The 121,896-nt window shown below is 40.8% G+C and overlaps 1 protein-coding gene and 2 pseudogenes across 1 annotated transcript; all 3 read left to right on the forward strand.

Annotated features, from left to right (window-relative positions):
- Positions 1–16,404: 16,404 nt before the first annotated feature.
- LOC130880960 (sodium-dependent phosphate transport protein 2B-like) lies at positions 16,405–18,558 on the forward strand (annotated as a pseudogene).
- A 39,412-nt stretch (positions 18,559–57,970) lies between these two features.
- Sel1l2 (SEL1L2 adaptor subunit of ERAD E3 ubiquitin ligase) lies at positions 57,971–119,276 on the forward strand. The gene is made up of 18 exons (XM_057781703.1): positions 57,971–58,133; positions 73,968–74,070; positions 75,761–75,923; positions 83,432–83,485; positions 85,061–85,120; positions 85,207–85,288; positions 86,817–86,971; positions 87,634–87,690; positions 95,447–95,515; positions 97,140–97,217; positions 102,911–102,973; positions 103,499–103,586; positions 106,596–106,744; positions 107,806–107,971; positions 108,098–108,172; positions 110,817–110,989; positions 118,287–118,415; positions 119,157–119,276. Exons 2-18 carry the CDS (start codon positions 74,021–74,023, stop codon positions 119,274–119,276), a joined length of 1,731 nt encoding a protein of 576 aa, XP_057637686.1. The 5' UTR covers positions 57,971–58,133; positions 73,968–74,020.
- On the forward strand, positions 100,450–100,538 carry LOC130882133 (small nucleolar RNA U13; annotated as a pseudogene).
- Positions 119,277–121,896: the final 2,620 nt, after the last annotated feature.

The following is a 121,896-nucleotide window of genomic DNA, read 5'->3' on the forward strand; positions in this document are numbered from 1 at the left end:
TTGATTTCTACTCATAGTTTCTTTATCTCTGACTTCAATGTTCCTTTATTTTCATATAAAGCACTTTTATAGCTTCTCATTTTTTATTCATGATTACAGAAGGGAGACAGATCCAGCTAGTCAGTCAATATAGATGGACATTTCTGTCCTGCCTGGTCCCACAGCCATTCAGTCCCCTCCAAAAACACACACAAGCTTATATTAATTATAAGCTGTTTGGTCTATTGGCTCAGGCTTATTATTAGCTAGTCAGTCAGTATAGATGGAAGTTTTTTGTCCTGCCTGGTCCCACAGCCACTCAGTCCCCCCCAAAACACACACAGGCTTATATTAATTATAAGCTGTTTGGCCTATTAGCTCAGGCTTATTATTAACCCATAATTCTTGTCTATGTTTAGCCACATGGATTGGTACCTTTTCTCAGTAAGGCATTCTCATCTTGCTTCCTCTGCATCTGGCTGGTGACTAACTCTCTGCCTTTCCTCTTCCCAGAATTCTCTCAGTCTAGTCACTCTGCTTATACTTCCTGCCTGGTCACTGGTCAATCAGCATTTTATTAAACCAATATGAGTGACAAATCTTTACAGTGTACAAGAGCATTATCCCACAGCAAGTCAGTGAATAATATCTTCTAACAATGAGCAAAATATATAATGGTATTATTATAAAATAATGGATCTATAAAGTTCTAATTGTCTAATGACATCAGAGCCATTGTAGCCTCATAACACAATGCACCACTCATCTGTCTATATTGAGGCTGAGGTAAATAAACCTATTGTTGTATAAAAGGACAGCACATACAATTGTATACAGTACATATAACCTGATTAAAATACTAAGTGACGGTTACTGGTTAATGTATTAACTTTTCTGCAATGTTTAATTATTTTTACAGTCTATTTCTCCACTTACAAAAGTGAAGTTGAGAGTATGCCATGTCATGCTTCCAGCAGCTGCATACATTTTGTTTACACTGTCTGTTGGCTACATCAGGAGGTGAGGATGAGTAATTTGCCCATACTATTTATGGTTGCAAAGTGCATTCTATAATGTTTGTACAGTGACAAATTTCTCATAATGTATCTCCATCATTAAGGAGCATATGACTATAAAAACAAGAAAGTAAGTGACCACTAAACAGAGGTTGAAGGAATGTAGTCCCAAGTCTCTGAATGGTAGCAGCCACTACAAACTGAAAATTGAGGATTAAAGAACTTATTCTGGGGATTCAGTAATTAAGAATGCTTACTACACTGGAGAGAGTAAGTAGGGGGGTGGAAGTGGAGCACGCCTTTAATCCCAGCACTTCGGAGGCAGGAGCAGGCGGATCTCTGTGAATTCTCGGCCAGCCTGGTCTACAGAGTGAGTTTCAGGGCAGCCAGGGATCCACAGAGAAACCCTGTCTTGAGAAAGAATGCTTCTTGTTATTGCAGAGGACCTGTGTTTATACAGCAACAGCCACATCAGGTGGATTGAGTGGTATACAACCAGCTCTGTTTCCAGTACCCAGGAGCCAATAGCCTCTGACTTTCAAAGGCACACATGTGGTGCAGATAAATGCGTGCAACTAAACACCCATACACATAAATAAAATGAACAAATAGATCTCATTTTTAAAAAATGAATGTATTCTGGGGTAGTTCTAGCTTAGCAGTAGAGTCCTTGCCTGGCATTCCAATGACCCTGAGTTCCATTACCAGACAAGAGAAAAAAAAAACAAACAAACAAAAGAGAAGGGGAGAAGTTGATTCTTCCCTGGTGCCTCCAACTGAAACTATCCCTGGCCTTGACCTCAACACTCTATTATTTCAGATTTCTGGCCTCAAGAACTGAAAGAGAACAAATATCATTTTCACCCTCTACAATTATGATGGTGTGTTGCTATAGCAATGGAAACTAACAAAGGGAGTAATTTAAAAACCCATTACAATGGTCTTTCTGAAGTAATTACCTGAACGTGATGTAAAAATTGTGTATTCTTTAGGTATAATTTCTCAATCTGTTCTACTTTTTAGTTATTCTTAATAGTCCTGTTCTTTTTCCTGAACACTCATTTAGGAATAAAATGTATCTGGTCCATAGTCGTCTTCTCTGCCATAGCCTAGGGGTGCCTTAGCTTGGGGCTATAATATCTAATGTCAGGTCAGTTCAAATACTTAATGGTATCTTTCTGTGATGTCCATATGGCTTGTGTGTCCCTTGCAAGGCTCCATGTGCGAAGGTCTAAGCCCCACTATGAGGTATTGAAGTGTTGATCCTACTATATAGCGCTTTGAAGATGATAAGAATTAGATGTGGTCAATAGGATGAAGGCCCTGTGATTGAATGTAGTGGCTTTCTAAGAAGGGGAGGACCAGGTCAGCAAGGTGACTCAGCAGGAAATGGTTGCTGCCACCAAGCCCAACAACCTGATCTCAATCCTCCAGGAACCTTCATACTGGAGGGAGAAAACTGACTCTCACAAGCTGTCCTCTGACCTCCACACTGGTATCATGGCATGTGTATGCCACCTTCTACAAATTAAGCAAATAAATAAATGTAACCTAAAAGGAAGAGAATAGAAGAAATGCACATATAAAGATACATATACAAATGCACACATACAAGACTCCCTGTCTTTGCTGCCATGTGGTACCCTATACTATGTTTTGACTTCACAAACCAGATGTTTGCACATCCAAGGACTGGGAACTAAAACAAAATTATCCAGCCTCACGCATCTCCATATAGTACAAGAAATGGATAATATTTTTTTTCTAGATGTAACATAAAAGAAAGAATCACCAGCAACCCTGAACACAGTAGAACTTAGTACAGAAACTTACATACTAGGCTTATGGTAACCCCCTTCTGTATTAGGAAGTCACCTCTACTTATTTCAAGCTTAGCCTTTATCTTCAGCCAAAGGGAGGGCAGATTAGATGCAGTCCCTTCCCATAGCCGGCTCTCTCCAAGCACCAGACTTCATTCCAACTTCAAAGGAACTACCAAGAAGCCCATTGGCCCAAGAATAAGGAAATGGTTGCTTAGCAACTGAGTCCTGAATCCCAGAGACCTGAGAAGAGGAAGCTTGTGGGCCAGCCACCTAGTTCTGCCTGTGTTACAGTGAAAAGGAGCTGCTTGAAGATGAAGCCCTTGGCTTTGTTAATAGAGATATTGATCATTATTGAGGTGACAACTAAATGTAAGTGTTTCTGTCCTTACAGTTCTCTGTAAATGTCTCTTCTCTTCACTCTAATGGTGCCAAGAACTTAAGTCAGGTAGAAAATCAGAAGGAACATCACCAACTTCCCAATTAACAATTTGAAACAAGAATTTACTTGGGACAATGCTGTCTGAAGAAGGGTGTGTGGGCAGACAGGGAGAGGGGGGGTGATCCAAGGAAAGCATTACAGCAATCTTTGTAAAGTAGAGCTATTTGGGTCAGATTTTTACATCAAAACTACAATTTAAAAACTATACAATCCAAAGAGTAGAAAAGTCCTATAAACTTATATTCCTTTAAATACGTTATACAATGATGATTTTATTTCCAAAGCTTCAATATCATCTACATAGTCACTACCTAAAGGAAGTTATTTTTTGTCTTGCTTCTTTGTCCACTTCCTGCTTTTGTTTTGTGAAATATTAAAATAATTTAGTCATAAAAGATTCAATACAAGGAATATTTGTTTGGAATTGACCCAGAAATTTAAGGTTAATTTACTTGCTGAAAATTAACTAATAGAATAAAATCAAAGACCACATGACCATCCCAATTAACGCAGAAAAACACCTGACAAAATAGAACACTCTTGCAATTAAAAACACTCAATAAACTAAAGTAGATTTCCCTGAACCTAATGAAAAACCTAACATCTAAAAATTTGTCCACACCTTACATAGTAAATGATGAAAGGTTAAAGTGTTTTCCCTGAAATCAAAAATAAGACAAGAATGTCGCTCTTGCCATTGTGTTAAAAGTACTTACTGTGGACATAAGAAGGAATTTGGACCTGTCCTCCTACTATATACACAAATTAATTCTGATTGTATAAAATACATAAATAGAAGCTGAAGCTTTAAAATTCTAAAGAGGGAAGTAAGTCTTCCTGACCCCAGATAAGATAATAATAGCATAGCTTTGCCAACAAAAGCATAAACAAAAGGGGGAAGTACACTGAACATCAATTAAAAACATTTTTGTTTCAAAGGAAATCATCAGAGAATCAGAGAAAAAAATATGTCACACCCAGTAAGACTTCAGTACTTGGACAGCAGCAAAACAACAAATATGGAGATTTTTACAAACAAGATATACCAGTGTCACACACACGAAAGATATTTTGCATTAAGGTCATTAAGGAAATGAAAATTCAAACCTTCACTACATCACAGCCATTTAAAAGGTTATAGTAGGAAATGGACTGCTTGCCTTGTTGCACACCTGGTGAGATGTGTCACTAGCAGTTCTCCTGGAGACACCTATCAAATATCAGCCAGGATTTACACCCTTGTCACATCAGCTCAAACCCATATGGTCTGATCCAGACATAGCGTCTCAACATATATGGCCAAAATTTCTGTCAATGAGCAACAGTTACAGAGTGCACTGGGAGACTAGGAGAGGAGTCTTGAAGGCATGACCCCACATAGAAAAGGCTTCAACTTCCAAACATGCAAACCTATTATAAAAGAAGGTGTGAACTGATAATCCAGCTGAGAGAGTTTTCCGATCCTCAGAAGCAGATGGCTGAGAGTGTTTCCCCAGGGTCAGCACCCAGAATCTGGTAGAGCTGTGGTTCATGGGTGACAGACTCCCTCCTGAGCTACAGAAAGACTGGCAGTGTCATTCATATGGTACTGATTTTGAAGATATGGAAGACTCAAGAGTGAGAGAGTTACAGAGTCTTTCTCCACAGCTTCGGATAGCAGCTAAGGCCAGGCAATGTGTTTCAGAGTTGGAGTCCATACAAGGAGGCCTTGAGAGGCTATTGAGTAAAGCTATGAATATGAAGCTTAAGTTGCAATAGACAGGAAGTTGGAGATACCAGGTCCATGGAGTGAACATCAAAAAAAGTTGCAGGGGATGCATGGAGCTAGAGAAAGGCTATGCGTGCTGCAGGCAGAGCTAGAACCTAGACAATTTCATCACATCTTCCGGATACTAGACATGGAGCTGCGATTTGCTATTGTCCCTGTTGAAATTTGGTCTTGCTCTGGTCTGAGCATTCCTTGCTATGCCTTGATTCTTATCTTTTAGAAAAGAAATGTTTACTCTGTGTCATTATATGTTGGAACTATATAACTTGTGTTTTTACTTTGTAGGAATTCACAACTAAGCAATTTTGAACTTTTAAAGAGTTGGAATTGTTAAAGATGATGGGGACTTTTTAAGTTGCACTGAATGCATTTTATATTATAACTTAGTCATAAGCCTATAGGAACAGGAGTTGGAAGGTTGTCGCTTTAAAAAGCAATACATCTGAGTGTCTATCTGATGACAAGGAGTGGAACTGTAATTGTGTTAATTGTAACTTCACAGAATTTAGAATCATGTAGGAGGTAGTATGTCTGAGGGAAATTACCTTGACTATACTAATTGAGGAGCAAGCCATTGCCTGACTGGGATTCTGAGCTACATAAAAATGGAAAAAAAAAGAGCTGAGCTGCAGCAGGTATCCATTCCTTTCAGCTTCTGACTGTGGGTATAGCATGTCCAGCTGCATCGAGCCTGCACCCTTGATTTCCCTGCCACTATTAAGAGGAAAAGAAAATAAGACAAACCCAAATGTCTATCAACTGAAGATCATATAAATAAAATATGTTAGATCTATGCAATAAAATATTACTCAGCAAAACAGAGCACAATGTGGATAAGTATTAAAAACATCATGCTAAGAAAAATAAACTGGGCATGGAAAATTGTATGTTTTACAGTTTTATGGGCCTAAAGGCTTCAAAAGAGTCAAATTCTCAGAGCCTTACCATGCATTATGACTTACCACGCGTTCTGAAATACAGAGAGATTAGGAAAATCCAGTTGGAGGAACATGTTTTTTCTGGGGTTAATAAAAATGCGCTAAAATTAATATGAGAAGCATATGCTCATAATCCCAACTATGCAGGAGACTGAGGTGGGAGATTCATAAGCTAAGCACCAATCTAGGCAACATAGTGAGATGCCGTTTCAGAAGAAAGACGCACAGTGAGAGGTAGCTTGGAAGCAAAGCCCTTCCCTAGCACGCACAAAGCCCGAGATTCGATTCTTAGTGCCACATATAAGGATGAAATTAAATTTGACTGCATTAACAATTACACAAATTTCTGAGGAGACTGAAAACTACTGAATAATAGAAGAAAAATTATTTAATTCAAGTTATGTGCCAGAAGAATGAGGGTGCAGAAATATCTAATACACAAACCTTTTTCTTGAGCTGCTTAGAGTCTTCAAGGAGAAAGAAAAACAAATTAACAAGTAGCAAAGTGTTGTGGCTCTTACAAGTATTTACAGGTTACTGTATCAAACAAATGTGGGAAAGGTTCATGGTGGTGCATGGAGTGGTCAGGAAGGTCATAAACCACATGGCAAAAACCTAGCCTTGAAAGGTTAATGGGTGATCAGGAAAGACAGAGCAAGAACATTCCAGGGCAGAGCTAAAGGATAAAGACACAGGAATAAAAGAGCGTGGTCTATGAAGTGTATCCATTTACTGTGGTGTAGGACATAAAAAGGAACACAGCAGTGGATGATGCTCAAACGGTACACAGAGGATGTGACAGGATCCTGTGACCAATGGGAAGGCTTTTAAATGTTTACTCATAGAATTATTTATTTAGAAAAGTAGCCTTGGCAATCCAGGGGATAGATTCTACCTGTATAACTCTGGTGATAGCAAAGCCAGTAAGAGGTTGTAGACTGATTCAAACAGGAAACAAAATGGACTCAAGGTACTGAATTAGCAGTGGGCACTGAGAAGACGCGATGGTTAACGAGGGTAAGAGAGAACAGTGGTGCAAATGCCGAGGGTGAACGGCCAGTAATGACAAGTATCAGCAAGAAAAATATAGCTAAGATAGGGGCTGACAAGAGACCCCTGGATTTCATGTCTAAGAAATCCTTATATTACCTGGGAAATTTTAGGCAAAAGCCAGGACAGAACCAAGATTTCAGTAAGTCATCTAAAAGGGAAAGAAAGTAGAGATGGCAATGATTAGAGAGGTCTTTCTGAACTGTAAGGTCAGGTGTGATAGCTCAATTGTTCATTTATTGATTATGGGTTCATAGGGGCCCAGGGAAGGAGCTCGTCTGGGAGAAGGCAGATATTTCTCAGGCTCGTGCTAAAAGGCTTGTGATTCATACATAAAATCATTCCTTGCTCTCGCTGTTTTGGTTTGGCTTTCCTGCTTCCGGTCCTCTTCTCTAGTTTACAAGGCAAAACGAACCAGTCTGTGCTTTTTCACTCACATTCACATTGCCAGCTTGCCTTTGTACACATTTTTCCACCTGACATTCCTTACACTTTGTTTTCACTATGTTAAGGTGGTAGCATACAGATAGGGTCACAACTATATGGTTATCTTTGATTTTACATTCACCGAGGAAGAATTCTAGAATAATTAGTGGGATTGTTTTCCCCTTTGATTAAGCCTCAGAATACGCTATTTTATTATAATGGGGGAAATGGATGGTGATGCTAAAGAATATGGGTTAGAAAAGGAAAGTAAATGAATGTTTTTCTTCTGACTTAAAAACAGTCTCTGACTTAAGGTCCTATGAGGTACTAAGAGGCACCAAGGCCAAGAAGACCAGTAGTTCAGCACAGGAGCATCCAGGACCCGAGTTCCTGTTTCTTTCTAGTAGCAACTTCTCACTGTCATTCATTTCTATTGTTAGAACAATGAAAAACTAACAACAGCTACCCTTAATTTTCATTATCCTAATTGAAAAGGGCAGATGTCACAGGTCTCAAAGTCCTCAGAGATCAGCAAACAAACAGCCTTGCAACTAGAAAGGGGCTAAGCTTAATCTGCACAGGAAGGCAACCTCTGCTGCTTCTTGCTATTGTTACTTGGACAATTGCACATGGGGAACATGCGCATGGTTTACAAAAATGTTCCCCCAATCGCTCTGTTGTTTCTTCACCCTGATGTTTCCTTTGCTGTGTATATGATTTTTGTTTATAGTTTGACTCTGTCTCCTTTGCCTATGTCACTTTCTCAGGGTCATAGCCAAGGAATCACCACCCAGTTCCATAAATCTTGTCCTCTATGTCTTACGGTAATACTTTTACTAAAGCATTTCACTTAACATTTATATTACTAGATAAATTCTCTCATTTTTATGCATGTTCATATACAGTTTCCCATGCCAGTTTTTAAGGACTGTCTGACATCCTCTCATTGCATGTTCTCATCAGCTTTGTTAAGTCAGTTGGCTGTGTAAAACATAGCATACAATAGCAAGTGCCCATAACCTCAATAGGGGGCTTGGTAATTTGAGACCAACTTGGGCTACATATATCAAATTCAAGGCCAGACTGGAATATACATCTAGACCTTGTCCGAAGTGGAGGTGGGGTATTTGGGGGGGTTCAGTTAAAGACACCACAAATAGCTAAAAGGGGGTTATTATCTGAGGGTCAGAAATCTGAGGGGTAAAGAAGTCTACTCACAATGGGAATCATCTGTCTTTTTATTCTTGTCTCTTCAATCCATTGTTCCACCTGTTACTTCTTCTCTTTAGTCTACATTGTTCTTAGTTCTACATCGTTCTTCCTTGTCCTACCCATTGCAAATGTTCCCAGTCATATATATCCTTAAAACCAGTAATTCCCCAGTCCTAGCAGGTTCCAGGGACAGAATTCTTTTGTTCCATAAAAAAATCAGATAAGAGTTTCCACACACATACACAGATCCATAGGAGTAGCCGGTATATATCCAGTGAACCCCTTAATGGAGAAAGTTAGTTAAGAAAGGATTAAATCATCAGGGAATTCTAGAGGGGAAAGTTAGTGCATAACACTACATTTTAGGTGGTTAGAAAGGTTTATTTTCAGTAAAATTATGAATAGAGCTCAGATTGTTTAAATCAGCACATCACTTCTTTTCTCCCAGTATGCATAGAGGATACCAGGTAACCAGGCAACCTATGTCAGGAAGAAGCCGATGGCCCTTGATCGGATAGCACATATGCCAGATGCTGCAGTTTCTATGGCCCTAGGTCTAGAGTTAGACTTACTGCTCTAGATGGAGATCCAGGCCTCTAAATGATCAGTTCCAGGCTATGCTGTTATTGGCCATTCTTATTGTGGATGCCGCAGGTCTTTCTCTGGGCTGCAGTTAATTATTTCTTCTGCTGTTCTTGAGAGTCCTGAACTAAAATCATCAGTAAACTGAGGTGAAAGTGAGCATAAGGAGTTAAGAATCTTTGGAGTGAGGTAAAACAAGAGCAGCAGCTTGGGCAGGTAGTAATTCTATGTCCTTGGAGATCTGTGACTATCTTAGATGGGATGCTCTTGCCTAAAGACTGGCCAAATGCCTGCTGATAAAGATAATTGCAGGAAGGCAGACCTCTGAATTTTCTTAGGTGAGAGCAAAAGAGGCCTGGCAGTGGGAAACTGTTTTCACGAAACAGTTCTGAGCTGTGGGAATTAATTACCAAATATGTAACAGAAAGGAAGTCAGCTACAGTGAAAAACCTACCGCAAAGGACAGCCCTTTATTCACAAAGCAATAGCACCAAAAACCTTGCCTTTAGGTTTAACCTTTACCAGATCCCTTGGTTCTGATAAGTCACTCATGAAAAGATGGCTGAGATTTACTGTATAATGTTGTGACTTGTAGCAGGGTATGCTCTGGAGAGATGGCTCAACCAATCATGAGCACTTGATGTTTTTGTAGAATAACTAAATCTTAATACTTCTAGGTTTTTTTTCTTTTTCTATTTCTCTTTTTTTAATAAGAATTTATTTAAACACAATCTTTTCTCATTTTACAATGCTATCTTCATTCCCACTCTCTCCCCTCCTCCTGCTTCCTCCACCTTCCCCACACCCCACTTCCCCATCTGTAACATGAGGGCCTGCTTGTTGGGGTTTCTGTCCTCCCACCAGGTCCCACAGTCATTCAGCTTCAAAGAAAATCACACAGAGGTCCACATAAGTTATAAAGCAGTTGGCCCATTAGCTCAGGCATCTTATTAATTCTTACAACTTATATTAGCCCATTATTCTAGTATATGTTAGCCACATGGCTCAATACCTTTTTCAGCGAGGCAATTCACATCTTCCTTCTTTCATGTCTGGACAGGACTGGGGAGGAATGGGCTTTCTTCTTCCCAGAATTCTCCTGTTCTAATTGACCTGCCTCTACTTCCTGTCTGGTTGTCCCACCTATACTTCCTGCCTGGCTACTGGCCAAACAGCATTTATTTAAAACATAATTGACAGAATACAGACAATTGTCCTGCACCACCCATCCACTCCTTAGAAAAGGTAAGGCATCCCATGGGGAGTCAACAAAGTCTAACTCTTCACTTTTAGGGGAAACCAAGGTCCTACCCTATATTTAAGCTCAGCAAGGTATCCCTCTGAAAGAATGTGCTCCTAGATGCCAGTTCAAGCACTAGGGATAAATCCTGGTCCCACTGCCAATGGCCCCACAGACTGTCCAAGCCTCACAACTGTCCCCCACATTCAGTGGGCCTAATTTGGTCCTATGCAGTTTCACCTGCTATCAGTCCAGAGTCAGTGAGCTCTCACTGGCCCAGGTCAGCTATTTCTGTGGGCATCACCATCATGGTCTTGACCCCTTGGATCATATTATCTCTCCTCCCTCTCTTGGGCTGGTCTCAGGGAATTCAGCCCAGTGTTTCACTGTAGATCTCTGTATCTGCTTCCATCAGATGCTCATTGAAGGTTCTATGAAGATAATTAATGTAATCATCAGTCTGATTACAAGGGAAGGCCAATTTAGGCATCCTCTCCACTGTTGCTTAGAGTCTTAGCTGGGGTCATCGTTGAGGATTCCTGGGAATTTCCCTAATGCTGTGTTTCTCTATAGCCCTTACACGACTCCCTCAATCAAGATAACTCGTTCCTTTCTCTCCATCACTGTCCTTCTCCCTTCATAAGAATCCCATTATCTCACGTTCTCCTCTTCCTTCCCTTCTTACAGCTTATTTAAACTGGATGTGGTGCATGTCATAAACTGGGAACTTGACAGACTCAAACAGGAGGCTGGAGAATTCAGGGTCAGTCTATTCTACATAACAAGAGTCACTGTAGAAAAAAATAACAAAAACAACAACAAATGAAAATATCCTTTATGCCCTCTCCACAGACAGAGCATGGATAAGGAAAATGTGGTACATTCACATAATGGAGTTCTACACAGCAGAAAAAAAGATGGCATCTTGAAATTTGCAGGCAAATGGATGGATCTAGAAAACAACATATTGAGTAAGGTAACCCAGACCCAGAAAGACAAATATAACCTGTATTCACTCATAAGTGGCTTTTAGACATAAAGCAAAGAAAAACCAAGCTAAAATTTACAACTCCAGAGAACCTAGACAACAAAGAAGGACCCTAAGAGAGACATACATGGATCCACTTGTGTAGGATAAAAATACAAGTTCTTCTGAGTAAATTGGCAGCATGAGGGAGAGGAGATGATGAAAGTGGAGAGGGAAGGAAGTAAAGGGAGTGGAAATGTATAGCTCAATTAAAAACAATAAATAAAGCAAATTTTTAAAAAGAATGCCCCTTGTAGTTGTTTATACACACACTGTGCTGTATCTCCACTGAACTGTACCCTGGCCCCTGACTAATTTCCTGACCTCTGTGGGTATTCAAGATGGAACACCCACATCTGCAGATTCAAAGCTAATATCTTCAAATAAGAGAGTACTTGTGGTATTTGTCTTTCTGTGTCTGGGTTAACTCACTCAGAATGGCTACTTCTGTCTCCATCCTGTTCACCTGCAAATTTCATAATCAGGTAGAGAAAATGCATTTAGTAACAAACTTTAAATGCACAGAATCTACGGCACACAATTCAAAGAACTACAGTGTAAAAAATTTAAGCACAAAGCACCCAAGCAGGCCCAGGACATGTTCTCCTCACCTCAGCCCTGCATGTGGCCATCAAAGGGCCTCTTTTCTGAATCAGTGTCTACTTTGCTTTTAATGATCTTATAAAGAAAAGAGCATAGAATCTAATACTCAAGACCTGTCCAAGAGAAGAAGCATAAGAGGAGACCTTTTCAAAGTCAACAGCAAATTCCCTCTTCCCAAGGCTAAGGAGTTGTCAGACTGGATACAGTCAGAGCAGGAAAAAAAGAAAAGGGAAAATAACTACATCTCTAGAAACTGTTATCACAGGCCTGCCTTTCTGGAGCCCACAGCCCAGTGCCCTCCCCAGGCACTGAATCTGGGGATGTTAGATCTAAGACAGAGTCATATTGCTAGTGCCAAGAGCATCAACAGGAGTAGATTCACCTGCGTTCTGTGGAAAGACAGTTTCCACCCCAGCAGTCACTCACAGGCAGTTTGTAGGACACAGTAAAAATAACTACTGTAGCCAGGCTTTCATATCCACAGAAAGCTTCTGTGGACCCAGCCAACTGGTTACTCATGGAAAATATTGGTGTATCTTTATTGAATATGCATAAGACTTTTTTTTTCTTGTCAAATATTCCCTAAGCATTATGGTGTAACTATTTACATATTATTTACATTGCATTAGATATCATAAGAAATCGCAAAATGATTTAAAGAAAATGAGAAAATTGCATACCTGCTGTTACTGCTGACACTTCAAGTTTATGTAAAAGATTTAAGCATTCTCAGAGTTCACTATCCCAGGGGGCTCCTGGCACCAAGGCCCTCAGAGTGAGACAACTGAGTATAGCCCTCCTTGGTTCATAGCCGGAGCAGAAGAGTGAGCATAGAGCCAAAGATACAGGGAACTGCTGCAAATGGTTAGTGACATTCAGGCAGGTCCTATTCCCAGAAGATCAGCTCCTGGCACACTCAGACAATACCCACTGCAGTACCCACAGAGTCAGAGTTAGAAAACCTAAGTAGTTAGAAATGCCATTCTTGACAAGGTTAGGGAAATCCAAGTCTAGGAGCAAAAATGATTGACCAAAAATTTGAGTAAAACCAACATCATGAAAAGAAGAATCAAACGCCACAGACACATACATGCACAGACACACCAACATACATACCCGCCCATACACCTCCATAATATTGGGGAAAACAAAAAAAGGTACACACATTTGAAAACTTTAAAATATAAAATGAGGACTAGGGTCATATATAACTCAGCATTGCAAAAAGACAAAGAAACCTATATAAACATAGAACAATGGCATACTCTGTATTTAAAGATATTTGTATCCACAAAGCAAGAGGAGGATTTAACAAAAAAAGATGATATATGTATTTCAAAATTGAAGTGTATGATAATAAAAGTCAAAGACTCAAGACCAAATGTTAGCACAGGCATAGCTGAAGAATAATCCAGAGGCTCCAAGTCTTTGGGCTCCTCGTGCAAACTGCTTGGGAAATGAGAGAAAGGTTAAGAAGCTCAGAGAACAAATACAAAAGCTACAATGGCCTATGATAGATTTCCAAGCAGAATAAATAGAACTGAGAGGAAAAAAAATAAAATAAAATAAAATTTCCCAGATGTGACAGTTTTACATAAAGTTTCATTGAGTGCCAAGAATAAGACTGAGAAAAATCAAATAGCCCACTGCTAGAACACAGTGGTAAATTTTAGTACTTCATTGTTAATCAGAGATCATGAAAGCTTCTAAAGAGGCTACACTCGGTGACCCACTGGGAGCCAATACTCAGGAGGCAGAGGCAGGAGATTTTGCCAGTCTACATAGTAAGACTCTGTGAGGGGGGGAAGGGAAAGTGAAATTGTATACAGATAAAAAGCATTTTGTTGGCTTAAAGTGTATTAAGCAACATAAATATAAGAGAAAGTGGAGAAATATTCTAAGTATTGAGGCGCAAACTGCTGTGCATTTCGGATCTATAATTTGACAGACTATCAGACAAGCATAGTGACAAAGCAAAACAGTTTCTAAACTAAATGGATTCATAAAATGGATTTCCCATAAACCCTAGTGGAAATAATTGCTGGAAACTGTGCTCCTGCAAAATAAAACATGAATCCGAGAGGTAAGTAAACAAATCAATAGTTACAAAGGAAACATTTAAGGCATGACAAATCTAAATAAAAGCTTGTTTTAGTTTTTAAAAATGTAACAATCCAGGGCTGGAAAGATGGCTCAGCGGTTAGAGCACTCACTGCTATCCCAAAGGACCTGGGTTCCATTCTCAATACCCACACAACCCTCTGCAACTCCAGCTCTTATTTCCTTGGGAACCAGGCATGCACATGATGCAGTGTACACACGAAATAAATACATTTTTAAAAAAGTTTAACACACACAGCTCATTTTAAAGTCCTTCCATACTAACTATATTTTAAAAATCTCAGAATAAACTTGATGAAGATATAACAATATATATGAAGAAAAATGATTTTTTCTGAAGGAATTGGATAGAAACTATGAATAAATTAACACACCTTGAATGAACATAAATATAAATATGCCAGAGCTTCTCAAACTAATGTATAAATACAATACATTAGTAAAGAAAGTATCAGCAGGTTTATAACTAATTTAAAATGTTTTCTCTAAAATTCACTTAGAAAATGAAATTCTTAGAATTCAGAAAATAAGAGGAACAGTAAGGATGAGCGTTCATGTGTGTGCACACATCTGTACATAGAAATAAATGTTCCTTCATAAACAGATATTAAATCATGCTATTATAAAGTTACAGTAATTAGAAGACTGGCAAAAGAACAAACAAATAAATCAAGAAAACGGGACTAAGTTTACAGCAGACCAATGCATGATTAGAAAAAAAAGTCTAAAAAGGGTTTTTCAATTCTATGGATAAGAGATGGACAGTAATGATTGTTAGGGTCTAATTGTTCATTCACTTAAGAGAAATATTGCAATTCATACCAATCACAAGAAAAATTTCAGATGGAATAAACATAGAAAAAGTTAAAATGTAAAAAGCATACAAATACGAGATTTGGGAGGATTTTTTACCTGATAGATATGCAAATGATCTGTCGGTTGTTTGGGGAAGGCAAAGGCTCTCCACGTGTTTGATTCCAGTAAGTGAGCTGGCAAGTGAAAAAGAAGAGTGGGCCACCAGCGTGTCCACACATGGGCAACAAATTAAAAAGTGTCAGTCGATGTAAGGAACAATGAATATTCGAATATTCCACGTATGGAAGTAGAAATCAGAATAGCATTTGGGGAATGCCAACTGGGCTTTAGCTATTAATACGTAAACATACTATCAAATGACCATTTCTGGGCCAGTGAGTTAGTACAGTGGGGAAAGGCAATTGCCAATCAACCCTGACCAACTAAGTTAAATCCCACATGATGGAAGGAGAGAACAGGCTGAATTATTTTTTATATATAACACATCAGAAATTTTCAAGAATAAATTGATTGACCAAGCATTTTTATATATATGAGCACAAACTAATTTATCTCCATATTCAATGTATGTTAAATATTACCTCAAGTATTTATACTACAAAGGTCACTCTATTTGTAAGAGCACATTTAATTTTATATATGCATGTAAAATATGCTAAAATATTAAACACAAAAGCTATCACGATATTCCACATAGTTATTCCCTGTATTAATTTGGTAGTACTGCATGAGAAATATCTACATTTAAATTTTTGCTCTTTTAATTAATGCTGCATTATTATTATTCAAGCAACACTTTCAATTACTCTAAGGTATGTTATAGCAATACCAATGATACTACACAATGCTCTAATCATTTAGGTAACTAGAGAAGCCAAGACAGGGTAGGCCTACTGCCTCACTATAACCTTTTGCAAAGTGAACTAAAGCAAGGATTGAAAAGTTCTGTATTCTGCCGTCTTACCGCTCATCCACATAGCTTCTTCTGCTTCAAAGAGTGACTCCCTGATAGTGAAAGGACACGAGTTACAGTTTCAGTGGCTTCTAAACCTGCTCTGAAACTGGTCTGGATAGTGGGGGTGCAGCTCAATACAATAGTAGAATACACAAGATCCTCGATTCAGTCCTCAATACTATGAAAATATAAAAGAAAAAGATATTAATGAAACAAATTCTCAAATACTCAGAGAAATTCAGTGACATCGCATTAGCAGAAATAATTATTTCTCTTCTCTCAGTCATTAGAAATCAGTCAGACAGAGTAGCTCCCAGTGGTTCCTAGTTCACCAATGGCTTCCAGCTCTTCAGTGATTCCCAGCTTGGGCTCCCAGCTCAGCTGTTCTGTGTTGTCCTCCTTCCAGATCATGACTCCTTGGCCTAAGTTGGAAAATGCCCAGCCCAATCCCAATAAATTCATTGAAGGGGCCTCAGATCCACAATCTAACACAGCAGTCAAGGACAAGAAGACCAGCAAAAATTATATTGGGCTCCTGTAACCAATAATGAACTGCTACCCTCCTATTCCACCATGGCCCTAGTAGAGCAACCCACTGAGGGGACTGACCCCTGGAACCTGCTTGAACTCCAGGACACTGGGATCAAATGGTCAGAGGGAGACACCAAGGGAAGATTCTCTGCATTTTCCAGGGGACTGGGAAATTCATTCTTCTCCTGGGCTTGCTCTACTTGTTCATCTGCTCCTTGGATGTACTCAGCAGTACCTTCCAACTGGTTGGAGAGAAAACGGCTGGACAGTTCTTCAGCAACAACTGCATCGTGTCTAACCCTGTGGCTGGGATAGTGACTGGGGTGCTGGTGACCATCATGATGCAAAGATCCAGCACGTCTTCGCCCATCATTTTCAGCATGGTTGCTTTTCATCATTGTTGAATGTGCGGGCTGATATCCCCATCATCATGGGGTCCAAAGCAGAACCTCCATCACCAATACTGTTGTGGCACTGATGCAGGCAGGAGACCAGAATGAGTTCAGAAGGACATTTGCAGGGGCCACTCTTCACGACTTCCTCAACTGGCTCTGAGTTGGTGCTCTTGCCTCTGGAGGCTGCCATCCACTACCTAGAGATCTTGACCAACCTTGTGGTGGATACCTTCAAGTTCAAGAATGGAGAAGATGCCCCAGACCTTCTGAAAGTCATCACAGAGCCCTTCACAAAGCTCATCATCCAGCTGGATAAAAAGGTCATCCAACAAATTACAATGAGCGATGCAGCAGCCCAGAACAAGAGCCTGGTCAAGATCTGGTGCAAAACTATCACCAGAGTGACTCAGATGAATGTCACCATTCCCTCACCTGATAACTGCACCTCTCCTTCACATTGCTGGACCAATGGCATACAGACTTGGACCATCCAGAATGTAACCCACAGGGAGAACATGGCTAAATGCCAGCACATCGTCATGAATTTCAGTCTTCCAGATTTTGCTGTGGGCATCATCCTGCTTGCTGTCTCCCTGCTGGTCATCTGTTGCTGTCTGATTATTATAGTCAAGCTCTTGGGCTCTGTGCTCAAGGGACAGGTTTCCATTGTCATCAAGAAAATCCTTAATACTGGTTTCCCCTTTCCCTTTGCTTGATTGATTGACTACTTAGCCATCCTTGTAGGGGCAGGCATGACCTTGCTTGTGCAAAGCAGCTCCGTATTCACTTCTGCCATGACACCACTCCTTGGTACTGGAGAGATCACCATTGAGAGGGCATATCCACTCACACTGGGGTCCCACATTGGGACCACCACCACTGCCATCCTGGCAGCCCTAGCCAACCCAGGAAGCACCTTGAGCAGTTATCTCCAGATTGCCCTGTGCCATTTATTTTTCCTCAACATCTCTGGAATCTTGCTGTGGTACCCAATTCCCATTCACCCAACCGCCCATCCATCCATCCATCTGGCCAAAAACCTGGAACCTGGGCAACATCTCTGGGCCGGTCTTCTTCTTCTTCTTCTTCTTCTTCTTCTTCTTCTTCTTCTTCTTCTTCTTCTTCTTCTTCTTCTTCTTCTTCTTCTTCTTCTTCTTCTTCCTGACCCTGCTAATAGTGTTTGGCCTGTCTCTGGCAGGCTGGCCAGTGTTGGTGGGCATGGACTTGCCCATCATTCTGCTGGTGCTCCTGATCGTGTACATCTGGATGTTGCAGTGTTGCTGCCCTTGAATCCTGTGTCTGAAGCTCTGGGACTGGGATTTCCTGCCTTTGTGCATGCATTCTCTGAAACCCTGGGACAACATCATCTCCCTGGCCACCACTTGCTTCCAAAGACATTGCTGCTGCCACCACGTTTGCTGTCGTGTGCGCTGCATGGTGTGGGGCTGCGAGTGCTGCTGCTGTAGCAAGTGCTGCAGGGACCCAGAAGAGGAGGAAGAGGAGGATGTCCCAGCCAAGGCCTCTGGGGCCTTTGACAATGAAGTTATGAGCAAAGGGTACCAAGATGAGGCCTGGGTCAAGTGGAGGCCATGGGCATGAAGACCATATCAATACTACAGTGTTCTAGGGGAACCTAGTCAGGGGAGTGGGGGACCTAAATCCCATGAGATTCACCCCTTCCACATCTCTTGCCACCTCACCAGGATTCCTGAGAAGGAGCAGAGCTGACATCAACTCTAGCTCTCCTACCAGAGTTTCAGCCTGTAGGTGAATTGGACTTATCTTGTCCCCTGCTCCGGAAGGGCATCTCCCCTCTCAGAAGACAGTCACAGAGACTGAGACTGTGAATGTGGCCTCACAGATGACAACATCCTTATCTTGCCTAGAATTCGCTTTCAAAGATCATCCTCACCAAAGGACAAGTGTTAAAGGAGGTATTGGGGAAGGTTCTGGAAAGGGCCTATGTAAGCATATACGTAAATAGATGTACAAAGCTGACCTTTCTTGGTATAAAGCTTCACCCGCAAAAAGAAAAGAAATAAATCAGACATACATGAATATATTTAAACTTAAAAGTGCCCTAAACTTAGTAAGTCCATTCCCCAGATTATGACAATCTTGTGTTGGAGCAATGTGGATGAAAAGTCCAATAGCAAAACTGGGAATGAGATCTGGTGCCCTCTCCTAATATACAGGCATACATGTAGGAAGAACACTGTATATATAATAAAAATAAATAATTTCAAAGAAAAGTCAAGCATCCAGGCTCAAGGACAGCTTCCAAATAAAATCAGGCAAAGAGCAAGAAGCCCTGCTTGGAAAATGGAGTTCTCTATTTGAGCTCAGAGAGCTGTCCAGACATGGTGAACTGTGACCCTAAGTGCAGGGTACTCTAACACAGGTACTAGGAGTCTGACCACACTCTCTAACTCCCTTCTAATCATACCTCTGTCACTTCTCGTTGATACACAGATCTTAGGGGTTTCCATTTAAAAAAAAAAAAAAACTGAAACTGTAAATTATCAACTTAAAAGTTTCTCTTTTTCAAGTAAGCCACCAATGTCTCCACTTCAAAGCTCTCTTGCCTCGTTCCTAGAGTATGAGTCACAGTTTACACTCGCCATTAACTAAGTCTTGTAGGGTACAATAAACTAAATAATTAGGATGTCTATCATGAATTCTACTTTACAAACTCATCTACAACACATACAACTTTCTTAAGTTTTAATAATTGAATGTCTATTTCACCTCAATATCAGGTTATCATAGCCGAAATGTCTCCCTGCCAGTGCTCCACCTCACTTGACTCTCCAAATTGAGCAAGTCTTTTTCCCATTCGGGGACTGGCTCCCAGGAACACTTGTCACCTTGGTGATATGTTTGATATATTCTGCATCCACATCTAGATCTTCCTACCACATCAGGTTTATCGTTTTTAAAGCAACGAACAACTCACAGGCTGAATAGAGAAAAAGATTCAAGTACAAGGAATTATCCGGAGGAAAGTACCAGTTAATATCTCCACCATACTTTCCCACGTGTAATTTAGATTCCTACCAAGTTACCTCTCATCTAAGCAAGAATTAATAAAACTAACGTTCAGTAAGGACTCCCTATAAACTAAGAACTATGACAGGCACATCGTATACATTATCCAAATATTTTTGCAGGTTGACTGTTACATTCTTTACTGGCACGTACAGTGAGCAATCAATCTACTGGAAGGAAAGTCTTTAACAGTGCGGAGGGAATTATTTAGCCTTTTCTATTAAGTTAAAATGCATATCAATCAAAATAAATAAAAAGCACTATTCACTTATTGTTAGCCTATTCTCTCAATAACTTTATTCTATGGAAAATTTTTCATTTTTGTACTTGAAGAAAGCAGTGGAGGAGAAAAGGTTTCTGAAATACCCTTCTTTCTCAGATACCAACACTAAATTATAGACTGTTTTGAAACACTCCGCACGTTACTGAACTAATTTACATAACTCCATCAGTAGCCCATTATCAATTCTATAGTTACTATGTTAAATGTATTCATCCTTCAACAAATTTATTATGGTACTAGCATTTTCATATCACAGTCCTTTTATTACCAGTATCAATTTCTTTAAGATCTGTTCTCATAGTCACTGATTACTCCAAAGTCTGATCAAGTTGTGTGGGTGTCGTTATTATAAATCACTCCTGTCGAGAGAAGACAAAAAGAGCCACCTCTTGAGTGAGCAACTTCTGTGGTGTAGAGGCTACAGTTGGTGCACAATTGTCATGAGTACCTAGAGAGTGGATCATGACTGAAGACTAGAAAGACGGGTCACTTCATCCTGTAAGAGACGTGAGAAAGAGAAAGGGCGCTGACCTTGTGAGCAGCAGAGTCAGAGAACTAAGTGTTGAGGAGAACCTCACTCCAGGGATGGACGGAAGATGGCTCTTCCTTCTATAGAAAGAGGGCAAGGAGTCTTGTGAGATTCTGCCAGGGAAGGAGTGAGTCTAGGCCACAGAGAAGGCAGTCCACGGAGAAGGCAGTCCACGGAGAAGGCAGTCCACGGAGAAGGCAGTCCACGGAGAAGGCAGTCCACGGAGAAGGCAGTCCATGTACTGTAACCAGACCTCTGTTAATGATATTTTTGTTGCTGTCATTGCTTATGATTAACTTTCTGTGCAAAAGGCTTGCAGCTGTAGATGTGGTAAATTACTGAGGCAAAAGGCTTGAAAGGGAAGGTGGAAGCCAACGTGATCAGGGAGAATAAGAGCTGAAGCAAAGGTGAAATCCTGGGCTGCAGCCACTTCCCCTGCAAAGCTTCTTCATTTTAAGTTAAAGGGGAAAATGCTGTCTGTGCAGATGCTAATGCTGCATGTGTGTGTACAAGACCAGTCTTCTGGACACTGGGTGTGTACCTCAGGGGTAGAGCACTTGCCTAGTCGGCACAAGGTTGACTTGGATTTGATGTCCAGTGCAGGATGTTTTTTAAAGGTAGGCCACTGGAAGGGAGCAGAGAATTGATAGTTATTATTTTACTGCCTTAAATTCAATACTTTCCCTCAGCAAACACTCACTTCCACACTTTGATTCTGCTCTATTCTGTGAGCATACTATAAGGGATGGGTATAGAATTTAAAGGAGAGGCAGGTGTTCCCAGGCTCAGATAGTTTAACAAACTTACCCAGGTTTCTACAGTTAAGGGGATATGAAATGCCCTTTCTAGACATCATTTCTGGCGACTCCCAAAGTGAACTGGCTCACAAATCAAATGCATAAAAGACATAAACATGTGGCTCTTTAAGGGAAAATTTCAATAATTCTAGTCCATTTTCAATAGAAAATGTTATTATACAAATGGAAGGAGAAAACTTTCAGAGGGAGAACCAGTGACTAATGAAGTGGGGATTATTTGGATTTAGACAGAGCTATGAATGTGGGGTTAAACTTGATAATGAAGGAAGCTGGAGGTCAACCAAGGGATTTCATTTTTCTGCATCGAGGACTTAATGGGTTTTTAAGAGAATGTGCGTCTGTAGAAGGGAAATTATTCCGAGGGTACGTGTAAATTAGATTAAAATTAGATCAATCTTGAGTAAATCTGTGAGGCAGCTATCATGAACGTAGGCACAAAATGAAAAGAGATTGATTTATGCTCCGCTTTCCTCAGAAGGCTAAATTCCCATCTCCACAGAATGTCCCCTTGGGGTCGTTTTCTCTGGACTCTCCTGCGGCCCATCTTTACTCTTCTCACTGTAGTGTCTCACCAGTTAGCAGTCTGTTTCTGGTAACTTAGATTTTTCCGAAAGCCTCTATTTATTTATTTTCAGCCTGATTTGCTCTCAGAACATTCCCCCAGATTTTAGAACTGCCATTGTTCGGCGTGTCTCTCAGCAGCCTTACACCTTTTTGTGTCTCGTCATCTTCAAGCTTAACATCTTTCTGAACAGAGTCTCCTATACTTGTGTCTTTCTTTTCTCATAAAAGAAATCATTTAATTGGGACCTTGCTTACTGTTTTTGAGAGTTAATCCATGATGGTCATGGTGGAAAGCAGACAGGCATGGTGCTGGAGCGGCAGCTGAGAGTCTTATATACCAACCTGCAGGCAAACAGACACACACAGGACCTGGCATGGGCTTTTGAAACCTCAAAGCCCTTTCAGGGACACATCTCCAACAAGGTAATACCTCTTCTACTTTCCAAAACCAGTTTACCAATTGGAGACTAAGCATGAAAACAAGTGAGCTGATGGGACCTTTCTCCTTCAAACCACCTCTTTCCATTCCACGTCCTCCAAGGCCTGTGGCCATATCGTAACGCATCAAAATGCATTTCATCCCACTCCACAAGTCCCTGTAGTCCTTCAGAAACTGTTTAAACATCCAAAGGCTCTTCTGAGACTCAAGGCAATCTCTTAACTGCAATCCCTATAAAATCAAAATCAATAGACGGATCACATACTTGCAACATTCAATGGCGCAGAATATACATTACCATTCCAAAAGGGATGAAAGGAAGCACAGTGAGGAAATACTGGACCAAAGAAAGACCAAAATACAGCAAGGCAAGTTCCAAACTCTGCATCTCCATGTCCACTGTCAAAAGACTCCTTAGATCTCCCACTCCTTCAGGCTTTACTGCAGCACGCTTATCTCTCTTGGGCTGGTTCCACACTCTGTCTGTAGGAGGTATCTGGCACCTCCAACGTCTTGGGTTCACTAAGGCAACCCAGGCTTCACCTTGACAGCTTTATGCAATGGGCCTCTCTGGGCATCCACGGAGGGACCTCCTTGCCAAACGTCTGACCTCAGCAGCTTTCTTTAACCTCAGTGGAAGATTTCGTAACCCTCCTTTCCTGTATCCTTCTTGATCCTAAATTCAAAACCATACCACTAAAGCTGTCAGGTTCTTCTGCTTGCTGGAGATGAAACCTGGGCCCCTTTTTGACTTGCTTAAACTTTGTTATGGCTTCCTTTGAGCATTAAGTTTTCCATTGATTCCTTTTCACATAACTTGGGCTTTCTGTTTTCCAGCTATTAGAGCTCAATTCACATGGCATCGTTTTTCCTAGTGAAAACAGGTTTTTATTGTAGTGAGGAAATATATACAAACACACACACATACATGCACACACACACTATGCACACACACGTATGCACACACACATACACATACATGCACACACACGTATGCACACACACACACATACATGCACACACACACATACCCACAGAGAAATGCCTCTTCAAAGCAGAGTGAGGAATTGAGAGCCTAAAAAAAATCCATTCTTTCCTGGAGTGCTCAGGTTTCTAGGTTTTTAAAGTGTCTTCTTCCCCTAACTTAGGTTGGTTAATTTGAGCAAAGACAGAATAGTTGATTTGCCCACAAATGTTGTGTAAATATGTTCTGATCTGACTTTGAACTCTTAGGCCTGGTCCAACAGGAACAGAGTCCTACAGGAAAGGGGGAAAAAAAGTCTCCAAGTTTTTGTTTGTAGCTGACAGGCTTTTGTCTCAGGTAAGGAGGGTGAAGAAGAAGCCAACCATGTTGGCCATAAAGTTGCTGATCATCTCAGAGAGAAGAGTGCCAGCATTTTTATATAGTCATGGTCCCTCTTCCCATCTGTTTGTCTATCAAGGATCTGTCTAACTCCTAATCCTTCATCACCTCCCTGCCCCACACTTCTCAGAGATCTCCCTAAGTGATGTTGGGGTCTGGGGGTACCAACTGCTCTAACTTGTTCCAGATGATACATGGGTCAATGAGAGAGGAGCAGCAGTCAGAGTGTCTCAGATGCAGATCAATCTAAGGGGTCAGGATAAAACTTAATCAGTGGTAAAGATCCAAATCACAAAGCAGCCATTTGATGGCTGTGTATAACCCTGGAGCATAATAAATGAGTAAGGCAGCATTTTGGTGAATCCTCACAAGGGATTTTGAGAAGAGATCCAACAAATGTTACCATCTAGAGTCTTGATCAGGTTTGTTTCTTCTGCCATTTAAAGAACTAAAAGGCAGGATAAATCTACAGTGAGACAGGTACAGCAGTGTGGGACATCTCAAACACAGCAGACAGAGTCATTCTTTGAAGAAAGGCTTTCCTTAGGGGTAAGGAAACACACTGAGAGACAACTAGCAGAGGGTCTTTCTCTCCCAGGCAGTTTTCCTAAGTGGCTTCCGGGCCCTGGAATCAGCAGATTACGCCCTGGAATCAGCAGATTACCCTCTCTCTGCTCCTGTTCTCTTACATTCCTCAACTGTCTACTCTAAACGCATTCTTGGCCAAGGTAAATGCTTAGATCACACCAAAGAACTAAAGCCTGTTTTCAAGCCTGTTTGGATACTCACCTTCCTAGACCTGGATGGAGGAGGGAGGACCTTGGACTTCCCACAGGCAGGGAACCCTGACTGCTCTTTGGACTGGAGAGGGAGGAGGAAAGGAGTTGGGGGAGGGGGAGAGGAGTGGGGGGAGAGGGAGGGAAATGGGAGGCAGGGAGGAGGCAGAAATTTTTTCAATTAAAAAAAAAAAGAACTGCCGGGTGGTGGTGGCACATGCCTTTAATTCCAGCACTCGGGAGGCAGAGGCAGGCGGATCTCTGTGAGTTTGAGGCCAGCCTGGTCTACAAGAGCTAGTTCCAGGACAGGAACCAAAAGCTACGGAGAAACCTTGTCTCGAAAAATCCAAAAAAAAAAAAAAAAAAAAAAAAAAAAGAACTAAAGCCTGGGCTTTGAGAAAGCACAATTATTAGGAGACATGAAAGAGAAGAGTAAATCTAGAATAGTGGCAAGAAAAGAAGGGAGATGTCTAGGTCAGTGTGGAGATACAAAGTCTAGGAAGAGAGATTTTAAAGCACAACAGAGATGTACCATTGAATAAGGTCAGTAAAGCAGTCATTCCGGACCATCGAAAAAGCAATTCTGATGTTGAAAGAGTGAGGGTCATAGATTTAGGAAGTGCTCCTTAGAAGTGGACAAACGGGTTGCAGCTAAAACCCTGTGTGGGCTCTTCTCATACTGTCAAATTCTCCCTCACAACAAAGGATTTCACAGGTTCTATGCCTGAACCTGTTCCTCCAGGTTTTTAACAAACATACATTAACAAGCTATGGGATAGCAAATATAGTTATTTAATTAATTATTATTTTTATAATAGTAAAAAAATTGACACATTTAAGTATTTGATGGCATTTAAATACATGAGCACCTCCACTCATATTCCTTAGCCTTTGAGGATGTTAGGGCTGAGGTGTAACAACAGGATAAAGGTGAAGAGATGGGAACTTTCATGGATTTCTTATTTTTGTATCTGTTCAAGACTGTTTATAACGACGAAACACAAATGTTTGAAGGAAGAATAAAACCAAACAGGAGAATAAGAAAACCAATATATCAGCTACCAAGTTATATGAAAAATAGGCCTTGGAAATGAAGCAAAGTAGAAAGGTTAGATTTAGACAGCACCAGAAGGGAAAATGAGACTGAGTTTATATTGGGCAAGTAAATGGTGGACCTAGGAGATGGTGTGTGTTGAGTTTCTCATGGAAACGAACTTTGTAAAAAACTATACTAAATGCTATCGTATATTGTGTTGCTCAAGTCCTTTTGTCAATGCTGTTAATATGTCCTATGTGACTTATTTTGGTATCACTTATTGGTCTACCTTAGCTTCTGTGAAATGGGAGTTCAAGAGTCTCCCAAGTTGAAGAAACAATTGTTTCCACTTGAAATTGCTGCACTAACAACCCAAATCATGGTGAATTGGAACATCAAGGACTGGTTTCTCCCTGTAACTCAGTAGACTGATGGAGTGGCTTTGCTGATGCTTTCAACTGGTCTTGTTGGTGGAGTTAGCTAGAGGAGAAGCCCCAGCCCCAGAGAGTCCCAACAGACCAGGCTAGACAGCACATCCAGGAAGATGGTGCCAGTGGTGTTGAAGACAGGAGAGAGTGATATCAATAACAGGTCCCATAAGAAGGTTGAACTCTGTTTTCAAACGCAAAGATTGGGTGTTTCCATGGATGGAGCTAAAGATTATAGGGGTCTGGTTAATCTGACCTCTGACTACTATCTTGGGATCTACTGAGGGCAACTATGTTGGTGCCAAGGTCTCGTGTGGGAGTTGTTTTAGTTCTTTGTCTTAAGGTATATATTAATAATACCTGTTGTCCTGGCATCCAAGGTCAATGTAGGAAAAAAAAATCTGGGAACTCAGAAAGAAGAAAATGAAGCCAAGAAAATAAGAAACAGAGTGAAGTTAGCTGAATGACTGGGCACACCTTTAAATCCTCACTGTCAAGCCATAATTCCATTCTATGGCTCTGAGGCTGAAGGCAGGGCTGCTTTGCAATGTCTCCCCAGTTAAAACCAATCTAGGATGGATCCCTTGATAGCTTGAAGCCACTACAGCATAGAAAGAAGAAAACATCTGGGTCACACTTGAGTGGGATGTCGGCTTTGGACAAGTTGGTCCTTCTCACTTAGTGTCATTTTCCTATCAGTAAAATATGAACACAAGTTATTTCCTGTTTACTCCTTTACTGGCTTGCTACACATATTGGAGACAAAAATATATAATCTGGCATATAACAGATTGTAGTTAGATATTCTATCCTGGAAGAGAATGATGCTTTATTTCCCTTCCAAGGCTAGCTTCACATCAAACTTTTGAAGGTATATACACATACGTAAGGTAAGTTGCTGTTCTAAAGTATTGTGTGTTGTACAAAATATATCTTTAAAATGGAATTTTAATAATTAAAGCCTCATATAAGTAAAATTTCTGGTTTTTTTTCCTGTACACGGCCAGTTGCATCCTTCTCGTAGTGTTGGAATTTGTGGCGATGCTGGAAACCATGCAGGAAGAAGCGATGACAGAGGGCCACCAGCATCTAGCAATTGCCGTGGCTTCTCACACAAAACAACCATTCAAAAAGTGTGCTGTGTTGTGCTCTTTGCAATCGAATGTTTTCCCTAAATAGTCAATCAAAATAGCCAAGGAAAATTGCAGCACATTTTAGTAAATATCAAGTGTCCTGGTTGCCCATCTTCTGCTGCAGATAATGTCTGATTGCTTCTGTTTTCTTAAGTCACTGAAGAGTTAATGCCCTCAGCTCTACTATTCTACCTCCACCCACTCCACTCATTCTCTTAGCTACACTTATCCTTCCTGTGATAACTGACGTTAGCCCTGTAATCTTCATGTTACTCTTGCAACTGACAGCTTGATTTTCTGCCCCAGTGTATAATATAAATGTTATTCCATTTAATATCCATAATTTGGTCCACCTGACACTTTGTGCTTTGTACTCTGTGTCTGTACAATCTGTCATACGTGGTCTAATTATATTCCATGTACTTTGCAGAAAAGGACAATGGGAATCTAGCAAATCACATTGCTTTTCCTAGCATTTTTCTCTAGCTGTAATAATGGAGTTTAAAAATTACTGGCATTTACTGTTACTATAATATCAAGTCACAGTGTATCATTTCTAATACACAACTATAATTAGACTAAATAATTTGAAGAAAAAAAGCCATTGAGAGACTAGTAATAAGCAAAACAGTAATGTCTAAAACTATAAAGTCTCTAACAAATCTTTATTTTCCATACCCTTTTAAAACTATTAACTTACATGTATTTTTTAATTAGATTTATTTTATGAGTACTTTGATGCTTTTATGTTTGTGCACCACATGCACGCCTAGTACCTGTGGGTTTCCTGGAACTGGAACTATAGATGTTTGTGAACCACATGTGGATACTGAACTCGGGTCCTCTGCAAAAGCAGCAAGTGCTCCTCTCTCCAGCCATCTTAAATTCATCAAAGAATTAGATACCCATCCAGGCCATTGTCCTGCACAATTTTAATCCTCTTTCATCTCAGCACTCAGGAGATAAAGGCAGGAAGATCTCTGTGAGTTCCAAGCCAGACTAGTCTACTGAGCTAGCTAGTTCCAAGACAGCCAAGGCTACACAAAGAGATCTTGTCTCGAAAAACAAACAAACAAAGAATTAGATATCATAAAGCTGGAATTCGTTATTCACCAAATATAAAATACTCTGCAAAATACATGGGTTATCTCATTTGATTATCATAGTTAACAAATGAAAAGTGAAAGGAAATGAAGACTCTTTAGATTTAAAGGCACAGTGGGGTGTTAGAGGAGGCCGCTTGTTTGTTCCAGCCACCCGGCTAGCTTAGACACAAAATAATCACATAAAAACTGCATTAATTAAATCACTGCTTGGCTCATTAGCTCTAGCTTCTTATTGGCTAACTCTTAGATATTAATTTAACCCATTTTATTAACCTCTGTGTCACCATGAGGCTGTGGCTTACCGGATAAAATTCCCAGTGTCTGTCTCCTGCAGCTACATGACTTCTCTCTGTAGTTTTGCCCTTCTTCCTCCCAGCATTCAGCTTAGTTTTCCCTGCCTACCTAAGTTCTGCCTTATTAACAGGCCAAGGCAGTTTCTTTATTCATTAACCAATAATAGCAACACATAGACAGAAGGCCCTCCCACACCAGTGGGGGACAATGATGCTACTTTGACTTGAAAACTATTTATGGCCTCCATTAGCCACAAACTTGAGACAGAGAAAAATTCATAATATTTTTATTCTAGTTTAATTTATATTACTCCCTGAATCTAAGGAGCAATCCAAATATACATAATTTTCTAAACTGTGTAAAAACTTTGAAACAGTATGTTTATTAATATATTTGTCATCATGTAAAGGTTAAATTTTAGGAATTTTCCAGTTCCTTAGGTAGATTGACCAGGGGCTGTATATCAAATAACCTATGATCCTATATAGTCTATCTCACAAAATAAACAGAACATGTGATCATGAGTTTGCTACCAGGATCAAAACATAACATCTCACCTCATAAATACATAATTATGTGCCAGTAAAAAAATAATTAATTTTCTCCAACTTAAGGAAGTTAGCTACACCCACAAAAACACAAATAATAGATTATCCCACACCAGCAAATTGCAAAGAAGAAAAACACACACCCAATGCCACCAACAACAACAACAAACAAAACAAAAATAACAGGAACTAGCAATTACTGGTCATTAATATCCCCTAATATCAATGAATTCAATTGGCCTATAAAAAGATGCAGGCTAACAGATTGGATAGGAAAACAGAATCCATCCTTCTGTTGCATACAAGAAATACACCTCAACTACAAAGAACAACAAACAGATATTGTGTGCTGCTGAAAAGGTGGACTTCAAACAAAATTTTTAAAACTAGATTCCTTCCTCCTGATTAAAGGACAATGTGTTAAAAAAGAATTACAGTTCTAAATATATACCCACCAAATCTTGTGCACATAATTTCATGAACATTACTGTATTTAAAGACAGATTTGTCTCAGTAAAATAATAATGTATTATTTAAATGCCTAATTCCCATTAATGAATATGTCTTGTTAATAACAAATAAAGATAATTTTTTATTAGATTATAATAGATCAAATTAACCTAAGAGACATCTATAGAAGGAACTTTCTATATTAAGACACAAACTAAGGCCTAAGAAATAAAAGAAAATTGAAATAATCAGTTGGATTCTCTCTGATCATAGTAGAATAAAACTAAAAATAAACAGCTTATAAAGATATCTGTATTTTCTATATACACAAAACAGTCTATAATTTCTATATGCACAAACTTGTGAAGATCAAACTTAGTCATTATTACCATGATCCAAAAACCAGATAAAGACATACAAAAATATATAAATCTCTTTCCCTAATGAACATTGATGCAAAAATTCTCACCAAAATACTTGCAAACAGAATTCAAGCACACATCAAAAGGATCATTCACCATCATCAACTTGGCTTATTCCATAGATGCAAGCTGGATGGTTCAACATGTGCAAAACAATATAATACATCATATAAAAGGATTTAAAGATAAGACTCACATGATCATCTCAATAAATGTTGAAAATATTTTTGACAAAATTCAACATTTTTTCCATAATAAAAGCACTGAAAAGACTGGGAATAGAGAGAACATATATCAACATAACAAAGGTTATACATGGCAACCCTTCACCCAACATTATAGCAAATAGGGAATAACTGAGGTACTTATGTCTTGCCAGCATTAAAGTCTATTCCAAATATAAGAAAAATCTTCATATAAAACCTGAAACTCTGAAAATATTATAGGGAAAACACTCTAGATCTAGGCATAGGTCTATGTTCCATCAAGTACAGACTAGGTCTAAGCCTGCTTAGCTTCCAAATAAAGTATATTCAGGGTGGTATGTTCATGGACAGGAAGGACAGGCTTAATACACTCTAGTCATTCAGAGAAGAAGACCAACAAAAAGTAAATAGAAACTGTGAAATAAAAGGCTAAAAGGTAAATAATCAAGTGAAGACATGGTTTACAGAATGGAAGATAATTTTATCTGCCTATACTCTGACATAGCATATCTAGAATATACAAAGAAGTCAAACACCTAAGAACAACCCAGTCAATAAATAGGCTAATAAAATGTTCAGACAGTTTTCAGAAGATAAAATACAAATGGCCAATGATCATATGGGAAAAAAAGTTCAGTATCCTTAGCTTTCAGGAAAAAGCAAATTAAACTACTCAAAGATTGTGCCTCATTCCAATCAGAATGACAACAGATGCAGGCAAAGATATGGGAGGAATGGGGAACCTTTGTGTGTTGCAGAAGATCTGATGACATTGTGAACCCTGAGATCGCATTGTTTACTGGAGGAACCTGCTTACAGCTGTGGTGTGGCTCAGGCCTAGCACATCCCTTTAACCTAACAGCTTTCTGCTTGAATATTGTAAATGGGACTAAATAAAACTAACCATAGGTCAGAAGGCACAACCAGTTGACAAGAAAAACACCATAGAGTGTAAGAGGAAGTCAGAAGGATGAGGGGAGAAGGGGGGGAGAGAAGAGAGAAGAGAGAGAGGTGCACAAGAAGTAGAAGGGAAGGACACCCAGTTAGAAGAGTTTTGTTTCGGATGCCATAAGAGAAAGCTCTTCCTAGGAGATTGTTGTAATAAAAGTGGTAGGGCTGCGTCCCCGGCACCCAGCCGCCCACATGGCTAGCTTATGCCCTGAAATAATTACACGGAAACTGTATTCTTTTAATCACTGCCTGGCCCATTAGTTCCGGCCTCTTATTGGTTAGCTCTTACATATTGATCTAACCCATTTCTAATATTCTGTGTAGCCCCACGAGCTGGCTTACCAGGGAGGATCTTAACCTGTGTCTGTCTGGAGTGGGAGAATCATGGCGACTCCTGACTCGGCTTCTTTCTCCCAGCATTCTCTCTGTTTACTCCACCCACCTAAGGGCTGGCCTATAAATGGGCCTAGGCAGTTTCTTTATTATTTAACCAATGACCTTCCTCCATCAGGAGATCAGCAGAGAAGGACAGTCAGTTGGGTACTTTCTCAGCCTTTCACCTCAGCATTTAGCTTTTGTGTCTTTATTGGTAAAATCAGATGATTGGGAATTAGTTAAAACCAATATTTGGTGCCCAATGTGGGTTGAACCTATTACCCTGAGATTAAGAGTCTCATGTTCTACCTACTGACCTTTCACCACAGCATCTGGATCCCAAGCCTTTATTGGTAAAATTGAGCTATTTATATGTAGTTAAAAGCAACACTTATTCACAGAAATAGAAATAAAACAAATAGAAGAAAATTGAAATAATCCATTGTATTCTCTCTGTTCATAATAGAATAAAACTAAAAATAAATAGCATACTGTTGTTCTTGCTGTTGTTGTTTTATTTACTCGCTGACTATTTTGGCTTTTTGACTTTTTGATCTTTTGGCCTTGTGGGGGGTGCCACACAGCTCCCAAATAATCACACACAGAGGCTTATTCTTACATATAAATGTCTGGCCTTAATTTGGCTTGTTTCTTGCCAGCTTTTCTTAACTGAAGGTATTCCAACTATCTTTTGCCTCTAGGCTTTTTCTGTTTCTTACTTCTGTGTATCTTACTTTTACTCTTACTCCATGGCTGGTCGGGTGGCTGGCCCCTTACGTTCTCCTCCTCTTGTTCTCTTGCTGTGCCTTCCATTAATACTCTGCCTACCAGCCCCGCCTATCCTTTCTCCTGCCTCGCTGTTTTCCCTTCAGCTCTATTAGACCAGCAGGTATTTTAGATAGGCAAAGAATCACAGCTTCACAGAGTTATGCACCATAAATACAAGCAACACATTAAACAAATGTTCCACAGCATAAACAAAAGTAAAACCCCTTAAAATAATATTCTACAGTAGTATAATAGGTAAAGACTGAGGTACAGAAAGATAAATACTGCATATTGCTCTCATATGCAGATCCTATCTTCTAATTTGTGTGTGCAAGTATGTGCGTGTGTGCATGTGTGTGCACACAATGAAGGTTCTTCCAGTAACAAAGAAAAGTGAATGTGGTTTACAGGGAAATGGATATGGCTGAAAATAATCATTTTAAGTGAGTAAGTCAATCCTAGAAAGACAAACACTGTATGTTTTCTTTAATCTGTGGTCCCTAGACTTTATATAAATGCACAAAATCATACGCATATGTATATATGACATTAGAGCAGTAGCAAAATCGTCTCAGGGAAAAGGGGACTAAATGGAGGGGGCAAGGTTAGTAGGGGTGGTGGTTGTAGGGAGGGAATACATTCAACATGTAATATACCCTTGTATGAAAACGTTCCTATGCAACGCAGCACTGTGTACAATTATTAAGTATAAAGGAAAGGATGTTAAGACTGGCAAGATTGTTTGGTGAGGAAAGGCGCCAATGGTCTGAGTTTGAGCATCCTGGGACTCACACGGCAGAAAGAGAGAAACCAGTCATTTTCCTCTGGCCCCACATGCACATTGTAGCACATGTGTACACATGTGCACGCATACACACACACACACACACACTTAATAAAATTTATTTAAAACTTTTAAGCCAATATGGTTAAAATACTCCTAAACATAGGCAAGAAGAGGAAATACAGAGAGCAAAATAGCAAATAAGAAAAAAAAACATTTTCCATAAATGAAAAACATGCTTTAACAAAATTATCCCAATGTATGAAGCTTAATGACAAATAAAAACATAAATAAAAATTAAGTACATCACAGTTAAGATCCTTTTCAATGTATGATGGATGATCATATGAAGAAGAAAAAAGTTAAAAAAAAAAAAAAAAAGCAGGGAATGAGAAAGCACCTTCTTTCTGTGCCCTTGACAAGCAAAGATCACATTACATGCATGGAGCGGAGGGCCCTTCAGCCTGCGGGCTCCGTCCTCTCCTTTGCTCGATGCTCTGGCTGAGTCTGCACAAGTGTCTCATGCCCCCTCTCCCTGCCCCAGATGTCTTCACAGAGACCATTTTCCACCTTTGTCTGACAGGGGCCTCTGCTGGATATGCTTACTTTTATCTTTTGTGGCTGAGGATCTTCTCACTTTCCTGAGACACTCCAGACTACACTGTCTGGTGGATAATGTTTTAGTGGGGGCTAAATGCGCTGTGCGTGTTGGGGGCTGTCTCCAAAATGCTTTGGGTATGGGAAGTAGCTACAGTACTGGAGCAGTGGAGACAGGGAATCTACATTCTTCCTTCCAAAGCCTCCTGGGTATCAATCACCTTGCTGTAGGTAAGGACTCAGGCCCTAATTTAGTGAAACACAGACGAGCGGATCCAGAATTTGATTTATCCACTGGCCTCGGGCTCAGAGCTATCAAAGTCTCAGTTCATTCTCACTTGAAGCAATCTAATCACAGCCACTGAGGGAGGGCTCTTTCTCTGTGCAGTTTGCATCCTGAGTCTGTCTCTGGCCACCTGCACCTTTCAGTCCATTAGTTCAGTCCATTAGTTCAGCCTTCCTGTGTGTTAAACGTATATTTTCCTGGGCCTTCACTTTCTCTGAAGCTGTGGCAGGCCCCCACTGGGTGTTCCCTGGTCTCAGGTCTTCAGGATACCTCAGTTTTTAAGAAGAGTTTCTCTCTTAAGGTGGAACAGAGCATGAAATAGTCCTGCATTGCTGTATTAGTCAAGGTTCTCTAGAGGAACAGAACTTAAAGAACGATTATATATACATTTTATAGGATTTATTTGAATAGTTTTCAGGCTGTGGTTCAGCTAGTCCAACAATGGTTGTCAATCAATGGGAGGTCCAAAAATTCAGTAGTGTTCAGTCCATGAGGCTGGATTTCTCAGCTGTTCTTCAGTATATACCAGAATTCCAAGGAAGTAGGCTGCAATTGCAGTATAGGAATGGATTTGCCACTGAGGGCAAATAGAAAGAGAAAGCTTCCTTCTTCCGTGTCCTTTATTTAGACTGCCGGTGGAAGGTGTGGCCCAGAAGAAAGGTGGGTCTTCCCACCTCAAAGATCTGCTTTAAAGGTGGATCTTACCACCTCAACTGATTCAATTAAAAGAAATCCCTCACAAGAGTACTGGTTTTAGGTTAATTCCAGATATAGTCAAGTAGGCAATGGAGACTAGGCATCACAGCTGAGCTCTCAGAAGCTGAGATTATCAGTGTAAGCCTTGCCCATCAGCATTTGGTCACAGAAGAGGGAGGGGATCATGAGATGCCATTCCTCCACAATGGTGTAAATCCAATTAATGAGAGAGCCATGTCTTCAGTGGCATAGCACTATTTTAGCTCCTGTAAATAACTCCTTAATCAACCATGCTCTTGTAAACACCATGATTAAACTCAATGGATCATAAAGAAATGGGGAAAAGAGGGAGGGAGAGAGGAGAAAGGAAGAGAGAGGGAAAGGGAACAAGTGAGGGGAAAGATGGGTGGAGGGAGGAAAAGGGTTGAACAGAGTAGCACTGGGTAGGGGACAAGAAAGGGTTGAGAGATGTGCGTGAATGGACTCAGAATAAGGTGTGTGTGCGCATGCGCGCGTGTGTGTGTGTGTGCGCGCGCACGCGTGCACAAGCATGCCACAATGAAATCTACCATTACGTATAATAAATATATACGAGTAAAAGAGGAAAAAAGGCTATGACATACCTCAAGTGGTATGTCATGACAAAATGGGATCTTCCTCTCCTGCTGGCTGATCCACCAGTGTGGTCCCTGTCTCCTCTGCACTGGTCACTGGAGCTGATGTGCCTGGGAGCCTGGCTTGTCCTGGGAAGGCAGGCCTGGCCTTCCATCAGGCTTCCATTTGGAAGCAGCTTCTGGGTCCTCACAGTGACCTGCAGAGCTGAAGTTGTACTCAGCTTCTTGCCTGTCTGCATCTTATGTTTTACGTATTTTCCCCTGGTTCTTTTCCATATCTCTTGGCTGCCTCTGTGGGTTCCCAAGGCTTTTCTACTATTTCCTTTTGCAATGAGTCATTTTGTAATTCTTTTTGATTCGCTTCCTGTAACTTACAAACAACTTAACAAACAAACAACAAACCCGCTCAGAGTGCCTTCCACGGCTGTAACTGTGCTCTCACATAGACCCCTGACATCTTAGCTTGGGTTCCAAATGCTCGATTGAAGTAGATTACCTCTGATGTCAAGTTACAGCTTTGAAAAGCAACAACAAAAGGGTTATTTCAACACCCCATCAGTAACCCCAGACTGTAGAGCCATTTCAAGTTTACAATATGAGCTCTAGCTTTCCCAGGACATTTTCAGACTAGAAACTGTATTTCTGTGAATGTTTCTAATGTCTTCAAATTTTATAGGAATGCTTTGTGTATTGCAGATACTGAAGCAGAAAGATATAAGAAACAAAAAAAAATGAATGTCACTACACAGGTAAATATTTTTGCTAAATCTTTTTTCAATAGAAAATTTTGGTTATAGACGCTGTTAATAGTGTGTATTCACAATGTACTTCAAATTTCTCAACCAGATCATTAGCTATTGTTTTATTTTTAATTTGCAAAATTCTCATTCTGAAGTATTCCTTCCTTCGAGGAAGACTGTTCAGTGGGCTGAGTCTTCCCCTGTGCTCTGGCTGACCTACCGTTGTGAGGAGCTGCGGGCTGCGTTCCTGCCACCCAGCTCCCAGCCGCTTGGCTAGCTTATGCCCCGAAATAACAACACACAAACTGTATTCTTTTAAACACTGCCTGGCCCATTATATCTAGCCTCTTCTTGGCTAATTCTCACATATTAATTTAGCCCATTTCTAATAATCTGTGTAGCACCCCAAGGTGCGCTTACTGGGAAGATTCTAGCCTACGTCCATCCTGGGTCGGAGCTTCATCGCGTCTGCCTCTGAGAGGAGCTGCCCTGCATCTGAGCTCACTTCCTCTTCCTCCCAGCATTCTATTCTGTTTACTCCACCCACCTATGTTCTAACCTATGAGGGCCAAGCGGTTTCTTTTTTAATTAACCAATGACCTTCCTCCATCATTTCCCCTTTTTCTGTTTAAACAAAAAAACAAACAAAAAAAGAAGAAGAAGAAGAAGAAGAAGAAGAAGAAGAAGAAGAAGAAGAAGAAGAAGAAGAAGAAGAAGAAGAAGGCTTTAACTTTAACATAGCAAAATTACATATGCAACAGAATGGCGCCCGACGTGGTAGCAGCAATTTCTTGGGTCTGCTCTGCTTGCTAGAGGCAAGCAAACACTCTCATCTAAGAGAGGCTTCTTGACTCAGCTTTAGCTGCAAAACCCTACAGCTCTTAAGAGGTCCTGCCACGAAACACTTAAATGGTATTGATAAAAGCCGACTGAATGCTTGTTTGTTTTCAAAAGTAGCAGGAAAAAAGCTGAGTTGTTTTTAAATGACAGCTTTCTGGGCCTTCTGGCCAGGGCAAACTCTGACTGTTTGAGGCAGGAGGGCCAACTACAGAGAGAGGACTTGAGTGTTACCTGTTGCAGCTTGCTTGCAGGCAGGGACTTTGAAATGCCATAGACTTAGACTTGTGGCAATAAAAATGGCTACAGCCAGTATCTCCGCCATGAGACTGGAAAGCTAAGGAATGGGCTGGATCCAGCCGTCAAAGCCATGGCTTTTGTCCTACTGATATTGCTTGGTAAATTAAAGACTCATGTGGTCAGAAAAAGAGAGATATACAGTAAAGAGAGATTCAAAGACAAAGAAAACCTTTAAATGATTTACAGTGTGTTTAAAAATATATGCAGGCTAAAAGTTAAAGTTCTTAAAAGTAAAAAGAGGAAGAAAGAGAGTAATTGTGTGTGGTAGTACACACCTTTAATCCCAACACTTGGGAAGCAGAGGTAGATTGACCTCTGTGACTTCAAGGTGTGTCAGGAAACACCTTTAATCCCTATGCCTGGGAGGCAGAGACAGTTGGATCTCTGAGAGTTCAAGGACAGCCTGGTCTACAGAGTTATTCCAGGACAAAGATATACAGAGAATATAAAATAAAAGTAAAAATAAATGAAAGAGAGATTAAAATAAAGAGGCACAAAGATGGAAAATACACAGAGAATCTTGATACTGTATGCTATTATGCTTTCTTTGAATTGTTTGAATGCTGAGGAAGAAACATCAGCTGCTAAAAGACACTTGTTTATAAATGCTGCTGAACTAATCCAACCTAGATATTTGGAAAATGCCTTGACTTCAGAATTTGGATCTAAGGATATGATACTTTGGAAAAGAGTTTCTTCTTTTGTTTTCACAGAGGATGAGACTCTTTGGATTGTTTCTATCCCAATATAGTATGATAGACCACGCCCTCTTGAAAGGTTGCTGTGAACACCCTCAAAAAATTACTTCGCTCATCTGCCAACTGAGATGAATCTAGCACACAGGTTATACCATTAAAGACCTAAATAACAGCGCCCCCATTCAGCAGGAAGCAGTTTGGAGAGAAAAAACTGCACCCATGTTCCCAAATATGGTTTATAAATGTTCTTTTACATTTAAAGGGGGATAGAATATAGATATGAATAATTTGTATTGGTATGGATTTTAAGGTCAATTTTGTTATATGTATATGTATTTCTGATCTTGATTAAGGTATTATAATTGTGTAGTTCATTTTAAAATGTAATGTATAATTAGGAAATATAGGTTGCTAGTGGATAATCATTAATAATAGTAAAGCTTGTAGTTATGTTAGTTAGATTTTCTAGATATATAGAGATACATTTCAGTTAGATAGACATTCTTCATATCTTTCAAAGACTGCAGAATATGGCATTTTAAATGTTTTAATAATTTAGGGTTTTTCATGGCAATGAGAAATGTCTGCTCCTGGCAGCACAAGCTACTTCAAGAGGAAGATGGGCATCGAAGAGGCTCCTTAAGGAGTTTGATAGCCATTTGGGCAAGAAACTGCACTTGCCTGGACTGTTGCATAAACTGGACGTGAAGAACCCGCAGAGAAAGGACTGCTGAATTTGCCAAAAGGTGAGATGGTCTTTCGGGGTTCCTGACTTATGAAAGAGTCTACAAGACATTCTGCAGGACACAACAGAAAATGACTGAACTGTCTTTGAAATTTCCTGCTTCATGGAAATGTCTGCTGAATACTATGGGCCTGAAGGCCAAAGATGGATGCCCCAACGGTACCAAAGAACTTTGGGTGACTGTCCAGGCAGCAAGATGTCTCTGTCATTTCTAGAGTTTTGGATTTCTTGTTTGCTTAGGTAATATTATATCCTTCAGGAGTCTTTGATGGAGTTGAAGAATGGATACATAGTTGTAGTTTTCCTTAGTTATGATAAAAGATAAAATAGATATAAATATTGTAACTGTAATTCTTGCTTGATAACTGTTTTGCTATATGTAATTTTACTATGTTAAAATGAAAGCCTTTTTTGTTTAAACAGAAAAAGGGGAAATGATGTAGGAGTGATTTCTTTCTAATCTGTTGCTTTCATTTGTTAATTAATAAAGAAAACTGCCTTGGCCCATTTGATAGGCCAACCCTTAGGTGGGTGGAGTAGACAGAACAGGATGCTGGGAGAAAGAAGCCGAGTCCAGCAGTCGCCATGATTCTCCCACTCCAGGCAGACGCAGGTTAAGATCTTTCCTGATAAGCCAGCTAGTGGTGCTACACAGAATATTAGAAATGGGTTAGATCAATATGTAAGAGCTAGCCAATAAGAGGCTGGAACTAATGGGCCAGGCAGTGTTTAAAAGAATACAGTTTCCATGTAATTATTTCGGGTAAGGCTAGCCGGGTGGTGGAAAGCAGCCCGCCGGCCACTCCTACTACTACAACCTACAACTCTCAGTGTTTAGACAGAAAGGGAAGGGATTGGACATGGTTTCCTCTAGTATCTTAGAGGGAGGGGATTCAGTTCTTCATTCTACTCTCAACCCAGCTACTAGCATACAGTGATAAATACGTCATTTTCTGTTATATGCCTTTGCTTGAAATCTTTTAGGTATTTCATCATCTTGTGCAGTGTGCAGACACCAAAGTCCTTGTTCGTTGGGCTTGGGATTCTGTCCTCACTCTTTTCTCTTATATATCCTACTCATAATGTCTCCCCTATCAGACACACTGGGCTCTGTGCCATTCCTCAGAAGCCTCAGTCTTTTGCACACATTTCTGTCCTTTCTCACAAAAAAAAAATTAGTTTTAATTACATATAGATGAATATGTCTGTGTGTATGTGTATTGGAGGCTGGAGGTGTCAGATCTCCCCAGGAGCTAGAGTTACAGGTGGTTGGAAGCTGTCTGATGTGGATGGTGGGAATCAAACTCAGGTCCTTTGCAAGAGCAGTGAGTCAACTCTCCAGCCAGTTTTATTCTTTCTTAATTGCAGTGCCTCTTTAGTCACATACTCATGTACTCACGCCCCTCTCCTCACCTTCTCCAGGTAGTTGTCCAAACACCATATCTTCAGAGGGGCGTTTCTTGGAAACTGAGTTAGATATCATTCCATTCTAAAGTTCTACATCTTATGTTTCTGTCCATTTCTTTCTTTCAATCTCTTTCTTTCACTCACTCTTCTTTCTTTCATTCTTTCTTTCGCTGGTTTTTGAAGTGAAATAAGGTCTTGTTAGGTAGTACTGTCTGTACTGGAATTCTTAAGTAAATAGAATGGTTCTGAGCTTTCAGCAATCCTCCTCCCTCTGTATTCTGTAGGCTAGGATTACAGCCATGTTCCTCTGTGTGCGGACATCATACGTTCCCTATTTCTTTCCATGCTCTAATTTTCTTCTTTATATTGCCACTAAATAGCATATACTATTTGATTGCTTGTTATCAATCATAAATTCCATAAAAGTAGGTTATCTGTGTTGCTAACTACAGTTAGGTCCCTCTACTAGAATAGTACCTGGCTTACATAAACACTCAAAATATTTGTTTTGTTTTATTGTTCCTAGATTGGCCTGGAACTTGAGAATCTCCTACCTCAGCTTCCTGGGTGCTTGGATTGTAGGCATGTACCACCACCACTTCCACTAATAAATGTTAATTTAACTAGTGAATAAATATATAAGAGATAAAATGTGGAAACGTGTTTATTAAAATTAAGCACATTTCTTTACATAATAACATTTTCTGATCCCCTCTCCCATCACTATAATTATCACATCCCATAATTAGCAGCAGGATTACTATCAGCAAAAGTAGAAATAAGTTTCACCTAAACCTCCATTTGTTCATGGGTGGATAGAGATTTAAGGGACATCATTTTCATCATGGCCACCAATGTTGTCTATGGGTTCTTGGTATTTTGTAACATAGAGGTTCCACCTGATAGCATCACCTGAATCCCCCTTGGGAATCCTGTTACTGTTCAAGATGATAGCTGTGACTCTGACCCATAAATGTCCTCTCAATGCCTAGTATTAGTAGGTTAGGAACCTACTGTCCATTTATAAGCCAGGGTAGAAAGAAAATTAAAAGGTTCTCCAGGCTCTCAACATACACAAAGTACAAAACTACTGCCTTTGTAGCAAAGACAAAGGAGGAATGTGCCACATCAGCTCGCCAGGGCACTGTACGTCTCCCAATTCTTTGGTTTACATTTTCTAAAACTTCCTTAAAACAACCTCGGGGAGCCTAGACTTTAGAGGTGAAGAGATCAAAGCCAAAGACCTAGCTTGCAAACTTGTTGCAGTGTTCCATGGCTCCTTGACAATGAAGTGGATCGATCTTGCTGAACATGTTCTTTCACCATTTGTACCTCCATAGCAGGCCAGGAAGGTTTGGGCTATCTTTCCTTGATAATGACTACTACTAATGTTTTAATAACAAAAACACCAAAACAACACTGTTCTTTCCCTAGTTTTCCTCTTTCTGACTCTTCTAACTTTAATGTTACAGTTCACAAAAGTCATCTACTCTCCTTCAAAACACTCACATATTCTCTCTCTCTCTCTCTCTCTCTCTCTCTCTCTCTCTCTCTCTCTCCCTCTCTCTCTCTCTCTCTGTGTGTGTGTGTGTGTGTGTCTCTCTCTCTGTCTCTGTCTCTCTCTCTCCTTAAAGTGGTGATCCTCAACCTTCCTAATGTTGAAACCCTTTAATACAGTTTCTCATGTTGTAGTGACTCCCTAACCATAAAATTATTTTCATTGTCACCTCATAACTGTTGTTTTGCTACTGCTATGAATTGTAATATAAACACATAGTATGCAGATGATATTAGATAACCCCTGTGAAAGGATCGCTATACCCCCAATGGGGTCTTGATCCCCAGGTTGAGAACCATTAACTTAAAGCTAATGATTCCTGTGTTAATGATTCAGTACTTTCATGAACTCTGTATCCTAGTCTCTTCAGTATTAAAAACTCACCAGCACAGGCATGATGGCACATGCCTATGATCCCAGCATTCACGAGGCAGTAGTAGGAGCACTGCCACAAGTTCAAGACCAGCCGGATCTACAGAGCGAGTTCCAGGCCAGCTAGGGCTAATCAGCGTAAATTTGTCTCTAAGATACAAAAAAAAAAGTAATAAAGTCAATGTGATGACAGAGGTAGTAAACTCTTGGGGATTTGATAGAAGAGTAGCATGAGGGGATCACTAACTAAGGAACAACTCAGGTGCATGATTGAGGGCCACTGCGGCAACAATGAGACAAACCAAACTGCACAGGAGAGGGAGCAGCATGCTGCCCTCAGCATGGAGCGGTTCCCTTCTCAGCTCACCTAACATCCTATGTTATTATCGCGAGATTAGCATTGCGGTCCAACAATTAGTTTCACATTTTAGAAAGGCAAAATTCCAGTACCGTGATTTATGATGTGGTCGGAGTGTGTATTTGGACCCGTGCCTTCATGGGTGTACAATGTTTTAAACTTATAAGATTCCACACATGTGCTATTCACTCTTCTCAACACCTTTGTGCAGAATAATTTGGGTTATTCCAATGCTTGTCCACGACTTAAAGGTGAGAATAGACTAGCCCATTGAAAATGTAAGAGTCTTAAAATTACAGTACTTCAGTGTGTGCATTCATCAGACACCATGCCTGTTGTGTACCACACAGTAGCTCTAATTCAGAATGGTCAAAAGGTTCTAAATGTTATTCTATGTTTCTGCAGTCCTTTATTTGATAATGCTTCTTTGAGCTTGTGGTGTATAATACAGTATCTTTTTCAGCTTTCCCCAGTCCAGTGTCCAGTCTTTTTGGTTTTTTTGTTTGTTTGTTTGTTTGTTTTTGTTTTTCGAGACAGGGTTTCTCTGTGGTTTTGGAGCCTGTCCTGGAACTAGCTCTTGTAGACCAGGCTGGTCTCGAACTCACAGCGATCCGCCTGCCTCTGCCTCCCGAGTGCTGGGATTAAAGGCGTGTGCCACCACCGCCCAGCCCCCAGTCCAGTCTTTGCATGTGATAGAAACAATGATAGTGTACACATTTAATTAAACATATCTCCATCTGTTCAAGGCTTCATCATAAAATGCATAAAGTCTTCACCCTCTGGACATTTGATCTCTTTCACGCCACGCGTCCTGCATCACACTTTTCCAAATAGTACCTTCCCCTTCATCTCCAACGGGAGCCTGGCTATCTCCTAAGCACTTCTTGCCCTGGTACACTCTAGAACACTGTTTCCCACAATCCACTTGTTCCGGTCCAGGATAACGAGGTGCATATCTATTGACCTTTGTGTTTGCTGAATCATCGGAACACGAGGAGGTGAGGGCAGAAGAGCAGCCCCGGTCTTTCCGCTTTTACTTTATTCTTTCATATTGCCCTGTTCATGAACTCTAGGTTTGTCCTTTTATCCCTTCAGTCTAGCTACCACTAACCACACCCTTCTCCCCTTCCCTGAGTCACTGCCTAGGATTCCAGTTTCTGATGACCGCTGGCATAATTTCAATTGTTCCACAAATGCTTCCGCCTCACCAGAACCTCAAGGCCTCTGTCCTTTCATTTGCTCAAGACTGCTTTTGTGCCGTCGGTCCCTTCTGCCCTTGCCTTCTCATTGCTCCATGATCCCAGTACACTTTCCCAAACCTGTGATGGCAGCTGTATTTCAGGTGGTTTTTGGATTATAGTAATATATACCTCACATAGCACTTATCAATCACCAGCTTTAAGTGAACAATTCACTACAGTTAGTTAGTTCTTTCAGTACGCACCTATTTAAACAGAAACTCTAACAGCTGACTAATAACTCCCCATAGTTTCCTCTCTCGCAGCCCCTGGCAACCAGCCTTGTACTCGCTGTTTCTAGGAAGTGAAGTACTCTAGGTATTTCAGGGAAGTGGAAGCAGACAGCTCTTCTCATTTAGTGGCTGATTTATTTTGCTTATCATAATTTCTTCAAGTTCATACATGTGTCAGCGATACTGAGCTAAATTTCATGTACTTGCTTACCACTTGTATGCTGGAGAAATGTCTTTCCAAGACTCTTGCTTAGCTTTCAGTCAGGCCATTTGTGAGGATTTTTGCTGTTGTTTTTGTTCTTTCTTGTAGTAGCTCTTTATATATTCTAGCCATTAACTTTTTATCTGATTTGGAAACACTGTTTCCCACCCCATGTGTGGCCTCCCCACTCTTCTAGTGTCCTGCTTCCATGCACGGCAGTTTGTAAGGTTTTTATTGTCTAATTTATCTTTATTTACATCTACTGACTCTAAATTTGGGATCCTATCCAAGGCAGTCTTACTAAACCAATGTTATGAAACTATCCCCCTACTGTTTCCTTTAAGACTCTGGTGGTCGTAGATCTTACATTTAGCTCTTTGGACATTTCAGTTTTATTTATGGTGAAAACTAAAATCCTTTTGTACTGCTTATGCATGTGGAAATGATTTTGCCAACACAGTTGTTGAAATGCCTATCTTCTCCCATGAAATGGCCTTGGCTCCCTTGTCAAAAAGCATTCAACCATAGAAGGGAAAGTTTGTTTCTGGCCTCTCATATTCTACTATTTTATGCATCTGTCTCTATTGTCAGTTCCCCACAAGGCTTATTTGTTCATTTCTTGCATTGTGTGTGTGTGTGTGTGTGTGTGTGTGCACATGCACCCATTTTCTGCAGTCTGAGGACTGAACCTAGGGCCTTATGTATGTTAGGCAACTATGACAATATTTTCCCTACTATAATTTGCTGTAAATTTTAGTATGAGAAAATACAAGATCTCTAAGTTTTCAAGATCATCTTGACTATTCAGAATTCCTTGAGATTTGTATTTTAGGATGAATTTTCTATTTCTGCAAAAACTATACTATTGGGATTTTTACAAAAGTGGCATTAGATATGTTGAGATAGTATGGATATCTCAACAATATTAAAATTTCTGTCCATTAGACAAATTTCTATCACTCTGACAAAACACCATGATCAAGAACACTTCTAAATGAAAGCATTTATTTGGACTTATGGTTCGAGATGGTTAGAATCCATGATAGCAAAGGCATGTCAGCAGGAACAGCTGAGAGCTCACATTTTAATCTGCAACCAGAAGACAAAAGAGAGAACACTGGGAATGGCGTACATCTTTTGGAGCCTCAAAGCCTGCACCCCTCACCAAAACACACCTCCTCCAATGAGACTGCATCTCCTAAATCCTTTCTGAATAGTTTCACCAACTGGGGACTGAGTGTTCAAACATATGGGACTATTGGGACCATTCTGCTATTCAGACTACCACATAAAGAAATGAATGACCTCACCAGAAGTTAGATAAGGTTTCCCCACCAACTAAATTTTGGTCCCAAATTCACAGAAAAAGCTGGTGTCTCTTCTGAATGAGAGAACTGTAGTTAAGGTTCTGATTAAAAACACAGCTTCTTAAAATAGTAGGTTTCAAACGCTACAGGTCCTGTACTGAATATAGAGACTACAAAAGGTTGGGCAATAATGAAACATTTCTAAGTGCACAATACCCAAAGGCTAATTCAGAGTTAAACGTGTAATGAATGTGGCGTTGCTGCCAGCACTCATAGCGCATTGCACAACCTCATGTAAACATACCACAAGCACACTTTGCACTTCACATGACATCATGCCATGCATATCACTCTGAAACACCACAGTTCAGATCCAGACATATCGTAAATGATTAATTTCAGTGTTCTTATTTAGTATCTAAAACTGCTTTTATAGAAACATATAATTTAGATATGAAAACAAAAATGTTGAATATTTTCCAGCCATCATTTTATAACAGATTAGTATAAAGTTAGTATAAATTTGGGTTGTATTGTGTTAGGATACTTGATGCTAATAATTGTTATTTTGGTTGTTGGTTGAGTTTTAACTTGAAAAAAATTAATTTGATGAATTTTGGCTTAGAATTAGGACAGAATTCCAAAATTTATGTGACAACATAAACTCTTGCTATTATAAACATCATACTTAAACCAAGAGTCATTCTTGGCATTGATGATTCCACCATGTTCTACTGTAAAATCTCAGCCATGATAAAACACTGTCCTCTGTGTACTCAATTCCCATACCTAAGTAGTTGAAATGACTGGAAATAAATAAGAAAACCAGGCTTATTTTATTTATTTTTTTAAAGTTGCTTAATTGACATTTTCTTTTTAAAAGAACAATATTGCCATAGATCTTCTTGCTACCAACAAATATTTTGAAATTTTGCCCTTTTCTTTTTTTTTTCTGAAAAGGAGTAAATATTTTATTTATTTATTTATTTATTTATTTATTTATTTATTAAAGATTTCTGCTTCCTCCCCTCCACCGCCTCCCATTTCCCTCCCCCTCCCCCAATCAAATCCCCCTCCCTCATCAGCCCAAAGAGCAGTCAGGGTTCCCTGCCCTGTGGGAAGTCCAAGGACCTCTCACCTCCTTCCAGGTCTAGTAAGGCTTATTTTAATTCCAGGATCACCAGCCTCAAGTAGGTCATTGGTGGCCCCAGTAAACCCTAACATCTTCCTAGTCAAACTTATTGTAGCTCGTTCTTCTCAGACTTCTAATAGATGCACTTTTCATTTTTAACTGATGAGCATATTTTTCTTATTGAAAAAAGTTTTTAAAACAACAATGTAAAATGCAATTCTGCAGCTATTTACCCACAACTCTCTCAAGCTAACATCATCTATTGTGTATGTCAGACAACCCCAGACACAAACTACATAAGGCTCCCTATGAGAATATCTAAAAGGCATTGGAAACATGGTGTGCTTATTGTTGAACTCTTGACTTTCCTTAACCCTAAGCCTGTTCCTCCTCCAGTGTCTCCCATGTTAGTTATTGGCTCCTCTGTCTACCATATGCTTAGATGCAGGAGTTCCTAAAGTCATGTATACATCTTTCTCCCATACCCAGCACCCAAGTTCTCTTGGTCCTTAAGATATATCCTGTGCCAAATCATTTCAACTGTTCCACTCAACCATCAAGGTCACCCGCCATCTTCCAGATATCCAGCCTTCATTCTTGTCTATTGTATTGTATTATCTCACAGTATGCATTCCATAAAACTTAAAGAAAAATCAAACTCCTCCTTATATCCCAAAGGACATACAGTAACCTAGTATTTGAAGGCAGTAGAAGGTACCATGAAACTATGCAATACAATAATCAAAAAATGCTTTGCCAAAAGGAAAAGATTTTGTCTTTTTTATTAAAATTATGTTAGGTACAAAATAATAGGTTTCATTATATAATTGCAATATTGAAGAATTACATAACTATAATTGTTATTACAGGTTTTTCTAACATGTCCTCATTGACCTCCCCTATCTCTTATAGACCCTCCTTTATGGTTTCTTTCATTGCACACCAAATATCCCCCACTTCTGCCTTCACCCCATAAGTATTCTATTAATACCATGGAAGAAACTTTAAAAGTCTGACGTTTCCAAACACATTAATTTCAAACACATTAATTCAACAATATATAAATATTCACATAAAGGAAGATAAATAAAGGAGTAACATCGTAGGAAATTCAATACCATTTTCCAATCTTTAGTTTTCCTCAACCCCTTCTTCCATCATGTAGATTCTTAGGTTTAATCTCTTGACCATATCTCAGACTTCCGGGATGCTATGGTCATGCTTTTTTTCCTTTGTTGATCTTTGAATGTAGTTCTCCCTAAATCTTGTCTTTCAGCCCCTGATAGTCTTCCTACTGATTGGTTCAGTCTAGTAGTGATGCTTTCCACTGTAGTTTTTGTTTGAACAATTGATTTTTTAAAAAACACGAATTGTTGAAACAGCTCCTTCTGGGGCCATCAGAACTGAGGGATGGCTAGTTTTACGCACAGGAGTGAGGACAGACCATTCGAATTCATGGACTCTTATGCTTCCTGTGGCAGGTTCTTCCATCCTTCTAAGATTCCTCAAACTGTACCACATGTGATGGCTATTGTTGTAATCAGGGGGGATTCGTAGCACTAAAACCTGTGCATCAGCATACATGTCTCCATACTTCTACGCCCTTCTATGTATGATTCATCTAACTAGAGGGATACAACTATGGATGTTCAGAATTCAGCTTGAGCTTCAAAGTCTGGGGCTCTGTATCAGGGAATGGCAAACAGGTGGCTCCAGAGGTTGGTGGGAATTTTTTGGTTTTTTTGGGGGGGGGTTGTTTGTTTTTTTTGTTTGTTTGTTTTTTTCTGTTGCTCTCCAATTCAGAACTATCAAACTCCAGGATTAGTGGCAGTTGGTGGGATCTGCTCTTGGCCCCTGAGATAAGGCTACCTATCCCTGTGTCATTTGCTGTTTGAGATGAGTCTCTTTTGCTGCATACTTTTCTCTGGACAGTGTTCCACCCTCCAGCTTCCCACAGCTGCCTCTAAGGGGACTCTCATCCTGGGACTGTGGCAGGCTCGCTGCTTTGTGCTTGTTCCCTGTCCTTAGGCCTCCAGAGAGGCTCAGTTTGAGATAGCAGAATCCCATCCAAGATAGCACTCAGTCACTGCCTCTGAGTCATGCAGAGTGATAGGCTGACCCATTGGCTAGTGGAGTTACTGTCTCAGATATCTACAAGGTACATGGCATGATTGCACAAACCTGCTATCTGAGAACTTGGGAGACAGAAGCAGGAAAATCAAGGCCAGACTGATCTACATAGGAACTTCCAGGACAACTAGAACTGCCTGGTGAGATCTTCTCTTAAGCAAAAGAGACAAGAAAAATAAAACAAGCAAACAAAAACCCTCCTACTAAATCTACAGCATAAGAGAGTCATGAGCCTGTCCGAAGGCTAGGATGCCAGCCTCTTCTCCCTGGGGCTCCACGTTTTATCTTCTGAACGAGATTCCCCCTCCCACTTCCAGGGAATCACCGAATTGGAGCTGTTAGCTCAACTAACACCGGTGCATCACCTGTCTTATCCGCTGTAGTTTTCAGGTAGCCTACAGCTACCTTTGTGATTTTTCCGAAGTTCTCCTTTTCTTTCTCTGTTTGGAGCAGAGCCGTCTTTTTCCTATTTTGACTCTTCTCCTGGGTCACACAGAGGCGGCTTCCTGTCTGCCATCAGTTCCAGAAGTCTGAGATGATGACATGATTTAACGATGGAAGGTTCTTTCTTCTCTATAGGGAGCAGGCACGTTTTTAACATAGCAGTACTTTCTGCATTTAATAGATTTGCCTTGCTAAATAAAATCCTTAGTCATGTTAGGCATCATATTCTAAGACTATTTTCTAGTCCTAATTGAAAATAGTCTAGAGAAATGAAGAACACTAAGATGATTCCTAAAAGCCCCTTTGCTTCAATTTAAGCAAGTCAAAGACGAAAATCTTAAAGAGAGAGGAGCCACTAAAATAGAGTCTAATGTTCAGAATTGCCCATCTTCTCTTCCTGCCAAACACATGCTGTATACTCTTATTTCAGACTGAGAGAAAGGGTGATCTGATGCAGTGTTAATTCTTGATTGAAAGCCCTAACAGAAACAGCATCTGCTCCCCGCACATTCTGGCGCTGTGCTACGTGTGTGCATATCTTCACTGTTTGATGAGTGACACACATTTCCATGTGTCTCTGTTCACTTGCTTTGAATCCACTCTCGTTCATTTTCAATCTTCCTCCACTGCTTCCCAGAGCAGGGGCTCTGAATCTTTAGCAGGCAATCGATTCCCACAGAAGATGTGTCAGACCACAGGAGAGTGGGCTTCACCTGTCCCCCAGAGTTTCTGCTTTTGGACACCTAAGGTGGAGCCAAGAAACTGCATTCCTTACTCCCAGGTGATGCTGAGGCAGTTGTTGGGACCATGTTTTTTGAATCAGTGATCTAGAGAAGCCAAGTGCTTTTATAGAAAATGCCACTTTCTTCTCCCTTATTTCTGACTGTTGCATAAACTGGCCTTTCTCTGAGGATGTCTGGACCATAAATGTTTTAGAAATATGATGGTTTACATACGCATATGGCATCTCCATCTATACATACCAGGAAATAGAAATTCACTGTCTCATTCTTACGAACCCAGGGGCAGCAGCTTGTGTTCTCTGCCATCTCATGCATCCACCTAAACCGGGGGCACTGGGAGGAAGATTGAGCTAGTCTCGCTGTGTTATTCCACGTGCCCTCGTGAATGACTCCAGTAAGCCCTTATTTAGCGTCCATTCTTTCCCCGTAAGTTTTTGTGAAGCGCAATGTAGTGTATCAGAGTCAAGGAGTGGTGATTACTCTGAGGGTGAGGGCTGGAAACGCCAGGACATAGTGAAGGAACGTCAACAGCAGATGAAGAATCTTCACTGTGCAACTCTTTAACTCTTCACCTGTCTCTCACTTGCAAACAACAAGGCTTCTGTCCCAACTCATTGCTGGCATGATTCACTCTTAGAGAAACAATTTCTGCTCTCCAGTTCTCAACCTGTGGGTCATGACCCGCTTTGGGTCTAATGGCCCTTTCACGTAAAACCATCTGAAAGCACAGATGTTTACATTACAATTCATAACAGTAGCAAAATTACAGTTATGGTAAAGCAACAGAAATAATTTTAGGGTTGGGGATCACTGCAACACGAACTGTGTTAAAGGGTCGCAGCATTAGAAAGGTTGAAAACCACTGCCTCGGATGCTTTACAAGCATGCAGAGGAAGACAGGGAGAGTCTGAGTCCCCCAGTAATGCAGCCCTGCCTCCGGTCTTCTCCATTCTCTATAACTTGATTCTTCATCCACTCAGCTGGCTAAACAAAAGTGCAAGAGATTATCTCCAACCCTGTCGTTCCTCGTCTGCATCCAGTCCCTCTCCGTGCCACTTCCGCAGCATCCTTTGTCCGCCCTTGCGGTGTCTCTCTGTTGCTTCTGCACTGGTCCGTGTCAGACCGCTCCTCACCAGTCTTCTCTCACAGCTTCCACATTCTTCTCCCTGCTCCCGCGTTTGATGCTCTGCAGTCTGCTGCTCACACCCGTCAGAATAATCTTTGTCAAGTGTAAACAGAGTGTGTCACTGTTAACCCTGCAGAGGCAGCTACTTGCATGAGTGAAACCCTACTCTCCCTATAGAGAAGCCCCTGCTTCTCTGGGTGACCGTGCACCGTAGTCCTCTCCTTAGCTCACACCCGTTCAGAACCTTATTCCCAGTCCTAACACAGAACTGATTGGTCCCACATGGAGTACTGTCATTTGCTTTTCCGTCTGCTGGGGAGGCTCTGCTCCGTGCCTGTTCACTACTATGTGTTTATCAACTTGCTGGCTACAGAATCACCTCTACCGCAAGGCACCCTGCCTAACCTAGCTGTGACCAATCCCTCCTCGCCTTTGTGTCTCATTTTGTTCCCTTCATAGCATGCATTGATCTCTGAAACTAACTTCATCCTTTATTTATTTTTTTTACTGATTATGCTATTGTTTGTCTTCTCACGGCTAATGGATATCCTCATATAACAGCAAGTATCTCAGCTTTCCTTAACAGTCTCTTCAATTCCTAGAGAACAGGAAATGAGAACTAAGGAATCAATTCTAGAGGGCTGTGTTGCTTGATTGTCTCAAATTCATTGACTCCCAAAAGTTTTACAGGGAAGCCCTTCAGCCATTAGCCATGTTTTTTTCCTTATGAAATTCTATTTAAATATAAATGTGGGATTTGAGGACCAACTTACATTTTCAGCATCAAATAAACAAAACCCAGACAGCAACTGTAGCGTGGGAAATGCTAAAATTACTGCTTAATGTTATTGGTTAAAATTAGTGCAATTACTATCAGAAAGAACTTTAGATATTCTATTTAAGATATTGAGAAAAGTGTCTGTGGAAGGTGGTAGAGGGGTTTGTTTGTTTTTGCTTTGAGGTTGTTTGGTTGGTTTTGATCTTTTGAGATAGGCTCCCTGTACACAGTCCTGGCTGTCCTGGAACCCAACAGGTAGATCAGGCCGACCTTGAACTCACAGAGATCTGTCTGCCTCTGCCTCCCAAGTGCTGGGATTAAAGGTGCCTCCATACCCTGCTCTGTTTTGGGGAGACTTTTATTTTTGTTGTTTGTTTGTTTTGTTTTTTAATCAAATAACATGCACTGATTTCTCTGGCTCAAGACATAGTTCACTGATGAACAGAACAAATTAAACAACTGTAGGACCTGCATTCCAGAAGTTTGAAAACATAGAAAGTTTTATTTAAGAAGAAATAAATGGTTAACAAAATAAAATGATAACAGTCAATACTGGGCTATTATCATATACAAAGTTCTTCACAGACATCAACTTATTTGCCCCTCACAACACCTACTGAAGTGGACAGTATTATTATACCCATTTTACAGAGTGGGTAAACTGAGATTAATTACTGAATATAAAATATTATATATAAAAATCCATGTGAAAAATCTATTACACCTTTACCTTGAGGTAAGGGCAGCTAGGATGTGGAATCTGAGTTACTAAAATTTTCTGTGCTTTTCAGAGTAAAGTCAATTATCATCCAGACACAACATAAAAAGATGTCAATTCTAGTGACCAGATTCTCAAAATCAAAGCTTTTTCAGACTATTGGGATTGCTTCTGTGTATTTTGCTTGCCTTTATCTAAGTATTGAAGACAGGATTCTGCTTTAGAAACATCCATAGGCACAGAACAACAACAACAAACAAACAAACTGTAATTTAGCTACAAATTAGAATTGAATGTAGAGCAAGATAAATTCTTTTTTTCCTCAGAGTCTATTAGTATTTTAGTCTCTCATGTGAAAAGACGCCCTGCTATGGCTGTGCTTTAAGGGAAGAGGGATTACTGTGAAATATATAGATCCATGCATTTATTCGGCCCCCCTCTGCTCAATATAATATATGTTAAATAAAAAATACACAAAGATGGTTACAAAATGTGTATAGTGAACTCAGTAAATAAAGCACACAATGTATGATATAAAATGATGTCGCTTTAGGGACAAGAACAGTGAATTAGTACTATCCAAGTGGAAGCAACTGCAAGTCAGATTCAGGGCCATGAGACTGGCCCTAGGGAGGAGCCAGGACAGGGACTTGGGGCAGGAGAGATATTTGGCATAATGGTACCAAGGGACAATGAAAGAATAAGAAGGTAGGGACGGCCGGGCGATGGTGGCGCACACCTTTAATCCCAGCACTCGGGAGGCAGAGGCAGGCAGATCTCTGAGTTCGAGACCAGCCTGGTCTACAGAGCTAGTTCCAGGACAGGCTCCAAAGCCACAGAGAAACCCTGTCTCGCAAAAGCAAAAAAAAAGAAGAAGAAGAAGAAGAAGAAGAAGGAGGAGGAGGAGGAGGAGGAGGAGGAGGAGGTAGGGACGGACCTGTATTATTTAGGGACTGTCCAGGATGTCGGCAGATGTGTGGGAGGAGTAGACAAAGAGGAAGACTTGGGAGAATGTTAGCACTTATGCAAAGGAGCTGCATTTTATCATGTTATGGCTATGGGCTAAGAACTTCTAAGATGGGTAGGATGTGTCCATGGGCTATTTCAGAAGAACTCCTGCATCACGAATCTTCCAGATGCAGGAGAGTGAAGAGGGGGTGGAAAAGGAGAGAAGAAAGGAAACCTTTCAACACAACTTCCATCTCTGATTAAATCACCCCTTGGCAGTTTAAAAACAGACTTGCAAAAACTTCCTCCCTTCAGTTTTGCTGTTTGCAAAGTGTACATCACTGCCCTTCAACAGAAAATCCTACGTGCAAACACGTCTGCCTGCCCAGACGCCTGCCTCTGTCACTGTCCCCTGTATCATGTGCTGACATCGCATCACCATCTTGGGTTCCCACCTGGTTTAGCCCCACCAACCTTCTCTTTATCCCAAGCTCTCTCCAACACATAATATTCTTCCCCCATAATAGTCAGGGACTCTAGGAAATTAAAGTCAATCAGTGATGATCACTCCCAGCTCACAACTCTCCCCAAGTCTCCCTGGTCCTAGCTTCAGAGCTGCCTGCTCCTCTGCCTCATTGCCCGCCACTTTTCAGCCATCCTTCTCTCCGCTACACCATTAGCTACACCGTCTCCCTTGCACAGCTGTGTGCGCCCGTCTTTGCTATATCGCTGCCGGAAGTCCCCTTCAGGAGATATTTGTATAACCAGCTCCCTCTCTTCCCACAGGGGATGCACTCACTGGAAAATGTGTCCCTAGGCACCCTGGATCCAATAACACTAACTTTTAAATCCTCATTCTCTCAGTTGGCTGTTATCTTCCCAACCAGAAAACAATGCTGTAAAGGTAGAGACGTTTTACGCACAGTTGTAGCTCCAGCTTTGATGTCTTGGAGAATCATAGACAGGCTTTCTAACGCTTGTCCCAGCTGACTGTCCTACTTGATTTGAGGGAATGAGAGAGGAATCCACTCAGAAAACACTGTAATAAAAGTGAGAACAAGACATCAGGCCACCAGAGACGTTAATAGACTTCAGTCAAACTCACACTGTCTCCTCAACTACTTTTATTTATTTGTTTGTTTATTTATTTATTTATTTATTTATTCATTCATTCATTCATTCATTCATTTTGGTTTGTCAAGACAGGGTTTTTCTGCATAGCTCTGGCTATCCTGGAATTTGCTCTATAGACCAGGCTGGTCTCAAATTCAAATCCAGCTACCTCCGTGTCCTCTCCCCCCTATCCCCAGTGCTGGGAGTAAAGGAGTGAGCCACCACTGCCTAACACCAACTATTTTTCATTAATGTTTTAAATACCATTCTTTTAGTAGCATGGCCTATTACCTGTCAGTGACAGTTCTCCAGGTAGGGAGCACAGCCCCATGCAACATCCTGAGGACTTCTATTTAGAAACTTCCACTCAGGTAAAGCCAGTTCCTTAACCATGGAGAGGAATTTCACCATGAGCCAGCAGGAAGTGGAGTCACGGTTTATTAGGAGAGTTTTAAACATAGTTTTATGCACAGGAGTTAATAGAAAGACACTCAGGGCAGGGGAGGAATGCAACCTTGAGCTACTTATGGGTATGTGCTTCTTAAAGAAGAATCAACCTTTGCTGTCTTCACAATATATATATATATATATATATATATATATATATATATATATATATATATGATTTTTATGGCTTCTGAAATTACCTTCAGAGGTTGCTAAGGAAATCAATTGAGATCATGGGATGGTTCCTGGGCACAATATAGAGGATTAAAGCTTATAAAGTAAACCCTAGAATATGGGGGTACAGAAAGTTAGGATATTTTCATTGTAAACACAGGTTAATAATTTAGAAGTAAGATCATATTCAAGGTTCTAAGCCTGGTCTATTGCTACTTTAACATTCCTAAAAACATAATTTTATAATAAATGTAAAAATGTCTTATAGAAGGAATTTTTCTCTGTGTCAAAACACTTTACAGTAAATGATGATTATGTGCATCTCTCATGTGTGTGTGTACTTGTGTTGTTGCATGTGTGTGTATGTGTGTGTGTAATTGAATGTGTGCATGTGTAGAGGTCAAAGGACAACTTGAGAGAATTGTTCTCTCTTTCCACCATGAGATATGCATTCTAGGGACTGAATTCAGGTAGGGCTCAAAGGCAAGCAGTTCTCTATACTGACCAATGCTTCCAGCTAGAATACTGGAATACTTCATGGAATGTGCTGGAATACCTGATCCTCAGCTAAAAATCAAGTGATGCTACAGACTCTGGAGTAAGAAACTCCCTTCCCATGCCTCCAAAATTTTCCTGTTCTTTTCTGCCTCAAGATGATAATCTCATGACGCCAAAGCATGCAGAAAGCTTGTTAAAGTGCCAGCTTCCCAGTACTGAGATACCACTTCCCAGCCTCTTACATTTTCATTGGCTGGAAATTGGCTGAAAGCACTATGGAGTACTTTCAGGTCTGACCTAATAAGGAAGGAAGAGAGGGAGGGAGGGAGGGAGGGAGGGAGGGAGGGAGGGAGGGAGGGAGGGAGGGAGGGAGGGTGAAAGGAGGGAAAAATAGAACATGGTTTATTGGTTGTGATGGTTTGTGTTGACTGCCAGATTGACAGGATCTACAATCGCCCAGTGGACAAGCCTCTGGGCACATCTGGGAGGGTATGGTTAGCCTCTCGACAGGCCTGGGGGTATTATCTTCATGAGATTAAATAGGAAGTGGGGAGCAGGGAGCATGGTGATTTGAAAGAGGATACCCTCAATAGGCTCTGACGGACTCCAGCCACCATGCCTGCTGCTTGCTGCCAATCTGCCTCCACCGTGGCAGATTTTTGTTCCTGTGGAGTGGGACACCCAAATAAATCCAACCTTCTATAGGCCACCTTGGTCATGGGGCCCCAGACTGAACACAAAGATGGAAAGGAGCTGAATACAAGCACTCATCTGCCTCCACTTCCTGACGAGGGAGACCAGTTGTCTCCCCGAAGCCCCGCCATCAGGAATTTCTCGCCAAGATGAACTGGCCCCTGGAACTATACGCCAAAATAAACCTTCCCAATCCTTTTTTCCCTAAGGTGCTTCCTTAAATGGGAGTATTTTATCACGGCAACAGAAAATTTAATATATTCATATGTGGTTTATTATTTGACTGTGAAGAGGAATGAAATGTTGATATAAGCTAGAATGAAGTTAAGCTTAGGAAAGAATCATCCTACAAGGAAACCGTCATACAAGAAAGAAAAGTATCACTAAGTGATAATGTGCATATGAAGAGTGAAAATCTGGAGACTATGGAAACAGAAGGCAGATGAGTAGTTAGGAGAAAGAGTGGGGCAGACATGAAAATATGATGGTGGCCACTAAAAACTGTGTGGTTCCCTCTTGAGGTGAGAAAATGTTCTAAACTGGCTGCTGTACATGCTTTGTGAATATTTTAAAAAATGAGTCCAACATGTTAAATGGTTAAATTATGGTAAGTTGATTGTACATCAACAAAGCTGAAGGTGTGGTTTTGATTGGGGACAGGGTCTCACATAGCCTAGCTTCGAACTCACTATGTAAAGGGAGGTGACCTTAAACTTCATATATGCCTACCAGGTTCATAGACATCCGCCATCATGCCCCATTAAATGTGGAGCTAGGGGTCAAACCTAGGGCTTTGAACATGCAAGGCAAGCCCTCTACCAACCGAACTACAGACAAAGCCCAACAAAGCTGTCTTTTAAAAAGCTTCTGTCTGGCAACTAGCCTTTGTATACCCTGGGATTAAGCATTTCAGACAGCAGGAGTTTAAACTTCTTTTATAACAGAAAAACAAAACAAAAAACAAAATCAAACAAACAAAAACCTGACCCTTTGTAGAAGTACTAACTGACAAAATATTTCATTTAATTTATTCTGAAAAATTATGGATATAAATTTCCTTCATAAACCTTTTAAATTCTTTTTTAATCTTTATTTTTTATACAATTCAAAACAAACTGCACATACATATACCGAAAAACATGCAACTTTGTTCAAGTAGGTTAATTAGATAATTTCTGGAAAATACAGATGTTTTTACATTTTTAAAAGCAACATTTCATTACATATTTGTTGTAACAATATGAGACAGGATCATCTCCATTTACTTAGCTCACATAATTGATATCACCATGACAACTTACCAGGGGAAGAGTAGACTGGTTATATTCTCCATCTATTTTATTTATAACATTTAGCTTTTAGTGTTTGGCTCCATGATTCAGATAATAAAATAGATTTGAAAGGGTTTATTTTATACAACATGATTCTTTAAGTATAGCAAGCCATATGTCATTTTGATGTTAAGAAAGCTAGAATTAGAATAATTGCACTAAACTTGTATTTGTTTTAGAAATGGGAAATTTTCAACTTTCTTGTCTCATTTTAAAAGTCCCACCGGAGTGAAGTAAACCAAAATCCTTTTCTTTGTAGGTATCGGTGAGCAAAATCAAGCAGTTTCTATTGCATCTACTGGAACAAGGAAAATCAAGTAAAATAACCAATAAGAGAGAAAATCCCTTAGAAAAAAAGAAGAATCAACATAAATTAAAAATAAAAGAAATTCAAAATAAGGATCTCCTGAAGAGAAATCAAAACTATTGTAAGTAGAGCACTCTCCCACATATCAGTCTGAAATGACTAACCAGAGTTCACATTTCAGGGCTGCTTCTGAGAAAACATAGGTTATGGTTATAAATATTTATATGCACAATAGCGTTCTGTCAGCTTCTGTTCCAGGATTTTAACTCAGAATTTAGAATAATGATAACAAGCAAGATTGATAATTATATCTCTTGGGAGAAAATCTCCAAAAATTATACAGGTCCTTATCACCTACTCTTCCAAGAGAAAACCTCTTGTGCTAAGGGAAACCAAAATTAATGTAACACCCCTTTTGTTCTGTGCTGGTAATCTAAGTCTCCATAACTGAAGCATGCAAGCTAAACACTTAGATTTCTTTTTTTTTTCATTAAAAATGCTTTTTTTATTTTATTTTTCCATTCAAATATTTACACTTCCTTCCCTCCTACCAATCCCCTCCTGCTCCCCGACACTCCCTCCTCCCTCTCCCTCCCTGCTTGAGAGAGGGCAGGGAACCCTGTCCTTTGCGAAGTCCAAGGCCCTCCCCACTACATCCAGGCCTAGGGAGCTGTGCATCCATATAGACTAGGATCCCAAAAAGCCAGAACATGCTGTAAAAACAAGTCCCAGTGCCTTTATCAACGACTTCTCAGCCCCCATTGTCAGCCACACCCAGAGAGTCCGATTTGATTGCATACTCATTCAGACCTGGTCCAGCTGGATGTGGTGAGCTCCCATTAGAACAGGCACACTGCCTCAGTGGGTGGACCAGCCCCTCGCGGTCCTGACTTCCTTGCTCGTCTTCTCCCTCCTTCTGCCTTTCAACTGGACCTTGGGAGCTCAGTCCCTTGCTCTGATGAAGGGTCTCTGTCTCTATCTCCATCCATCGCCGGATGAAGATTCTATGGTGATATTCTAGATAATCATCAGTGTGACAGTGAGGCAAGGCCAGTTCAGGTACCCTCTCCTGTGCTGTCCAAGGACCTAGCTGGGAACATCCCCGTGGACACCTGGGATCCCCGATAGAGCCAAGTCTCTTGCCAACCCTAAAATTATTGCCTTAATGTAGGTATCTTCTTCCCTGCTCCTATATCCACCCGTCCTCCATCTCCACCCTCCCATTCCCATGTTCAACTTCCTTAGCAGTCAGGGAAATGCAAATCAAAACAACTTTGAGATACCATCTTACACCTGTCAGAATGGCTAAAATCGAAAACACCAATGATAGCCTTTGTTGGAGAGGATGTGGAATAAGGGGAACACGCATCCATTGCTGGTGGGAATGTAAACTTGTGCAACCACTTTGGAAATCAGTGTGGCAGTTTCTGAGGAAATTGGGAATCAACCTACCTCAGGATCCAGCAATACCACTCTTGGAAATATACCCAAGAGATGCCCAATCATACTATAAAATCATTTGTTCAACTATGTTCATAGCAGCATTATTTGTAATAGCCAGAACATGGAAACAACCTAGATGCCCCACAATGAAAGAATGGATAAAGAAAGTGTGGAATATATACGCATTAGAGTACTACACAGCGGTAAAAAACAATGACATCTTGAATTTTGCATGCAAATGGATGGAAATAGAAAACACTATCCTGAGTGAGATAACCCAGACCCAAAAGGATGAATATTGTATGTACTCACTCATTAGTGGACTCTAGCCATAAACCAAGGACTTTAAGCCTATAGTTTACAAGCCCAGAGAAGCCAAATAACAAGGTGAACCCAAAGAAAAACATATATAGATCCTCCTGGAAATTAGAAGCAAACAAGATTGCCGGGCAAAAGTTGTGAGCATAGGGGTGGGGGTAAGGGTGGGGGTGAGGTTGGGGGAAAGGGAGAGAGGGAGAGGGAAGGGAGAAGGGAAGGACTGGCAAGATCTTAGATTTCTTTCTTTTTTTTTTAAAGATTTATTTATTTATTATGTGTACAACATTCCTTCCATGTGTGCCTGAATGCCAGAAGGGGGCGCTGGGTCTCATTATAGATGGCTGTGAGCCACCATGTGGTTGCTGGGAATTGAACTCAGGACCTCTGGAAGAGCAGTCAGTGCTCTTAACCACTGAGCCATTTCTCCAGCCCGATCTTAGATTTCTTAACATGAAAGAAGATTCTGGAAAAATATGATCTTCATAGAGTCTGTGTGCAGAATTTAAGTGGTTCTCAGTCATTTTTAAATTTTTATTCACTGAAAAATGTCAAAGAACATGGTGTAAGGAATGTTGATCACATTCATCCTATAGTCCCCTCTATCATGCCTCCCCTGCTCCCTCTAGGACCAGCATCTTCCCAACATGGCCCCTCTCCTACTTTGGTGTTGACACTTAAGGGTAAAGTTTAAACATTATTTTCAACATTTTATTTAAGCCCAACACATGCTCTTGTGTAATAGATATATACAAGTTTCTATTTTATTAGCATGTTACTTAAATAGATGCTTGAGAACTAAAATCAAGGAGGAAGTCAAGAATATCAATTTTCAGTGATACAATAAAACAAGCACATGTCTAAATTAGATAAAATGTATATCATACACCGTTGTAATATGTATCCATCAGGGATTTTTTTCTTTTTCTTTTTCTTGGTTTTTTGAGATAGGGTTTCTCCGTAACTTTGGAGCCTATCCTAGAACTAGCTCTTGTAAACCAGGCTGACCTCAAACTCACGGAGATCCACCTGCCTCTCACTCCTGAGTGCTGGGATTAAAAGCGTGCACCACCACCACCCGGTCTTAACTGTCAGTTTTTTAATGGAGAAATCTGGTCTGTATTTTACTTAGCTTGCATTGGCCTTCCTAGTATAAACCATGTCCATCCTACTACCCATGAGTTCTCCCAACAGGAACTATCTTGTACCATAGGGAACAACAGACATATGGAACAACTGTGTTAGTCAAAGTCTAGAGAACAGAACCCAGGGAATGAGTATGTATTAAAAGTGGATTTATTAAATCAACCTCCATCATTGTTCTGGGTGTCCAACAGTGGCTGTCTTCACCCTGGAAAGGCTGGAAACTTGGGGCTACTCAGTCCATGAGGCTAGATGCCTCAGCACTCAACAGTACTGAAGTCTTGGAGGATTAGTAGGGAACCTCTGGTCCTTAGTCTACACTCGAAGGCTGTGATAGATAGTTTTATATCAACTTGGCACAAGCTAACATAATCTGAGAGAAAGAAAGTCAAGAAAAGGCCCCTTACAGGCGATAGGTGGGCCTGTTAGGCATTTTATTAATTAGTGATTGATGACGGAGGACCCAACATCTTGTGAGTGGTGCCATTCCTGGGTTTGAGATCTTGGATTCTATAAGGGAGCAGGCTGAGCCACCCTTGGTTACAAGGCAGTAAGCAGTACCCCTCCATGGCTTTTCATCAGCTCCTGCCTCCAGGTTCCTGCCCTGTTTGAATCCCTGCCCTGACTTCCTTTGATGATGAATTGTGATGTGGAAGCATAGGCCAAATAAACCTTTTCCTCTCCAAGTCGCTTTGGTCATGATCTTTCATTCCGGCAATAGTGACCTTCTAGAGCAAAGGCTGAAGAAGCGGGGTTGTGATGTTAATGGAGGATGGTAACAGAGGTAGAGCCAACAGTGTCGATGAACTCACAAATCAGAAACATAAACTTGTCAGCCAAAAGCTGAAAGCAGACAAGCAAAAATAAAAGCTTATCCCTTAAAGTCTTATCTCCACTGTTACTCTCTATACATCCCTTTCTTCTAAAGTCCTTAACTTACATGGAACCCACAATGACCTTAGTCAGTGTCAACTGGTGGTGGGTGAAGCTGGATTTAAAAACCATGATATCCTGTGTTCTGAAGAACACACTATTGCTGACATAAGAACACAGTGATAAGACATAAAGCATTCATGGCAAACTCACTTAAGAGTAAGCCAAGCTAGCTGTGGTGGTCCATACTTGTCATTGAAGACCTCAGGAGACTGAGGCAGGAAAATCAGGAGTTTAAGGTCAACCTGGGCTACACATAGAAATTTTGTCTCAAGAAAAGAAGAGGAAAAAGGAAATGGTCAACAGAGAAAGGATGAAAGGGAAAAGAGAGACTAAGCCATATATTAGAAAGGACTAAGCAATACATGTTTAGGCGTCAACCAGGAAAAATACCCATAGGAGAAGCAGACATGTGTCAAAGTATTTATTGTGAGGAGTTACTTCACATTACTGTGGGGGTTAGCTGGGCAAACCCAAAGTCTATAGAAGAGACTGTCAGTACTGGAACTCTTAGACATAAACTAAAGCCATGATCTAACAGAGCCATTTAACCTTTTGATGTTGCAACATGACAGAGTCATCTACTAATGTGTTGGCTTGCATGCATAGCCATCCTGGGACACATGCAGTCCACCGGCTTCAGGTCTGACATCCCTAGAGCAGTCCAATGGCTTTTTTTTTTTTTGATTATTGTTTACTTAGGGTTGTTGTTTTTTGGGTTTTTTTTTCTTTTGCTTTTCTTTCCTTTTTAAATATTTTTAAATTATGTGTATGTGTACGTATCTGAGTGGAGGTGTCCACAGAAGCCAGGGAGGAATATTGAATATCCTGGAGCTAGAGTTACAGGTGGTAACTATAACTCTTACCTAGTATGGGTCCTGGAAACTAAGCTGGGGAAGAGTTTAAGAGTAGTCCACACTAAACCACTGAGTATCTCATCACCCTCTGTTTTTGTTTTTCATTAGGAAAGCCTTGGTCTCACTCTTAATGTGCTCAAATGTATCAAATTAGGCCAAGCCAGATCATCTAGGAAAATCCTTTGATTATGGTTTTAGTCACTTCTACAAAATCCCTTCACAGCCAAAACTAGGTTAGTGTTTGAACAGCTGGGGACTGTAGCCAAGGCAAGATGACACATAAATTGACCATCAAGCCATGGATCACCGACTATTTATACATGCATAGTTTGTTGGTTTTCAATGCTGACGATCAATCACAAAGGAGTGCACTACCACCAAGTTATACCCCAAGCCTCTATGAAGTTGTCGATTGTAAGTCCAAGAGTTGTTAGTTGAGATGTCTCCAAGGGTAAAGCCACTGACCACCTGAATTCAATCCCTGGGACTCCATGGTGAAAGAAGAGACCAGATGCCTAGAAGTAGAACTGGGGTCCCCAGACATCCTCTTTTGTATGCATGGACACACAGGGACACACACACTAAAGAATTAAATGTAAAAATATTGAATGTAAGATTTATGCCTACTAAATTTTACTGTAAGGGGCAGTATAGCTCAATGGGAGAGCAGGTCCTCATCACACTCAAGGATCTGGGTTCAATATCCCAATCCCACAAAAAAAAAAAGTCACTGTGATCAGTTTTAACTATTAGTCCAAACTCCTCGTTACATGTAATCTTTTACCCAAGCTCTTGTGATCAGCCAGAGAGAATTTTAAATGTGATGAGGTTGAGAAATTTCTATTTGCTGAAATATGTTGAACAGCATGCGTGTCTTTGTTTGCGAAGCTGCCCTAACAAGTGTTTATGGATAGGAAGTGGGTGAGCATCTGCTCCTGCTCCCACCCCACACAGGAATCTGCTATCAGCTGATGCCAGTTCTTCAAGGAGAGACCCTTTCCTGCAGACCCAGGGAGAGGATTAAAAGGTTTTGCTTGTTTACCTTTGGTTTCCTTGTTTATGCTTTAATTTTTTGATATTATAATATCATTTTCCTTTTCTCTTTCCTCCCTCCAAACCTTCTCTTTCAATTTCATGGCCTCTTTTTATTATCATTTAATTATTGTTGTGTGTGTGTGTGTGTGTGTGTGTGTGTGTGTGTAGTATATAAACACAGCCTGTACAGTCTGTAATGTTACTTGTTATGTATATGTTTTCAGGGCTGACCAGTTGGTATTAGATAAGCATTTGGTATGCTGTTCCTTGGGGAAGATGGTTTCCACTGCTCTCAGAATGCTTTAACGGCCTACAGTTCTTTGTGTAGGGTTGAGGCCTCTTGACTTTCTCTTTTTCATGTTAGCAAGTCCACTGGTGTCATCCTTGTTCAGCTCATGTGTAGGCAGTCATGCTGATGAGACATCATGTTTGTTTGTTTTGTTAGGGTCTCAGGTATCCCAGGCTGGCCTAGAATGTTCTATATAGATAGCATAAGTGATCGTGGACTCTTCATCCTCCTGCCTCTACCTCCTGAGTGATGACAGATATATAATACCGCACCCAGCTCCCATGCTCTCTTTGTGAAATTACACAGAAAAATATGGGGAGATATTTGGATCCAGGAATGTGGTGGTTGTTCTAAGTTAGGGTGTCAATAAACCCTAAAATTGGGAGAGTCACATCATGTTTGTAAAACATCCCTGTCTGAGATGACCAAAGAAGCTATCCTAATCCCCAGCATACATCAGCCTCTTTTTCTGTTCTGTGAAATCTTAAGTCTGCATTCTCAGACTTGCTTCATAAAGAGAAAATTCTTTTAGAACAATTCAAAATGGTGTTACATTTGCCTGTGTGATAATGAGAAAGAGGTGATGCCAGGAGAGGAGGAAGGTCACTGCAGACGGTGGGAGGGGGGCATAGAAGGGATTTCGAGAAGTCATAGAGAGATAAAACATGTTTATTCATTCTGGGAAAAACTGAGCACATAGAACACCAGGTCCCAGACACACACCACCACACAGAGGCATGTACAGACACACACCACCACACACGGGCATGTACAGACACACAGAGAGAGGCACCTTGGCCTCTTGGAGATACAGGCCTATAGACAAGGCATCCAAGGTCAGGCACTTTGTGATAATTAATACCCCATCCTTCCCATGTGCATCACTAGCCATCTTGGCTGGTGCCCGATGTCTACATCACCAGTCTATAAACTGACTTTGTGTTTCCAATAACCGTATACAGCATAAGAACAGTACTTGGAGCATCAGCAGTTAAGAAAGAGCAAGCCATGGAGGCAAGATCTTCTCTAAAGGGAAACTTGAACTTCACAAGCTGTGAAAATAATGCAATAACCTGGGGGTTGGACATGATCACAGGCTCACTGTAAACCTGAACTCTGATCTTATTCAGTCCACGCTTTAACATTCCCAAGGTCAAGATCCAGTCTTCACAATGAGATGTAGGTGTTCTGGGCAAATGCTGTTCCCCAGACCACTGAGTCCATCAAAGAAGAGAAACAAACTCAGCCTAACCGCCTCAAAATGCTTCTGTTCTGGAAATGGGAACGATTAGCATCTAACTGAAGTCTCTAGAACAAGGATATGGTTTTCCATGCTTTGAAAATGGAGCAATGACTCATTTTCAATCTTGCCAATTGTTCTTTAACTCAGAGTTTCTCAAATATAGCAAAGAGTAGTTGTATCCCCATTACTTAAAAGCAAGATGTGCTCCTGGCACAGTGTCTGCCATATACTCAGAATGAATAAATACTTGATGAATTAAATGAAATCAAAACTTGTCTCTGTACAGTTAGAACATAGTCTCAGAACTGAGTTCAAATTCAGAATTTTCTTTGAAGCATGCTGCCTTATAGGTGATACTCAAAGGTTAAAAAAAAAAAGCCTTAGACTTCTAGAGCAAACTTGAGTGGTGTTTTACAGTTGAACGCGATGTTCTCACAGGCATTACCTTTTTAAAAGATGGTGCGGTTTCCCTCAGAGTACCTTACATTGTGACTTCAACAGCTAATTATTTCTTCTGAGATAAAATTAAGTCTAAAAAAGTAGTAATCCTTATTAAATTGCTAGCAAGACAAATCAATAGCCAGCCGGAGCACTGGAGTGGTGGTGTCTGCTCCTGCAGACTCTTGTGTTCCTTCCTGCCTCCCGTGGGATTAATCAGCATTCATTTCAGTCACCAGACTCAGTCACTACCACGTCCTTGGTTAGAGGAGGGCATTTTACAACTCATATGAAACCATTTGGGCATCGTTTTTCTCCTTTCTGCCATCTAAAAGAGCGAGGCTAAGTTGATCGTTTGCATTCTATTTTATTGACTTTTTGATTATTTGAGACAGACCCTGAGAAATGCCAAGCGAACACCCCTTTATTGAAGGACATGTCCCCAGTTGCTGAGGCGACAGTTTCCTTATAGCCTGCAGTAGCCAGTTCTGAATGAGACTGTATTCCCAGCCAGACAGGTGACGGCCATCAGACTTATCAGCTCACCCTTCTTGGAACAGTCCTAAGGCTACTCTTGCTCCAGAATACCCTGTGGGGTACCTACAAAGTGTTTTTTGTTTTTTGTTTTTATCAAGCCTGCTTCAGGATCTTCCTCTGCCCAATTCAGCTTCTCCCCAGATGAGGATCCAAAGACACTTCACAGCAGGGAGTGGTTGGGAGTGAAAGAATGAACATGTCTTGGATCTCTTCATAAAAAGACCTCTTTTCTCTTTTGATCTCGAAAGATCAGCCTCAAAGACTGGCTCGGGTTGAAGTACTGTTTATTAGAGATCACTCACGTATGTCTTGAAGGGGTTAAGTCAATCTTATGTGGTGCGGGAAAAGGAGACGGAAACACCCAACTTAAGGGAGCTTGGTCACAGGGTTCTAAATTCTCCTTCTCTTGACAGAGTTAATTTCAAGCAACTAAGCAGGGAATCCGGGCTTGGTTTTGAGAGAGAGAAATAGGCACGACTCAACCACCCAATAGTGCTTCTTAAACACAACTCTCACTTTCTGCTTCCCAGAAAACTCAACATGCACACCTTACTATGTCTCTTGCTGACGCCCAAAAGGCCTTTTCAAGTCAACACAGTTACATGTAAAAGAGCTTGGTTCATTCTTGCAAACTGCTGGCTGAATCAGTTTGAAGCCTCCCTCCCCCATTTTAGATACTGAGAAATAATGCCCATGGTGTTTCAAAACTTTTGTTTTTAAAAGGAGTAATGGCTACATAAACACAGACTTGAATCACACTGCCTAGAATTGAGTCATCTACTAAATACCAACTGAGTGACCTTGGTCAAGTTGTCTGACTTCTTTGTAGCCACACCACCTCAGCATTAACATGAAAATGATAATAGTGTTTATGATAGTCAGTGAAAAAACTGAGTAAATATAAGCTCTGCAAACTGTCTGGTACAAACTGCTTTATAAGTAGTAACACCTGCTATTATATATATGTTTATATATAATACACACATATATATATTGGTTTGAATTTTATTTTCCAAGACATATTTCTTTTAGCTAAATTAAGAGTTTATACAATAAATTATTTCTCAACAATTATATCTTGTCAATTAAATTATATTATATTAAATTATATCTGCTCTCAATTTTTCCTTCCATAGAAGCTTTTGCAGAGAGGAAGTATTTTCCGCTACAGTTAACACTGTCTACCACTTCCTCCAGCACCCCCGGGGGGTCCTGGTGTTTGATGACAATGAACAGAAGATAATCAAGTATATTATTGCAGTAGTATTATTCGTATTCAAGTATTTTTGAGTTAATGCATCTTTATCTGCTCAGCCCTGTGCTGAGTCATTTTTTTTCTTGGATGGGATGCTATTTTTAGCAACGGATCATTATTCTCCCTCCTTTGACAATATTCTATCTTCTTGGCACACATAATGGTGAATGTGAAGAGTTTTCCTGATGTGAATCCTGAAAAATCAGAGACTATAGCTGTTCTATATTAAACGCAACTGCAATTGGAGAGGACACAGCAGTCTGTGTTAGTGAGTTCTGTGCTGAAAGAACCTTCCATTTTTATCTGTCGCTTTGTGAAGACACCTGACTGGTGGTCAGACTCAGTGGCTCCTGGCTCATCCATCAGTTCCTTTCATTCTTGATGATCCTTGGTATAATACATGATCTAAATATAAGTTGAAATGTGAAATAATTTATTATCTCCTTTCTGTATGTTTTCTAGGTAACTTAAAGAGTATTTATTTACTTGTAATCTGAATGTTAAGATTTTAGAGTCTGATTAAACATAAAAAAGAAGGAAGAATAACAAAGGACATAGGGAAGAGCATCACAAGTGGAACTTTGAAGGGAGACATGGATAAAGGCATTACAGGACAGGAGTGGCTACAGGTGACCCGAGAGATCGGCACACACCTGTCTTTGCAAAGGATATGTTTACATAGACCTGATTCTTAAACATACTTAATTAGGAAAGTTGGCGATTGAAGGGTCAGCAATATAAGCCAAAGATTACTAGTGCTTCTACCATCCATGAAGAGGTGATCTGGGTCCAGGAACTGGCAAACAGAGGGACATTTACCGGCAATGCTGCTTCCTTATAATCTCAAAAAGCAAACCTTGCTAGAAGTTAGGGACTGGGAAATCCAGATGTCTAACAAAGACAGAGGTCCAGGTTGGAGACCTAGAGAGACCACAGAAAGCTACAGTCCCTCCTGCCTTTGGCAGGTAGTCTTTGCTTTGATTTTGGATGTGTCTCTTGCTATAGGGAACAAGCAGTTTGTTTCCATGCAATCCGGGGTGAGGATCGCAATTTCCTATTATAAGAAATTCCTGTTAGAAGAAAACACCACGTACCAAGTGGCTTAAACAATAGCAATAGTTGTTTTCTTGCTGTTCAGTGGACCCAGACTCTAAAACCAAGGTGCTGGCAGGTTTGGCTTCATTTGAAGGCACCTGTCCCTAAAGGTCATCTTCTCACTACTTCCTTGTAAACCAACACAATGGTCAAGCATGTTGGCAAGTACAGAGCCAAACTAAGCATCGCTAGAACATGAGGAGTGGAATGTTATTCCTGCAGCAGCTAGGAGTTAATAGGAGTTTTACAAAGCAAAAGAAGAAGAAGAAGAAGAAGAAGAAGAAGAAGAAGAAGAAGAAGAAGAAGAAGAAGAAGAAGAAGAAGAAGAAGAAGAAGTATAAACTACAGAGATTTATTAGCAAGACTGTGCTGTGCTGCATATTCATAGCAGGGGTAGTTCCATCCCTGAGCATGCTCAGTTTAAAGACATGATTTAAGAAACAAAGATAATAGACACATTTAGGGTTGCTTAGCTCAGGTTAATGAGCCTAGGTTTAAAAGATTAAAGCAGTGGGCAGCGATGCCTTAAGGCATGTGCAGCCTGCACCATAGCTTTAGCTGATAATAAAGGACAGGGCATTTTGGGTTCTGATTGAAGACTCTTCCCTTGAGGTCTCCACCTCACTGAAAGCTTCACACTCTGGCATGTTTCTTCTCTACACATGTGCACCCTGGAGCCTCTTCCTTTTCTCATTAGAACACCAGGCATCCTGGATTGGAAACCTTCCGAGATGAATCATCTTAATCACCTTTTCAAAGACCCTATCTCCAAATGAAGTTGCTTTGGGGAAGCAAACTTTGGTACTCTAATCATCTAAAACATAGTTAAATGAAAATAAGGAAAAGGAAGTCACAAAACATCAAAAATCTTTCCGCACATTATGTCTCTGACACATGTTGAAACTTAAAACTCATTTCATTTTCTGTACACTGCCATCTTAAATAGACCTCTGACATATCTACTTCTGTTGTGGGATAATCTTTTTGTACATTATAAAGATGTGCCACTCTGGTTGGTTTAATAAAAAGTTGAATGGCCAACAGCTAGGCAGGATTTCCAGGCAGAGAGAATGCTGGGAAGAAGAAGAAGGGCGGAGACACCAGGACATGCAGAGGAAGCAGCATGGGCAGTACAGAGTATATAGATAACCAAGCCACGTAAAAGAATATGGAAAGAGAGTGTGTGTGTCTCTACGTAGTTCTAGCTTTCCTGGAGCTTGCTATGTAGACTATGCTGGCCTTGAACACCCAGAAATCTGTCTGCCTCTATCTCCTAAGTGCAAGAATTAAGGGCACATGTAGCCATGCCCAGCAGTGGGAGATTATCTTGATTGCCTTAATAGATATAGGAGGTCCCAGTCAACTTCAAAGTGGTACCACTTCCTGAACAGGTGGTCCTCCGGTACATAAGAAACCTAGCAAAAGTCTAGGAAGATGACCTAGCAGTTAAGAGCATTTGTCCTTGCAGAGGACCCAGGTACAAATTCCAGTACGTGCACAGTAGCTCACAACCATCTGTAATCCCAGCTCTAAAGGACCTGACACCCTCTTCTGACCTCTGCAACCACTAGACATACACATAGTACACAGTCACACATGCAGGCAAGACACTTAAATGCATAAAATAAAAATAAATAAAATCTAAAACAAGAGAAAACTAACTAAGGATGGGACTGGGAATGAGCCAGCAGCAGCGGGCCTCCACGGTTTCTGTTTCAAGTTCTTGCCCTGACTTCCCTCAACCACAAACTATAACTTATAAGCTGAAATCAACCTTTTCCTTCTCTGAGTTGTCAAGAGTGTTTTTGCCACTGCAGCAGAAGCAAGTTAGAACAGCTATCAGGAGTAAATCTGGCTTTTTCCTCAGAGCAGAACAGGTACCTACGGGCTGGCCATTCAGAGAACTCCAAACTCAAGGAGACCCTTTAAATCTGTTGCTGGCAGCACATAGTGAAGTATTAAAGACTAAAAGACCAAACAGAGTCATTTATCTGGTGTCTCAGGTTCTTATCACTGTCAGAGAAAGAATGAAAACCAAGACAAAGTAGAGAATGTGGGTGGGATTTTGATTAGAGTGTCTTAGTTAGGGTTTCTATTGCTGTGAAGAGACACCATGGCCACAGCAACTCTTATACAGGAAAATATTAAATTGGGACTGACGTATAGTTTAGAGGCTTAATCCATTGTCATCATGGTGCAAAGCATGGTTGTACACAGGCAGATAGTGCTGGAATAGGAGCCATGAGTTCAACATCTGGATGCAGCATGAAGAGAGAGAGAGAGAGAGAGAGAGAGAGAGAGAGAGAGAGAGACTGGGTGGGCCTGGCTTGAGCATTTGAAACCTAGAAGCCCTTCCCCAGTGACACACTCCCTCCAACAGTACCACTCCCTATGCATCTATGGAGGTCATTTTCATTCAAACCATCACCTCCCACTCCGGCCCCCATAGGCTTGTAGCCACATCATAAGGTAAATATGCATTCAGTCCAACTTCAAAAGTCCCCATGGACTATAACATTCTCAGCCCTGTTTAAAAGTCCAAAGCTCAAAGTCTCTTCTGAGACTCATGGCAATCTCTTAACTTCAATCTTCCCATAAAATCAAAATAAAAAAGCAGATCACATACTTCCAACAAATAATGGCACAGAACATGCATTACCATTCTAAGAGGAAACATAGTGGGGAAATACTGGACCAAAACAAGATCACAAACCAGCTGGGTAAACTCCAAACTCTGCATCTCCATGTCTGATATCTGAACACTCTTCACATCTGCAACTCTGTTCAGCCTCTCTCTCCTGGGCTGGTTCCACATCCTGTGAGTAGCTCTCCTCAGAAGACATCCTACGGCTCTCGAGTCTCCATCGTCTTGGTGTCTCCAATGAAACTGAGGCTTCAGTCTCACAGCTTCACAAGAGGGCCTCTCTAGGCCTCCATGCAGGGACAGGGCTGATACAAGCCTGGCCTCCACGGCTTTCCTCAGTCTCCGAGGGAGATTCTGTAACCCTTTTCTTACATCCTTGCCTCTAAAGCCATAACAATGTGGCAAAAGTTGCCAAGTTTTACAACTTGCTGAAGCTGGAACATGCCTGTGGGAGCCATTTTCATTCAAACCACCACGGGAGAGTGGAAGGCAGCAACAACAGTGGCGAATAGGCCAGAGGCACAGCTCCATGCTACAGTGACCTACAGTAGCCTGAGCTCTTTTCAGAGACCTCCTCTCAAGTAAAGCTGGGATTTTTGACTTCATAAGAGAAAAGAACTTCAGCATGAACTAGTGTGATGGAGAATTAAAGTTTATGGAGAAGATATTTTAACATAGATTTAAGCAAGGGAGAGAGCTGCTCGGGGAAAGGAGGCGACACACCTGATTATGAGTGTGACCTTCTCAAGAGGGAATCACACACAGTGACTTTGCAGTAGCCACAATACCATTACTGGTGGCATCTACAGTTACACCTCAAAGGATTGTTACAGAACCTTTCCTTTCTAGGTAATGAGCTCATGATATGGCCCCAGAAGTGCACTGGATGGGGTTATGACTAATAAAGTAAAACTCAAGATCACCAGCGTTGCACACAAATAGAATGTTTTCACTGTAAACCAAAATTATTAGATTCTCAGAAAAAGTCTACCTGATTTTGAATAGCTTGTCCTTATGGGCAAACTTCAATGACAAAGAGGATTACTGAGAAATTAAGGTGTATTATGTTCAAGGGCAACAAGAAATTTCAGGACTGGGTCCTGATTTTCCAGAAATAAGGTTCACTGCTCCTCCTCCCCTTTGCTGCTCGTTTATGAGGTTTTTGGATGTGTCATTACATCAGACACATGATGGGAGCAGGCAAATTTGCAAGGTTGACGATATGGGTAGAGATGTTGATAACAAAGCAAAGGACTGTGACCAGTTGTCCTGGCCCACCGTGCTGATCTCATCTACTCTTTCTCTCCCCACCACCTCTGTTTTTTTCCTGTGTCTACTGAATCTGCCTCACATCAAATTCAGAAAGCCTCCTTACTGTGCTTTCCCAAATCTGGAAACCTCCAAATCATAAGAACAAAATTAGAGCATCAAGAAGATAACTTTATCTGGAAATTGAATCCTGCTATAGTAATGAAAATATGTTATTTCAATACATTTGGGAAAGCAAAAAAATTACAACAAAAAATAACAGCCCTGGGGAGGAATTTGGTCATGGTAAATCGTTCCTTGTAGTCAATCTTCCGGAATGTATGCTCATGCTTTGAAAGCATGCTAATGCCAATAATTGCTACTCCATACACAGATTAATCAGTTCTTTTCTCCATTACTTTTTCCTTTTAATCATGAGTATAGATAATATACAGCTCAAAGCAGAAATTAGATGCTAAAATGCCTGGTGTTTCTGATTTGATTGAATAACTTGAAGCTTTCAAAATAATTTAAAATTTACTTTTTGATTATTTTTTTTTCTACTTTTTAAAATAGACATTTCTTGTTATCTTGTCTGGGAGAAGAAAAAGAGCCACTTAGAGTTCCTTGTGATCTTGTTAATGAGGCTTCAAATCCCAAATGCCTTTCCTTTGAAAGGGCTTCAGGCTCTATTTTTTTCTAATCAGGTTCCACTGTGTATTGTAATGATTTGGAAACAGAGGAGGAGAGAGAACAGAGAAAGAAGGGAGAAAGATAGTTGAAGAATGGGGAATTAGAAGTCTGATCAAATAACTTTCCTTATCAAAAAAGCAAGTAGTAATAGTGTTTTTTTAAAAAAAATTAGTGTTGCATAAATGTTAGAAAAATATCATTTCTCTATTTTTCTTAAGTCTCATAAGGTGCATTGATGCTGAGTACCCACCTAAACAAGGCAAATTATTATTGATAGTATGTGTATCTTCCCCAGCATCTCAAGAAGGTTTTAAGGAATGGCAGAAGCCTTACACAAAGAAAAATTCCCAAGAAAATTGTCTCTTCAGCTCCTATGCCTATTCTGGTGATCCTGGAGATATCTGGACCATGTACTTATAAAATCTCAGGGCTCTAAGTATACAGACCAAGTGGCACAGGCGAGTGAGGCCTTGACAGCCAGGACTAAGAACACAGCACCTAAGATGACACCTCTGTCTAAGGTGTACCAGGAGATCACTAACCTTCTGCTTGTAGAAACCACATCCTTTTATGAGGCTGGAAACACCTCTCTTTCCAGGGCAGCATCCCTTCCCTCTACTTCCCAGGCCCCTGAGCTAGGAATGATGCCAAATGATCTGCTTGAAATGCAAATGCTTGACAAGAAAGTAGCAAAACTCAAAACAAAATGCAGCACAGCGTCAGCACAATGTTTCTCAAAATTTAAAAATAGAAATAATATTGGTTTTTCTCTTTTCCCCTCATATAGTCAAAAATCAAGCCAAGGAAAGTATTGCAGACGAAGGAGATGAGCTATTTCAGATGGGCAACAAGATGCTCCAGGAGTCTAAAAGTCAAAAACAGAAAACAGAGTAAGTATCTCGTTCCTTTAGCCAAGTCAAATTTCCAGGTGTAAAAAAACAAATAGTCAGAAAATCTAGTTTATTACTAAAACCTTATTGGAATAATAATAAATAAGTTTATTTTATTATCAGTTTTTGCTTTTAAAAGGGTTCAATGGTTACTTAAGGATTCCCAAGTTTATCACACTTAGTAAGGAAGAGGGTTGTATGTGAATTGGGATTCCTTTCCATGAAGCAAAATGCAGACCTAAATGACTGATAGGTATGTTCAGCAGAAGTACTTTTTTTACTCTGATTTGTGAGGCATTTCAAATAAAATGGTTTGTGTTTTAGCATGCTTAATTCTACCAGAGTCTTTGTGCAGACCTTATGGCTTTCAAAGCCCTTTAATGTGTGTGATATGGTCTTGTCCACAGAGGAGTTTCACAAGGTAAGTGGTACTTCATTTCCCCTTTAAGCCCTGGGAGTAGGCTAGGGAGACAATAGTCTGTGGAAGCCCAAGAACCTGAGTCTGAATCCTAAACACCTATGTAAAAGCCAGGTACAGTGTCCCACGCCTATCACCCCAGTACTAGGAGTGGAGACAAGCAGATCCCCAAGGTCCCTGGTCCCAGCCTAGTTGAGTGGCTCTAAGAATTCAGCAAGAGACCTTGTTTCATAAAATAATATGGAGGTTAACCAAGAAAGACACCCAATGTCAACATCTGGCCTCAACATGTACACAAACATGTGTGTACATTCAATGTATAACACTACACACAGACATACACAATTTAACAAAGAACAAACAAACCCTGGGTGTAGGTTTCTCAGCCTGTAGCATGAGAGTGCCCAGAGATAAGAAGTCCACTAGGTATTCCCTCTCAAGCCCAGGGGTATTCCAAAATTGGTTTGATAATGCAAAAACACTCTGAGAAGGTCCCATGAAACTTTTCCACTTAACACTGGAGGGATCCTTCCTCTTTGGAAGAAGCAGCAGGGGAAAATGCAGTCCTGAGAGCAAATCTCCCATCAGCAGAGGAGCTTTTATGCTGGGCTCTTCCTGCCCAGGCTATCCTGACCCAGTCCCCATGCCAAAGGCGAGAGAAGAGCAGCTTGCTGTTTTCACAGCAGCAGAGGTGCAACTATGGGTGAAGACGGGAATGGAACCAAGGCACTTAGATGCTAAAGTCCACCCATTAAAGTTTGTTTGGATTGTTATTTTTCTAAACAGTCTGGTTTTGCTGTATTGAAAAATTAGTTCTGCTTTTGAAGACTATTTTAGAATATAGACTTATCAACATTTTTGTGATACAGATTTCCTAGATATGACATTTCAATTATGATAATTCTTGTATCTTTTAGAATTTGTTTTATAAAACAAATGCTTATTAATAATTGAAGAGACCATGGAAGAGCTTACTGCTTTAGGATGTCTTTAATTTTCCCTTTAGTTGATATATAGGTGTGACAGGTGGTAAATATTATATAAATACCTCATTTTTAGTGACTTCATAATTTGTCAGACAGCTTTCAAATTCAAATCTTTGAATTCACAAAGAAGTGAAAGAATTATTTTTCTAGAGGTATAATGGATTTCAGCAAAGCTGCATCATGACTAACAACAATTGCAGATACCTGTAGAAAGGCATATGAAGGCAGAAGCAGAAATTTCCATTGTTTTGTGAATCATTTTCCTGACTTTACATTTTCAAAACAGAGCCTACATACTCTTTGCCAGAGCAGCTGACATGGGAAATTTAAGAGCTATGGAAAAAATGGCTGATGCTTTGCTATTTGGAAGTTTTGGCATGCAAAACATAACAGCAGCTATCCAGTTGTATGAGTCCTTGGCTAAAGAAGGATCGCACAAGGCCCAAAACGTGAGTTTTAAAAGACAATGAATTTTTTTCAATAGCTACATTCTCAGTTGACACAAACATATGGAAGGGGAGAAGAAATAATGCCCCCACCCTACTGCATGAACACAGACCAGACCTATAAATTCCATTTCTTGAAAATGGAGTCTGGACTGCAGCAACTCCCAGGGGAGAAAGCTTGGAACTTTCCACCAAATATTCCAGACTCTTTGTATATATGGATGCCAGGGAGCTGGGGTGATGCTTCCAACCAGTTTTGTCCCACAAACAAAATTCACAACCTTTAATCAAACAATAAAAATGTGAGAATTTAGAACATATGAAGACAAAAGTAAGGTCACCTAAAAGGTGTACAGTAGAGACCTTTTGTAGTATCATCCAATGCAATACAGGAACCAGGCATGGAATTTGTTTTTTTGTTTTTTTTTTAAGGCATGGAATTTGAATACACTATTATGCTTGCTTAGTGAATAAGCTACTTATTGAACAAAAACCCTTTCCCCTTCTTCTGCATGAGAATTTGACCTTTGATTCACACTTCAGTTCTGTTTCCCAGGCAACCTGATAAGAATAAATTTTTAACTATGTCTTTACCTAGCATGACTTATGATGGAAATGACCCCTGACTGGCAAACTGCCTTTGGAGAGGAAAAAACTACAATGAACTATTGAACCTGATGATGGTGAACAGTTTCATAGGAACCCTGTACTTGTTGAGTTATTGTGTGAGGGTTGAAGCATTTGCACCAAGATGGCTTCCACATCCTCCGCATGTAGGTCTCATTTCCTTGACTCTGAGTCTCCTTCTGAGGCATCCGGGATGACCACTTCTAGAAGACTGTCTACACTGCTAAGGAAGGCTTGACATTTCCCACTGGCACGCTGTGGTTCATTTCCTCTATTCTTTCCAGAATAAGACTGGTGGCAAGTGAGGTTCTTGGGAGTCCTGTGGGTCTGTATGCTTAGCTGAGCCAGAAGAAGTTGAACTAAATACCAGTGATGGATAAGACAATCTCTCTAAATCTGCAAATCTACAAAATTAAGATAATTACAAAACATTGGACACTGCAACTTTTTCAATGGTGTATCTCTAACATTTAGCAAAGTGTCTAAGACAAAAAAGTGAAAAGTTGAATGAATTATTAATTAGTTATGAATGGTTTTATGGAGTTATTGTAGGGCATTCAATTCCATGCCTGGAACATCATAGTCATTTATTATAAGACAGATGAGGGGTAGAGAGGGAGGGCACACCTGCTAAAAGACAAAGTTTCAATTAGGCAGAAGGAAGCTATAAAAATTATTGTTCCCACTATTATACTTCTAGACCTGTTATACTATATAGAGTATTTTATTTTTATATGGGACCACATCTATTTGCCTCTCCCTAGTCAGCTCTTTATTCACTTAAAACCATGGATATCTTTCTATGTAAATACATACAGATCAATGTCATTATTTAAAGTTCCATATAATCTTAATTTATATTGGTGGATACTCTGTTTAACTCCAAAGAATTCTTGTAATTATATATAAAAGAACACAGTGGACAGATCTGTGAATGTTCATAAAATAAAAGAATTGCTAAATCTCAGAGTTTGATTAACCAAAAACTAAAGCTTTGGATGTCCCCATCATTAGTATCACCTAATTATTTTCCTTATTTTCAGTGCACATAAAAATTAAGTCAACCAGAATACACTCTGATCAAATTGTTTGCCATTGGCTTTTAAGTTAATCAGAAAATAGTTTTCTAGGACAAACATAGTAGCAGAGGGTACAGCTCTAAACTATAACCACTGGCCATGAATTGCCATAATTAGCTCTATATAGAGATGAAGGCACTCGTGGGAAACTCTAGAAAATGCAGTTACAGGCTTCACGGAGCTATAGTGAGAGGTATCAAAGCAGGAGTCCCTAGACCATGTTTGTGCATACATAGCTCTGGGTTCTACATCCTAACAGCTTTTCCATCTCATACTCACTTTTGGTATCTCTAAAGAAGTTATATCACAAAACCTCAATTTTCTCAAACCTAAAAAGATCAGTAATAATTTGTGTGTGCTCCACAAAGCTACTGGAAGAAGTAAATGATATCTGCAAGACTCTTGAGCAAATATTGTAAAGGACATTAAAGCACACTGGTGTGTGACAATGTTCACTTCACCAACTCTGTCTTTTAGGTCAGCCAGTCCTTGTTTTATACGTTGGTTCCCATACTACCCACACCCTGTGATGTATCCTTTCTGAGTCCCAGTTTTCTCATATATAAAATGGGGTTATCTGTCCAGTACGTGTGTGTTTGGTCTCAAAAAAGACCAGAAGAGAGAATGTGCCTGTGAACAAACTTAACCAAAGAAGGTTGACATTGACCTGATATGTACATTTCAGTCATACTGTTCAAATGTGGCAAGTTATAATATTGTTTAATAAAAGTCCTCTGTTAAGCCCACTTCCCCTTCTCTGACATCCTGGACTCCTGTGATCTTCAGGCTGACTGCATATGGACTAGCAAGCAAATCATTTGCATATGGATTTGCTGGAAGTCTCCAAGACTGCAGCTGGACTTGATGCTGAACTAAGGCTATCAATCATTGTTACCTCTAGCAACTTCCCTAGGAACTGATTTACTCATTCGTTCATTTATTGTATGAAGAACAGCCAGTTAAAGGGATTTTGTACCACAGGCCATCCTGATAACAGCTCTTTAACAGGGCTCGCCAGGAGCATCTTTGTTGGCCTGCTGTTTGAACTAGCCTAACCTAGGAATACTGTCTGGATTGTCAGAAATATTTCTGGGAACTGGGATGACAATGTCACACAAAAATGCACCTAAAAATGCTGAAAATATGACCAAATAATAATATTCTTGTAGCCGGGCGGTGGTGGCACACGCCTTTAATCCCAGCACTTGGGAGGCAGAGGCAGGCGGATCTCTGAGTTCGAGGCCAGCCTGGTCTACAAGAGCTAGTTCCAGGACAGGAACCAAAAGCTACGGAGAAACCCTGTCTCGAAAAATCCAAAATAATTAAATAATAATAATATTCTTGTATATAATATATAATATTATTATATATACTGTATGTATGTGTATACATTATATATAGAGTAATACACACATGCATGTTCACAGAGAGTGAATAATGGATATTTATGATGTCTGAAGGAGAGGGAAAACAGTCAGAAAATCCAGAAAACAGTAGAGAAACTGGGAGTGTGAGAGATCTGGAAAAGACCCAAATTTTAAAAATCCAAATTAACTGAAGGAAATTCTTCAAAGGGCAACACAAGTGATTAAGACTGTAAAACCAGCCTGCTGTGACATTTTACAAAGTGTCTATCCATACCTTCCAAAAGATAAGAGCTGTAGTGTGGTCTCCACGAAAATGACTCAGCAGGGAAAGGTGTTTTTCTGTAGCCTGAAACCTGAGTTTGATCCCCCCACCCACCTGGTGAAAGGAGATGACTGACTTCCAGGAGTTGTCCTTTGGACACCACATTCTTATTGTCTCTCTCTCTCACACACACACACACACAAATGTGATTTTTTTTGTTATTGGAGTTAAATGTATACACTTCTTCACCTATAAATCCAAAGCAGTTTTGTCATAGATTATATGAAAATCCTATCATATAAAAATAAAGTACAATTGATGCACAAAAGAGAAATGTGTGAGTGATGCTTTATTGTGTTCTGAGATTTGAAATAATTATATCTCAATGGCAACAGCTCCACATAGTCTTCATTTATTTCAAATTTGAACTGTTAAAGTGTTTCTTGGAAGAAATACAGTCATTAGCACCATGATGTGGCTGAAAACATCATCTCCAGTATCAATCTAATAACCACTTTGATGATTCGAGACCTCTGTTAGTTGTTTTTCATGTTAATGGCCTTGTATTAAGAGTGTCTGAGTTACTCATTAGAACTGATTCACACTTTGCTTTGGCATGTGGTTTGAGCCAAAAGTAATGCTCACAATTCTCTCCCACTTCATATGATAATTAGAGGGAAATTGCTTAATCTTTCTCCTCCTTTAATAATTCCTTAGAAAAAACAAACAGAAAAATATTTGATTTTTAAATTGTTACTACAGACCCCAAGTGATTTACTTTAAAATATGGTAAAATGCCCATTACACTAAAGCCTTTGCAATAAATTCCAGGCATTTAACCTGGTATTAAGCGCCACAAGGCAAACCAGCAGACTTCAAAATCAAGTCTTATGAGCCAGCCTACGTACAGAATTTGACCTTCAAAACTGTTCAAGTGTCACAGATGTCACCACTCTCCCCTTAACTCACAACACATTTCTTTCCTGTGTTAAGATTTAATCATTTTACAATCCATCTAGTTTTATCATATCCTTATCTCAAAAAAGAAAAGAAAAGACAAAAACCTCTAAAAGCTGATGGTTGTGAAGTTGTTGGATCGCAATGCCCAAGAACAAAAGAAAGCCCGGGTACTTAACATATCCCATTAAGTGACAACCCTTAAGGCCTCTCAGCTTCTTCTGAAATGATATAAGCAGCATAAGAACAATAAAAATGAAATGCAAGTAGAGCCTTTCATTCATTGTTATGATTCTGCTAAAGAGGGGGGATTGATTACACAAGGGTGATACCATCATGGTCCAGTCCTTTTGTTTTTAGTGAGCTTTATATAGAGAAATACTCCTTCCCCATCACAGAGTACAAATCTAATACCAGCTTTACTTCACAACTTCACCAGTTTATACAGTTTCCCCAAAGGATCAGACCAACATGTTTGCTGAGCTCTGCCCACAAACGACATATCTCAGTAGAGAGTCTTCAAATATAAGACCAAATGATACCTTCTCTTTAAAGGTCAGAATGTTTGTTTACTGTCAGAGTTTCTGCATAATTGAACCGGATTCTAAACCTAGCAGAATCGAGAATTGCCAGGAGTTGCAAGAAAAAAATTCATTCTAAAATTGGCTAGCGGCATCCTTAGAAAGAGCCAATTTAGCCATTTCAAATATACATCGCGAAGTGTAAAGGAGTCGCAGGGTCTTCCACTTGTAATGAATGTGCGAGGCGCACCGTGCAGGGTCTTCCACTTGAATGAATGTGTGAGGCGCACCGTGCAGGGTCTTCCACTTGAATGAATGTGTGAGGCACACTGTGCATGGTTTTCCACTTGTAATGAACGTGCAAGGAGCACCGTGCAGGGTCTTCCACTTGTAATGAATGTGCGAGGCACACCGTTCAGAGTCTTCCACTTGTAATGAATGTGCGAGGCGCACCGTGTAGGGTCTTCCACTTATAATGAATGTATGAGGCACACCATCTTTAAAAGGAAACTTTCTAGGCCTAAAGAAGAACGTGAAGATTTTGAAAGACAGAGGCTTTTATCAGTATACAGATTATGTAAAGGACAGATGTTACACTATTGTGGTAGAATTACTGTACTTTTGAGGGAAAAAATAATTTCTAGAATCAATTTCAAAATCACCAAAGCAATACCAGACTCAGTTTAGGGCTCAGTTCAAAGTGCTTGCTCTGTAAACATGAGGATCTGGGGTCTAAGCTCCAGAACCCACACAAAAAGTCAGGGGCAATGACATGAACCTGTGATCCCAACACTAGGAAGGCAAAGACAGGTAAATGATCCCTGTAGCTGGTGTCACTGAGCCTAGCAAGTTCCAGGTCAGTAAGAGATCCTGCCTCAAAAAAGAAGCGGATGGTATCTGAGGAACTTTGTACTCCGACCAACACACACACACATACACTCATTCACACATATACACACATACATACACACACATACACACATGCACACATACACATATACACACATACATACACACACATACACATATACACACATACATACACACACATACACATATACACACATATATACACACACATACACATATGCATATACATACATAAATAAAAAGTAACAGGGTTCTTTATCCTTTAGAGTATAATACAGTTACTCATTTCCTGAGAAGACTGAATTATTGAACCTCAATGAAAATGCTGGACATGTGGCAGTATTCTTATAAACTCTATGAAATATAAATTTTACAAAATGAGCTTGTTAATGCTAGATGGGGTGATGATAGTAATGGCAGATGATGAGGAACAGACAAGAGGAGATAGGCCTGGAGACTACTGGGGTGACCCAATAAGAACTGAGAAGCTGCTGGAAGATATGAATCTGCAAGAGCCAATAAAAAATTGAAAATATCACAAGTTGAAATGTACTTAATCCACTTCACCTTCCAAGCACTGTAGCTTACCAACACATACATCACAGAGTGGTCCACCCTTGTGATCACATCCGACCCGGAACTGCAGCTCACTGCCACTGCCCAGCATCCTAGGAGTATAGCATCCCATGCCACTAGCCCAGGAAATAACACAATCCCAATTTGAAACACAGTTTCTACAGAGTGCATATTGCTTTCACACCATCACAAATGTGGAAAATCATAGGTCAAACCATCTGGGAGCTGCATATGTGGGCTTTGAATCGCATTTTCCAATTGGTGCGTCACACTGATGTACTGATTTAACTTGCTTCTGTAGTTTCTATAAAAGCTTTTTGGATGGCATTCTGTGTCGTATACAGGCGGGGGCTTCCACTACTTCCATCTTGCTCTGTGATCAGACTTTCATTCTTTATTCAGTATATTTTTAATTAAATATTTTCTTATGTCAATCCTGTTTTATTTTTAAAATATGAATAAAAGTACTCAAATTAGGTGTGGGGAAATAGCTCAGTAACAAAGCATTGTCTTGCATATGTGAGGCCCTGGACTCAGTCCTCATATCACAAAAAGCAAGAAGGATAAAAAACTTAAAGATTTAACATATCAAAGAAAAATGTTGTTAACAGCAAAGGGAAACATATGTCAACCACAAGTTTATAGTATTTTTAAGTTTGCTTGCTTTTCATTTTGGTTTTTTTGAAACAGGGTCTTTCTATGTAGCCCAGGATAGTCTAGATTCCATGATCCTCTTGCCTCAGCTTCCTGGGATTACAGATTTGTACCGCATGTCTGACTTTAGTATTTTATTATTATGATTTATTCTAAGTTACAACAATAATTATGAAAGATACATATATAATCCTCCCAATATAATTGTACTTTTATAGTATTCTAACTAACAGTATAAATTATAATAAAAATAAATTTAAAATATTATTAAAAATATAAAGCTATCCATTATCAATATAAACAAAAATCTATGGGGTTGTTGAGATGGCTCAGTGGTTAAGAGCCCTTGTTGCTCTTGCAGAGAGCCAGGATTCAATTCCCAAAACCCACAGAGTAGCTCACAGTCATCTATAACTCCAACTCCAGGGAATCCAAGGAATCTGTTTTGATCTCTGAGGGCACCAGGTATACACATGATGCACACAGATACATGCAGGCAAAATACTTACACAATAAAATAAAATAAAAATCTAAAAACTAAATATATGCTAAATGATGACAAATTGACTGACTCAGTTTGTTTTCTTTTGCCCTTTAGGCATTGGGGTTTTTATCTTCTTATGGAATAGGAATGGAATATGATCAAGCCAAGGTAAAGTCAACTCTATTTTTTTTTCAGGAACAAAATTTATTTACTTAAAAGGAACACTGGGTAGGATTTATTTTTTTAATTTATTTATTTATTAAAGATTTCTGCCTCCTCCCCGCCACCGCCTCCCATTTCCCTCCCCCTCCCCCGATCAAGTCCCCCTCCCTCGTCAGCCCTAAGAGCAATCAGGGTTCCCTGCCCTGTGGGAAGTCCAAGGACCACCCACCTCCATCCAGGTCTAGTAAGGTGAGCATCCAAACTGCCTAGAGGTTGTGGAGAAAGGGGTACACTCATCCATTGCTGTTGGGAATGCAAACTTGTGCAACCACTTTGGAAATTAGTGTGGCGGTTTCTCAGGAAATTCAGGATCAACCTACCCCTGGACCCAGCAATACCACTCTTGGGAATATACCCAAGAAATGCCCTAACATACAACAAAAGTATATGCTCAACTATGTTCATAGCAGCATTGTTTGTAATAGCCAGAACCTGGAAACAATCTAGATGCCCTTCAATGGAAGAATGGATGAAGAAAGTATGGAATATATACATATTAGAGTACTACTCAGCAGTAAAAAACAATGACTTCTTGAATTTTGCATGCAAATGGACGGAAATAGAAAACACTATCCTGAGTGAGGTGAGCCAGACCCAAAAAGAGGAACAGGGGATGTACTCACTCATATTTGGTTTCTAGCCATAAATAAAAGACATTGAGCTTGTAATTCGTGATCCTAGAGAAGCTAAATAAGAAGGTGAACCCAAAGAAAAACATATAGACATCCTCCTGAATATTAACCTTCATCAGGTGATGAAAGGAGACAGAGACCCACATTGGAGCACCGGACTGAAATCTCAAGATCCAAATCAGGAGCAGAAGGAGAGAGAGCACGAGCAAGGAACTCAGGACCATGAGGGGTGCACCCACACACTGAGACAATGGGGATGTTCTATCAGGAACTCACCAAGGTCAGCTGGCCTGGGTCTGAAAAAGCATGGGATAAAACCAGACTCACTGAACATAGCGGACAATGAGGACTACTGAGAACTCAAGAATTTATTCTTAAAGAAGCTCATTCTACTGTATATTAGAAGTATCCAATAAACAGAGAAATTTAGCAATCTGCCACAAACTTCTTAAAGTCTCATATATCAGGTTCATTACTAAAGGTAGATACTATCTACTTCATAGGATTTTTTTTTTTTTTTTATTTTTCGAGACAGGGTTTCTCCGTAGCTTTTGGTTCCTGTCCTGGAACTAGCTCTTGTAGACCAGGCTGGCCTCGAACTCAGAGATCCACCTGCCTCTGCCTCCCGAGTGCTGGGATTAAAGGCGTGCCCGGCCTACTTCGTAGGATTTTAAGATGATTAAATGAAATACCATATGTCATGCATTTATCACAGACTCTAAGCCCCCGTAACCCCCAATAAATGGAAACCAAATTAACAGAACAGATTGAGACTTGGAGCATATTTTGGAATGGCTTTCAGTTCATTACTGGGGTAGAAATAAAGAAACAATGTTTGGCTTGAGTTCCAGTTTAGGAAACCATTATAACTGTATTTCTTTTATCTTAGGCACTGATATATTATACCTTTGGAAGTGCTGGAGGAAGTATGATGTCCCAGATGATTCTGGTTTGTAAATATTCTTAGAACAAAATAGATGTATTATAACTATAGCGTTATCTGAACATTAACATGTATCTATGCTTGTGTTTTAGGGGTACAGATATTTGTCAGGAATCAATGTTTTACAAAATTGTGAAGTTGCCCTAAATCATTACAAGAAAGTGGCAGATTATAGTGAGTAATTCTCATAAGTCTTTGAGAAGGGTTATTGGGTGGTTGGTTGGTTGGTTGGCTGGGTTTTTTTGAAACAATATCTCATTGTATACAGCCTTGGCTGGCCTGGAATTCCCTATGTAGGACCAGGCTGACCTTGAACTCACAGAGATCCATCCATCTCTGTTTCGTGAGTGGTAGGATTAAAACTGTGCACCACTATGCCTTGCTATACTATTTGTTTCTTAAACATAAAAGTTAAGTGAACTTTCCTAAGTCTAACCCATATAATGTTGAATAGTTTGTTTAAAAGTTCCTAGTGGGGGCATGGTGGTATGGGCCATTGTCTTAGTTAGCATTTCTGTTGCTGTAAAGAGACACCATGACCACCTCAACTCTTATAATAGAAGACATTTAATTGGGGTTGGCTTACACTTTTAGAGGTTTAGTCCATTATCATCGTGATGAGCAGCATGCTGGCATGCAGACAGACATGGTGCTGAAGAAGGAGCTGAGAGTTCTACATCTTGATCCACAGGCAGCAGGAGTCTCTGTGTCCACACTGGGTGTAACTTGAGCATAAGAGACCTCAAGGCCCACCCACATAGTGACACACTTTCTAACAGCACCACTCCCTATGGGATCCATTTTCCTTCAAATCATCGCAGCCTGTAAACTCTGTTCTTGGAACAAAGAAACAGAGAACAGTCACTTCAATTTTGAGGCTAGCCAGAGCTATACAAAAAGACCCTGTATCAAAAAATATATAACTGAAAATGAAAAAATTCTAATGAAGCAAATAGAAGACACACACAGGAGGGGTCACTCCACAGTTTAGTCACTGTTCTACCACCCAAGTTCTAGCTACCGAAATAGAGCATGAGGGACTCAGAGTTGCCTGTCGCATTCCATGTTGCAACATCACTCAGAGAGATTACAGACGCTTCTAAATCAAAGTCTTCCTAGATGTGGATTAGGTTAACTTCTGTATTCAAAAGAACATCTGAACGTGTATCTTAGGCATCTGGGGAAAATGGGGGTGGGGAATTTGAAAAAAAAAACACTGTTGGATTTTAGAGGCTATTTATGACAAAATTATTTTATATGCTTAATGATAACAAAATTGTTATGTGCATATTTCAAACTGTACATTTCGTTAGGAATATTCAAGCACATATATCTTCATATTTATTCTCAGACTTTCTATATGGAATAATTGAGTAGTACTTATTCTTATATTGCAATGCCCATTCCAGGAGAAAGTTAGCACAGAGAGACAGGTATCCCTTTAAAGCCCCAGCTCAAGTCTCCTTGCTCATAACCTCATGAGAGTCTATGCTGGTAATATTTATATGACTCCCAAAAGCAAGTATTGTTTTTCAGATCCAAATAAACAAAACCCCACAAGTCCTTATTTCCTATGTCTCTCCTGTCAGCAGTCCAGATTCTTGCACAACTTAAGCAGAATGAGTCTGACCATGACTCTCCAAGTTAACTGTTACTTCTTTCAGTCTGAGTGTTCTATTTTCTGATTTGTTTCCATTCACAGTTGCTGACAAATTGGAAAAAAGTGAAGGTATTCCAGTGGAAAAAGTGAGACTAACAGAGAGACCTGAAAATCTGAGTTCCAACAGTGAGATTTTGGATTGGGACATATACCAGTACTATAAGTTCTTGGCGGAAAGAGGAGATGTTCAGATACAAGTAATGCACAGAGAAAAGACCATGTTCTTAGGACATGCCAATCACCAGAGAGTTGCCCCCTTTTGAGTGCCAGGGGGATCAACAACACTGACTTTGAATGTGAAGAGGAGGAAATAACCTCTCCTCTCTGACTCTTGCTACCTGTAGTTTGGAGTGTGGGGGGAGTGGGCTTATTCAAGAAGAAGTTGCCATAGTGATAGTAAGATGGTGGTGGTAGTGATGGTGGTGATGGTGGTGGTGGTAGTGATGGTGGTGGTAGTTTTGCATTTCTTCCTGAAAATTTCACTTTTAAAAACCTTTATGGGAAAATAGTAGCTCCAATGTTGGCGTTCATGTAGATGAACTCCCGAGGATCCAGAGAGGAATAGGACAGCACCTATGTGACCTTAGTGAGACAGAGAGACTAAGGCCCCTCCATCTATGGACCTGGTCATTACCATAGGCCAACCAGTCAGTGAATTTGTATCATTAAGGAAGTCATATGCCTAGTAGCAACTGATTATGTGATAAAAGACATAGACTGGAATGTTCCCCACCCTTTTCAAAGCAAGCGAATAACATCAAACTGAAGCAATGCACTATAGAAAAATCAACAAATAAATGCTATTTTATTTAAGTTAATATTACTGCTAAACTCTTTTTCAAAAAATCATCATTTCCAGGTATCTCTTGGACAATTACATCTAATTGGGAGGAAAGGTCTAGATCAGGATTACTTTGTAAGTTGATCTCAATCTTCAGTCCTATATGGGAGTGAGTATGGCAGTGGTGAGGGAAGCTGAGGGCCCAGTGAAAAGCAGAAGAACAGGAAGTGGGCAAGTTTTTGGGATCCCACAGCTGCTGCTCTGGTCAAGTCCGAATGCCAGCCCCTGAGGGAAAGCATAGTTCACCAGAAGGTGCATTTTCCTAACCTGCCTTCAGGCACAGAGCAACTTCTGATGAGCAACCAAGGTAAAGAATGCCCCACGCCTGTGCAGACCCTGAACATTTCCTATTCCTGGAGTTCCCTCAAAGTGGAGCTGAGCATGATCTTCACTGGCCTTGAACGCTCATCTTCCCCCAAAGTCCTCCTGGGAAATTTCTGCTAAGTTGCCTGAGGACCTGATTCATCGGGTTTGGCTAGGTCAAGAATCAGACTGCTTTTAATTGTAACTCAAGGATCTCTGTAATTCTGTGAAATGTTTAATCACTGTGTTTGACCTTGCCTAATTGTGGTGAGTTAGAGGCCTAATCAACCCTCCAAATACATAGTGGAGGAAAAAGAATAAACAAGCCCAACCTATATAGGCAAGATACCACATTGCAAGCTATGTTCTGCCCTAGATTATGATTGTGGTTTCAAGGTGCCAATCACCAAAGACCTAGAGAAACAAAGGATTCCTTCTAAAAGATGATGTTGTACTTACTATTATTTTCTAGGAGCCACGTGCTCATTTTCTCAAGGGAATATAAACTCTGTCTCAGTACAAACCCAACAGCCTAAGGGGCGGAAATTACCCCCCCCCCCCTTATAAGGTAGCTACATTAAAAGGGAGATCTGTTAGTACTTTTCATTTCACTTGATGTTGTTATTCCATGTATGGTTTTGGTGCTGTTACTTTCTCTTTTATATGAGAGATGGTAAACATTAGAAAAAATGTCAAAGTTAATTTCATAAAGTAGGTAGCAATTTCCATAAGCATGCGCATCCCAGAGTAACTGAAGCAGAGGTTTCCAGGGCTTTTAAAACCGATTTGTGAGTGCTGTGTTAGCTCCTTAGCTAGGAGTTCTACATTCCTAAGACTGCGCCAGAGTCCAGTTTTAGATGAGAATAGATGTTAGTCATCGGGTACTTAAGCGGGAACATTTCCCCATTTGTTATAAACAGGAACTTTTACTAGCTCAAGGATGACAGCAGCCTTTTTACAGAACACTCTCCAACACACACACACACAATGTCAACACTTGAAGGGAGCTGGAGCCACCTCAACTCAGGTTAAATACAAGCCCTCCTGAGTGGCACTGAGGCTCCCAAGACTAGAGTGGCAGCAGCCAGGAACCAGGAGTCATGAGAACCCATCCCCGACTGCGCAGAGCACTACTGCAGGGACTTTTTTAAAGTGTGTTTTATAAACGAAAAGTCTGCTCTGTAGAGATAAAGCAACTCCTTTCAGGTTTCAGGGAAGTAAGTGCAGTTAAGAGGCAGAATTGGGGGGCTGGTGTAATGGCTCGACAGTTTAGAGAACAGAGGACCCGGGTTCGGTTCCCAGCACCCACATAATGGCTCACAACTGTCTGTAGCCCCAGTCCCAAAAGATCTGACACTCTCTTCTGGCCTCCATAGGTGTCTGGTTACACAGACACACATGCAGGCCAAATACTCCTTCACAAAACAAATCTTCAAAAATAAAGATGCAAACGTGGATGCAGGCCTTCATCTCTGAAAACCTGTGTTTTTTTTGTTTTGTTTTGTTTTGTTTTTAGTAAATGTCATTTATTTTTGCACCCTCCCACAATATGGCCACTAAATCTGCTTCCTCATTTTTAGAGCAAGACTACAGAAAGGCATGGCTGCTCAGGTGCCTCCATCTCTGATTTTCTAGTTTTTTGTTTTGGTTTTTGGTTTGGGTTTTTTTTCCCCCCAAGACAGGGTTTCTCTGTAGCTTTGGAGCCTGTTTTGGCTAGACAAGGCTGTCCTCAAATTCACAGAGATCTGTAGTAGGGAGGCCACTTGTTTGTTTCCCAGCTGCCCAGACTCCTGAAATAAGCACACAGAAACTGTATTAATTAAATCGCTGCTTAACCAGTTACTTAGGCGTATTGCTAGCTAGCTCTTACATTTAAATTAACCCATTTCCATTATTTTATATTTTACCGCGAGGCTCATGGCCTACTTGCAAGGTTTCAGCATGTGGGGGCGGCTCCATGGCTTCTCTCTGACTCCACCTGCCCCTCCCTCCTGAGTGCTGGGATTAAAGGTGTGCATCACCACTGCCCAGTTATCTCCAACCTTCTAATAATTGTCTTGGGCCTTATTTTTGTCATCCAGAGACCCCAAGATTGTGAGTTTAATTCCAGAACCATTCCAGTAGTCAGGCACTCTTTGGGACAGGTTCAGGCTGGTTCTTCCTACTCCTCAGTCTGATGAACCTGAATATATGTGGAAGTTTCTCCAAAAATCTCAAGTTTAAGCCTGACTGCCTTATGCACAGTTAGCTAGCCACAGGGAAGAGGGAAAGATGAAAGAGGAAAAAAAAAAAAAAAAAAAACCTCTGAGAGGCTGCTAAGGAGCTCCTCCCATATTTGGCTTCATATCCTTTGAGTCTCACCTCCTTGCAGAGAATTGTCTTGATAACTCTAGTTAGCTATTATCTATCATCCACGACTTACACTCCCAGTTGTTTTCCGCATAGTACATATAACTCCCTTCATTATATTGGTCTTTATTGCTGTCTGTGCCCACAATGGGACTTATGTGCTTGTTCATCTTGCTCTCTAGTTTGTCTCCTACTCAGAATAGTGCACTCAGTAAATGCATATTCAATAAATGGATGTTTGTAACCTACACACTGGGTGATGCCCTCAGCCAGTCTGATGTTTCAGTCCACTGAAGAAATTTTTACTACAAGGCTCATTTTAAGTGTGATGCTCCAGTTTGCTGATGAGCAAGTTAAATATCAAAGTGCCCAGGAATAACTATCCTGCCTTTCCCCATCACTGATCGCTATTGGAATGAATTAATTTTCTCCTGAATTTGTTATCAGAGGGAACAATTTGGCTCCTCTCTGACCAAATCTGGAATTATTAAAAATTGTGTATGTGCAATTCTTGATTACATTATCTTGAATTTTTCTATACACACATTTTAATTTCATTTGCATTCTTAAAATACAAACGCTCAGAATGAATTTGATTAGGAAAGCTGGGTGCTTGTGTGCATATTATTAACACAATGCAGCATAATTAAATTAAAACCGGCAAAGGAATAATATCAACCCTAAGAGCAACTGCATTATCCTGTCTGCTACCCGCTATAGGGAAAGAGCTAATGCTCCTTTCCAGGATGATCTTCAGAGCCTTGGATAAAGGAAATGTTTGTAAATGTTTTCAGAGTAATGCATTTCCTTCACATTTCATTCTAGAGAAAATCTTACAAACTGATTAAATTAGGGATTTTCTTAGAGCCAATAAAAAAACCACATTTACAAGATAGGGGAAGTTTAAATAATGAAACTTTACCTAGCACAATGCCTGTGACAATCTATTTTTCCTAATAACACACCATTAGCTGTGACACAAATCATTATTCCACTGAGAAAGAAAGTAGCTGTCGATATAACTTTAGACTATAATCTGCCATTGGCAGTAAGATCTATCCTGGTTAAAATGTACAGTGTAAAATGAGCAATTGATGAGTGCTCAATAATTTTCTTCAAGGCAAGGTCTCACATACCTCACTCAGACTGGCCTCAAACTTACTACACAGCTGAGGATGACTTTGAACTTCTTATCCTCCTCCTACCACCTCCTGACTGCTGGGGTTACAGGCATGAATACCATGCCCAGTTTATGTGGCGCTGGGCATTGAATCCAAGGCCTTGGGGATGCTAAGCAGGCACTCTACCAACTGAGTTATATCTTTGGCTCTGCTCAGTGAATAATTAAAGGCGACATGGATGGCTGAGTGGATAATTACTCTGTTTTATTTGTTTGTTTTCTGGCATGATCTCATACAGCTGACCTCAAAATCATTATGTACCTGAAGATGACCCTGATCTTCTGAGTCTCCTGCCTCCCTTTCCCAAATGCGCCCATCCCCCACCTCACTCATCTTATGCAATACTAGAGATCAAACCAGGGTTTTGTGCAAGCTAGGCAAGCTCAAGCACTTGATAATTATACCTCCAAACTGTCAAAGTTGTTGAGAGCAATAACTCGGTTTTACATATGTATTTCACCAAAGTGACTTGCATGACAATTTCAGGTGATGTTTTAAAATCATTTTACAGCTACGCATGGTGGTGCATACCTTGAATCCCAGTGCTAGGGAGGCAAATGCAGGTGGATCTCTGAGTTTGAGACCAGCCTAGTCTAGAGTTTCAGTACAACCAGGGCTGCACAGAGAAACCCTGTCCCGAAGGGGGCAAAAATGAGAATAGAAGCAATCACAGTCACACCATAGAAGCAACCACATCGGAACTGGTAAATTTAAAAAGGAGAACTGAGCTCCAAGTAGGAAAAGACAGTGACATAAGAAAAACCACAACACTGGAGCAGAGCAAGCTGCAACGCTGGGGTGAAGTAAGCCATGAACGTCATGGCAGTGGGCTAGTGTAAGCCACCACACTAGAGCAGAGTAGGCCATATCACTGATTGCTGTGTGAGAAGCTGCCAAGCCTCATGAACCTTATGGGATCACATCGTTCAAGGGTTGGGAACTCTAGGACTTTTATTTGCTTCTGAGTAGATTATTTCCCTTTAAAAGTTCAAATTATCTTTTTTCCCCAGAATAAAACTCTTTTTTTTTCCAGAACTTTCTACTGAAAACTAATTGAGAGCCAAACTACTAAACTGGACTTCAAAATGATTTTAGGACCATCATACTTAGGCCTTCAAGATACCCCATAAAGATTAAACTCCAGGTCCCTTGTTTTAAAGGTTCATAAATATTCATTTTTTCATTTTTAAAATGTTTTATTCATGCTCAATATATGGAAGATACTATGCTAAGTACAGAGGATCCAACACTGAAGGGGACAGATAAATTGGTGGGTGGGGGACAGATAAATTGGTGGGTGAGTGACATTACAGGGACAGAACGGGTACCTGGAGAACACAGATGGGAGAATCTACACGAGAAATCAAACCAAGTGATAATGTGACTTGCACAAATGGCACCCTTATTGGGTGTACACTTAACTCTGGCCCACAGAGCCTGTGACGTATCAACCTGAATGTATCCAATATCCCCAGGTCTCAGCACCCAAGCGGGGCCAGACCTGGTTAGTATTTGGATAGTAAGAATATCCATACAAAAAGCCCTTTTTTCAAAACCAGCGATTTTTTTTTCAATTTGACAAATTATACATAGTTTTCATTTTCTCCTAACACTTAGATTAGTCCAGAGATTTTAGTTTCAACATTTCTAAAAGATTATAAATCTCCAATGATGTTTACTTTCTAACAAAATTAAATTCTTAAGTTAAATTCTTAGCTTCCATTTACTTTCACAAGCCCTAGTTTTGGGGTATTCTAGTCTGGGTACACTGAAACAGTGATGATTTTTTTTTTAGATAACTTAGACATTCTCAAAGGAGTGAAGAGTCCCTTTCTCTTGACACCTCACTAAATTCCGATGGCCTTGATACAGTGATGCTCCTACTACTTTGGCCTTCCCCTTACACCAGGAAGGCAGAGTTCCAAGGACATAGCACTGATTTCAGTCCTCTTATGGAATATATACACTGAGTGCATGACTTGAGATGTCATTAAATAGGGAAAAATATTAACAGTATCTTCCTTATAATGATATTATGAGAATATAGAAAGAAAAGCCATATAAATTTTGTTAGGAAACAGTACAGCCTATATTCTTTTCTCATTCTCTACCCATCTCATTATATGAGGACATTTCTTTTATCTCTTCACCTACTCAATGTTGTGAACACATGTTCATTTTCTTTCTCAGCACCATTATCAGGTAGCAAATGTAGGAACCATGTTTTATTTTAAAATAATTTTACTTATTCCTTGATATTTTTACACATATCTACTTGATATCCTCAACATATCTACTTCCCTTCCCCACTTAATCCCCTAGAACTCTTCCCCTAATAAATCCCCTCACCTCATATTCTCTTCATATTTACATAGGTAGATATAGTTATAAATTCTTCTATATATATATAAATAGAATTATGTACAAATTAGTGCTACCTACATCCGCATGGCTGTGGAGCCATTCACTGGGGTATTAGCAACCTCCCAGAGGCCAAACCCCCAAAGAAACTTGATTCTGTATTCCCCAGCACTTTCAACGACCAACAGCTCCTAAACGAGAAACGGGGGCCACGGAAGGCCCTGTGCCGTCTGTGCTAGAATGTCGACCGTCTTGATCTTAGACAGTTCTGCAGCTGACCACAGCCGTTGTGAGTTCCTGAGTGAGACAGCCATGCCATGTCCAGATGACAGCATTTCACAGTGTCCTTCCCCATTCTTAAGGCTTATCCTTCTTTCCGCTTCCTTTTCTGTGATGTTCCTTGAGCCCATGGGGTTGGGGGATGGGGAATGACAGAGAGGTTCCATTTAGGGCTGCGCATTTGAAACTGACTTAGTCGCACGCCTTTGGCAACCATGAGTCTCTGTGTTAACTGTTACTCACTGCAAAAAGAAGCTTCTCTGACCTAGGTTGACAGCAGCACTAAGCTATAGGTACATAAACATAAATATTTAGAAGACAGTTTGATAATATGGGCATTTACCAAAATGAAAGAAACAGGTTCTCTCTTTGGGCCTATGACCTTTCTAGCTGTGGGCTTTTGGTCAAGTTAACAGTGTCAGCCATGAACTTTCTCCTGTAGATCTAGCCTTAAATCCAATCATAAATGTGTTGGTTACCACCAACAACCATGCCACTATTTCACCAACTTTGGGAGTAGCTCATTGCATAATAACCTAGTCAAGTCCCTGTAAAGAACAGACTCATTGTGCTCAAACAGATGCACTGAGTGCAAATCTGCCACCCAAGAGTTGTTTATGCATCTCATCCTGGGGTTGGTTACTTTTATTTCTCAGTAGTTTTCTAGAAAGTCAAGATGAAACCTAGAGAATGTAGCAATAAGAGTTGAGATTATTCTAGGATGCTTAATCTTATTACTTAGAGAAATCAGAGACTCTGTTGATGTCCTTCATCTTGATTCAGAAGTTGTCTTGGAGCAGACCGCTACACAATGACAGAGTCTCAGCAAGCAGCTGGGTGTGTCAGGCCTTATAAACATTAGGATTCTGCCAACTAAATTACAAGTTGTCTCAAAATAAGTACATAGAAGCCTACTTCTTCAAATACTGGACTATTTAAATCTGTAGCTGAGAGTCATCTTCCACTATGAAGCTACATGTCTATCCAGCTTTTCCAAATGTGAGAAGAAAAAAAGTCTTTACATTTTAAATTATATATTTTAAATTATATATATATAATTTAAATTGTATATATAATTTAAAATGTAAAGACTTTTATATATGAATATATATTCATAAATTTTATATTTTATATATATGAATATATATGGTATATATTTACCCTATTTCAGAACACACACACATATTCTCCTACTCTCCAGGTTTATGGTGGAAATAACACTTGGAAGAGTGCCTTAAATAAAGTGGTTATTTCATAGATATTTTTAAATGCATATTGAATGAATAAAATCTAGTTCAAAAAGCCATTTTGTAGAATGTATTTGTGACTGGCAATAATACTATTCCTTTTCTCTCCAGAAGGCACTATACTACTTTTTAAAGGCAGCAAAAGCTGGGAGTGCAAACGCCATGGCATTTATAGGAAAGGTACATGCTTCTAGTTCATCAGTACTTGTTGTTTCTTTAAAAGTTAAGAAACATGGGACTCGGAGATGTCTCCGTGCATAGCATGCCTGCGGTCAAGCATGAAGACCTAGGCTTCAATCTCTATCCCCCAACCCACCCTCCCAAAAAAAGCCTATCATGGTTATGCAGGTCTATAACCCCAGTTTGAATGGGTAGAGACAAGCAGATCTTCGGATCTCATTGGCCAGCTAGTCTAGCTCAATCTGTGGGTCCCAGGTTTAGTGAGAGATCAGGTAGAGGGGCCAGTAAGGTCACCCAATAGGAAAGTCACCTGCGGGGGAACCCTGGTAATCTGAATTCAATCATCAGAAACCACATGAAGGTGGAAAGAAAGAACCAACTCAACAAAATTGTCCTGCTGTGACATTCATGCTAGCAATACACCCCTGCACCAACAGGCACACACACAATGTAGCCCTGACTGACCCGTAACTTGCGACATAGACCAGGTGCTGGCCTCGAACTCATAGAGGTCCATCTCCCTGGGTCCTTTGAGTGCTGAGATTAAAAGCATATACCACCACTCCTAGCGGAAAAAAATTAATTATACAAAGTAGAAAGCCATCAAGGAAGACATTCAATGTGATTTCTGACCTACACATGCACATCACACACAAACACACATGCGCACACACACTCAAAGAAATGGACTTGAGATGTAGCTCGGTGGCAAAATGTTTTCCTAGTACATACAAGGACCTAGGTTCAATCACTAGCACTGCAAATAAATAAATGAATGAAACACACACACACACACACACGCATGCACGTATTTGTGTGCACTTGCACTTTAAGGACTGACCAGTACAACTAGTTGAATGCAGAGTAACATGTGACCACACTTGAATACCCCTTTCCTAGCAACAACTCAAGAGGCACTCAGCTCCAGACAGTGGGTGGTGCTCTTGAGGTGACAGGAAGAAGCCTGTTAGGACATCAGCCTTTATCTGAGGCACTCACAAAGCCTTGAAATACAGCCCATCTGGACTCAGCTACAGAGAGTAGCTATAAAGCCCATGAGTTTCCTTTAGGCCCAACAGGTAACAGACTAGATGTTATCAGAGACGGTACAGGCCCTGGCTCAGTCAGGTACCTGTCTCTTTCCTCCACCCCTAGAATGAGAAACAGTTCTACCCTAACCAAAGCCAAAATCTTGTGCCTCCTGTGATGGGCTATTCTCTCCCATAAAGAGACTGCTTTCTCCACCTCCCCCCACAGCACCCCAATCTGTTTTGGCTCCCTGTAGCCGATTTACATTAGTTACCATGGGAATAAGTATCCTGCTTCTAGAAATGTTACTTACATACTGTAATTCAGATACAAGGAACATGAGAAAACACAAATAGGGTCCATTTCTTTTTCCTGGGGCAGCATCTCTCTAGTGTGTGTGTAGTAGGTGACATTATCTCCTTCTGCTTTCTTACTTGAAGTAAAACTAAGACAATGTCTACTCCTTTAAAATGTACAATTCAGTGGTATTGATTATATTCACAATGCTCTGGCAACCATTATGGCTATTTAGGTTTAAAATATTTGTATCACTTTTAAAGGCTTTTGCTATTTACATCCTCTCTTTCACCCATAGATGTATTTAGAAGGGAATATTGCTGCACCACAAAATAACGTCACTGCCTTCAAATACTTCTCCATGGCGGCCAGCAAGGTATACACCCTGTCCCCTGCAGTAAACATGCAAGATAATCGGCTTCTATTTCAAGCAGACTGATGCCCAAGAATTGACTTCAAAGTCCTAAGCCCATATGATAAGTATATCAAGGGAAGACAGTAACACTCCAAGGTATGATAGAGGGGAAGATTTTTATTGCAGACGTGAGGAATGAGTACAGCTATAGACTTCTGAAGAAGTCCAGAGCAGGGACTAAATATGGCCAGTAGACTGAGAGAGAGATAGGAGAACCAGCAGAGAGAGGAAAGAAAGGAAGACAAAAGAACAAGGGAGCAAGCACATGACCAAAAGGGCAGGGTTGTATTGTATGGGAATGGAAAGTTAGAGTAAGGGAAGCTTATGAGCTAGAGAAGTCTAGGGTAGGGGGTGGGGTCAAGAGCTGGGAGGAGTCGGGATGCCAATACAGACTCTGTAACAGATATTTGCTATGCTGAGAGAACCTGGAAGCCAACAAGCACTTTGGCACGCTAATGGGCACCACAGTTAGCCACTTGTCCAGAGTTTCTTTTGGACCTGTCAGTAGCCTAAAAAGGACTTTCGTGTCAGAGAGAAGCAGATCATAAGCAATAGAGCACCAAGCTGGAGCATGGAGGGATATGACCGGTCCTCTGTCTTTTTGGTAATTGAAAAGGGCAGTGACTCATGCTACCCTTGCTGGAGCCAGCAGGAAGCTAGACAGATGTGCAGATTCCATCACCTCTGAGGAGCAGATGAAGCCATGACTTAGGGACAGGAAATAAAGGGGTAAGAGTGGAGAGGACATGTTAATCATGAACTGCAGCAAGTTTAAGACAAAGAGAGTTGCCACTCAGCTTGCCTCAGTGACAGTTTATCTAATGGCTAGAGCAGCAGGTGGAAGACTGTTGGGGTAGACAAGGAAAGGCAATAAAGACCATGATTTTCTGACTTGAGTATCATTCCTGCAATTTATTCCCAGTGTGGCCGCGGATAAGCGATGTAACTTTCTGTGCCTCACTTTCCCTATCAGTGAGTTGAGAATTGAAGACCTGCCTAGTGTTGTCATATTACAAACCATGAGAGCACTGCCTGGCATATAATAGTTGCTGGATATTGACTGTTGTCCTTTGTAATCTGGAACTAGTCAAGTAAAGAGAACCTCAAAGTACAGCCAAAACAGAAGAACTTGCACACAGGAAGGCTGTGACAGTTGGCCCTCTGTATACCATGTTCCACATGCATGCATTCAGCTAATCAGGAAGCCAAAAATAGTAACTAAATACATTACAGACAGTTTCTGACCTAAACAGTATAACAGCCGTGTCCATCACCTTGAGAATGCATTTGTTCTGTTACCATTGAGATGATTCAAAGCCCAGGGAATGTCTACCGGCTGTATACTATACTACATGATCATACGCAAGAGGCCAGAATCTAAGGACATTAGTATCTTCTAAGGTCTTGAAGCCCATCCCTCCCCACCACAGGAACTGTGGAACATCCCAATCTGTCTCCTGCTGAACACAACTTTAATCCTAGCACTCCGGAAGCTGAGACAGGTAGATTAGTTCAAGGCCATACGGGGCTACATAATGAGACAGTGTGTCAAAGGAAAAAAATAAACAAAATCCAAGAGAATATCTTTGCAGTAGTCTTAGTGAAACTGGTGTCTGTCAGTTCAAACTCAGTAGACTACCCTAAGCCCCTTCTCTACACAAAGAACGACCTCATCCCACACCCACCGGCCTAATCTTGAGGAATGGCCCGATTAACTCTCTGGCACCCACAATAGGAAGCATTTCTTTCTGCATTACAATTTTATTCTATAAACTGGCAAAACCAAGATGCATTTGGATCAAGAATATTTTCAGCTGTTCTGTTTCTACAAGCTGTACACTGTCTTGGGAGCCTGTTTAGAAATGACAAGCAGCCTGTGGCTGTTGCTATTGTGGTAAAATTCCTGAGAGGCTGGTCCTTGGTCCCCCTCCTTTGTAATTCATGTGAAATTGTCACTCAGCATGGCAGCTATCTGGAATACCATTAGATTAGACACCCAAAGGAGAGCAGACTTAAAGGAGGTAACCGAGGACAATCTTTTGTGACCTGGCAAATAACACTGATTTGTCACCCCAAAGGGATAATGCCAGGAAGCCGGGTGTATAAAGTAACTCTGCTCTCTACATAGAGGACTGGTAACTAGCAGTGACCCGGTGACCCAGCCTAGTTATATTTTAACCTTAGCTTTTCTTCTTTATGACGGAAGCCTAGAACTGTATTTAAAGTAATTCTCCTCAATGGCATTAGGTGGGCACAGCCACACACTCCACAGTCATTGCCTGAACAACGTGGTAGAGCTTTCATATATATTTTTGTTTTGTAACTAAAAAAATAAAATGCTGCTCTTGGGATTTCACTACAGCTCAGTCAGTAGACTGCTTGTCCGGTATGTACAAAATCCTGGGTTTAATCTTTCCGTCAAATAAAGCCAATGTGGTGATGCCTATAATCCTAGCACTCCAGAGATGGAGGCAGGAGGATCAGGAGTTATGTACCAAGTTCAAAGCTAACCTGAGCAACATGTCTGCAAAATAATGAGAGAGGGAGAGAGAGAGGGGACTGTAGAGCTTTGTTGGAAGGAGGCTGCTTGTTGGTTCCCAGCAGCTCAGCCCTGAAATAATCACACAGAAACTCTACTAATTAAATCACTGCTTGGCCCATTAGCTCTAGCTTCTTATTAGCTAACTCTTACATCTTAATTTAACCCATCTCCAGTAATCTGTGTATGGCCATGTGACTGTGGCTTACCAGCTAAAGTTCTCATGTCTATCTCCGGCAGGGCTACATGGCTTCTCTCTTAACTCCACCTTCTTTCTCGCAGTACTCAGTTTAGTTTTCCCTGCCTACCTAACTTCTGGCCTGCTATAGGTTCAAAGCAGTTTCTTTATTCATCATTGGTATTCACAACATACAGAGGGGAATCCCACATCAGAGCTTTCTGCCCTCTGACCCCTTTTCTACTGTCTGGAATCAATGTCCCCTCAACTTGAGGAGGACAAGGTCCTAGCCTCTTGCTAAGCTTTATTAAATGTCAAATAAATGACTATCTGCTCTATATGTTCATGACCCTTAATTAATCAAGAACATTAAGCCCTAACATGGAAGTTGTTGGGAAGTTGGCTACACATATGTCATGTTCAGCCCATAACAAGTGCTTTTAAAATCACTGTTACATCAAACCATGGACAATCATATCCTTCTGTGGTTCATGATTGTGATAATACATGTGAAATGTACCTCCCTTAAACCTTGGTACCATGCTGGCAAATGACCCATCTGAAGTAGGAAAATATAACTTGAATTTTCTTTAAAAATGGCGAGAGCTGTGCAGGATTACTGTTCTATGTGGCAGCAGCTGGAGCAGAGACGCTAATCAGCTGCTGCTGCCCCCCCAGACAAGGCAGACACCCTCTGGTTTTCCTCACTCTCCTCTAGTCTACCACTTGTCCAATCAAGTTACCTCAGAGAGGACTCAAGGACAGATCAAAGTTTGATTCCACCCAAATCCAACTGGGCAAACCAGTGAGTTTATTGGCTTCCTTACAGAGTGTGGGCCAGGGTGATTTAAGGCAGTGGTTCTCAACCTTCCTAATGTGTGACTATTTAATACAGCTCCTCATGCTGTGGTGAACCCCAACCATAAAATTATTTCATTGCTACTTCATAACTGTAACTTTCCTACTGTTATGAATCATAATGTAAATATCTGATATACAGGTTGGCTTGAGGTGACCCCTGTGTAAGGGTTGCTCAACCCCCAATGGGATCATGACCCACAGGTTGAGAACCACGCACTTAGAGGACCATGGGTGAGCACAGAAAAGCCACCCCACTGGAAGGCCTAAGGACAGTACAGACGATGGCTCCGTCATAGATATACTCTATACACTCCAGTGAGTCCCCAAACCACAAAATCATGTGCAAATAAAGCTGAATTCCACACATCGGGGAGAAGGGTGGAAAGGGGAGCAGCTGACATCTCCCTCCTCTTCTATGAAGAAACAGCCAGTCATTCTAATGATGATAGTAATGGCTGTCACACTCAGAGGACAGCATCCTACAACGACCCCTTACATCACCAGCACAGAGCATGGAGATGACAGAGAAGGCCACTTTGGTCCCAAGATTCTAAATAGGTTCTCGGAGCTTACCACCACTGAGTTACCAGTAAAAGAAGGGAAACAGTTTGTTTGGGTTGTTAGACTCCTCTCCCTTTCAGTTTTTCAACATTAAAATGATGCTTCTTAGATTATCAACTCACTAGACTTTGTCACATCCTTCGCAATAGGTCTTATTGTTCCCAGAGTGCAGAACGGTGATGGCTAGAAATTGCAGGTGGATGGAAAAGAGAAGAAAGGGCTGGGGTGTGGCTTAGCTATTGAATGCTTATGTAGTTCATGGCCTCAGGATTAATACCCAGCACAAAACAAACAGGGAGGGCCTTTATGCCACTTAGTTAATATCGATGGGATATCCTAAGGATTTATCCTTTGAAATGCACAGGCTCACAGCTGGGATTCTTGAGAAAGTGTTTAAAATATGCCTTCTCTGCTTCTGTGCTATTCCCGGGTCATGGGGGCAGGCTCTGGCTGCATCCAAAGAACTAAATTTAGGTTGTTAGGAGACACTAGAGAGCTTTCTATCAGAATTTAACTTCCTGAGGAAACTCTGTAAGCCTATAAAACAGATCGATGGGAAGATCTGCTGAACAAAAGCCAAGTGGCCAAGCCCTGGCTTCTTACACAGTCACCAGAGGGCAAAAGACATGATGGGAGAAAAGAAAAAAGAAGCTCTCCATTGGAAAATTACTGTGTGTGTGTGTGTGTGTGTGTGTGTACATGCCACAATATATGGAAATCAGAGAACAACTTTCAGGAAACCATGGCTTCCATAGGTTGCAGGGCTGCACCTCAGGTTGTTACACTTGCAGCACACCAAAGAATTTTACCATGAGCCATATGGCCTGTCATCTTAAGGCTCACTCTTCACCAGGTGCTGACACACCAAATACAAATATGCCAGAACATGTGCTAGTGGAGGCCCAGCCCTCCCGTTTTGAAAGCACTTCATTTTTAGAGCACTAAGTATAGATGAGAAAAAGAAATGGTAATTTAAACATCAGGTAGGCATTGGTGATGTTATGAACAGTTAAATTTGAATAAGCATATACCACATGATATGATATATAGTATATACAAATAATAATTATTAACTGTGAGCAATGGTTGCACTAAAATCCAATGTCCCGAAATGTTATTTGGCTATTGATGTCAACTCTCTTTGGCCAAATTAGTTAACAATTGTTTGAACAGACCTTCCTGTTTTAGAAAAAAAAAATCCATCCTTCAAGTCACGGCTCAAATGATAACCATAATAAAACTCAATTCTCCCAAATTCCTAGCCTTAACCAAACAGTCAAGTACCCCCTTTTATCTGCCCACAATGTTCTCACCTTGTTTAACTTGAACACTTACAACATTTATTCAGAGGGGTGACTAGAATAAAGGTATGAAAGGTACTAGATAAGACCAAATGACTCACCAACCTCCTAATTGGTGGCCTTGGCCATTTCTTACTGGGTGCATTTGAAATGCTTTTGAAATAATTGATTTGCAGTAATTTTCCTTTACATAGTTTTTTTAAAATTATTCTAGGGCAATGCAATTGGTCTTCATGGACTTGGTCTCCTTTACTTTCATGGAAAAGGTGTTCCTGTGGTAAGTTCAATAAACTTGCCATCCTTTCAACATATTTCTAGTATTTTTGCATTTAGCATTAATATATAAGAATTAGTTTTTATTGCTTGGTTAGCCAAACTAGTATATCTGACAGAGGATGAAATGATTCAGTGAAATCTTTCCAAAGAGACAGAGGCACAAACCTGCGACAAGAATAGCATCCAGGGTTGTGTCTGAGACTCACGGGGTCAAACCAGCTTTTGAAACAGCTGCCTCCTGAGGATTTTATTGATAGAGAAATTTATCTTCTTAGCTTAATATGTCTTTTGAGTGACCTTCCCTCGTCTAAAAAAAAAACAACTACTAATACAGAAAACTACAGTTTATAATAAAATAATATAATTATTTCTATATAGAATCTAAAATAATAATAAAAATGAATTCTATTTCTGGTGCTATGTTAACTAGCCTATAGGATGCTGACAGTACACTTAAGCTGGAAAGTGGTTGTTACCATGGAGTTATGCAGACAGCATTGAGTAATACAGTGTGATTATCTTGCAGAATTATGGTGAAGCACTTAAATACTTCCAGAAAGCTGCAGAGAAGGGATGGCCTAACGCACAGTTCCAGCTAGGCTTCATGTACTACTGTAGGTACCGCAAATATGGCTACCTTATTTAGAATGACGTAGGCATTAGTAAACCTCCTCCTCATGTAGCAAGCATCAAAGGGTTGCTGTGAGTGACTTGCAAAGAACATTAAGACATTGGTTTAAGAGAGCTTTAAAAAAAAATGTAAAGACTTGGACATTAGTTGAAAGAAAGGGTAAGGAGATACAGAGGCAGGATGCCCACCTTTGACTAGGCTAACGTTGAGGTTCCTGTAAGATCCAGCACACATGTCCAGAAATAACAATGGCACTCATGAGAGAGGACAAGGCTGAGGAGAAAGATCCGAGACATGAACGTATTGGTGTAAGCCAAGAGTGGTTGAGCTTCCAAAGGAAAAAGAAAAAAATGTGAGAAAGAGGAGATGTGGCTATGCTTATAAATCTGGTGATTCTTTCTGGCATCTTGAAATGTTAAGCCAAATAAGAGTGGCTATCAAGAAAAGAACAAAAGCCTGGAAGGGGAGGAGAGGTTGAAAAGAATCCAAAAGGGCAAAATGGTGGAACTTTCTAGATGCCGTATACATGTCACTGATAGTGTGCAAGGATAACGTATCACAAGGTCTGGCAACAGAGTCCTGGAGGGGGAAGACTGTGGGGAGGACAGAGCAAAGGGGAGGGGGAAGACTGTGGGGAGGACAGAGCAAAGGGGAGGAGGAAGACTGTGGGGAGGACAGAGCAAAGGGGAGGAGGAAGACTGTGGGAGGACAGAGCAAAGGGGAGGAGGAAGACTGTGGGAGGACAGAGCAAAGGGGAGGAGGAAGACTGTGGGGAGGACAGAGCAAAGGGGAGGAGGAAGTGAAAAGGCAGGAGGGAGAAAAGAGAAGGAAGAGAGAGGAATGAAGAGGGAAGAAAAATGAATTGGTATCCTTATCACTTAGTCAATATGGAGAATTGCTGTGTTGATTGGTGAGATTATTGTATTGATTTGAATGAGCACAGTTGACAGTGGGTCAGGATGTGAATACAAAAGGAGAAAAAAGAAAAATAATATTTCAAAATGTATCTTTAAGAGAAAAAAAGGAACTGAAGGGAACAACATCCAAGAAGGAATTGTTATTAAATGATGAGACATGAACATAACTGATAGAAAGAGGTTCTGGGAAAAGTTGGCGGCATTAAGATCTGATTGGTCCCAGGTAGGCGGAGACTTGTGGTCTTGATAGAGAAGTGGTGTTACTCAGCCTGCAGCACTGAAGGGAGAATGGAAGCACAGATCCAAAAACTGGGGTAAGATGGTGAGGTAGAGGTCAGTGAGGAAAGACAAGATGAAGTTGTCCTTCACAGGCAAAAATACTGCATTCTTAGAGCAACAGCAAGGTAGTTACAGTAAGGAGCTCAGACGGAGAGGAGATTTGTAATAATTCCTGTGGGAGTTAAAAGAATGAGAAGTCAGGACAAACCCCAGATATCTGAACATGCCCTCACCAAGTTCTTCATGCCAGAGAAGGAACCAAGGCAACAGCCAACTCTCTCTAGTAGGTCACATCTAGTCAAGAAGTCTACTGATGTCTGCCACTCTGGTCCAGTTAAGGTGATGTTTGCCACTGTGGTCCAGCTATGCTGAAGCTTGCCACTGTGGTCCAACTAAGACGATGTTTGCCATTGTGGCCCAGCTAGGCTGATGTTTGCCATTGTGGCCCAGCTAGGCTGATGTTTGCCACTGTGGTCCAGCTAAGATGATGTTTGCCACTGTGGTCCAACTAAGATGATGTTTGCCACTGTGGTCCAGCTAGGCTGATGTTTCCACTGTGGTCCAGCTAGGCTGATGTTTCCACTGTGGTCCAGCTAGGCTAATGTTTGCCACTGTGGTCCAGCTAGACTGATGTTTCCACTATGGTCCAGCTAAGATGATTTTTCCACTGTGGTTGTGGTACAGCTAGACTGATGTTTGCCACTGTGGTCCAGCTAGACAGCCTATTTTTTTTTATCGTGTTTGACATCATATTCTCCTAATTTGCTCCAAGTCCTTAGCTTACAATCTGTCCAATTCCTCGAGCTTCTAGGAGAGAATAATAGCAATGGCTTTGCATGTTCCGGTTCATTTTACTCTCTCAACATATAGACAGCCCACAGCTTACAGCTGAGCTGACTGGGTGATATCAAGGCCACATATCCTACCCAAGATGACACAGTCAGTCTGGGATTCAATTCCAAGCAATCTGTCACCAGACTTCTAGCTCCTTTTAATTTTTTCAAATTTTACTTATTTACTCATCTGTTTAGACATAGAGTCTCACTATGTAGCCTGAGCTGGCTTTAGACTCGCCACCCTCTTGCCGTGGTCTCTGGAGTGTTAGGATTGCAGGGGTGTGCCACCATGCCAGGTTGGCTCTAGCTTAATTCCTGTGTGGCATCACTTTTAAAAACCATGAAACTTTTGAGCTGGAAGGGAATGTGAAGCCAATCCAGGGAAAGCCCCTTTGTTTTTTGCAAGTAAAATTCTTAGATGGGAATGACTCAGAAAGAGGAATAACAGTTAACAAGAGAGCTGAGCCAAGAATCTCACCTGCTAGAGATGTACCAACTCTGCCTAGCACCAAATGCCTCTGCCTCTCCTCCCATCATGAGCTCAGACAGAGTTGCCCTTCCTAGACCTGGGATTTGCCTGCTCTGTGTTTGTAGCTGGTAGAGAGAGAGAGAGAGAGAGAGAGAGAGAGAGAGAGAGAGAGAGAGAGAGAGAGAGAGAGAGAGAGGAGAGAGGGACACAGAGAGAGAGAACATGACAGTAAGATCACAAAAGAACTGTGATCACACATTTCTTTGTCTTCCTATGTACATGAAACTAAATAGCACTTGTTTCTTAATTTTTCTGAATGTGTAAAGATCATAGACTAACTTAGCCACTTGCCCCTCAAAATAGTGACTCTCAAGTAGTTTTACTTACAATTTTAGGGTTTTTAGACTTGTTGGGTATCACTATGACTATCATATCCATAAAATGCTTTTCCAAAAAAAAAAAAAGTGGCTTAAAAGAGTTTTCATTTTCAGCCGGCTCTGGAGTGTGGAAGGATTATAAACTTGCCTTCAAATATTTCTACTTGGCATCTCAGAGCGGGCAGCCTCTAGCCATTTACTACCTAGCCGAGATGTATGCAACTGGAACTGGGGTACTAAGATCATGCAGAACAGCCGTGGAGGTAAACTTAGGGTCACACGGAGTGGGGAGGCTGCTTTTGTTACATAGATCATTTCTTGCTGTTGGCAACGAACACCACCATTTGACAGGAGGAGAAATGATAGTGTAACTTAAATTGGGGGAGAGAAGGTGAACAATGAGCCCCTCCTCTCTGGAGTCTGGCTCCTCCTTGCAGTCACAATCTGCCTCTGGAATTTAGAAGGACTTCAGCTTTCGGAGTCAAACCACCAGAGCAACCTGGCACTCCCAGCGAGATGGGAGTCACTCCTCAGGAAAGGCAGGCTTGATTTAGTCTAGGAAATGTAGCCCATTCCTTCCCAGAAAACAGGGTCCTTGGATTTTAGATGACTCGGATGACAATTGAGAAAGTGGGTTCTTTCAGCCTGAGCCAGTAATGTACTTTTCAAAAGAATGCTTTCCGGACCTTAATGCCCTTCATTGATTTATTAAATACGTCCACTGCATCAGTACAAACACCTCCACATTGCAATCTGGTCCCTCTGAAACTCATTTCAAAAGCTCCCAGCTAATAATCTATCTTTAGATTTGTTCCTTTGCCAACTTCCTAATGAATTATGTATGGCTAACCTCTTTTGGTTACATAAGGGCTATTCAGCTAAGTTGACATTTGTCCCCATGGAGCTCCGCACACCTCCCTCCCCGTTATGTCACCTATACCCTCAGGCGCTGCCTTCCCTTCCTCCTCATTCCCACATCAGCTGTAGCCTCATCCGCGCTGAGCACTGGTGCCTGGAAAATGACACTATCAACAACAAAACCCTCCAAATTGATATTCTTGTCCTCTCGAATAGCCTCCAAGCCAGGAAAGTTTATTACACAAATTAAAAGGAGCCGGAAAACAATTTGCTAGAGACAAAGCTACCCTGAGAACCTGTGTGCATATACACGTATTAGTTCTTCACCCTCAATGATTTTCAAAAGCCAGGCAATTTTAGAAAAAAGTTCTTGTCTGCTCAGCCATCATCAGCTGAAGACGAGGACCACAGATCACTGTGTGGGCTGAAGCTAACCAGCCCATTTGACTCCTTTTTCCATCTTCAGCTTTACAAAGGTGTCTGCGAACTCGGCCACTGGGCTGAGAAATTCCTGACAGCCTACTTTGCCTATAAGGATGGCGATGTAGACTCTTCTCTCGTTCAGTACGCACTGCTCGCAGAAATGGGATACGAAGTCGCTCAAAGCAATTCAGCATTCATATTGGAATCTAGTAAGATAAGATCTTTGCAATTCCCCAACCATGCATATGCAAAAATGGCTTACTATGTCCTCATTTAAGCCTTTTTAATGGAATAGTTCCTTCTTTTTTTTTTTTCTTTCCTTTTTCTTTTTTTAGAAAAGGCTAAAATTCTGGGGAAAGAGAAGATGTATCCAATGGCACTTCTGCTATGGAACCGAGCCGCCATCCAAGGTATAAAACAGATCAAAATAGGCACATAGCTGGACCACATCAATGGCTAGTCCTCTGATTTGCTTCAGTTGTGTGGTTGGGAACAGAGGCACAGAGGCACAGGGTGTCAAGCAGGGGGCACTTCAAATTGGTCTGCTGTGAGAGGTCATTTCTGAGCATTCATTTTCTTCATTATTCTCAAAGTCTCTCAGTTTAGCAAGCCCTCAGAATTTGTCTCTGTCTCCATGGTACCAGAACTGTTGTTCGAAACAGGATAATTTTACTCAAGAAAACAATTATCTGGGGCTGGCTTTAGCCATTCATTTGCTGAGTTGTTTGCTGAGCCGATCCGAGATGTGACCTGTGTCTCCGAGTCTGTAGGCAAAAGTAATTTTATGTGCTGACTGCATCTGACTTCTCTTCTAAAATGAGACATTGATGATGACAACACACTTCAGATATTTAACTATCAATATGTTAGAATTTAAAAAAAAAAAGTGGGAAGATCCTTTCTTGGCACCCTCCAGGCCTTCCTACTTGCTGGTTTCACACGTGGTAAGGAATGTAAACTATCATTGCTCAGAACAGCATTGGCAGGTGGCATTTGCATCACCATGTCCCTTCCAATCTTCCCCCCTAGAATTATAGTATTAAAACCAGAGCAATGTGGCACAGCTGTCACGGTTGGCATTTGGATGTGTGAGGAACTCTTGCAATAAGAGAGCAATTTTATTTCCAATTAGGTTTCTTGAAAATCATCTCCTGTTAAGGCTGAATCATTCCTTTTAACAGGAAGTAATAGGATAAAAAAATTATTCTCAGCTGATGCTAATATGAAGCAGAGGGAAAAAAAACCACAGTGGTGCCTTCGCAGACCCAGCTGAGCTGGTAACGCAGCAGCGAGCCATCAATGCAATTTTAGTGAGAAATTCTGTTTTGTAAAATGCAATAAAGACCTTATTTGGAGCGAGAAAACAACGCCAGCAATCTCTCAGCCATAGCAAATCAGCTCGGTTGCAACAGATACATGTTTATTTCGAGCCAGGAAATGGTGTAGAAATTGGACCAAAGAAAAAAGAAGCAGAAAATGGAGACATTAATATTAAATAGAACACACACACACACTTGCTAGATTGCTCAAAATAACCCTGTGTCAAAAGGTCAGACATACCCATCTCAAAGTTATGGCTGCTGAGTGGCTCACAAAAGGTAGGAATTCAAATAATGGAATTCCAATTAGTCACTAATGCTTCTTTTAGCAGCTGCTTCATATGAAGAGCTACTGAAACATCAGGGCCCAGAACCACCTTGCTGCTGTGGGATTGAAGTAGACATCTCTAGTCAACAGATCTACTCAGGAGCCTGTCAGAATTGCCACATACACTCATTCGGGTACTGTGGCTCTGAGCACAAGCTTGGTCACTGTCCTCCATTCTCAGAGACTTGGGAGATCCTGTTCTTAACTGCAAAGCTTAGGATTACACAAATATCCAATCCCTTTATGACTATGGCCAAGCAGTAACCTTGGGGGTTAGCACGACAGATTGGAACAAAACTAGAGATGGAGTAGGTTTCTCTTTGGGGCCTCATGTCTCTCCTGGTCTCTGTAGTTAACCTTGCTTCAGTGACATCCCTATTGGCCCTCGCTCCCACTTGTCTGTACATTTTGTGTGAATCATGTAGGAAGCAAAATCTGAAACCTAATGTCTTCATCAGCTTATGAGTATTAAAATGTTGGCTCTTCTCAGAGGGAAACAAAGATGGCTGGCTCATGGTGTCACATATCTTTCAAGTATCTGTGCTTGAACTAGAAGTTTAGAGGAATTTTGTTAACCAAAGGTAGAACTTTAAAAGAAATCCACAGCACTGGACCAAATTGGGAAAGAATTTTGGAAGGGAGTCCTATATGTCAAGACATATCTCAGACCCTAATACACTGGTTCCCATTTTCCAAGAAAGCCTGGATTTTGGGAAGGGTTGGCCACAGCTGAAACAAATGTCCATCATAAGTTCTCCCTCATCCTCTCAACCCACATTCTTTTAGGAAACAGAAGCATGGCCGTATCCTGAGATACACACATACCCTCAAAAGCCATTTCTAAGTGACCACAAATCTTTGAAAGTAATGTGATTTCCTCTGTCCATGATATATCCATGTTTATTGGAAAGTAATATCCTAAATTAGCTCCGGGGACGGCATTTTCTAAAAATATCCTAGCACGATCATTCCATAAATATTTATCAAGTACCATACTGGGCTCCAGAACAATTTAGTTAATTAAGAGGCTTAGAGGTCTTGCTTTGCCCTTATGGGGCTAAATGAGAGTAGAGTTTTAGAGAGGAATTCTAGGGGCAGGAAAGATGGGATCCAGTTCTCCAATAGTTGCTGTCCTATCTCCAAATAGGAATTTATGTGTAGTTTATTATTTCTTTCAGAACATTATAATCATAAATATTACCCTGCAATGAACATGACTAGCATCATATTCGTGTCTTGTCTTTCATACAGTATATGTAATCTTACCTGTGAGATTTTGCCTATCTCATGTGTATATATGCATGTAAGTGTATGTATTTGGTGTTTTTGCAGCTTACTAGGTGGACTTACAGAGGACTGTACACGAATCTCTGTGTTATTATTCTCTCTTTCCGGTCTTCCTCTCAGGGAACGCTTTCGCTAGAGTGAAAATTGGAGATTACCATTACTACGGTTATGGGACTAAGAAAGACTATGAAACAGCAGCCACACACTACAGCATCGCAGCAGACAAGCATCACAGTGCACAAGCCATGTTCAATCTGGCCTATATGTATGAGCACGGCTTGGGTATCGCAAAGGTAATTGCATATTTTTAAAGCTAGAAATGACAGCTGTGTAAGAAGAAAAAAATTACAAATGTTTGGAATTTCATCGATGCCATTAATGTAGAAGACAGAAAAGTCCCTCTCGCTTGTGGTAGCACATATAACGGCACTATTGCCTTCATGTCCTCCAAGCACACAATTAATGAGTAGAAGAAATCTAATTTGGGCCAATCTGATTCATGAATCCCTCCTTTTCCCAACACATATTTTTGTGGTGAGCCCAGTCTTCACCTCTTCATTGATGTGACTCATGCATTAACATCTCCACCATCTCCTAAATGGTCAGCTATAACAGGAAGGTGGAACGAGGCCTAGGCTATAGATTAAGGTGGCGTGCATTCATCTTACAAAGCAGTCATCATCTCCATGACACCAAACTGGGCACTCTAAAGACACCTAAGAGGTTATAGAGCCCACATCTGTCTTGAGGCATGTTCACTAATAAAAGAGCGCCCTAACAGTGCAAGCTAGTGGAAAAAAATCCCTTAGGCAGCGGGTGTGGTTAGTCAGAGACGTATTAGGAGTACAAAAGGAGGAGGCAGGTATGTTAAATGCCAATATTAACCAGTTTTGGTTAGGTGTGATATACATGTACATATATACATACATATCTATCTTGAGGTAAGCACTCTGTCCTTGTGTGAAATCCACACTGCAGATATAAAATAATTTTGCAGAGTTTCCTTAGTGGTGGATCCAGAATTTTATGCAAGGCATATCTGATCCCAAACAATTTCAGGAAAAAAAAATGGGACCGACAATGAGTCATTCTTAACAACAAAGCACGTTTCTCTCCATGGTGCTTCTGTTCCTAAATAGTTCTAGAGTGAAGTGCCGTGGAGCCTCCTGGCTCTCTGTGCTCTCTTCTTCCATCTGGTTGAGGATTATTGGTAGGGAGTTTCCTGAGAACCGCTGAGGTAGTGCTCTCTACAGCCAAAGGCTTCCTATTCAGGCCCTGACTGCTGGGTCATGCAGACAACACTGTCTTGTCCTCGCTGCAGCCTGCCTTTGCCCAACCATTTTTCATCAGTCAGCCCTGAGCAATAACTTGTCAACTCCAAATCCAACCCATTTTCCCACTCCTAGCAGAGGTGAGCTACCTCTGATTGTAAAACGGACAGGACTGAATGCTAAACTGGATATTTCTTTGAATGTTATTTGTTGACTCTCCACATCCCACTGCCAGCCACATCACTGAAACAGAGCTAATGATACCTGGCCTACCCTCCAACTTAGAGGATTAAATGAACAAGCCTGTGTGAAAAGGCTTTGTTGTTATACACTGTGTGTAATGACTGTCACTTGGATCAGAAGAGAATTTGAACATATGCTAAGGTTTCAATAAGATCATTAAGTCCTCATATAAATCACCAAAACCCAAGAGAAGCGTTGTTTACAGAAAATGTACAAATACCCCACTCAGTGTGTTCACTAAGTTAGCTCTCCTGCCCAGGGTGATTCAAAACAGGGCTCACTCTTAACAGCCACATCCTCAGCACAGTGAAACCATTTTCTCCTGTGTCCCCAGAGATCCAATGGTGCATCCTCTCATGATGCATGGCCAAGACTGCAGGAGGGGACTGTCAAGGGCCCAGCATTGGACTGTACCAGTGGCTTTGGTTTTCTTTCCTCCATACCCACCAGTGAGCCTCTCTGCTGGGCACTTCCTTCACTATTCAGATAGCAGCTGTTGGGACATCCATTCCACACTCAGAAAAACTAGCCACAGGTTCTTCTCTCTGTTCCTTTTCTATTCTTTCCTGCCAGGTTTCCTCTTAACTCACAGGTCATTCACTGTGATCAAACTGATCAGTTTCCCTCACTGGAGGTCTCATGGGTTTTTGGTTGGTTGGTTGGTTGGTTGGTTGGTTGGTTGGTTGGTTGGTTGTTTTGACAGAAAGTATCTACAGTAAAAACCAGGGTGCAGTTGGAGACAAATAAAAACCAGAGAGAAAAAGAAAGAAAGAAAGGAAGGAAGGAAGGAAGGAAGGAAGGAAGGAAGGAAGGAAGGAAGGAAGGAAGGAAGGAAGGAAGGAAGAGAAAGAAAGCAAGCAAAAAGATTAGAATCCAGGGGCTGCTCTCCAACCTCTATCAGGACTTTGGATTCAGCTGGTGAGAGATCACTATGCTTTGTCCTTACTAAGCTCCTCGTTTAGCAATTAGAAAAATAATTACCAAGTGTTCAGGGCAAACTTTATTAATTTCATCATCTCAGACAAATTAATAAAGTGACTCTAATTTTCAAAAACAAGCTTTCTGATGAGTTCAACCCCCAAACTTATTCCAAAGCGATTAGGAGAATGGCCTTTCTAGCGTTCGTCCTCACCATAGCAGTTCATCAGTGTGGCACACCACAGTTCTTGTTACCGTAAATCCTTGTGCAAACCAGTGAGACAAAAATGAGGGTAATGTCATTTCCAGAGAGTCTCTGAGAATGTAAGAAGTTTGGTGGAAACATGATTGGTAAACCCTTGAATTTAAGGAGGAAAGTGGGGAGTTGGTGTAAAAATATGAGCCTCTGGTGTGCTCTTTTGTCTTTGGGAACAGACGGTGGCCTAAGGTAACACAGATGCCTTATTCTAATAGCTTCACTGAGAAGCACCTCAGCCAGCTCAGTGGGCAGCTCAATCGAAATACAGGGTTAAGGCAGACTGCGGCACTGTAGGAACATAAAACAATGCCTTGTTTCCCAGACTCCTCTTCCGCCAGAGATGTAAACAGAACCCCTGCCACACCCCACACACACCTTCTAAACTCCCAAGGACAAAACAAAAAAGAATGGCTCCTCTACAGTTCACCCCAGGGGAACTAATGAGTTGGGGTGAGGGGTGTAGTGCTTTACTTACAGAACACGAGTCAGGAGTCGCTGATAGGACAGTTGGTGACCCCAAAGCAACCACATGGGCAAGTTTTCATCAAGCATGGACGTTGGCTTCTCCATAGCCAAAACGATGGACCCCTCCCCCTGAGCTGCCCAAGCCTATATACTCTAGCGCCTCCCTGAGGCCACGTGCAAATAGGACAGACTTACCAACGGGGCTGTAAGAAGTAGCTAGACAGTAACTGAGGACCCAGTGACCTTCCCCAACTCCCTGCTGTCAGGGAGTATCAACACTCGACAGCCCAGCTGTAAGGATCCTTTGCAAGCAGACTAGGCTCACCTGATGAAGATGGTGGTTGTCTTGCTGTAAGGATAGAGCTGTCCCACACGCCTGAAGGAAAATTAACTGAGGATAGGAACTTGAAAACGCAAGCATTCAGCTCACAAATTACTATGAAACTCTTCTGCAGTTTATATTTTTTAATTACTTCAGAAGCTATGCTATGAACAAAGCCTGCTATCCGTTCCTCCTGGCTATTCCAACTGTCTCTACTCTGGATCAGTTCTTAATTTTTTTTTTCACGTTGGTCTGTTGCAAAGGCTACTTGGTGCCTTCAATTCTGCTATTCTTCCATTACATTTATACCAGAAATACCTCTGCCCACTAGAGACTTATAATTGTTAGTCTTCAGAATATTTATGGAAGGATGCCTACCTACTTGGACTACATTTCCCAACATCCTTTGCATCATGTGCCTTCCCACCCACCCCACCCCACAACTGCTTAAGAGAAAGGTGCCATTTGTTCTAAGGCAGCCAGTACATAAAAGCAGTTTCTCCCTGGCCATTTTGCACTTTGTTGATGGATCACAGCAGAAAAAGCAGAGGCTCTGGGGAAATGCAGAACCACTAAACGGAAAAGAGCTGAGTCCCTTAATTACCTCTGAAAAAAATCCTCTACCACCCAGGAACATCCATGTTAAAATGTTGATTAAAAATAAAAACAAACCTTTCAGTGTTGAGTGTCCTGAATTCGGGGAGTTTGTTACGAGAGTTAGCATTACCTTAAGGAAAGCTCAATTCATCTACCACTACTATGATATTGTGGATAAAGTTTAAGTCCTTCAAACCATTACTTCCCTTACTGTCCCAAAGGCAATGCAGACAAACACACAAACTGATAATACCTTCCTGGCATAATAATTCCTTGACTTCTTTCCTGAAATTCAGTGCCTTCTTTGACTTAACTGTTCTTGATAACAACAGCCTCATATACCACTTTTCTTCTAAATGTAGTCTAGGCTATGTATTCCTTCCCCTCAAATTCTTCAGTATATTCCCAGGTTTAAGATACCTAATTCTAGAATGCCCTTTGGTTACGGTCTGACTGTCCTTCACTCATTTGTATGCTTATCACATACACCTGGTAAGGCAATTGCTCACATATGAAGCTCATTCATATCACATGTGCTCACCCATGTTCAGCTGAAACTAAGACACAGACTAGGCCTTACAGCATCTGCTTTCTTTCATGCTGGGAAGATTTGTCCCAATTTTCTGAATTTTAAGTACTTCAGGTGAGAATGTTCTTTTTTTGTTTCCAACAAATTTATTTAGCAGACTTTGAAGCTTTAGAAGTCTTTAAGAAATGAGCCAGCACATGTCTTGTGATATGAATGAACATCCTTTGGGTATATACCCAACAGTGGTATTGCTGGGTCTTGAGGTAGATTGTTTCCTACTTTTCTGAGAAGTCACCATACTGATTTCCAAAGCGACTATGCAAGTTTGCACTTCCACCAGCAATGCAGGAATGCTCCCCTTACCCCACATCCTCTCCAGCATAAGCTGTCATCATTGTTTTTGATCTTGGCCATTCTGACAAGCGTAAAATGGAATCTCAGAGTTATCTTGATTTGCATTTCTCTTATGGCTAAAGATGTTGAACATTTCCTTAGATGTCTTTCAGCCATTTGAGATTCATTTGTTGAGAGTTCTCTGTTTAGGTCTGTACCACATTTTTGTTGGATTATTTGTTCTTTTGATGTCAAGTTTCTTGAGTTCTTTGTATATTTTGGAGATCAACATGTGCTCAACTATGTTCATAGCAGCATTATTTGTAATAGCCAGAACCTGGAAACAACCTAGATGCCCCTCAACAGAAGAATGGATAAAGAAAATGTGGTACATTTACACCATGGAGTACTACTCAGCAGTAAATAATAACAACAATAATAATAATGACATCTTGAAATTTTCAGGCAAATGGATGAGTCTAGAAAAAAACATATTGAATTAGGTAACCCAGACCCAAAAAGACAAATATAATATGTATTCACTCATAAATGGCTTTTAGACATAAAGCAAAGAAAACCAACCTACAATCCACAACCCCAGAGAACCTAGACAACAAAAAGAACTCAAAGAGAGACATACATGGATCTAAATAGGAAAGAGAAAAGACAAGGTCTCCTGAGTAAATTGGGAGCATGGGGGTCACAGGAAAGGGTAGAAGGGGAAAGGGGAGAAAGGGAGAGGAGCGAAGAAAAATATATGGTTCAATAAAAACAGTTAAAAAACAAAACTAACAAAATATTAAAAGGAAGAAATGAGCCTGTGATCCCAGTCCTCAGGAGGTAGCTGTCTGGAAGATTGTAAGTCCAAGGTCAAGCATGGATCACATAGTGAGACCCTGCTTTCTTGGGGGTGGGGAAGGAGGGAGGGGTAAGGAGGGAGCAAATGCAGAGAGCAGAACACAGCTGAGGGACATTACATAGGACAAGGATTAGCAGAGGGCCTAAGAACTCACACGTACTGAAGCCCAAAAAGACACCTAGGTTTGAGGATGCAGCTTGGTGGTAGCCTAGCGTGTATGAAGTGTTGAATTCAATCCCAGAAACCAAAACCAAAATGAATTTCTGGGGAAAAAAGAAAAAACTCTCCTTAGTCCATAGGTACCCAACAAAAACACTATTCTGGGAAAGATGCTTTGAAAACAATACTCCTGTGCCAGAGGGACACTCGGTGGGTAAAGGAGTTTGCCACCAAGCCTGATGATCTATGACCTAGTTCAATCTATGAAACACACATGGTGGAAGGAGAGTCCTGAAAGTCAGCCTCTGTACTCCACTTGAGAACGATAGCACACACACACACACACACACACACACACACACACACACACACTAAATGTAAAAATGTTTTAAAGGAATATTCCTTAGAAGTCTTTTTATCAATGTTAAACAACAAGACAAATATACAATAAAAAAATGGAAACATAAGTAGTTGGAAAATAACTATCTGCCTTGGAACAATTCAATAAGGAAAAGGCCCCCAAATATGATAACACATCATTTCAAAAATCAAATTCCAACCTGAAAGATAAAATAGCCCACTCATTCATTTTGTAAGAATTATTGAAGCCCTATGTCGTAGAATATTATTTTAAGATGTACTATGGCAGGCAGAGAGAATAAATAGAAGGAGAAAAAGTAAGAAAGAGAGATCAAGGAGTGAGAAAAGAAGGGGCCAACCAGACAGAGTAAGAGTGAAGTAAGATATACAGAAGAAAAAGAAAAGCCCAGAGGCAAGCGAAAGATGGCATAATTTAAGAAAAGCTGGTTAGAAATAAGCCAAACTAAGGCTGGACATTTATAAGTAATAATAAGCCTCCGTGTGTGTGATTTATTTGGGAGCTGGGTGGCAGCCTCCCCTCAAAAGACCAAAGAGTAAAGAGTTTAGGGGAAAAAAAACAGCCTTACTATGTAGTAGGCACCTTATTAAACTTATTTTTGAACAGATAGTCCAAGACAGTCAAGGACCTGGAAAAAGACAAATAAATAAATAAATAAATTCTATGATACATATCATACAATTATGATTATTATTAGCTATCTACACATAGGGATCTGTACTCGTGGTACCTCAAGTTCTTTGTTCTCAAGTAGGAGCTAACCCCAGATGATATAAGAATGGCTTTCAAGGGCTGTGTTAATTTTCCATCACAGATGCCATTCACAGCATGCTGATTTTCTCATGGTCTGTAGGTCAAGAGTCTAAATGGCCTGACTCTGCTTATGGTCTCATACGACTAAAATCAAGGCTAATTCTGTACTGGAGGCAGTGGGAAAGAATGTGTTTTCAATCTGATTAAGGTTGTTAGTGAACTAAGTTCCTTGTCAGTGTTAAGACCAAGCCCCCGTTTCCTGGCTGGCTCTTTGAGTTGCTTATGATTCTTTCCCTGTGATCCCTGCACCCCGCACCCCAGCACCCAGCTAAGTTGAGTTCCTCTCATACTTTCCATCTCCCTCTCCTGCCCCAGGCATGATGAGGGCATGGACAATTTCGTGGGCTCATTCTACCTACCAAATAGAAACTGTGATATTTCTAACAACGGTTTCTGTTTCTCAAGAATCTGTGCCTGATAGAGATGGGATACTTTCTTTCCAGGACCTTCATCTGGCCAGAAGATTGTACGACATGGCTGCTCAGACAAGCCCGGATGCTCATATACCTGTGTTCTTTGCCCTTATGAAGCTGGAAACTGTGCATTTGCTCCAAGATATTCTGTTTTTTAACGTAAGTTTGTCTCAAATCGATTCTAGAAACTAAGAAACTCTGGGACAAAGTGATGAGGCTTACGAAGGGAATAATTTTTTTTTTTATTTAGCTAACTTTTCTTTGATAAGAAGAATGCAAAGTCTTGTACTTAGCACACAGCAACTCTGCTTGTTGAGCATGTGTTGACACTGTGTAGTACAACCAGTGAATTAATTCAGCAGATACTCTTTCCGCACACGCTGTGTTCAAAGCCTTAAGCAGAGATGTGCTATATATACTTGTTCAAAACACAGCTCCTGCCATCAGAATCTGAGACGGGTGAGCAGATGGCAGGTGGCAAGTGATACCACAAAGAGCTGTATTTCTTAAACGTAGACATTTTTTTTTTTTTGAGAAAGGGCCTTATGATATAATCAAGGCTGACCTGAAAGTCACTGTGTAACCCAGGCTGACCTCAAATCTGAGACCCTTCTGCTTCAGACTTCCCAGCACAGGGATGACAGGCAAGCACCACCTTGTCCAGCTATATTTTATACAACTTTGTGGTTATTTTAGTGGTGGTAATTAAGCCCACGTATGGGCTCTACCCTGAAATAGATCCCATCTTCTAAGATGGAAGGGAGCAGGGGGCGGGCTGGGGGCAGGGTGGCAGTGCCAGGCTTGTGAGAAGAGCTGGTTCTGACTACAGTCAGGCGCTGGGACTGTTTATTTGCTTGTTGGTTTTGGTTTTGTTTTTGACTGAATGCCTCTTGCCAGCAGTTTACCATGAGATGGAAGTGGCTGAAAATAGACAGCACCGTTGGACCATACTGGGATTTATTTGTGATTGGCCTAATTGTTGCCATGCTGATCTTCTTGCTTACAAATCGCCATAGGTAGGCTCTGGACCATCAGGAAACCTACCCACAGGTTCAAGCCAAGCTATCCTCACCAAATAAAGAGTTTCCTCATCCAAATCAAGAGCTAATGCAGATTTTCCACACGGCTGTGATAGAGAGAGGACAAAGCTTAAGAACTGATCTAGAGAAACAACTCCAGACTTTCTGCTTAGTCAAGGGTACTGCAGGGGGATGCTGAGGACAGGTCATCTAAGACTACGCCACAAATTTATCATCTTGGTGATCTAGTCCTGGCCTCGATAAAAGTCACCATCTTTGTGTTATAGCAAAGGTGTCCTTCCCTCTTGAGAGAACAAACTGGGTGTGTTGGCTCTAGACACATACTGGAGTGTATGGTAGTTTCAGGGGAGGTAGGAATGCAGATGCCTGAGAAGATGACAAATAGACTAAACACATAGATTCCATAGGGATGATCTCGGGGGCAAACTGAAGTCCTGATGAACAACAGTGCTTCTTCACAGTAGGTCATGCCTGGAAAAGGGGGGGTGGCAAAAGTGGAAGCTGGTATTAGCTTCATGGCATAAATGAAAAAGTCTAGCTTTTCTGGATCCCAACAAGCAAGTCGGGAACCTAAGACTATGCAGGGGGATTGGTAGATGAGGAGAAGCCAATAGGCCCATGATCTCTGTTGAAGGCTAGGCTTGAATCCTAGCTTTATACCTTTCTAGCTGTTTTTGAAATCTTTTAGCTTCTGTTTCCTGATGTGCAAGACAAGAGGGAAAAATACCTATCTTAGACAGTTGGCATGAGACTTAAATGAAATAAAGAATGCAAACAAAGTAGCAAAAGTCTTGCACCTAGGAGGTATATCACAAATGATAGGGGCGCTGGTTCAGCAATTAAGAGCACTCACATGCTCTTCTGGAGGACCCTGGTTTAATTTCCAGCACCTACATGGCAGCTCACAATTATCTGTAACTGTAGTCCCAGGGGTTGTGACACCCTCTTTTGACCTCCATGGGCACTGCTTGAACACAATGCACCGACATACATGCAGGCAAAACACCCACATATTTAAAAATAAAGGTAATTTTAAAAAACAAACAAGTAAGTGGTAGCTTTGGATATCCTTTTGAAACTCAAAGTGAAGAAGCAAGGTACAGTGTATGCTTTTATGGTCACAGCACTTGGGAAGCCAAGGCATTGAAGTTGCGGCCAATCTGGTATGAATAGTGAGAGCAAGGTCATCACAGACAACATAAAGAGAGCCTATTTAAAGCACAAAAACAAACACAAACAAAACCTCAGATGACTTGGAAAGGGGTGAGAGAAGCTGAGTTGGTAATCACCATGGCCTCTGTGCCCTATGACTGTCCAACCAAAGTGCTGAGAACCAGTAAGAAAAGATCCGTTTTGGTCCTTTATAATTCAACACAGTCACAAGAGTTTGTTGTTGTAAATGATGTGGAGAAAAACACAGATAAGGGCTGGAGAAATGGCTCAGCGGTTAAGAGCACGGACTGCTCTTCCAGAGGACCCGGGTTCAATTCCCAGCACCCACATGGCCGCTCACAACTGTCTGAAAAATCCAGTTCCAGGGGATCTGACACCTTCACACCAATGCACATAAAATAAAGATAAATAAATAAAAAGAAAAGAAAAACACAGATAAGAGAACCTAGAAAAACATGAAAAGCAGGCTTAAAAACTAGTAGTTTACAAGTCATCAAAATGTCCATTTTTGGGCCTCTTCTCTGGTTCTACCACTGGAGAGAGGGCAGCTTCAAAATGACCAACCAAAGGAGAAAGAGCCTCCCTCTGGAAAGCCACTGACATTTCCCCACCATGGCAAAGTAGCATTTTGTACTCTTCAGTACATTACTTAGCAGAGAGCATACAGACCCACAAGCAAGTATACAGAGACTCTTAATAGAATCCACGAGAAATGTAACAATGTTCAGTCACTGTCTTCTTGACAGCAGACAAATCGGATCAGGATTATAAGCCCTGAGCAAGCCGAGGTCATCTTAGAGCCAAGAAAAGCCACGATTTGCTCAGCCACATCAGTCACAGCTAAAATAGAGCCACCACAGTCAGCACGAAGGCAGCTGAGACTTGGCAGATGTGCTGGCCTAGGGTGAACGAGAGTAAGGACAATCAGCTTATACAAAGATCTCAAACCAGGTGAGAGGAGGGATGGTTGTGGTGAGAGGGGAATGGCCTCACTCCTGAGAGCCTCATGCGGCACAAACATTTCAAATTTAATTAGTCTCCCATCATTTAGCTTCCCCAACGAGTCGACCAGGGATTTCTGTGTAAGTAGTTTATCTGGAGGAGATCTCAAGAGAAACAGGCAAGAAGGAAACACCAGAGTGGGTATCAAGGGGACCACATCTGGCCACTGGAGTTCAGGGCAGATTTCTCATAGGTTAGGTAGAGAATGTACTTTCTAGCTATTCTGCCGAAGGCGCAAGGAAGGTAAGTTTTTACAGACAAGATGTCATTATTGATGGGTCTTTTGGAGGACAGTAATTGCCTGAACTCCCACATGGACGGTAGTGCCCTAGACAAAGCTCTTGGGCCAGTGGGTTCTCTCTTCCCATTGCTGCCACTCTTTACCACAGCTCCTCATGTTGTGGTGACCCCCAACCATAAAAGTA

Source organism: Chionomys nivalis, chromosome 9 (genome assembly GCF_950005125.1).
Source record: "Chionomys nivalis chromosome 9, mChiNiv1.1, whole genome shotgun sequence".
In the NCBI taxonomy this organism is placed as follows: domain Eukaryota; kingdom Metazoa; phylum Chordata; class Mammalia; order Rodentia; family Cricetidae; genus Chionomys; species Chionomys nivalis.

Excerpts from the sequence above, each read along its gene's own strand:
- Sel1l2 (XM_057781703.1), top strand. The coding sequence starts at position 74,021 with ATGGGCAACAAGATGCTCCAGGAGTCTAAAAGTCAAAAACAGAAAACA. Across the intron at positions 87,691-95,446 it reads GTCTAGATCAGGATTACTTT|AAGGCACTATACTACTTTTT; the intron begins GTAAGTTGATCT and ends TTTTCTCTCCAG. Across the intron at positions 95,516-97,139 it reads CCATGGCATTTATAGGAAAG|ATGTATTTAGAAGGGAATAT; the intron begins GTACATGCTTCT and ends TTTCACCCATAG.